The following is a 141,003-nucleotide window of genomic DNA, read 5'->3' as shown; positions in this document are numbered from 1 at the left end:
CCACATGGCAGAGCCACTCTAAGTCTTGTGAAAGGGCACAATAAAGCCAGTCAGATTCCATTTGGTAAAACATGCTGTTTCATTAATTTTGCCATCTTTACTGATTAGTTTACTTGATGAATCAATTCTTCTGGTAACCAACCACTTCTACAACCCATTGACTTCTGTGTGGGCAAAACCGATCCTGCTTCTGGCACGAAGCTTATTTTTCAGAGGACAAAAGAGAGCAGGGGTGGGTTAGCAGGTAAACAGAGGAAAGCTGATAAAGAACGCCTGGCGTTGATGAATTCATAGGTGCCCACCTTCCCCTGGAGGAGAAGGTTTAAGCCAAGCTCAGCAAATCACAGAATAACCCTGTTAGCTCTCAGCTGCTGCTAACCCGTGTTCATTCACACCAGCAATATGGATGATGACGCACTTGTATATGTATTTTCCCCTAGCTTGGTTAGCTATCAAGATCCCCTTGGCTATTAAATACGAAACGGGAACTCTTAAGGATAATTTTTTTCCAATTATTATATGACTAGTGAAAAATATTATAACATTTTTAAAAACAAGGCTTTTCTGTAAGCACCATCAATTTCCTTAAAATGTTTGCTGTGAAACCTTTATCTCCAAGAAAAGCCAAACATAAGGATACAGAGACCGAAAAAAGATATTTCTGCATCTACTTGAAGAAATCTCATCCATAAAGAAATGAATTGCCATGGTAATTATCGCTCTCTTACTTGTAATTGTAAGAATAACTGTACGTGGCTTATGCATATGGACTCTTCTCGTTCTGTTCGCTTTAATTCTCCCTAGAAAGAAATGATCTTTTATGGAGCAGAAGTATTAAATGTGTTCTGGCAAGCAGGAAGGGGTGGGTTATCGAGGGGCTCGGCCGCGGAGCAAGCCCTGCCTGCAGAGTTTGGAGCATCCCTGGTTGTGCTCCAGAGTGGTGTTGCAGACAACTGAAACCCCGAAGGTTCTAGGACCTATAATTCCATATTCACCACCAAAACTGAGAGTTATCTGAGTGTTCACCAGGCCAGCGTTGTTGGAAGAACCACGAATGTGATCCACATCACAGCAGAGTTCGTTTGCATTAGACTTCCTCTTAAAACTAATTACTACAAAACAAGAAAGGGGCTGTCTCATCAACACGATGAATTATTTAAATATCAAGGGGGTGAGCAGATCTGCGGGGTTTGGGGCTGGGTTTTTATAAACTGTGGCGGAGCACCATGTAAAACTAAAAATTAATTTGCATGATAAAGCCGTACATGGATTAATATTTAGTTCTTCCAGTCACTGCAGGTAATCTATTCTGAGAGGCCACAGAGTGAGACTACTCATATTCCTCATCCAATTAGACAGTGGAAATCGATTGTCGAGTTCTTTTAAACGATAACCAGCTACTGACCAGGAATCACAAGTACCTACCCATTCACCCAGTCATCAAACATAGGGGATACCCACAAGCCAAGCAGAAACCTCAGTGTAATTAAATAAAGCTTGTGTATTCATTCCCTGAAGGTTTGTTAACAGTTTGTGAGCTAGTCTGATATCCAAGAAGGACTTTCATACTATTAGTTGAACAGAAGAAGTCAGCCATGGGGTGGCAGAGCCTGGGCTGAGCCCAGGGGAGACCCAACTCCCCTCCGAACGGGAGCACAGTGTGGTGATTCCCCCAGAGCCGCGGCCTCGGGAGTGCTCTTAGGTTGCAGGAAAACAATCTGTGCTTAATTGGCGCTCAGAGCCAGGGAATTAAGGCAGGCTGTGAAACTACCACTTTTAAGAGCTTGTACCAAGCCATGACAACATCATGACAGAAGAATACAGGACTAAGTCAGCTTTTTCCCTTTTCTAATACATGGGTGTACATTTGAAAGGTTTCTCTTCCAGATTACAGCCCTCTTTCCTGGGGATGCTCTTTCTAAACAGAGGAAATTTCAGTGAGCACATTTCTAGTTCCAGACAGGACTATCCAAGAGACAGGTTACCATAGGAATGAGTGGCGGTTAAAAGTTCTCTGCTGCCGACGATGGAGGAAAAAAGGAGACCCCAGGGCAGCATGAGGACCACCTCCTCACCTTGCAGTTCGGGCTGGTCCCAAAGGGTACCAGCGTCACCTGCCAGGGGATCAGACAGGGGAGCCGGGAAGAACGACATCAGTAATTCCATGGAGACAGCCAAGCAGTGAGAAAGTGCCTGGAACAACTGAGAAATGCTGTGGGACTGACGGGTAGCTCCTCTGTGAAACATTCGAGTTTCAAGACCCACAACAGAGAACTGGCATTTACACCTTAATGTTTGTGCATAGATGGTATTTATTAATATTGAGGGTTAATAGAGGAATTAAAATTAATTATTACATTATTAATCCCTCAGTACAGAGGAAAAACAGATTCCCAGACTTCCATTTGAATTCATTCATTACCAGGGCAAGTTCCTCCTGAAGATGAAGGCTGCCTGCAGAAGCGCATCAACCTCCAGATGTAACCAAGCACAGTAAAATTTCCTCACAGGAAAACCAAACCCTAACTTTCACATTGGGACTAGCATCCAGCTTTGCTCTCATTGATTCTGGGAAATGTTTTATTGCTCATTTCAGAATGAGGTCTGGCCCATAGCTTTGAGCCGGATGCATTGCAGAGGAAACAGGAATTTACCTTGCCTAAGAAATATATTTGCAAGTAAGCTGGAGACACAACAACAGATGATACAGCCCCGTGTCTGTTTCCAAACCCACAGTTAAAATATATACAAGGTCAGACACAAAAAACAGACTAACTCTATACCTCGGAAACCAAGAGCAGGAGGAGAAAGACAAGACAGGTGTATACAGAACATGTTCTGGTCCATACAGTGAGACAAGGCTCAGCTCGATCGCTCCACTCTGCATGGGTGGATGCACGTTCAAATAGAGACTTTTCTTACCCTCAGTTGGAAAATGCTGGTGTGCAAGAGTGAGTTCCTAAGCCCTGGTAGAGGCTGCCCAAGGCAGTGGTGGAGTCCCCGTCCCTGGAGAGGGTCAAAAAACATGTGGCTGAGGCACTCCGGGATGTGGTTCAGCAGGCACGGTGGGGTTGGGCTGATGGTTGGACGGGGTGACCTCAGAGGTCTTCTCCAACCTTAATGGTTCCATGAACATCAAGTTTCTTGTGAAACTGAAGAAATCCCAGATGGGAACTTCTCAATTATCAACTGAGGCTGACTGTGAAGAGATCCCAAAGATCCCATCAGTGGTCAAAGGAACCTAGTCCTTGTTGGTAGAAGATGTGAAAGCCAAACTGACAGAGATCCTCACCAGCCTTTCAGAACATGACCCGTGAAATAACTTTGAGCATCAGCAGCACTGCGTGCAGCCATGGCTCAGCTCAGAAAGGAACAGTTCTGAAGGCAGGCGTAGATGATTTTCTTAATTTCTTAAATTAAAAAAGAGTTAGAGGCACCGTCTCAGGATTTTTGTGTTATACCTCGTCTACACTCAGTGGACATGTGTTGACCCATGACACACGTGCAAACCCACAGGGTATGAGAGGCACACGCGCTCGTATAGCAGACGGCGTAACGCAGGCAAGCGATCACACCTGATGTCTGCAGTTGATTTCTGGCTGTTCTGCCCGCCCGGAGGAATCCCCCTCCACAGGCCGGGAGGCTGTGGGCAGAGGGGCCGTCCTCACCCACACACCTGCAGGTGCTCAGCTGGGGCCGCTCTTGGTCTGTAGCTTCATTAACACAAACCTAAACTACTTCCCCTTAAGGGTGACGGCTTCTGTCCTCCTGGACGAGGAGCGAGCAGCCTGTGTACACACAGCCCTGCGCGTCTGAGGAGCCACACGTGCCCTTCCGCATCCAAAAGGCACACTCGGCAGCCCCCCGCTAAGCCAGCGGAGCCACCACTCTGCCCCCCAGCAGGACCAGCCCGGGCTGCCATCGTAGCGTCCCTGTCACAGGGCAAGAGCTGCCACCGCCTTAAAGCCAGTCTGAACAAACGAGGTCAGACTCAACGCAGTGAGAAGCGTTACAGCCAGCAGATAATTTCCACGTCTAAAGATCCACATTTAGAGCAGATCGGGCATGGAACTCAAATTAAAAAAAAAAAAAAATTAAAATTAAATTAATAATGTTATAGTCTAACTTACATGGTTTTTCTACTGAGGTAAAGGAGGTCACCAGGCCATAAATTCACCAGTCCTAAGCAGCACAAGAAAAATTAGACTTACCATTTCTGGAGTCCTCAGCATAGGAAGAACACAAATCTGTTGGAGCGGGTCCAGAAGAGGCCACAGAGACAATCCAAGGCCTGGAGCAGCTCCTGTGTGAGGACAGGCTGAGAGAGTTGGAGTTGTTCAGCCTGGAGAGGAGAAGGCTGTGGGGAGGCCTCAGAGCAGCTTCCAGTGCTAAAAAAGGGCTCCAGGAGAGCTGGGGAGGGGCTCTGGGTCAGGGAGGGCAGCGATAGGATGAGGGGCAATGGTTTTCAGCTGCAAGAGGGGAGATTGAGCTGAGATCTTAGGCAGAACTGTTTTGCTGTTCAGGTGGGGAGGCCCTGGCCCAGGGTGCCCAGAGCAGTGGTGGTGCCCCATCCCTGGAGGGGTTCCAGGCCAGGTTGGGTGGGCCTTGGAGCCCCTGAGCCAGTGGGAGGTGTCCCTGTCCATGGCAGGGGTGGGACTGGATGGGCTGTGAGGTCCCTTCCAACCCAAACCATTCCATGATTCTCTGATTGATTCTATAATTCTAACACTGAAAACATGGTACAAGACTCTTATCTATAAAATCCTGTGGCACAGCCGTGTCTGTACAGAGCGCGTTTTCTGGCTTCTCAGCCCAAAAATTAAAACACTCAGTATTTTTTTGTAGTTCGCATTTATTTTTGACTCAAACATTTAGAGCAACTGCTCTTTAGAAACCTGGAATTAGAAATGGCTCATTAGTTAGATTTTTCCCTTTCTGCATAGAACTGTAATTGTTGCAGTAATATTGCTTACAAGTAGTGAAAAGAGACAGGGATTTCAGTTACGGCATCAAGAAAAGAAAGCTTGTTAGAATGTGTACTGCAAACAGGTGCTGGGTTGGAGAGAAGCGCAGGGCTAAGGCGCGTCGGGGCACCTGCAGCAAGAGCGTGGGTTTGTTTCACACAAATGCACCCCTGGGAATGGAGTGGCGTGAAATGGGGTTTCAGCTGCACGATGCACCTCCCCGGGGAGCTTCTCCACGGACGTGTCAGGACAAAAGCTCTCCACAGAAACCAAATCAGGAACCAGGGAAGAGCAGGAACACTGACGCTTGCCTCTCACTCCCAGCACTCACCACCTGTGGGAAACCCCAGGTTGTCTGAAGTCTCCGCTGCCAACTATGTCCAAGAATTCCCCTGCTGGTCCCCCCCCTGAGGTGTCCCAGCCGCTGCAGGCTTCCATCTATAGGTGATGAGGAAGTCTTGCCCTGAAAATGGCACTGATCTCTGCTTCCCAAGAGCACAGGGAGGCAAAGATGTATTAAAGCAACCTCACAGCTGCCTGAGCTCACACCGAGAGCTGAGCAGCCTTGGCTACTCTGCAAGGTTTGAAATAGCATTCACTGATCCTACTTTTGACTCCCAATACACATACATGTACGGGGAAAACAGAAGGAAACTTATTTTAGATGTTTTTTCTCAGATTTTTGGCTTTCGGTTTAAGGAAAAAAAAAAAAAAAGTCTCCATTCCTATTAATAAATGCAATTAAACTTTGAGCTGGAATGTTAATTCAAGCTCTTAGTCTTTCATAATCAGCTATTTTTCTCCAAAGACAGCTACACGACTAAGCTGTTCACTAGAATTTGTGCACAACACTTCTGCAGCAGGCACCAAAGAGCCAACAAATTTTATCATCCATGTCCTTTCTATCTCCACAGACTATAATCATTTTGAAGGCTTCAACACATGCCTTCTCCTGGTGTCACTCTCAATAATGAGATAGGTAAATCAGATCATTTTGAGGTAGTCTTAATTACATTACATCGCTGAGTTGTAAACGTCTGTCCAGTTCCTGTCCAGGTAGGGCAACCTGTAAAAGAAGAGAAAATGCCATTCTTTGTGCCTCCAAAGCAGACTGCTGTCACTCCTGGCCATCCAGCTTCTCAGGCACACGCTGCAATGGCACGTAAACGCAAACAGCTGCAGGAGACACAGCGCTTTTCCCCCTATTAATGCTTCAGGAACCCTGGCTTCCAATGTTTCGGGGTCCTCAAGGCATATTTCATATATTGTTTCTAAAGCTGATTCTAGACCCCGGGGAGGAGAGCTTAGATCAAATACAGTTTGACAGGTAAAGGGCATCGTGAAGCCTCCGTAAGCATACCTGCTACAGGGGGAATGTGCTCACAATGTAGAAAACCCTTTCTGTGCCATGCAGAAAGATGTCTCCGGTGCACATTTTTCCAAGCCCTCCGAACTAGTACATCATTTTACTCATGTGAAATACAAGCACTACCTTAGTCTGTGCTTTCTTCCTCACTGTCACCTTGGTACTCTGCAGCTGAGCCACAGAAACTGCAAACCAGGGAGGAGGGAAAGACCAACAGCACTTGAAATAACGCACTTCAAGCAAAACCCTTTGTATAAAAACCCATGTACTTCGTAGAGAGTACAGGAAACTCTAGAAAAATGGACTTTTTTTGAGTCCTTCTGCTTGTTCATCACTCTCACCAAGATGAAAAAACTACATTTTCATGAACGTTTTTACGCATGTAACTTCAAAGTATCTTAATGGTAAAGGACTTCTTAAACGTCTCCTCCTGGAATCCAGTCGTATCTGTAAAATCAAACCAGAGAATCGTGGAATGGTTTAGGATGAAAAGGACCTCACAGCCCATCCAGTGCCACCCCTGCCATGGGCAGGGACACCTCCCACTGGCTCAGGGGCTCCAAGCCCCATCCAACCTGGCCTGGAACCCCTCCAGGGATGGGGCAGCCCCCACTGCTCTGGGCACCCTGGGCCAGGGCCTCCCCACCTGAACAGCAAAACATTTCTCCCTAAGATCTCAGCTCAATCTCCCCTCTTTCAGCCTAAGACATGTCGATGCAGATACCCACAGTCTTTACTCTCTTCTAAAAAATCCTTCTAGGTCAATTTGCTTTCAAAGCTGCATTTGGATTTATATAGTGGCTTTTATCCTTAACATAACTCTTAGGAAACGACCTTTGTTATTCTCTTCAAGACAATATCTGTTGGACTCAGAAGGGTTCCTGCAGTAACAATCATAGGAAGAAAAATGCTGTAAAACAGTATGTTACGGGCTTCTCTTTTTAGACACATGAGATTATAAAGAACCTCAAAGTATTGCTCCAATAATTTCTATTTCTACAATTCCATCTAAAACTCTCAAAACTTCCTGCTCAGCCTTTGCAATGCTCATGATTATGTTCCAATTTTTCCCACATATTTGATGCTAACTGGGTTTTAATGGCAGAACAGCCAGGCTCTCTTAACAAGATATTACACAAGAAATGTATTCTAGGAAAAGCGGATGAAAACAGTACTGAAAATAACTTACTTGGAGGTCAAATCTGTGTCATACATGAACTTTATGTGATCAAATGCAGCGCAGTTGAAGAACACAAAAAAAAAACCACCTACCAAGAGGAAGACGACCACAGTTATTCGTTCTGTGTCCGTTGGCTGGGCTTGTGATCCAGCCTTTCACGCGTGGGCACACGTACTTCAGCTTTCAGCCAAGCACCCATCGCTTGTGCCGTGGCTCCAACTCTCAACAAGAACATGACCATGCTCCAGTGTCACAGCTACCAAGGTCTCCTTGCACACTCTGCAGTGATATTGAGGGTGAAATCTGTTGCAAGGAGGATCTGAGAACAACTGATAGCAGATTTATGATAAACCCCACAGATCTGGTACTAGAGACCTTCAGAAGCAGCAAAGATCGAGTATCATCCGATACGCAAAGAGGAGCAGTGCGGTGGCTGTCTTGATATAGTGGGTTTTGATCAAGAACCCAACAATGAAGAACTTCAAGTAGAAAAGACAGTTTTTCAACCCTGAAAAATGGCACTTTGTCTTTGTCCTGGAGGAAATCTACACACCTTTGGGTAGGTTCTGTGTAGGGAATCTATGATTCTACAATCTTTTAATTACAGCTTTCCAAGTCAACAAAGCCTCTCCATCTTTTAATCACAGCCTTTTACGTCAACGTGCCCTTCCCACATAAGCTCATGTTATTGCTAAACTGTGGGATGACTCCTCCTTATAGCTCCTTTATCCCAAAACAGGGAGATATTACTTAAAACAGAACCATAGAATCATAGAACAGTTTGGGTTGGGACCTCACAGCCCATCCATTCCCACCCCTGCCATGGGCAGGGACACCTCCCACTGGCTCAGGGGCTCCAAGCCCCATCCAACCTGGCCTGGAACCCCTCCAGGGATGGGGCACCACCACTGCTCTGGGCACCCTGGGCCAGGGCCTCCCCACCCTCAGCGTGAAAAAGTTCCTCCTTATGTTCCTCCTTATAATCCTAATTATAGGATGATTCTAAAGATTCTGGGAAAGACCTCTAAGATCATCCTGTTGGACTGTCAACAGCACCGGTCCTCTTCCCACATTCTTCTGGTGGAAGCAGACAGGCATACACTATGCATTACGTCAGTTCATGGAAGTGACAGAAGGAAAGACATTAATTTACCCCACTCAAACGAGGACTGCTTCTTCAGGCCTTCTCAAACAATGAGGAGGAACCCACACGTGGCTGTGGTTGCCCAGAGCTGACACGTTAGGACACGCTGCAGTCAGATGTTCGTCACGGACTGGCGTTATTCAAATACCGCATCACAGACTAAAATAAAGAGACGTTTACCAAATGGTAAAGTAGAATACAGAGCTACTCCCCCAAAACCTGAAATGAAGCTATTGTTATTACACTGTTCAAGGAATCAATGACTACTAACCACAATTTAGCTAAGATCAAGTGTAAAATCTGTTTAATAATATCCGATACATCCTCTATCTGGGAGATTATATCCTGCATTTGCAGGGCATTGACTCAATAATCTAATAGGTCTTTTCCATCTCTGACTTCTATTAGCCTATGAATTATAACAAAAGGACCATTAGGCAAACCATAATTGTGGAAACAGCCTTTGACACATGAGACTAACTACTGCCATGGCACAGAAAAACCCTAAAATTAAAACACGGACAGACAATTGAAAGGAAAGCTTTTCCTTTATCCAAGTGTTAACTCACTTGATTTAAATCATGAAGAAACCCTCAGTAAGGCACAGAGAAGGTACTTTTCCTCCCCATCTTGTTAGGTAAAGCTGCCTTGCTTTGACAGCAAATGCTGTTTTGTCACCAAAGGAGGGACCCAGACAGGAGGTTAAGTTGGATTTTTATCTTAACTGCTGCGTCTGCCCGATCAAACTCATCTTTCTGGCCAGAGCAGTGCTGACCAACTGCTTCAGTCCTGCTGAGAAACATCTCATCTCTTGGCTTTCAACAAGCTTTACCTGGGGGAGGAAAAAATAGCAACCAAAAAAAAACCCAAAAAGGCACGAAGTGTACAGCCAAGGTCCACCAGAGCTGGGAAAACACAGCCGTCCTCTACCAGCTCAGTCTGTCACATGCTCCTGCAAAGGTCACCAGCTCTGCAAAGACCTTAGAGAAAAAGATGAGTTAACAAATGAAGTCACACATTTTAATACATTTACAGGGAAGGTAAACTTCACAAGAGTCCAGGGGTGGAGATACCTGCAAAACATTCTGACTGCAACTCCCTTCTGCAGCGGCTCGTTTGGATTTCTGATGTACCCTGCTGGCTGCGTTAGCAGTGCCCAGGGTCTGTTCTCCCCTGATGTCACAGGAGCTGCCAAAACCCTCACGAGGCAGAAGGGCCACCAGGCGAGTTATTCCTCCCGAGCATCTGCCCTCCCTTGACAGCTTCCAGTACCCCAGGCACCACCCGTACTGGGGCCACAAAGCCACTGACTCCAGGGAACACTGACCCAAAGACCCAGGATCTATGTTGGGTGTGCAAATAGCTGAGTGAATTCCAGAGCTGTTCACTGAGCATGAAGGTAAGCACACGTCTGCGTTCCTGTGCCACGGCCTCGATGCTCTCAGAGCGCCGGCGCTGTGCCTTCGGCAGGCATGAAGATCTCCAAGGCTGTAGAGATTTAATACCACAGAATCATGGAATGGTTTGAGTCAGAAGGGACCTCAAAGCCCATCCAGTCCCCCCCTGCCATGGGCAGGGACACCTCCCACTGGCTCAGGGGCTCCAAGCCCCATCCAACCTGGCCTGGAACCCCTCCAGGGATGGGGCAGCCACCACTGCTCTGGGCAAAGGACAGGTGAGGGAACAAACACACCACAAGTCGTGTCTCCTTTGTCCTGTGCTCTCACAGCCCATCGCTGCAGGGAGGGCACCTCTCCATTCAGAGAAAACGTTTGAGGAGCACAACAGCACTTGGTATTAGAAGAGCATCACCAGCACTGGAAGGGAGACATTATCATGGAATCGTTAAGGTTGGAAAAGACCTCTAAGCTCATTCAGTCCAACCCCACCGTGCCTACTAAATCATTTCACAAAGTGATGCACTTCTGACAAAAAAACACTACTTTCAGTTTTCCGTAACTTTTCTGAAGCTTAATTAATAAGAATTTTTTCCATGAACAACTGTTCCTTGCTTTGCATTACCTTCCAATACGACTGTTAATGCAAAACATGTCCACTAAAGACAGGCCTACAGTATCATCTGTTTGTGCTGCTCCTTGCAAGTACTGCAAGGAAAAAGCACTGGCTGCTGCCTTACCTTTACAGATCCCCTTGCTTCCAAGATCCTAGAGCTGTAGGAGCTGCAAACTGGAGCCAAGCCCTCGCATCCATTTGCCATCCCAGCCTCCTCGCGCATTTGTGCCGCTGCACCACGGAGCAGCTTTGCCGCACATCTGCTCACCCGGCCCCAGCCCTCTGCCGCGGAGAAGCTGCCAATCGTGCCTCGCTCTGCCAAACCGTGGGGCAGAGAGGGTTTATTATTATTTATGAAGCAGAGGGATATCCAGTAGGGATTAGGAGGACTCTCAAGATCACTTCTGTTTGTGACTCGAGCAGGATTTGAAAACGCATCTTTTCAAATGGCAGCGAGTAAAATTATACAGTTCTGCAACACCACGCTTAGAGCTGAATTAACGCTTTCATTTAAAAATCAGTTTTCCTAGGAATTAGCAGTAAATATTCTCCATGAGCTAACAGTGGCCACATCTGAATTATTTTCTTCATTAAGATTAGATCCTGAGAACTATCATAGAATCATGGGATGGTTTGGGCTGGAAGGGACCTCAAAGCCCATCCAGTCCCCCCCCTGCCATGGGCAGGGACACCTCCCACTGGCTCAGGGGCTCCAAACCCCATCCAACCTGGCCTTGAACCCCTCCAGGGATGGGGCAGCCCCCACTGCTCTGGTCTGTTGGCCCAACAGAATCCATGAAGAAACACGGGAGCCAAACCTACTCGGGTTAAATAGAGAAGTTTCCCCAGCTCAGTGATGACACTCTCTCTCTCTCATTCCCCACTGTACTCTATCACCACCGGCATCAGCAAACAGCCATGAGCAGTGATGGAAACAGCCTTGCACTCGCAGGAGCAACAGTAGGAGCTAAATAGGAACTTTTATATTGACTCTATCACAAATACAATTGCATAGACAGGCTACTCAGCATCTCGTTCCGCTGGACTTCTGCACTCAGAAAGCCTGGGCTGCTCCATCCCACCTCTGCACATTCCCAGTGCTGATGTCTGTGTGTCCCATGATAAGCTCATTAAACTCCGCTACATTTCCTCCCAGCTCTGACTTAACAGCTTTTCTTTAAAGCTACTTCCTTCTCTCTAACACACGTGGTCTGCACTATTTCTGTACTACACAGTGCAGTAAGAGTTAATCTGGAAAATAAAGGCACCCCGAGCCCGGCTCTGCTTCCCAGACCCGACTCGTCTCAAGGGTCAGAGCAGGTTGCCTTCACTTATCAGTTCCTGTAGGGCCCTAGATATTCCTAGCCGACCTCTAACTCTCCTGATTGTTTGAAAAAAACACATTAATTTCACCTAAACCCGCGCCCCCCCCCCTCTGTTTGTCTTCCAAACCATCAGTGCGGATGCTCAGACACCCTGCGCTTCACACCCCCGGCTGCGACAGCTTCCCGGGAAGCCTCGCCCAGCGCTGCCCGCTCCTGGTCCTCCAGGCTCCAGCCGTGCCAAGAGCCTAGCCCCTTTAATTAATCCTGCAAGCGAGGTTTGGTGGGGCGCTGCATCAGAAGTTCGATGGCGTTGCCATCCCTGCATTCCCACGCACTGATTTGAGCCCCAGCCTGGAACACGGGATGTGATGGCGCAGTTTCTTCTGCGTCGAAGAAACCAACCTCTCCCATGGATTGTCCTCCACGGCACGGGGGTTCCTAGGTTTACAAAACCACCATTTTCTACCAGTCCCTTCTTTACTGATCCTGCAACTTTCTTCCCTAAGATTTTAACCCAGACATCAACAGCTGTTGCTTGGGTAACACTTAATTTTAGCTAATGATCCAGCTCTGTTTTCCCTAATATCAATAACGTTTTCTAAACTTTATGCCCCTGTTTCCTATTTGTTTTGCAAATCTGCTAAAAACACACCTCAAACAATCATATGGTAGGAAATACATATTTCTGTCACTGCCCCAGTGCTCACTTACCAGTGATTACAGAAGTAATGTGAAGACATGAAATTTATTTGTTTTTCAGTAGGAAATGAAACCAAGTAGAGATTTTCCAGTTCTTTCAGTTCTGTAAGCTCCATCTTCAGGAATTAGCACAGAGATTCATTTTTATAGAGGTTTTTCAGGAGAAAAGGCAGCGGTATATGACTTGAAATTAATTTGTAATGGATGCAACTGTGTTTTATCGTCCTTGCTGCTGCTCTCGGTTACACAGGAGATTATTCTTCCTATAAATATCATAAAATACATGATTTGGGGTTTCTGTTCTTCGGACCCTCTACCGTTTATGTTATATATATATACACACACACAGATAATGGATGATGCTGTGCTAACAAGTCCTCAGTTTCTTTGGTTTTTTAATGCCAGTATAGTCGTGTGCCTAAGGTTTGTAAAATCAGGATCCTGTTGTAAAGCAAAATTGATAGCCAGATCCTGAAAGTCATGTCACTACTTAGGAATCATTCCCGTGATATTTGGAAACATCAGCCAGGGCAATACCCTGCTTTACAGTAAAACGGGGAAAAAAAAAAGGAAAAAAAAAGCATCGGGGCACTTGGCTTCTCAAAATGCTTCATTGCAGCTGTAGGGAAACACTGTGTTCTGAAAAGACGATGGTCCTGAACCTCCACTGCCTTCAGTCACAAAACCACAAGACGAGCACTGCTGGCAGGGGCAGCGAGCTCTGTTTCCCTGGACTCAGCAGATTCCAGCTTTTACACCTCTGTGTTCGCAGTTTCTTACAACAGGAGAGTGAAACGGTCACAGACAAGGATCCTAAACTGCTTAAATGGCTCTGAAAGAGAAGCACCCAACAGCTCAGCGGTGCTCTGGCTGCTTACGGAAAGGGCGTTCAGAACTAGAGCAACAAGATCCCCAGAGTCCGAGAGGATGCTCGCTACCCTGGGCTTTGCCAAGCCACCCCCTGATGCCAGGGAAGAGCTTTCCACAGGCTGGGAGGGTGCTCCATCCCACCCCCTTCCCAGCTGAGCACCCCACAGCGGGGCTGGATCCCACCCCAGAGAGGGCAGGGAGCACCCAGCCGGCAGCCTCGGGAAGCGAAGCAACATTGACATCGCTGCCAGGGAGAGCTGCTCCCCTGCCCTCCCGCCTGGAGGAGCCGTCGTGGCAGCTGCCGACGAGCAACTGGAGATAAAAACAGGAGAAATATCTGGGACAAAAAAATGTCAACCCACACAAACCCAGGGACAGTCTTAAGGAGAATAACATTTAGAAGCAATCCTACGGCATTAGCCCCATCGGTGTTAAAAAAGAGCGATCCCTGCGTGTTGGAGGTTCTGGATCGCCTGCAGAACCTTCCCACGGAGCTCTGCCAAGAAGCGATTGTGTGTGCCCATGAGAGCAGCGTGGCACCCCGCATCTGAGCAGCGAGGGCACTCACGGTTTGCACCTTTCCCTTCAAAATGCTGGTGCTTCCAGCAAAATGCTTGAGCATCCAGGCAGCATGGGTACCACTGCAGTAAAGCTGCAGAGGACCTGCTGCGATATGCAGAGCGGACCTCGCCATGGCCATCATCCTTCTGCCAGCCCTGAGCTGCTGCCCCCTCCTCTCCCTGTGTGGGGGGATCCGCTGGGACACAGCATCCCCACCTGCCACCTCAGCCACATTTTGTCCATCAAACACCATGACTGTCCTCTGCCTTCCAACCCCGGACTGAGCACATCCAGGTGGAAACTGAGATACTGCTCTTGCTCTGAAAGGCAAACCCATCCTATTTGAGCAGTGGTTCCACTCTCCATGCCATGACCCGAGCCCGTCCCGAGCTCACGGTGACGCTCCCTCCCTGGAGTCAGAACATTTCCAGAGGGGCTGGCGGCATCCGTTCGCTCCTCCCGCAGCAGAGCCCCTCGTTCTTGGCCTTTGAAGCTTTGTTCCAGAGCTTGTCGCTTTGCTTTATTTCTTTATGAAGGAGCTGGAGGGTTTCTCGTTTGAAGGTACCTACCTTGACTACTGGAGAGACCCTGTGCCACTGGCGCAGGCCTGGCCTTTTCCCGGCTGTGCGCCATGGAGCGGCGCTGGCATCTCACCCCGGGACCTAACGCACTCAAGCACCACATCACCACCCGAGCAGCTGCCTCGCTGGCCAAATGCAGGCACTTCTCAGCATTTAATGATTACAAATCCCAGCTGGTTTTAGAAGTGGGTGGTTTTTTTTTTTGGAGAAGACTTTTTGCTGTTTATTTTACAATTGGATTATTGCGATGTTTTATTGTCTGCCGTTCTGACTGGTGCTGCAGTATACCGTGTAATTTGCTGGAAACATCAAAATAATGGAGTAATTAAAATTCTGGATTGATGTCTCTGCAAAACATCAAGTCAGTAAAGCAAAATTAGCTGAGTAACGTTATTTAGTATTTATTAACACACGTGAGCCCCTATGCCTTTGATAAGGTATGCAATTAGCGTTAAAACCTGGTTTTGCCAGTGCTTCAAAGTACCTTTGTCCTATTGAAACCATTACTTTAATCACTAAATCTGAAGTAAAATTAACCAAGTAATGTCATTTAGTATTTATTAACACGTGTGAGCCGCTCTGCCTTTAATAACATATGCAATAAGCACCAAAAGCTGTTTTTGCCAGTGCTGTAGTGCAGATTTGTCCTATTAAAGCCGTTACTTCAATCACTACACCTGAAGTGCTGCGATTTAGAGCATTAACGCAGCACACGCAGCAACAGCCGCTGCCTGCCCGAAGGCAGCTGCAGTCACCCCACCGCTGCGGGGCCGAGGAATCGGGCTCCGGCCCCACCGAGGGAGGCGGCACGGAAAAGCCGTGTGCCCGTGTACAAACCTTGTTCCAGTGTCATTTCTCCTAGAGAGAAACATTCATGGGCGTTAAGCCCTTCCCACGCCCTGAAAGCCACTCAGTCGTGCAAGAGGGAGGAAAACATCGAGTAACCCAAACACCTGACCAGTGGCAGAGAAGTTTCCTCATCGTAGTGAAATTTCCGAACTTACTAACGAGGTTTGGTTTAGTGCAGAATAGTGTGTACAGAGGGAGATAAACATTAGAGGTTATCTGAACAGACCCGAGGCCTCTTCACCCAAATATAGCGTTTACCTTTGTCCGCAATCAGCTTTCCCCTCCGCCGTTGAGCAGCCCGGCACGCTCTCTCGCTCGCAGGAGAGCAGCGCGTTGGAAACTCCAGCAGCCACAAATCACCTCACTGAATTAAGCGACACGGCAATAAACCTAACGCATGGATATTGCATCTACATTGAGTTCTGGTTATGCAGAAATCCCCTGCCTTCGGATTGTTACCGATCTGTATGCCAGACGGGCTGCTTGAGAAAGGGAACACAAATCACCTTCTTTGTCAAAATGAGCTCTTCTGGCCAGAGTCGCACCACATTAAAATGCAATAATTCCATTATTTACCGAGACGCGTACTTTTAAGTAAAATATGTTTCAAAAAAAGACAAGCTGCAAAGCTTAAGTTGCTTTGCAGACCCACCCTTCCACCTTCGAGCTACCCCGGACCACGGCAGCCCGGCCAAGGCTACTCTTTACAGCTGCGAGAGGGGAGCAGAGGCAGGAGGGAATCAGCAAAACAGAGAGTGCACACCATATAGAAAATGTCAAATATGTCAAAACATTCATGAATACCAACATCTCCCTCTGCACCGTAACCAGCTGTAAAGGTTACTTAGGGCTAACGTTTCCGCAAGTGCAGATTATGCAGCACTGGGTTTACTTATACATAAAAAATCAGCTACAGGTGCATCTGAAGTGCTTTTATGCGTGCAGCCAGTACAGGGATTTCTACTACTAAAGACAAGTCAGAAGGGTAAAATCACATAAAACAGGAATTTTCCAGCTTTACCTGCCCTAGACATAAATTCCTCCTGGCTGCTCTCTCTGTATGTGACACATGCAATGAGGATAATTAGGTAAAGGACTAAGAAAGCAAGTGTTGCTGATTGCATTCCAAAACTAATAAAGCTCCTACACGGGTCTCGTGCCTGCAGTAATTCATCTTCCCGGGGCTACGCTTGGGAAAGGCGCTTTCAGAACACGTCGCGACACTTTCTTGTCCCTAAGTCGCCAGCTGTGAATTATATCAGAATTACGGCAGACAGGCACACTTTTAAGGACCCGGGAGCACAACGCATGCAAGGCGTACATTACGGTGCCCGGGCCCTCGGAGAAACAACGCTTAAATTGAATGTCACGGCTTCGATACAAGGTACTCTAAAAGCAGACACCTGACCCGAGTTCACCCCCCGGTTTGTTTGTCCAGTTTGTAAGCCCTGATGGGTTTGGGAAAATGGTGCCTTGGCGTGGGCTCCTCAACCTCCCACAGCAGAGGGAGGACGGTGTCCAGCTCCGGCGGGGAGCAGCGAGACCATCCGAAACATAACTGCGAAGGCTTCACTGGAGACAGAAACGTGGCTTTTAGATAAATAAAGCAAACAGCCTCCGTCCTTGTGCATCTCTGCACCGAAGGAGCAACTCTACAGTAGGCAGTGCAATCGGATGAGCAAAAAAAGTTTGGCTTAAATCAGCCCAGCGGCCTGATAATGAACTAGGAAAAAGGAAATCCTGCGGGAGGAGCGGGGTTTGTCTGCCTCCGTGCACCAGCCAAGCAGAAAAAGCGGTAGCAAATTCCATCACCAGCACAGAGCTCAAATAATTAAGACAGTTCCTAATCTGAAATATTATACTCCTAGAGAAGCAAAATCTTCTAGTAAATCCCCCCATTGATGCTACCATTTAAAAATTATTCCTTTGGCTCCGTGTTCCGCCTCGCGCTTCCACTCCAAATGAATTTCTAAATGTCTCTGTACAATTCTTCCTTTCCCTTTCCCTCTTCCTTTCCCCCTTTCCCTCTTCCTTTTCCCTCTTCCTTTCTTTTCCCTTCTCCCACTTCTTTTTCCCCTTTCCCTCTCCCTTTCCCCTTCTCCCTCTCCCTTTTCCCTCTCCCTTTTCCCTCTCCCCTTTCCCCTCTCCCTCTTCCTTTCCCCCTTTCCCCTATCCCTTTCCCCCTTTTCCCTATCCCTTTCCCCCTTTCCCTCTCCCTCTCCCTTTCCCCCCTCCCGGGGGCCTCAGGACAGGGCACCCCTCGGGCCGCCCCTCCTCCGTCCCCCCGAGGCGGGTCCCGGGCCGGGGGCAGGTGCCGGTTCGCCCCCCGATCCCCTCGGCCGCGCGGGCAGCCCGCGTTCTCGCGGCCCCTCCGGAGGGATGGGGAGAGCCCGGGAGCCCTCCGGGGGAGCGGCCGAGCCGGGTGCGACAGCTCCGCTCGGAAGGACGATTCGCGCCCCGCGCGGGTGCGGAGGATCGGGCGCGTCGGGAAAGTTGTTGCAAACGGCGCCGAGGAAAGCGCTGAGGGAACGCGGCCGCGGGGGACCCGGAGCGGGTGGAGACTCGCGCCCCGACCCCCGCCCGCCGCCGCGGGACGCGCCCCTGTGTCTGTCACAGCTCTCGGTCCGAGCCCCGACGCCGCCGGCAATCCCGAGCTGGGTCCATCCCGACCCCCCGCGGCGGCTTCGGGCCCGGGGGGCGCTCGGCGGGCAGCGCGGGTGCTCCCCCAGCACCGCCCGGCCCGGGCCCGCGGGATGCGCACCGCAATAGATCCCATTTCAGGGACCGCATCCCTTTGGCGTTTATTTAAGGCTCCCGCCGCAAGAGGCTGAAGTTTCCCAAACGCCCCCCGGGAGTTTCGTCTCCTCCTGGCTCTCCCCGCGGGATGCGGGGCCGGACACGCGCGGGGCTGCGCCATCCCCGCATCCCGGGAGGCGCAGCGCTGCCGGTCCCGGCGCCGACCGGGAAAGCTTTCCGGGAGGATTTGCCTTTGGAGGGCAGCGAACAGCCGAGGCGCGGGCATCTCCCCCCGGACCGGGCACCCCGCGTTGCTGCCCCCCGAATAAAGCCCTTCCCGCGCCCGCGGGACCGGGAGCGCCGAATGGCGCGGATGTGCCGCAGCGGAGGCTCTGGCGGGGAGCCTGGAGGGCGCGGGTGCTCCGAGGGGGGAAATCGGGGAAAGGACCAACCTGGGAGCCTGGGTTTATCCTCCTCTTCCTCCCGCGGAGCCGGAGGTTCCAGCGCTCGCGTTCCCGCCAGGACCCGCCCCGTCCGTCCGCCGCCGCTCTGGCGCTGCGGGCTCGGGGGCTTTTGTCCTTCGGGGGCAAAGGATGCTGGCGGCGCCGCTCCCCGCTTAGACAGAAAGAAGACGAAATTCTATTCGTTTGCGTGGTTTTATTGTTGTAAACATTAAAATTGTCTTTCTCAAAGAAAGAGTTTTCGGGGGGGAAACGAAAAAAAGAAAAAAACAAACCAAAAAATCATCGTTCGTGTCGCACAGCGGAGGGGAAAAAGGCAGCGAGCTGTCTCCTGCGCGGTACAAAGGAAAATACTACACAATATGGCATATTAAAAATATTACTCGAACAGAAAATAATATATTAACCGACAATTTGTAGACATTTAAAAAAAAAAATGGAACAAAACAAACCCAAAAATTCAAAGTGCTCTGTAATTTCCAGGGAGTTATGTATATTATAAGCACTCTGGAAACAGTCAAAAGCTGCTGCATGCAAGGTTTGTTTAACTTCAGACAACAAAATAATCAAGATATAAACTTCTTTTCTTTTTAATCAACATCAACGGTACATACAACACTTACAAACAAGGAATGTCGGACGGTGTTTACAAACACTATGTGTCCCTGTGGGGAGGATTGCGGGGTCTGGAATACTTGTGCCCACCTATTTTACAAGTGAGAAAACGTTTGAAGCTTAGATAACTACCAGTCTTTATAAAAGCTAACAGACTACATAGTGTCTGAAATACTATTTATAGAATATAGACATTACTGAAATAGCAAGTGCCTATAACGTCGCCACCCTAGAATCGTCATGCTTTCCTGGTACGGACAGATTGTTTTTCCTTTCTTTCTCTTTATTCTCCTTTATTATTTTTTTTTTCTTTTAGATTTTATTTTTAATTATTTTTAGGATTGTTTCCCGTATTTCTTCATAAATAGGCACAGAATAATTTCCAAAAAAGCCAAACTGCATTTGATAAATTTACAAGCCTTTTTCCCTTCTTTAATGACATGCCACCCACGCAACATTTAGGTTTCGTATATATTACAGCTTTCTTTTACAGCAGAAAACTTTAGTCTTTAGGAGGGTGAGACTTGTGGGTCACCTTAACGCTTTGTTTGCCACCGCATAAGTCTGAGCCGCGCACCCGGCGTTGCCAGATATGGTCATCTTTTTAACCAGAAGTCCTTAATAATAAATTCATTTATAAGCTGATAATAAAAAGTTTATACCATGGTATTTGTGTAGTCCATGATCTGCATCCATGATGCCCCCAGAGCCAAAATGCCCGTTCGCGTTCCGCCCGCAGGAGGTTGCAACACTGGTTGGGATGGGACACGGGCACCCAGAGGTGCCGCTTTGGGCCCAGACGAATCCCCCTTCGGATGGGTGCAGCTTCTCTTCGGTTTCAGTGGAAGTGCATGGGAAAAGTCTTAAAAAGGTAAAGTGTCCAGAAAGAGTTTGTCGATTATTGCTGGCGGTGGCACCAAATCTTCCAGTTTCAGGTAGAAAATGCGTTGCAGCCCCTGCGTGCAAAGCGTGCGGAGTTCAGGAAGCTTCCCCAAGAGTTTGGACAAATAGTTGGGGCGATTCAGCCCCCCATTATTAAAAGTCACATGGTCTTTGAGACAATTTACAATCTTGTTTTGAAGTTCTTCCACCCTCTTGGGTTCCTTAAGCCCATGCCTCTCTGCAAAAGAGAAGGGTGCGGGATGTTAGGGGTCTGGCACGGAGGAGAAGGCCAACAGAAAGGACTGGGCAGAAAGGAGGGGACACTGACCTGTGACCATAGCCAGGGCAGCGATGCAAGAGAAGGCAGAGATATCGATGTTCATGTTTTGCAAGTTGGAGGAAAATTCAACAATGGAATCGATCCATTCCCCAAAGCCGCGGACGCACTGCAACCGGTGCAGGACCACCCCATTGCAGAAGATAAGCTTGCCCTCCACCGGGTTTGACCTGGAAGGAATGTGACAACCCCAAAAATGAATGGAATGGCTAAGAAAGGAAGAGAAAGAAAAGAGAAATATTAGGAGAGAAAGAGAGAAAGAGAGAAAGAAAAAAGAAAGAAAGAAAGAGAAAGAGAGAAAGAGAGAAAGAAAAAAGAAAGAGAGAAAGAGAGAAAGAGAGAAAGAGAGAAAGAGAGAAAGAGAGAAAGAGAGAAAGAGAAAGAGAGAGAGAAAGACAGAAAGGGAAAGAGAAAGGGAAAGGGAAAGGGAAAGAGAAAGAGAAAGAGAAAGAGAAAGAGAAAGAGAAAGAGAAAGAGAAAGAGAAAGAGAAAGAGAGAAAGAGAAAGAAAGATAGAAAGAGCAAGAAAAAAGAAATAGAAGAAGAGAAAGACATATGAGTAAAATAGAGAAGAGAGAGGGGGAAAAGGGAGAAAGGGAAAGAAAGGTTAAAAGAAAAACAAGAAAAAGAAAAAGGAAAGGGAAAGAAAGGTTAAAAGAAAAACAAGAAAAAGAAAAAGGAAAGGGAAAGGGAAGAAGATGGGGGGAGAAAAGCTAAACAACTAATTACTTGAGGAGCAATAAATGAAGGATTTAAGAGGCACCTAATTACCGAGGAGTTAATAAAAGGCAGATCGGTGGACCTTGACAGGCTCTGCTCCCGCGGCAGCCGCAGCTCACCTGTACGCCAGGCGCAGCACGAACAGCTCCAGGAAGGCGGACTCGAAGAGCAGATCCTGGTCAGTTTTGGGAAGGTCGGTGAAGCCGGGGATCTTCTCTGCCCAACCGCGGATGATCTCCATGGAGCCGGTCAGGAGATCGTAGAACTGCTGGATGTGCTGAGTGTCATCTCCGCTCATCTGGTAGTCGGGGTTAGCCTGAAACTGGAAATTCATTTTAAAAAGCGCTTAATGAGGTTCTCTAAAGTATATAACCCGTGAAATTGCCAACCCCGCGTCTAGTCGGGGAGCCGGGTTTTTATAACAATTAAACCTTTCTTTGACCAGTGAGGAAATTAGATGTTCCGGGGCAATTAATTCAATTAGGAGCGGCGCTCCCCGTGCGCCTGGGGCGGCTCCTGCGCGCCCCGACCCCGGGGCAGCCCCGACGGGGGGCACGGGCTGCCTGCCCCGCCTGTCCCCTCCTGTCCCCACAGCCCCGACGGGGGGCACGGGCCGCCGGCCCCGCCTGTCCCCTCCAGCCGCCGCAGCCCCGATGGGGAGGGGGCGGAGATGCCGCCGCTTCTCCTCTCCCCTCCGGCCACAGGAGCCCCGAAGGGACCGGCGGGAGGGACGGAGCTGCCGCCGCTTGTCCTCTGCCCTCGGAGCCCGGGAGAGGTGGATGCGGCTGCCGACCGCCGCCTCTCCCCTCCGGCCGTCGGAGCCCCGAAGAGACGGGCGGGAGGGACGGAGCTGCCTCCGCTTGTCCTCTGCCCTCCGGCCGTGGGAGCCCCGGAGGTCGGGACGGGGCCGCCGCCGCCGCCGCTCTCTTCTGCCCCGGGTCCCCCGGAGCCCCGACGGGGCGGGCAGCCCCCCTCCCCGGGCGGCCGTGGGTCCGTACGCGAGCTCGGTCCCGCTTACCCTGGAATAGTCCAGGCTGGTCATAGCCGGGTTGGAGTCGACATGGGCTCTCACCAGCGCACTGATCAGACTCACCGGGGGCGAGGGGGGAGAGGGCTCCTGGGGGCTCTTCGGTTTGGACGGCAGGCGACCCCTCCGGCCTTTGAGGCTGTCCGTGCGCACCACTGCAAGAGAGAGGAGGGGCTGAGCGGCCGCGCCGCGCCGGGCCGGGCCGGGCTCTGCTCGGCGCACTCACCCTCCTTCACCATGCCCACGGCCAGGCACTTCTGGAAGCGGCAGTACTGGCACCGGTTGCGGCGGCGCTTGTCCACCGGGCAGTTCTTGTTGGCCAGGCAGACGTACTTGGCGTTCTTCTGCACCGTGCGCTGCGGGACGGGGCGAGGGGGTCAGCGGCCGCTCCCGCCGCGCCCCGACCCCCTCCTTCATCTTATTTCCCATTTCCCCCCTTTCTTTTTTCCGCTTTCCTCCCCAACCCTCCTCCCAGCTTTTTTTTTTTCTCCTTTCTTCCCCTCCACCTTCTTTCCCTCCTCCCTTTATTCCCTTCTTCCCTCTTCTCTTTTTCCCTTTCTTTTTCCCGCTTTCTTTTTTGTCCTTTCTTTTTTCCTTTTCTCCCCCCCTTTGTTTTCCCCCCTCCCTTTTTTACCTCTTTCTTTTTCCCCGTCCCCCCCTTTTTTAATCTTTCTTTTTCCCCTTTTCTTTTTTTACCTTTGTTTCCCCTTTCTTCTTTCCCCTTTCCTTTTTACCCGTTTCTGTTTTTCCTTTTTTTTCCTTCTTTTCCCCCTTTCTATTTTCCCCTTTCTTTTCCCCCTTTCTATTTTTTCCGTTTCATTTCCCCTTTCTATTTTTCCCCCTTTCCCTTCCCCCAATCATTTTTCCCCCTTTCCTTCCCCTCTTTCTGTTTTTCACCCCTTCTCTTTTTTCCCCCCTTTTTATTTTCCCTTCTTCTTTTTTTTTCTTCCTTCCTTCCTTCCCATTTCTTTTTCTTTCTTTTTTTTTTTTTTTTCCAGGGCATTTAACAGGAGAAAATTGATAGCGTTAACATTTGAGCTAACCTCGCAGCTCCTAGCTGTGTTTTATATGCCGAGAGGAGGGAAGGAGACGCTCGGTAAATACAAATCCGTGGGCATTCATATTATTTACATTCCTTGGAGACCTTCTCTATTTAAAATGATAAGATTATTCAATCAGGACGGCGAAATAAAGAGATCGCTTAATTTTACCACGGGGAATTCCGTTCCGCTCGGTTAGCTCAGACACGGCTCTCTGTCCTAACCCGTTTCCGTGCGCCCCGACGGGGCCCCCCGGGGCTCGGCTCACCTTGAAGAAGCCCTTGCAGCCCTCGCAGGTGCGCACGCCGTAGTGCTGGCAGGCGGCGTTGTCCCCGCAGACGGCGCAGAGCCCCTCGTTGGACGGGGACCCCCGGGAGGGTGGCGAGGGCACCTGGCTGTCCAGCAGCTGCGGAGCGTGGCCCAGCTGCAGCCCCGGGAAGGCCATGGAGGGCTGCTTGCGGATGGCGCTGGGCACGGCGAAGGGCTGCCCGTCCACGGCGTGGTGCGCCCCGGCCGGCTCGGGGTTCATGGGCACGTGGAGGGGCCCGTCGAAGCGCATCTGGCAGCTGGAGACGGGGGTGCCGGGGGGCGACTGCTTGAAGGAGAAGAGGGAGAGGCGGGAGACGGGCGTTTTGCGCTGCTCGATCATGTGCGTGGTGGCCACGTAGTTGGGGTGGAAGTTGTGCAGGGAGCCGGGGTCGTCCCAGACGGGGCCGTGCTGCACCTGGAAGCCGGGCGTGGAGGGGGTCGGGGGCGACGAGGGCTTGTAGTACACGGAGCCCGAGTGGGACATCATCTCCTCGGACTGGGGGGGCAGGTGGCCGTGCTGCTGGTAGCCGTGCATCTGAATGTCTTCCACCTTAATGGAGGACTGCTGTCCGGACAGGGGCATTTGGTACAAGCACGGGGGCTTCACGTCGTAGCTCGTGTTGTAGTTGTCCATAAAGGTACTGAAGCTGGGGAGAGAAGTGGTGGCAGTGATTTCAGTGTTGGTGAGGTCCATGCTAAACTTGACAAACTCCGGCGTTAGGAAATCGGAGCTGTACTCTCCCGACGAGTGGTAGCTGTAGCTCTGGGAGGCCGGGCTGGCTCCTTGAGGCGAGGACCCATACTGAGCCTGAACACAGGGCATGGCTGGAAACGAAACACGGTCAGATGCGCGCTGCCCGCGCCCCGCGCCCCCGGCCGGGAGGGGACCGGGATGGGGCGGGGGGACACCCCGTCCCGGAGCCGCGGGGGGACACGAAGGGCACAAACCTTCGGGCGGGTGCGAGGCGCGTTCGGGGGAGCTGAAGGCGGACAGCGTCGGAGCTCGGCGGGGAGCGGCGTTCCCGCGGCTTTAGCAGATGGAGAAGGGCTCCAGCCTCCCCGGAGCGCTGGCTGCAACACACACACACCCGGCGGCTCCTCAGAGCAGGCAAAACGCAGCCCCCGCCCCGCCGGGAGCCCCCCCCCCGGGATCCCCTCGGGACAGGGCAGCCGGCAGGGAAAGTTTGGAGGGGCTCCGGGACAGCCCGAGCGGCCGCAGCCCGCGGGGAGAAGCCGGCGCCTCGGTCCGTGTCCCCGGTAAAGGCGAGGGATGCTCCTGTGGGGGAGAGCGCTGCGCCCTCCCTGCATCCCTGCATTCCTGCATCCCGCGGGACCGGCGGGTACAGCCGCCCCGACAGCCCGGACACGGGGACCCGCAGCCCGGCATCACCACGGGGGACACGCATCCACGGGTGACACGCGTTCACGGGGACCCGCAGCCCGGCATCATCACGGGTGACAAGCGGCCACGGGGACCCGCAGCCCGGCATGACCGAGGGTGACACGCACCCACGAGTGACACGCGTCCACGGGGACCCGCAGCCCGGCAGCAGCACCGCGGGTGAAGAGCATCCTCCGGGACCCGGAGCCCGGCATCCCACGGGTGACACGCGTCCACGGGCACATCCCGTCCCATCCCGGGAAGGAGGCAGCGGACACGCAAGAAGCGCGGAGCCGCCTGTGCGTGCGTCCCCCCTCCTGCCCCGTTCCTCGCGCGTGGGAAGAAGAAGGAGGAGGAAGACTCACACGCGTGGGCACTCACCGGAGAGCGCAGCACCGTGCATGCATCCAAGTGCCGGGCGGCGGCGGGGACACGTCGGGGGCTGCGGCAAAAACGGGGGGGAAAAGAGAGTGCGGCAGCGTCGCTCCGGAGTGCTGCCTTCCTCGCAATGTGCCTTTGTTTATGTGGGCTCCCTATTCCACAGCCAACGTGCACCTCGAGCCCGCGCGCGTCACCGCGCGTCACCGCCGCCGCCCAATCAGCCCCGACGGGGCGGGGAGGGGGCGGCTCCTCTCCCTGCCCCCTTTGCCCATCCTCTCCCTTTTGGTAAATTTCCGACAGTGACGCCACGCTCCTTCAAGGTGGGCACCCCCCCCTTTTTCCAATCATCCCCCCTCCTTTCCAAGCTCCCCCTTTTCCAAGCCCCTTCCCCCCCCCTCCTTCCTTTTATTTCTCCGCCCCGTCCGCGCGCAGCGCTTTAAGCGCGGGGTGGGGATGGAGGAGGAGGGGGCGGGGTCTCATTTGCATATCGCGCGCCACCCGCCGGCCGAAAGTGAGAGTGAGGCGTGGTCCTGCGTGTCTCCCACCACCCCCCTGCTCGCGTCATCATTGACGCAATCACCAGGCTCGCCAAAAATAGAGCCAACCCCGACGGGAGCTCCTGGGGCGCCGGGCAGCTCCCGGGACCTCGGGAGCGCAGAATCCGTGTCCCCGAGGTCCCGGGAGCTCCCGGTCGCCTGCTTTTATTTCTGGGGAGAAAACCCTTTCTTTTGGGAAACATCCCTTAAGAGCCGTGCATCCGCTCCACCTTCTATTTATTGCGTCCATTCTTCGCCAAACGCTCCCGTTGGCGATTCCCATGCGGATTGCGTTGGGTTTCTCTGCATCGTTCATGGCGCAACCAAGGGGCGCCGTGGGCTGGGGGATGCGAAGCAGAGCGGGGGGAGGGCGACCAAGTGTGCTGCGCTTCTTCAAAACCTATTGGGGATGTTAATTTTTGAAGGTCCATCCAGGGAAGAGGTTGTAGAATGGCTTGGTTGGAAGGAATCTCAAAGCCAATCCATCCCATGGGCAGGGACACCTCCCACTGGATTAGGGGCTCAAAGCCCCATCCAACCTGGCCTTGAACACCTCCAGCCACTCCTTCGCTGGGCAGCCTGGGCCAAAGCCTCCCCACGGGTTGGGAAAGGATGGGGACGCTTGCCTTCCTCCACTGTGGGCTACAGAAAGCAGCTCTGGACATGATCCCAGATCTTCCTGTGTGACCCTTGGCCGTATCCTGCAAAAAAAAAGGGCAAAAGTCACCCAACTGCCCATCCTTTCCAGACACAGTTACATCCTTTTCCACACAAAGTCCAGCACCTCCTCTTGCAGGGCCTTTTCTGAAGGTTCAATGGACGGGAGCGGGCAGGAGGTGGGAAAGGCTGGGAGCAGGCACTGTGCATCACACGAGAAAGTTGTGGTTTGTGCAGAACAATGGACTAAAAGCCAGTGGGGTGCAGTCTTAACCTAAAAAGTCAACATTTCAACACGAAATCCTTGCCTTACATAAAAACCCTATCGAAAACTTCAATACCAACAGTTTATGTGAAGCTGTGATCATTCCTTCCTGATGGTTTCTCTCGCTGCCAGGCAAAGTTGTAACACTTTGAAAATGCTTTTCCCTTTAAGGTGATGCTGTGAAAACCCAATCAACCCAAGAGAACGTGCTCCCCACCACCTGGCTCACTCACGTCCCGAAAGGTCACTTCCACTTCGTGCCTCTACAGAGTCACTGCCGCGACCTGTCCGAGGAGATGACCAAAGACATTAAGTGAGGCTCTAAGACGCCTCTGAGCTGCGAGGACTCTTTAAACCAACTTTTTCCCGTGTCGATGTGCTGCTGTGGTTTCCTCTCATCGCTGCTCACCCAAAGGGCGCTGGAGGTGCTGGGCTGGCCACCCCCTGCGTCCCCTCGGCTCCCGGCACTCCCGCCGTGGAGCTGTCAGGGAATGATCAGCATCGGGCACATCGCAATCGTTATCCAGGCTATAGTTTGAACATCACAGAAGAAACTTACTGCAAAGGCCCTTATAGGGATAAGAAACACATCTAATTACCATATCCTTAGAATAGATGTAATATAAATTTCATTACTCACTTAAAAGTTCTAAAGTTAACAGCATAAACTTGAAGTTGAGTAATTAAGTAATCCTTATATAGACACTTATTAAAGTATTTATACATATTATCTTAAATCTACATCTATCATTTTGCCAATTAAAATTAGGACTTTAATTGCAATTAAGTAATTTAATTGCCAATTGAACAGCAAAATTGCTAAGTGACTAATTTTAATGCCTATTTTAATTACCAATCATGACTGGGGAGGGAGCTAATCAAGCAGTATCAGAGTAATGATGTGAAAAAAAAGCAGAGAACAAACATTCCAGACTCCATGCTTTTTTAAAAAGACCTCTAAATTAAATAAATGAAAACACAATTTTATACATGTGGTGAAATGCTGTATTTTGGTATCTAAATACAGGAGGAGAAGAACACCTTTAATTAAAAAGAACTAAGTGCTAACGATGAAGTGCCCCTTAGCCCTCGTTTCTGCTGGACCCTCCCTGAAAGGTGACCCCAAGACTGGGCAGGAGTGGGAGTTGTAGAGGTCACCAACTCAGCCAGTTTTGCTCCCTTAGGAACGTTCCAAACTCAAAAAAAAGTGGCAAATTTAAGCCTGATGATCCTGAAGACTCCAGACACAACAAAGCTGAGTGGCACCGGTGAGCCTGGGGCCCACCTGGACAGCAAGGGCCTGTCCAAAACCACGTTGGTGGCCACCACAGCAGCCCATGTGCCCACGGATGGCACCCCTGCCTTTGGCACAACAGGGTGACAGAGAAACTCAAGCCACGGGGAGCAGGAGGCCAGGGCACAACTGGTGCCTTCAGCACCCACAGTCCTTCTTGGTGCTGTTCCTTCTAATGCCAGGGCCCATTCCTTCTCCCTCAAAGCGCAGGCACACACATGGGTGCAAACGGACGGTAGAAGATGTGAAAACTAAATTGACAGAGATCCTCACCAGCCTTTCAGAAAATAACCTGCGGAATCACTCTGGACATTGACAACACCATGTGCAGCTGTGGGTCATCTCGGAAGGGAACAGTTTTGACTGCAGTTGATTTTCTTAGTTTGTTAAATAAAAAAGAGTGACAGCACAGTCACAGGTTATGGTGTCACTCTCATATCTGTGATTGATACCCTTCGAGGTGAAAGGCTAAACAGACCATATGGCACGTGTTGCATCCCATATGCTCTCTGCCCATCCATGCTTAAGCTGCCATTAGTAACATCTGCCCAAACCCGTGATCCAGCTGTGCAGGAGCTGCTGCTGGAACCGTGCACCGCTCCAAACCCAAGCCCAAACCCAGGTGCCCGCTGCAGCCCACCCTGATGCGTTCCCCACCGCTACCTGCAGAGCGGAGCAGTGTGGAGGACCACAGGTCACCATGCTCCTCTTGCAGCCAGTACACATCAGTGGGGTGGGGAGAGCTCTGAACGGGGCAGGGGAGCCCCTCACGTCACACCTGGGGGCCACCTTGAGGCTGCTGGGCTGGTTTTGCTCGATTTTGGCTTTTTCCACACCTTCCCACACATTTCACTGCAGTGGGTGCTGGTGGATGAAAAGCTGGACGTGAGTCACCATGTGGGGCCTCATCTCAGAAACCAGCCGTGTCCTGGGCTCGTCAAGAGAAGCGTGGCCAGCAGGGTGAGGAGGGGATTCTGCCCCTCTGCTCCACTTAGGTGAGACACCCTCTGAGGCCCTGTGTCCAGTTCTGGAGTCCTCAGCACAGGAAGGACATGGAGCTGTTGGAGCGAGTCCAGAGGAGTCCATGCAAATGATCCGAGGGCTGGAGAGTCTCCCACACATGCCAGGCTGAGAGAGTTGGGGTGGTTCAGCCTGGAGAAGAGAAGGCTGTGGGGAGACCTTAGAGCAGCTTCCAGTGCTGAAAGGGGCTCCAGGAAAGCTGGGAAGGGGCTCTGGATCAGGGAGTGCAAGAATAGGACAAGGGGAACAGCTTTAAGCTGAAAGAGGGGAGATTGAGATGAGATCTTAGGGAGAAGTGTTTTGCTGTTCAGGTGGGGAGGCCCTGGCCCAGGGTGCCCAGAGCAGTGGGGGCTGCCCCATCCCTGGAGGGGTTCCAGGCCAGGTTGGATGGGGCTTGGAGCCCCTGAGCCAGGGGGAGGTGTCCATGTACAGCTCCACAGCCTGCATAGCTAAATTTTAAGAGGAAAAGTGTAATTACAGTCATAAATTCTACTGGAAGAAAAATGACTCACGGAGCTGGAATGGTGCATCTGCTTTTCTGCTGCCCTTTCCCTGACCGCTGCAGTAGGTGGCTGCTGCCTCTTCCCCATCGCCTTCCCAGCACCGTCCCAGCTCCAGCAAAGGGGTCTGTGCCGTTCCTGGTTGGTTCGTTGTTATTCCAACATTGCTGACATAATAGGAATTCAGAAATAAACAGCAGATGCCAAGCTGGCTGCACCTCAAATCCTGTGCTCAGTTTTTGGTCCCTTATTAAAAGAAGGACATTGACAGCCTGGAGTGCATCCGGAGAAAGGGAAATCCAGTTTGGCAGTTTGAATTCAATCATGAAGTTATAAAGCGATCCAGAAATCCATACGCAGGCACTCTGGTTAATTTGCTAACTTAAATCTCCAGGTCGGTTTGCTGAGTCAAATTCATCACCTGTGTCCATTAAATTTTTTTAAAAAAGAGAGTAATTAAAAAGCCCCGAAGCGGGCTCTGATGCATCACCATCACCTGATGCATCACCCAATGGGATTCACCTGGACGAGCAATTCCTACTGACCAACAAGGTACATACAGCAAGGCGGCCAACAGTGTCCCAGCTTAGATCAGCCATGGCGTGGCCAGCAGGAGCAGGGAAGGGATTGTTCCCCTGGACTTGGTGCTGGTGAGGCTGCACCTCAAATCCTGGATTCTGTTTTGGGCCCCTCGGTACAAGAAAGAACTTCAGGGCCTGAAGCGCATCTGGAGAAGGGAACAGAGCTGGGAAAGAGGCTGGAGAACAGGGGTTGTGGGAGCGTCTGAGGGCCCTGGGGCTGTTTAACCTGGAGAAGAGGAGGCTGAGGGGAGACCTCATCGCTCCCTGCAGATCCTGGAAAGGAGGGTGTAGAGAGGAGGGAGCTGGGCTCCTCTCCCAAGTGACAAGTGACAGGATGAGGGGAAATGGCCTCAAGTTGTTCCAGGGAAGGTTTAGGTTGGATATTAGGAAAAATTTCTTTACCAAAAGAGCGATGAAGCCCTGGCAGAGGCTGCCCAGGGCAGTGGTGGAGACCCCATCCCTGGAAGGATTTCAAAGCCGTGTGTACGTGGTGCTCAGGGACAGTGTGAAATGGTGGAGTTGGCAGTGCTGGGTTCAGGGTTGGACTCAATGGTCTCAAAGGTCTTTACCAACTGGAATGATTCTGTGATGCTGTGACTCTATAACAAGCTCTGATGGTCTCTGCAGCGTAGTTACTACTTTTAGGATTCTCAAACCTTTTAGGAAAGCACTATCAAGTTAAAAATCCCATCTACGTCTGTAGTGTGTGAGTGGGGGTGTGTGTGAGTGTAGCGATGTGTGGGTTATGTAAGAAAACTTTGCAAGGTGCTTAAAATAGTCCCTTTTCTGGGATGGGTTCCATCCAGAGGATGCTTGGCTGACATCAAACCACGACGCATCTCATCGTCACAGAGGAGAGGAGCTGCACCCCAGCTCCCGGGCAGGCCTGGACGCAGGCAGTTGTCTGCTTCTCTGGGATTTGGGTGCTTTGTAGCCTCCTGCCACCTTTGAAGTGTTCACCGGGGGAGGATCCGGCACAGCAGCTGCTTGCTGCTCCCAAAGCCGGGCTGGGCATTCCGTAGGAATCAAGAGAAAGCAAAGAGGAGCAAAGGGGAGCGAGGCTGGCTAAAGCTGGGAACCACTGGAGACACTGTGGAGGGTCAGTGATGGCATCATAAAGAAATGCAAGCTTGCCTTCCAGGGAGTGCTTTGGAAGCTGGAGATCCAAAAAGAAGAGGAACTGCAGTCGATGTGTGAAGCAGCCGCCCACGCACCCTGTGACAGAGTAACGACCTGCGGTTGAGCGGTGACGCTCAGCTCGTCTGGTGCCTTTGCTGCAAAGCACCTGAATACCATAAACCGGGAGAAACGAGGCCACACGGCAATGTTGGCAGCATGTCTGCACACATAGACATCTACATGCGGCCTTCAGTGTGAGGTTTGGGAGGGTGTGAACATGATGTAGATGAACGTGCAGACAATTGGTGTTCTGTGCACCTTGTTGGGCCTGGAGATGTTCCGCAGCGACAACCACCATGAGACTCGCCATGGATCTGCTTCACTGCTGCAGAGCAGCCAGGGACCTGCCCAGACATCTCAGTCACGTTGGTGTCCAGTGTCCACGCTCCCCAGGCCTCCAGGGATCCCCAGAGGAACTGGAACCTCCAAAACCGTGCTGGGAGGACCTGTTTTCCATCTCCTGGTCGTTTACCAAGGTGGGTGTCAGAGCATCGACCTCTCCCGCCCTCCCTGCAGCTTTCAGCAAGGCTCTGCTGGAATTCAGTGCATGAACATACACCCAGTGGAACACAAAGTTTATCCTTATCGTATCCCATCAATGGAATAATTATGGAGAAATGGGTAAGTAATAATGCACCATAAATAACAGTGCCATCTTTGCAACATTTGGAGCTCAGTAAGCCATAAACACTGATGGGAGAGAGAAGTATTAAATAAAACCACCCAAACTGTAGCTCAGCCTGCACAAGGAAAGGAGGAAAAAAATGGCTTTTTTGATTTTAATTAAATGGGATCTGGTTCTTCAATATTAAAAAAAAACCAACCTAGATTAAAACTTAGGTAAACATTGAATCCCAGTAATAGTCCCAGTAAATAAAAATATATCAGGGTTTGGATGATAGAGCTTTAATAATAAGAGGTATCACAAAGAGAGAAATCAAAGCTGGATGCTATGTTGTTCAATACAAAAGCCAACAGAATTAGGCCTTATTGATGGGCTAAGCAAGAAGAAATACGTTAGGTTCCAGATCACAACATTCCGGTACCAGTTATCATCAGAAAACCATGTCAATTTTTGTATAAGTCAAATTCCTATTAAATTAGTCCATGGTTCTCAGCCATCATATCTGCAGAAACTACCCCTATTGACGTATTGATAATGAGATGTAAACATATCGGTTTCTGTTTCACAGCCATTTGGCACCGACTGGCACTTGTTCAGAGCCATCTCGCCCCAACGCTGCCACGCCAGTGAGCGTTGCCAGGCTCAGACGGGCAACTGTTGCCAGTCTCTTGGTAGCCACTGCAGCCGGTATTGGCTCTGTGGACAGGGACACTGAGCAGCCGCAGGGGCTGGACCTTCTGCTCTGAGCATCAGCCTGAGCATGCATCCCACATACTGAACACGGTAGGGAGGATTCGGTTACACCAGCTTGTTGCTGAGAGGGGGATGTGAGTCCGAACTCATTGTGCTGCATTCTGGTTTAAACAAAAGGGGGGTTAGTCCTTGGGGAACGATTGTGTTCATGTCAGGGAGGTCTCGATAAAATCCGTGTCCTTTACCCTTATAGATGTAGACTGTGTCAAGCTTGTGAAGGGTCTGGAGCACAGGGCTTCTGGGAGCAGCTGAGGGCCCTGGGGCTGTTTAGCCTGGAAAAGAGGAGGCTGAGGGGAGACTTCATCACTCTCTGCAGCTCCTGGAAGGGAGGTTGTGGGCTGTTTTGCTTTCTCTCTTAGACTGTCATTATCTCAACCCACGAGCTGACTTCACTTTTATCCTCACTCCATCCCGTCGGGCACAAGCAGCTGGGTGGTGCGTGTGCTGGCTAGTGGCACAAAATTAAGACCTAGGCAAGGGAAGGTGTCCAAATTGCCAGGGACAAACATCAGTTTCTTGGTTCTTCAGCCTGCAGGAGGAAAGAATACATAGAACAAATTGTTGGGTGTTGGAACCTGCAATGATGAGAAATCACAGAATCATGGAATGGTTGGGTTGGAAGGAACCTCAAAGCTCATCCCATTCCAGGATACCTCCCACTGGATCAGGCTGCTCTTCATCTAAAATCTAATCTAATCTAATCATTGCTAAGTGCCAAAGAGCACTTGTTAATACTAAGCCACACCTCTGGGACTTCCAGGCCCATTTGGTTGAGTACATTTTTATCCTAAGATTAAAAGGCTGAACACCTCATCCTCTAATATCTTTGCATTATTTATTTCCAAAAGATTTACATTTTCCTTTTGTTTGAAGACAATCGTTATGTTTTTAATGCCAGCACAAACTGAAGAAGATGAAGAACAGAGAGGCAAGAGATTCCCCTGGAGAAAACAGAGCCCTGGAAGCTGAAATGCTCCCTAGGAATGGGCAGTAAGAGTTCTGCTGGATTTCCGATGATGGGCAGGAGCCTTCCCTTCTTGTTGTGTGACTTCAGGCAATCAGTAAAGATCTTAGTATAGGTGGTGATATTGTGGCTCCAATGGCAGCCCTATAAGTTCTCACCCAGTTTGGTACTTTAATCCTGTTTTCTGCCTTTTTATCTCCTTTTTTTAACTCTAACTTGCAGAAATCTTTACTGCAGGCTGATCTGTAACCTGTATTTTTGGGATGCTCTTGTGATGTTCTTACTGGGAACAACAAAACCCAGCTGAGCCCTTTGGCTCTGCAGGATGTCTCATGCAATGGGAACTAAGGACAGAATTCCTTACTTTATTCCTCCATTTCTCCACCATGAACATGGGAGTTAAGTCAACAAAAATCAAAGATGCAGCAATACAGGAGAAAAAGCAATTTGTGTTTGGAGGATTGAAGACAATAACTGCATTCAAACTCCTTCTCAGGCATGTGCAGGACCTCCTCGTGGTAGTTCCAAGCAATATATTCCTGAGTAGTGACAATGGGTAAAGCTATGGTAAATGGAACATCGGGCATTTGTTTAGTTGATTCACTTTGCAAATCACAGCTCTGTTCTTCTTATACAGTTATTATTTAAAATGGTTTCATCGGTGGCATAAATGAGTAGTTCGTGTATTGTTTTCTTGCTCTCGGGCAGGAATGGGTTTTGAAGGAGAACAGGAAGGCTAAGTAAAATATAAATAATGTGAGATTGGTGAATATCCCACGTTGACTCATTCGGATGCTTCCAACAAATGTACAATGTGATTATATGTCAGAAGAAAATCAACTTTCTACCTGGCTGCTGCCATTGCCGGGGCCTCTGCGCTCAGTGGAGCCTCGTAGGCAGCCGTTGCGCAGAGGTTGTGGTGTGGAAAACAGAAGGAAGATGGCAGGCGGGAGCAGGGCCGCCACAGGGCCAGGCAGGCCAGCACCGCCTGGGACGGGCTGTGCAGGGCTGAGCTGGCTCGGTGAGACCGACACTCCCCGTCTGTTTGTTTCACACCGCTGCGCTTCGCTTCTGTGTGTCAGGGACTGAGGGTGTGGGTTTTAAGAAGGAATTCTGAGTGCAAACATTTAGTCCTGGGAACAAGTGCGGTGATGGGAAACCCGGGAATGCCTTTCTGTCTCTTCGGTGTCACTGTGATAGTGCTTACGCAGGCTGGGTGGCTTTGAGCTCTTTCCAGGCTGGACTACAGGAAACATGGAATAAATTTAAGCACTGTCCAATGAGAATTGGTGAGAAATGCAAAAGCTGGAGCAGACTGAAGGAAAAAACCATCCCCAGGGGCAAGGAAGGCCTCCCTTGGGCCCTTATGGCTTGTGAGGTACCAGGAACGAGTTAATCCCACCAAGGAACTGAGAGGAGCTGCCAGATGACAGGGTGACATTGTTTTTCCCTGATGTCAGCACCGAAACCCAAACACAAAGAGGTGAATGTAGTCCTCTGAGAAAGCTGAATGTCCAGCCTGTGCCTGGCGTCCAGCGGCATTAACAACTGCTCACCACAAGATGACAAAGTGTTTCCTGGCAGCAGGGGCTGCCTCCAGACATCTGGACAGGACCAGGGCGGTGGGAGGCAGCTGAGGATCAGGAGATGAGCGTGGGTGCTGGGAGCTCTGTTGCACCAGCACAGCTCCTGTCCTGCTTCCCGAGGTTCTAAGAACACGCAGCCCTGCTGGGATCGGCCTTCCCACCAGGTAGATCGATAGCTCTGGATCAGGGAGTGCAGGGAGAGGATGAGGGAAAGGTTTTAAGCTGCGAGAGGGGAGACTGAGATGAGATTTTAGGAGAACTGTTTTGCTGTTCAGGTGGGGAGGCCCTGGCCCAGGGTGCCCAGAGCAGTGGGGGCTGCCCCATCCCTGGAGGGGTTCCAGGCCAGGTTGGATGGGGCTTGGAGCCCCTGAGCCAGTGGGAGGTGTCCCTGCCCATGGCAGGGGTGGGACTGGATGGGCTTGGAGGTCCCTTCTGACCCAAACAATTCTGTGATTCTCTGGGCCTGTTCCAACAGCTCCATGTCCTCCTTACATGGAGGATTCCAGAACTGGACACAAACTCTAGCTTGAATCAAAAATAAGCCCTGTCAGCTGGGCTCTTCTCCCAAGTGACAGAGGACAGGACAAGAGGGAATGGCCTGAAGCTCCGCCAGGGGAGGTTCAGGTTGGATATCAGAAAAAAATTCTTCACAGAAAGAATCATCAGGCACTGGCAGAGGCTGCCCAGGGAGGTGGTCGAGTCGCCTTCCCTGGAGGTGTTTAAGGAACGGGTGGATGAAGTGCTGAGGAACATGGTTTAGGGAGTGTTAGGAATGGTTGGACTCGATGATCCAGTGTGTCCTTTCCAACCTGGTGATTCTGTGATTCTGATTCTATTCCACTTTTTGTAGTAGTTAACCACCTCTTGTGTCAGGGAAAGGCTGCAAACGGGTGATTATAGAAAAGGACACGAGTGTTCAGTGCAGATCAGATGGAACACAAGTGTAACAGTGTCTGGAGAAACGCTGTTTGAAAACCCCGAGCTCTCAGAGGGACATTCTGTGCAACTGTCAAAAATACAGTTGCTTAGATGAAACTTACCCACTTTTTGTGGTAGTAACTACCTCTTTTGTCAGGTTTGGGGTTGAGGACGGGATCCCAGGCGCTGGGAACTGTTCTGGGCAGCGAGGAGAGAGTGGGGAGAAACAGAACAGGAGGAGAAATGAACTTTAAACCGCAGGATGGTTGGGGAGGGCGCGGGGGCAGTGTCTGCCGCTGTAGCCTCTCATAGCCACTGTACCCTCTCATAAGACCCGCGGAAGAACGACTTTCCAGGAGGGGATGTAGCTCAGTGGTAGAGCGCGCGCTTCGCATGTGTGAGGTCCCGGGTTCAATCCCCGGCATCTCCAGAGGTGTATTTTGAGCTTTCATTTTTGGCTTTTCTTTTTCGCTGTCCGCGGCCGCGGGGACTCTGATCCACGCTCCGCTGCTTTTTTTGTGCTGCTGGGGGAAAACAAACAGGAGCTGCTAGTGCTGCAACGCGGGTTTGGCTGCCGGCAAAAAGTTATGCTGCATTGGCCGGGAATCGAACCCGGGCCTCCCGCGTGGCAGGCGAGAATTCTACCACTGAACCACCAATGCGCGGTCTGTAGCTCTTTAGGCCTCCTCCTTCCCCGAGCGCTCCGCGGAGCCGCCGAGGATTCCTTTTCTCCCTTTTTTCCCGATTTGCTGCTCACAATCAGCAGTTTTCAGCTGTTGTTTCCACAATAAAATAAGTTCTTTACGAAGGTTTGCAGTGTCTGTGTGCGGTTTTCCTCTAAATGATATTAAAAAGAAAATCACATAATGCACTCATCTCTTTTTAAATGTAAAAGCTTTCTGACCAAGCTACGAAAGGTCTTTTTTTCCTTTTGTTTTGTTCCCCAGAGCAGTGGGGGCTGCCCCATCCCTGGAGGGGTTCCAGGCCAGGTTGGATGGGGCTTGGAGCCCCTGAGCCACTGGGAGGTGTCCCTGCCCATGGCAGGGGTGGCACTGGATGGGCTTTGAGGTCCCTTCTGACCCAAAACATTCCATGATTCCCTGATTCCATGATCTCTGAGGTCCCCTCCAGCCTAAACCATTCCATGACGCTATGATTCTTTTCTGAACTGGAAGGACTTTGCTAGAAGAGGCCACCAGTTAGAGGCTGAGATGCTGGCAGGCTCTGCTAATTCAGGAATCATCACGGTTCCATTTCCAAACGTAGTCTTCCTCCTTTATCTGCTGATGAAGTGCTATGGATTCTGACATTGCAGTGCAATGTAAACTCATGCGGTGATGAGACACCGACAGAATGCCATTGCCTGCACTGTGACATAACGAGGCAATGTTTTGTTATAAATTATGAACGCTCTTGACATTCAGTTTGCCCTGGACACGCCCCCAAGAACGGCCACACGTGCGCCAAAGAGTTCAAGAAAAAGCAGCATCAAGTGTTTTGCATCAAGAGAACATTAAGGTGTGTGCACGAGAAGAATAGCTGTCCTTTAGAGCACACCCAGGCAGGACAAACGTCCACCACCACCCATCTCCTGGGCAGTGGTGAGCAGCAGTTTTCCTCTCCAGCACACCATAACTTGACTCTACAGAGAAGGTTCCTGTTCCCCGTGTGACCATAAAGCAACATCAAAATGTAAACTTCCCCGTAGAGCCCTCTCTTCCCAGCTTCTACAGCTTAACTCTTCCCAACTACATGGTCAGGTCATCCAGATGGTGAATTTCTTCTGCATGTGTAGAGCAGAACCTGAGCAGAACTTGCCTTCTCAGTCTCAGACAGTCAAGACCATGATTTCCTTGCTGGCAAGTTGGGTACCCGGCAGTGGTAGGTATTTCCCAGTCACCCCAGCTCCGAGGAACCGTGCAGGCCAGTAATGATGCCAGCACAGTTCCCTTTCCTTCTGCACTTAATTGCAGCTTCTTAATTTCCAGTGAGAGAAAGTAACAAACTAAATACTTGGAGTAATAACCATAATTTAGGCTGTTGCTCACAATTGCGTCAGTCAGCCTTGAGAAACTGTTTTCCCAGGCAAGCACAGAGATCTCAAAGGAGTCAGGCAAAAATATTCATATTGAGAAGACTCTAATTTGATATTTTAATATACCCAAAAGGCAGCCATGCTGAGGTAAACAGCAACATTGACCAACTAGTTTCTCTCCCTTCTTTTATCCCCTCACCTTCGTTCATTCCTGGGAGCCGAGCCCCTGGAGAGCATGGCTGTGCAGGAGATGGACTTGGCAATGTCCGGGCACAGGACAGGAGAGCCTCTGGGCTCCTTCTCCTGGGCCAAGCAGGGTGATGAGCGGAACTGGCAGTGTTTCTGGAAACAGCCGCTCCTCACATAGTCTTCTACATGTTGCCGGCTCATGTCCAGTTTCTCACCCACCAGCATCCCAAGCCCTTCTCTGCAGGGCTGTTCCCAATCACTGCCTGTTCCCCGGCTGGATTGAAACTGTGGATTGCCCTGGCCCAGGTGTAGGACCTTGCAGTCGGTCCTGCTGAATCTCATGAGGTTGATGTAGGCCTCCTTCTCCAGCTCGTCCAGGTCCCGCTGGATGACATCCCCTCCTTCTGGCATGTCAGCCACACCATTCAGCTTGGTGCCACCCGCAGATTTGCCAAGGATGCACTCGAAAATATTAAACAACACTGGTCCCAGTACGGACCCTCGAGGGACACCTGGTATGGAGGCCACTTGTCACTGGTCTCCATGTGGACATCGAGCCATTGACCGCTACCCTCTGGACGTGATCAGCCAACCAATTCCTTCTCCACCAAACAGTCCACCCATCAAATTCCCATCTCTCTAATTTTAAGAGAAGGATGTTGGGGGGGTGCTTGTCAAAGGCTTTATAGAAGTCCAACTAGATGACATCTCACAGTTAACTAACACCTATCGAACACTTAATATTATCAGGGCAGTCCAGCCAAACCTTCTTACTGGCCCCAAAACAGCAAAGGATGACTGTGAGCCTTTCAAAACAGCTTCTAAAAGCCCCTTCAGTAGAGGCTTCCATGCATTTGTCTCTGTTTCCAGGGTGCGCACAATTTGTACATCCCTGCTGAGCTCTGTGCTGTGGGGAGCCTGTGCACATCAACCTGATTTTAACAGGACACGGAATAAACCAGGCATTTAAAAACATCCCCCTCCCCAAGAGGACAACTGGAGACATCGTGGAGCCTTCAGCAAAGCCGGCTGAAACAAAACAAACTGAGCGGTCGTGGTAATCATGTAGGTAGGATTTATAACGTAGAACAACTTGTCAGCGTGGGTTAAAGTTTTAAGTCCTAGCAATTTTGACAGCGTCCCTTTGAGCACAGTGAGAGCACAGGGACGAGCAGGACGGCAAAAGGTCACTTGGTCACACATCTCGGCTGCAGCTTTTAAGTCTCCAGACCCACTAGGCATGTCCCAATTAATTATTTAAATCGGCAAGGGAAAATGCTTCTGAAAAGGTACAATCTTAAATTCCAGGGGAGCTACGGGACAGCTGGCATGGTCAGAAATAGTGCTGGGAGGGAGCCGAGGCACAGTGGCCGCTCCACAGGCTGTGGACACCAGAGGAGCTGGTCACGTCCAGAAATGCTGGTGTGGTTCAGGTAGCAGTGAAGTGGGTTTTACGGAGCCCCTTTGTTTCCAACAAAACAGCTCTGGATCCAAAAGGTCACAGAACCCAAACTGACAGTGATACTTGTGGTTATTTGGAATAACTTTTCCCATCACAATTATTGATAATGTTGCTGGGGATCTGCGTGAGGTCCTGATAAACCCACAGACATCCTGAAAATATTTGTCCAGATGCTGTGCAAGAGGTCCCAAACAGAAGCTAGCAGGCAAGTGATGCTCCTGAAATGGGCACTGGAAGAGGAGACTCAGATCCTATGTTTCTTCATTATGCTCTAGTAGCCTAGGGTTTTCCGAGTGATTGGAAAGCAGGGCGAGGGGGGGATTCCCCCCTATACTCTGCTCTCATTAGACCCCATCCAATCCAAGTCATTCTGGGATTCCATGACTGCACATGTCCTTGAAAAGGCCCTCTAAGGGTTTTCCCTACTCAATCCAATGGACACAATACCTGGATGGAAAGCAGACGTGTGCACTCACCAGGGCTGATTTTGGTCTGTCGTTGTCGCAGAGAGAAAAACAATACCGTGCAAATCCCCCAAAGCCTTTCTCATTCCATTTTCTCCATACAACCCCCTCTCTCTGGCACACATAAAGGGAAAGTAAATGTAAAAGATTTTCTTTTTCATTTTTCCTGCCACAACAAAATCCTTGAAGCAACAGAAAAGGGCTCTGGTCAAACAGTTTGAGCAGGCTGGCTTTCTCAAAGCTCTTGCCTGTCATTTCTCCCTCTCTACCACTGGAATCCACGGTCTACATCAGCCCTAGCTCAGCTGCTTGCCCCCAAGATACGGATCCTTCACACGGCTCCTTTCCACTGCCGGGCTCTCCCGTAGCGAAGCCAGCTCTGCTGCCGCTGCAGGGAAAGGCCAATTAACGATTGCATTTGCTCTGCAACAAATAACACACCTGTGACCTTTTCCTCTTAAAACTGCAGGCTTTGCATTTGTCTCTGTGACCCAGCCCTGACGCGCCATCCCTGTATAATGGCAAACACGAAGGCGTAATTATGATGGCAACACATTGCTTTAGTTTTAACAGCAAACTGAGCTGTGTTCTCTTTCCAGACACAAACACAGAGGATGCTTTTATCTGTTGCAGTGTAGAGGGAAATGTTTGAAAACAGGGAACACAGCCCTGGTGCCGCTGGTAACCTGAGCATCTGATATGAAGCAACACAGTTGTATTTCTGAGTGATAGCTGACACCAGCAGCCAGAGACAGGAAGGCCTAAGCGCTAAACCAACAGCCATCTCTAGTGCTTTTATTTTCATAGAATCATAGAACGGTTTGGGTCAGAAGGGACCTCAAAGCCCATCCAGTGCCACCCCTGCCATGGGCAGGGACACCTCCCAGTGGCTCAGGGGCTCCAAGCCCCATCCAACCTGGCCTGGAACCCCTCCAGGGATGGGGCAGCCCCCACTGCTCTGGGCACCCTGGGCCAGGGCCTCCCCACCTGAACAGCAAAATATTTCTGCCTGAGATCTCATCTCAATCTCCCCTCTTGCAGCTCAAAACTATTCCCCTCATGCTCTCCCTGATCCAGAGCCCCTCCCCAGCTTTCCTGGAGCCCCTTTCAGCACTGGAAGCTGCTCTAAGGTCTCCCCACAGCCTTCTCCTCTCCAGGCTGAACAACCCCAACTCTCTCAGCCTGTCCTCACACCAGAGGTGCTCCAACCATCGGATCATCTCCGTGGCCTCCTCTGGAATTGCTCCAACAGCTCCATGTCCTCCCTGTGCTGAGGACTCCAGGTGGGGTCTCAGGAGAGTGGAGCAGAGGGGCAGATTCCTCTCACTTACCCTGTGGGTCACTTTTCTAATGGGAGGACATGCCAGGTCCTATCGGGAAAAAATCTCAGTAGAGCAATCCCTCCTCTGTTTCTGCCACTTCATTTCAACCCTCCTGCAGTCACTGTTACTCCTCACTCCATTTCCCTGCAGACGCATAGGAGAAACATACTCGGGAATGTAGGAACAGGTTTTCTCCTTGCGATACAGCACTCTGGCATTCGATCAGGAAGCGATGATAATCTTCTTCCCTATCTCCCCTCGCTAATGAAGAGAAACTGCCTCTGGGGTTAAGGACAAAAGGTGAACTCTCCCCGAACACAATTTACACCTGCTGAGCGCATGATTCAGGCAGCTACAATTCCTGCCTTGGCTCGTGTCCCAGAGACCCAGCCACATGCACAAAGCCTCCGGAGGCAAGAGTTTCATCCAGGCATTAAAGAGAAAAACAGACTCCAGAGGGATGGATTTTGCAATACCTTAAAGCAGCTCTTCATTTTTTTTTTTTTTTTTTTTTTGCTTAACCTTGTAAAAATCTTTTACTCTTCAAACTTTACCAACCAGCAACGGAGACAAAACCACATCTGTAGTCAAAATGAGGACTCCTCAAGGGAGGGAAGAACAGCCCATCCGTTGTTTGTGGGTAGCTGCACCCTGAACACGGGGAGAACCTCTGCTAGGAAGGGCGATTGCTCAGTACGTGTGATTCTCAGAGAAGTTTTCACTTGTTCCTGGATTCCCTTTTATGAGTCGCACAGCACTCTCCTTCCCTGCACCTTTTAAGATTTGGCTGTTTTGGATAAGTTCGTGAAGCACAGAAGTGCTGGGTGCAGAAGATATTCACTGGAAATTGGACACAGACCCATCTCACACTCGTGCACGGCCTTGTTTTGAATCCATCAATAATTACATAAATTGATAATGACAATGCAGCCACACCTGGGCGGACAACAGCCCCGAGGGGTGGGAGGAGAAGGTGTTTTCACAGTTCTAACCCACTTCTGATGATGATGTCTTAGGATTTTGTTGGAAATGGATGAAAAGGTCACATTTGGTGCTGTGTTCACCTCTCTGGGACAGAGGTTCATACCTAGAGCTCATGTGTGATGGATCAGGCTGAAACTATTCACCACAAATATAGACCTTATAGCAAATACAAACCTTATAGGAGCCTTGCAGTACCTGAAGGGCGCCCACGGGAAAGCTGGGGAGGGCGTTTTCACAAAGGCATGGAGTGATGGGACAAGGGGAATGGCTTTAAATTGGAAGGGGGAAGATTTAGATTAGACATTAGGAAGAAATTCTTCATAATAAGGGTGGGGAGGCCCTGGCCCAGGGTGCCCAGAGCAGTGGGGGCTGCCCCATCCCTGGAGGGGTTCCAGGCCAGCTTGGATGGGGCTTGGAGCCCCTGATCCAGTGGGAGGTGTCCCTGCCCATGGCAGGGGGTGGAACTTGACGGGCTTTGAGGTCCCTTTCAGCCCAAACTGTTCTGTGATTCTGTGAAATTGCAGTTAAATCCTTTTCTTTTTTTCCTGGCTTATTCTTCTTCCTTCCTCACACTCTCTGTCCAAAAAAAAAAAACCCCAAAAAATCAACCCAAAAGCAACCCCCCAAAACAATGAATCCACTTCTGGGCCTTTTTCTTTCTTTTTTCGCCCTTTCTGTTCAGCTCAGATATTCCCATGAATTGGAAGCCTTCATATCTATGGAGCGCACTAATTCCAGCCACCACTTAGAGTCATAGAATCACTAGGTTGGAAAAGACCTCTAGGATCATCGTGTCCAGCCATTCCCATCAACCATTAAACCATGCCCCTGAGCAAAACTTGAGACCTTATTTCCTTTTAAGAGCACTGCCGTGTCTCCTAATGTGTCTGGGATAAAAACTGCTTCCAGCCCTGGTGACCTCAATATCACTGACTTTGCAAAACTTCTGAAACCCAACCCTCACAGTTGCTCTCCAGCTTTAAATGCCACCCAGTGAGCTGATAGCCACGTTTTATTATTGCGGCTTCCAATTTAGCTCAGCTGGTTACATCTGACCCGGGGAGGAGGGATTAGGTTCCGTGGCCTCCTCAGTTAGGACGTGTTGGTGACACGTAGCTGGCTGGGAGATGGGAGCGTGCCTGCAGGACAGGATGGGATGGGAGCGAGATGTGCCCCATCCTTCACGGCAGCACAGGTTGTTTTTCTGCGCCTGGTAGCAAACACGTCTCATGGTGACCATGGAGCGTGTTGACTAAGCGGCGAGCACGGAAGAACAGCAGTAAAAGCCATCTCTGGAAGAGAGCCAACGAGCACGGTTAGACACGGCTGATCTCTCTGTGCCTGGAAAGCAGGGAACCATGGACAATAATACACTGCGCCGTGGGCACAGGGTCCCGCACGTGTGGAACCAACAGCATCAGGCAACGGATACAGGCTTTGTCCGGGCAAAGACACACTTGTGATGGGTTTATGAGTACAGACAGACACAGGATCAGCTCATGTTTTCATCCAGCACAGAAAAGGAGATCCCAAACACCTGCGGAAACACACCGGCAGTACACTAAAAATGTAAATTTGCAGGGAAAAGCACAGCCAAAAGTTCAGAAATGAGTTTGGGAGGGGGAGGAAGGTCCTAGCTTCTTACGAAAGCCTGCCTGGCTCTCTCACTGCAAAAGAAGCAACAGCCAGGAATCTCTAGAGCATTCCTCCAAAAATCAGAGCTGTGTTTTTCAGCTGTGTCCCTAGGAGCCTGGAGTGTGGGAACCAGGGTGAGAAACAAAAGAGGGCCATTAGAGACCATAACAGAGCAGCTGCTCTTCTAAGTGTCCTCACATGGTATCACGGGACAGAAAGCAGGAAGAAGAAGGAGGAAACACAAAATATCTCAAGGAACCACCCAGACAGCAGCTCACTCATAAGCCTTTCACAGCAAGTCCCTAGGAAAGTTCAGGATTGGAAGTCTGCTGTTTTGGAGAGGTAAAGAATTGGAAAGCTTTCAATTCATAGAGTCATAGAACTGTTTGGGTCAGAAGGGACCTCAAAGCCCATCCAGTGCCACCCCTGCCATGGGCAGGGACACCTCCCACTGGATCAGGGGCTCCAAGCCCCATCCAACCTGGCCTGGAACCCCTCCAGGGATGGGGCAGCCCCCACTGCTCTGGGCACCCTGGGCCAGGGCCTCCCCACCTGAACAGAAAAACATTTCTGCCTGAGATCTCATCTCAATCTCCCCTCTTGCAGCTCAAACCATCCCTCTCAACCTGTCGCTGCCCTCCCTGATCCAGAGCCCCTCCCCAGCTTTCCTGGAGCCCCTTTCAGCACTGGAAGCTGCTCTAAGGTCTCCCCACAGCCTTCTCCTCTCCAGGCTGAACAACCCCAACTCTCTCAGCCTGTCCTCACACCAGAGGTGCTCCAGCCCTTTGATCATCTCCGTGGCCTCCTCTGGACCCACTCCAACAGCTCCGTGTCCTCCCTGTGCTGGGGACTCCAGAACTGGACACAGGCTCCAGGTGGGTCTCGCCGAGCGGAGCAGAGGGGCAGAATCCCGCCCCTCCTGCTGTTCCCGCTGCTCTGGATGCATCCCGGGACACGGTTGGTTCCTGGGCTGGGAGCTCCCCCCCAGCCCCGCTCCTCGGCGCTGCTCTCCACCCACCCTGGGTTTGCGCTCGGCTCTGCGCTGACCCAGGCGCAGACTCTGAGGTTGGCACAGCTCCAGCATCTCCAAATCCCTCTGGATCCATCCTTTCCCTGCCGGCTCGAGGGGCAGCAGGGCTCCGCGCGAGGGCTGCCCCCCCCCAGGCTCCCCGAGCCGGAGGAGGGACGAGGATGCGCAGGGAGGGCGGGAAGAGGCGGAGCGAGCGGCTGGAAGGGGGAAGCGGGGCGCGTTTGGAGGCGGGAGTCTTCCCTCTGCTCCGGGGAGGGACCGGGATCGGCCGGGCTGCGGCGGTGAGTGCGGCGGGAGCGGCGCTCAGGGCGCCCTGCGACCGGGCTGGGGGGGCGAGGAGGGCAGGGGAACGGGGATGGGAAACGGGGTGCTAGAAGCAGGAGGGAATGGGGAACAGGGGGATGGGAGGCGGAGGGAATGGGGAACAGGCGCTGGGAGTATGAATGGAGCCCGGGGTGCTGCGAGCGGGTGGGAATGGGGAGCAGGGGATGGAGCCCAGGGGTGCTGGGAGTGGGTGAGGATGGAGCACAGAGAATGGAGCCCAGGGGTGCTGGGAGCGGGTGGGTATGGGGAACAGGGGTGCTGGGAGTGGGTGGGAATGGGGAACAGGGGTGCTGGGAGCGGGTGAGGATGCAGCTTAGGGGTACTGGGAGTAGGAGGGGATGGGGAATAGGGATGCTGGGAGAAGGAGGGGATGGAGCACAAGGAATGGAGCCCAGGGGTGCTGGGAGCAGGTGGGAATGGAGTCTGGGTTGTTGGAAGCAAGTGGGAATGGAGCCTGGGGGTGCTGGGAGTGAGTGGGAATGGAGCCCAGGGCGCTGGGAAGTGCAGAGAGGGCCCTGGGGCTGTGTAGCCTGGAGAGCGGAGACCTCATCGCTCTTTAGCTCCTGAAGGGAGGTTGTTGTAGGGTGAATGCTGGTCTCTTTTCCCAAGGAACAAGTGATAGGATGAGAGGAAATGGCCTCAAGTTGCACTAGGGAAGGGTTAGATTGTGCATTAGGAAAAATTTCTTCCCCAAAAGAGTGGTGAAGCCCTGGCAGAGGCTGCCCAGGGCAGCCGTGGAGTCCCCATCCCTGGAGGGATTTCAAAGCCGTGTGGATGTGGTGCTCAGGGGCAGTGTGAAATGGTGGGGTTGGCAGTGCTGGGTTAAGGTTTGGACTTGATAATCTTAATGCTCTTTTCTAACCTAAATGTTTCTGTGTTTTGGTGTGGGGTCTGGATGGGACATGCATGTTGTGACCTCAGGTCAGCTTTGAAATCACTGCTTAGATCCATGGCAAACCGTCACTGCCGTCCCTCTTCTTCTGCAGAGCTCGCTTTAGCAGGGTGCAGCCAGAGCTCATGCTGCCAAGCGCTCCCAGCCCCCCCTTACTGCCTTATCCAAGCTTTTGGATGGGAAGAGTGGCCTGAGAACGGGGCATGTGGCTGTGGTATGGAAGTCCTTGGCTGCTGTCCTGCTTGTCTGTGTGCTGTCACCTGCTCAGGGGCTGAGCCTCCACAGAGTGTTTTCATGGACAGGGAAACAGCCCGGGTGTCCCATGGGTCACTGGTGGCACATCTGCAGGCGTCTGTAACCAACAGGGCCTTGCAGAATCCTCTCACTGGATTTGCTTTCTCAGGTAGAGCTGGTCGAATTCTGTGTCTCCTGTTACTAAAAAAGTGGGAATGCTGAGTAGAGCAGAGCTGTAGTTTCGCCGAAGTTTGGAAAGTGAAACCGGTTGCTTTGCATTTGCACTGAACATCTGCAAGGGACGGGGTCTGGGTGACAGCATGTCGGTGCGACACAGAACTCTTGTGCTCTTTCAGTTCTCCTCTCCTCTAACCAAGCCCTTCTGTAAGTGTTTGTAAGCCCGCCGCTGTGTGTGTGTAGACCTTGGGTTTGGAGTAGCTAGAGTTACTCCCTGCTGAACTTGCTCGTTACTGTGTCCTGCTAGCAGAGGTGCATTCAAAGCATGCCCTCTCCACCCGCTGCTGGGAAGTGAGCTTACTCTCCTCCACTCTGAAGTAGTTAGTTTTCTTTTCTGCCCGCTCCTTGCCACACTTCCTCCTCTATTGCATCCGCAAGAGGCTCTTGCGTCAGGAGCTGTGCCTGCTGCAGCTATGCTGAGCTTTTTCCAGGGACAGAGGTGCTGGATGTGTGGCTGGAGTCCCCTCTCCAGTTATTACCAGATGCAGAGGCAAGGATTGCTTTTACTGGAAGACTTGGAGTGCTGTGGGTACGTCAATCTATTGTCACTGGACTCTTGCATTTGTCTCCTGGTGGCTCTCAGGTTATGGCCACACTCCTCTGTATGTTTAGTTTTCACACTGTGTTTGCAGCCTGCTCCGTGCTGGGCTCTGTGAGCCCTGGCTGCTGTTCTGCGATGGGGTTTCTACTCGGGGAGTTCCCCTGCGTGAGAGGTTTGCTCCAGGATAATCACACTGACACTGGCCTGAAGGCTCTGAAGGCCCCATGTAAGAGAGTCTTTTGACCATTGATAAGAAGAAGCTTGGAAACACCGGTGTTGGCAGTGAGGGGTATTTTTAATTGATGTTCAGCAGACTTTTTTCTCACTTCTAAAAAGACAGAATAGTTTGGGTTGAAAGCAGCCTTAAGGCCCGTCAAGTTCCACCCCCTGCCATGGGCAGGGACACCTCCCACTGGATCAGGGGCTCCGAGCCCCATCCAACCTGGCCTGGAACCCCTCCAGGGATGGGGCAGCCACCACTGCTCTGGGCACCCTGGGCCAGGGCCTCCCCACCTGAACAGCAAAACATTTCTCCTGAAGATCTCACCTCAATCTCCCTTCTTTCAGCTCAAACCCATTCCTCCTCCTGCCCCTGCCCTCCCTGATCCAGAGCTCCTCCCCAGCTTTCCTGGGTCCCCTTTCAGCACTGGAAGCTGCTCTGAGGTCTCCCTAGAACCTTCTCTTCTCCAAGCTGAACAACTTCAACTCCAGTTGTAGGAACTCCTATTTGTAGGTATGGTTCCTCAGAAGTGCTTAGTGATGAGCTGTGACTGATGATGGGCTGATAAAGACTCTTATCTGGTATTATAAGATCTTCAATGGGTGATTATTAAGGCAAAATCCAGTACTGGCTCTTCTAGAATAGCAATGAGCAGAGTATGAGTAAATTTGTTGTTGTCCGCTTACCATTTTTATTTAGTCTAAGTTTGGATGAATGCTTTGAGTAGGCACGCGTGCACCTGACAAGGCATGCACATACCTTGTATCTCAGCTGTGGTGTTACCTTGGTTGTGTGAGTGTGGACAAACACTTTGTGTTGCTTAATGATGTGCGAGCGCATGTTTGCATGCAGAAAGCGCAGTAACAATGCCTCAGTGACCCTTACTGCAAGAGGTGCTGTTTTCTCTGGAATTCCGTTGCTACCTGGAAATCTGTGCAGATATTTTGAAAGCTGAATGGATGTGCTGGGTTCAAAGACCGTTAATTGGAACTGTGTTTCCAACGGAAAGCTTGTGCAGGTCCCTTTCTGCTGCTGAGCTGGGCTTCACACCAGTCTCCAGCAAATCTTTACAAGAAGTGTGCTTTTTCCACAGTTTGCAGTCATTATTTTCTGTTTCCCACATAAAGGCCTCACTGGTTTGAAACCGAAAGCTTGTGTCTGTGAGTTGGTCTTTTAAGCAACAGCTTCCATTTCTCCGTGCTCACTTACTGCTGGCGAATGGGGCTGTGGGAATTGTTTTACCTTGTCTAAAATGGATGGGCTTGTGCTGCATTCAGTTTGGAACACAGGCCTGGCAGCTGGCTGTATGAAATAGTTATAGGTTCTATAAAATAATGCATTATAAAATTAATATATTATGAAGTTAATATATAAATGAAAACATAAATTTTAGTTATAGGTTGTGTAAATTCTCAGTTACAATCTCTCTTGTATTGCTTGGCCTTCTGGTTGTCCTTTGAGCCTCTGTTTTTCCAGGGAAGGGCTTTATCGCAGTGCCTTATCACAAGGGCTGGGTGAAAAGGGAAACTAACAGGAAATCAGAATTCTGAGGCTAGAATAAAAGTTCTGAGGACGATAGGACAAATATCGGAAGCTCATGCCTTAAAGAAGGAAAGCCTTGTGTGTTCCAGCTGCTTTGTGGCATTTGTGACTGCAGACGGGAGCTGCTCGGGATACAAGAGTGTGGAGCTCGGGGACCACGGGGCTGCGTGCTCAGTGGCGGCTCTTTAGCGTTGGGGTTCCCTTCATCTGGGCCACAGAGGTGTAGCCTGTGGCTTCCAAAGCACATCCCTTTGGAAAACAATGTTCATTACACGATGAGCAATTTGCTATCAAAACTCTTCCACAGAATTGCTTTTATTGTGGAAACATTCCGTATCCCTCGATAGCTGTCTGGACTCCAAAGTGCATGGGTGGCTCTGTCCCAGAGGGATGAGCTCCCCATGGGTTCCACGGAACCCAGCCCACTGTTTCGCTGGAGACGGGGCACAAATTGTGGCCTGTGCCTTTTTTCACTCAGCAAAGTGTTTCTCAAACCATGGGTTGATTCAGGTTTCAAAATGCCATCAGATGCACGCCCCTCCTCTGGGATTAGATTTACATGTGCTATCAGGTCGCAATCTTTATTCTGGTACATAAAACCAGGCTGCTTCCGTGCCACACCTCAATAATCACCTCATTTGAGGTTATTTTTTGAGCAGGTTCCTGATTGTTTATGCAGATCTGTGTCTGGTCTTATAACATCCAAACCACTTTGGTTTTTAATCTTTCTCTTTTAGCGTTTGGCTGGGCAGGAAAACTGGGATATTCTCAGTATTGGAATAGAGCCGAATTGGGAGACTTAGATTTAACGCATTTATCTGTGTTAAATATAAGTGAAGGATATCAGGAATAAACAGGTGAACAGCTATAAATTAACTGTGTGTGCCGAGAACATTTATTTCCAATTACAGTAATTATCTTATAGTATTTGCAGGTTTTCATTGTATGTGGTGGGGTTTATGGCTGATATTAACCCCTGCTGATGTAGAAGGCAGAAATGACTTTATGAACTATTTAAGCTGAAGACAACGTTGGTGTGAGAACAAAGAAACGTGGAAGTCATCCTGCAGACAGTAATCAGGCTGGAGAGTAGGATCCCACCCCCAGGATGGCAGATTCCGGAGTCATCGTTCAGTAGGGCAGGAGGGAATCTGAATATTTTATCACAAAATCTGATAAATATATTATGATGTTTGTTTGGTGGGAGAGCTTTAAACGCTCGTGACCTCAGTCTGTCTCTGTATTCCTGTTAGTTCCCAGGATGACAGCCATCGTGTAAGTGGTGCCCCGTTCCCAGAAACACAACTGCTTTCTGTGGCAAAATTATTGCTGTGGAATCCCAAGGCACTTCTACAAATCACACTTATCCTCCCCTCATTATCCGTAAGATTTTTTTCTTGTAGCAGGGTAATGAAACAGCAGAATAAAGGTGGTTGCGTTAAAAATATAAACAGTGGAAAGAGAAGCCAAAAAAGTGTGTTTGTTGTGTGACACAGCCTAAAGCAGCTGGGATATCACCTGGTGCCGGGAGGGAAGATCTCGATCACCGCAGCACAGAGAGTGAATTAAGGACTTTGAAGCAGTGGCGACCAAGACAAGAAAAGATGAGAGTGCACCTGTTTTTTGCCTTGTTTTTCCTTATTTTTTGCGCACAGTAAGCACTGCTACAACTTTCGTGAGTATGGTCGCCAGAGTAGCTGCCTGGACTGGAGCGTGGGAAGGGTTTTTCCTGTACAGTGAGCTGCTGTTTTGCCTCCTTTATTGTGAGGTGGCCTGCAGGGCTTTCAGGTTCGGAGTTTCTGCGCACAGGAACTTTACAATTTGTTGTGTGGTCTGTGGCTTACAGGGAGTTGGAAGCCTATGAGCTGTCTGGGTACTGTGGGTTGTGTGCCTGTGCTTGGCTGGTGAGGCAGTTCATGGGTAATGACTTTAATTAAAGTGCTGTAGCACATTTTGAGGAACGCAAAGTAACCCTGTGAGGCTCTAGGAGAGCATCTGGAGGATGGGCTCCGCTGTGATATTAGTGTTTTGTACCCACAGGAACTGAGCTGGAGCACCTCTGCTGTAAGGACAGGCTGAGAGAATTGGGGTTATCCAAAGTGGAGAAGAGAAGGCTCTGGGGAGACCTTAAAGCAGCTTCCAGTGCTCAAAGGGGCTCCAGGAAAGCTGTGGAAGGGCTTTGATCAGGGAGGGCAGGGAGAGGACAAGGGGAACGGTTTTAGGCAGAAAGAGGGGAGATGGAGATGAGATCTTGGGGAGAAACGTTCTGCTGTTCAGGTGGGGAGGCCCTGGCCCAGGGTGCCCAGAGCAGTGGGGGCTGCCCCATCCCTGGAGGGGTTTCAGGCCAGGTTGGATGGGGCTTGGAGCCCCTGAGCCAGTGGGAGGTGTCCCTGCCCATGGCAGGGGTGGCACTGGGTGGGCTTTGAGGTCCTTTCTGATCCAAACCATTCCATGATTTTATGATTGTGGTATCAGCCGTGATTTGCACCCGCAGGAACTTTTTCTCAGTGTATGGTTTCGTTGTACATGTGATTTACAGTTATTGCTTGTTAAAGTCACGAGTGTGCGAGTCAGTGGCCTGGGCTCTGGCGGGCAAGGTCGATAACAAGCCTTGGTTGCCCTTTGGAGCGTGCTGCTTTATTCTCTCGTTCGCTGTGGTTGCTGCTTAGCTGATAGCACAGGGCAGCCCTGGCACTTCAACCAGTATCAGCTGAGGAGACGTGTCTCAAGACTGTTAGGAGTGCTGCAGGGAGGCATCTTCCTTTTTGCTGGGTTTAAGCTGTCATCGCTTGCTTCTATGATGCTCACTTTAGGTGGTGTGGTCTGGCATCTCATGTAGCTTAGTCTGAACCAATTCAGTCCTTCGAAAAGCAGCCAAGCAGAGCTGGCAGGTGATCATGTTAAGGGGGTGCAAATAGGATTATTTTCTCATTCTTGCCCCTTTTTCTCATTATTTGGCCATGTTGGCACACGTGTACCATGCCCTCACCACTATACTTGAAATTCTGCAGTCACCCATAGTGAGCGTCAGCTTCGTGGCCTGTCCTGCTCTCCTATGCGCCGTCACCTTTGAAGTAGTCCTGCAAGAAGGATCAAAAGCTGGATTAGAGGGAGCTAGGGGTGGCAGCTTTAGGTGTTTGGAGAAGCCGAGGCAGTGCAAGACTCGGCTCAGCCTGGAGGGACATCAGTCTGGGGCTCTCATCATCCCCAATTTACCTGGGAAGCTTTGGAAGGAATGGGAAGGATTGGATTAGACAGCGCTGCCGCGCCGTTGGCAAGTTATGCAAACCGTCGTGGGGATGATTAGAAGTGCTCTATTTTTAAGTCTCCCATTGAGTGACTCACTTTATTAGATGTGTTTGTTTAAAATGGAATGCGAAGCACCCAGATTCCATGGTAATGGCCTCATAAAGCACACGGATGCACAACATAACAGATTGGATTTCTTCTGCGAATCTAACAGGTTTTGCGTCTCATAGCCCGTGTTTGATGGCAGCGCACCGGGCGTCACACGCTCCTAGTGCGGAGCTCGTGGTTTGTATCCATCTGTCTCCTCACTTTTGTGAGAGTACTCATCTTTCTTTGATCTCTAACTTGCAATTCTGCTCTGAATTTTCCACTGTTCCCCTTCCCTCACTTCCCTCATTCTTCTCATTCTTTCTCTCAGCTTTGGTCGTGCACTGCTTAGATCCAGCCCGATATTTTAATAATTAGAGGGTCCTACGGTACTGAAACACTGGCGAGGGCAGCACTCCCTTTTCAGTCACCTGGTGTCTTGAGGTGGGAGTGGGTTGCACAACTCCAAATAGGATCCAGCCGATGTCTTGCAGCTGCCTGGGCTGGGCGTGACAGGGAGGGAGGCAGGCAAGTCCCTCCTAGGATTTCTATCAGCCTGATGAGGGCTGCGGGGTGGCAGATGTTTGTCGCACCAGCATCTCCCAAAGACAGGTGTGGAAATCTCTCCTTTAAAAGTAGGGTGTAAGTGGTGCTTTCTGTGCTTTTTGGTTTTAAATGTGGGGCTGAGAGTGCAGCAGCAGAATCCTGACTTTAAGAGGTGTGTTTGTTGTGGAAGCGGAGCCGTTGCCGGTGGCACGGGAGGTGCAGGGTCTCTTACCTTATGAGGTTCACCCAGACCCCACTGAGACCGAGTGTCCAGACCCCAGACTGGACTCTGGAGTTGGGAATTGTTGTTGAAGTGACCACTGTGTGCTCTTTGCATCAAAGCCAATGTGACTATGAGTGGCTGGTTGAGGAGGGCATGGCAGGAGGGAGCGACTCTGACGACAGTTTGTATTTAACTTTTGGGAACTGAAAGCATGAATTTATGCTCATAAATCCTTTGTGTAGTTTCCGTTTCATATAGCTAGCTCTCCTTTTATTTACCCTTTCTGTTCCCTCATTTTTTTTTCTGATGAGAAGCCTATTTCTTCTTATCAGAAGTCCTTTGGGAGCTTAGAAGTGTGAGAAATGTCCTGGTGAATCTGTACCAATACAGGCTGGGAAGTGTTCCCTGTGGGTTGTTTAATTCTTGAGGCAGATCACACCATACACCATTCCCAGTCCTCATGGCACACTGGCTGCTCCTGAGCCTGTCCAGGGCTCTTTGCTCCTGCTGGGTCTTCTTCTAGAGCCTGTGAGGGACATACAGCCACCCTGGAATCGAGGGCGTGGGTCCAAAGTGTGCCATTTATGACCTGTATCGAAACTAAGGATAAGGCTTAACATGTGGACTTACAGTGTCAGATGGCACTTGGAGCATTCAAGCACTGTCTGAACCTTTTCTGAAGGTGACTCAAAATATTTGTGTTACGGAAAGATGAATGATTTCTGAAGGCATCACTTCTCATGCTGTTGGTTATTAGAATTTTCATTAGAATAAAATTCAGTTTCCATTCCAAGCTGTTCATCTCAGCTTGGAAGAGAGTCAAGTTCTCTTACATACTTGCAAAGGTGAGATGTTTCCAAGTGTGGACTCTTCTCTGTGTGGGCAGCACTCTGTACAGCCTTTGTTGGACCCACATGAACTGCATCCTTTCCCCTTTCATCTCCTGTGCTCCGGGTTATCCTGCTCGGTGCTGACTGCTGCCCTTTAGCAGCTGGTCTGGGACAGGGCTTGGGGGAAAACCCTACATGTGTGTGTTTAGAGAGAGCCTCTTGTGTCTCTGATATGAAATTGAGATGTTCAGGGTATAAAAGCACTGTCTGTAGGTCTGAATGCCTGTCTAGCTTTGTGTTGGAGTGGCTTATGTTAAGCCATGTTTTCTTTTCTGTCCCTGAATGAGCTGCTTTTCCTGATGGCGTGCAAGATTTATGTGGCAATTTGAGGAGCCGCTCTCCTGGGAGCGTTTCTTTCTCCTGAGAACTGTGTGCGATCTGACTATCAGCTCTGAGCAGAGCTAATGATGCCCATACCTGGCTTTGGGAGGCAGAGGGCAGCCCCTCAGAGGCCAGGGATCCCTCCTGTATGGAGGATGCCGGCTCTGGAGGTGTGACCCCCGTTCCTGGTGCCTTCCTGCCCGCTGTGGAGGTGCCTGAGCGGGCCCTTGGTGCCAGCTGAGTTGCCATCAACGGATCACATTGGCAGAAAGGCTTGTGGCAGCGCTCTGCATGTCATATGCTGTGGAAGACTGTGCTCCTGTGTGGGAGGAGGCTGTGGGGCAGTTGGTTCCAGTCACGAGAGCAAATGGGTAACTCGGAGTAATATCCCTACAATACAAACTGGCAGAGGGAAGTCCTGCTCGGCTGTTCCATCTCAACCTCCTTCAAAGTTGTTGCTTTTGCTGCTTTTGAAGCAGCTTCTGTACTGCTGCGGCAGAGGACCAGGGGTGCTGGTTGACAGCAGCTGAACGTGAGCCAGTAGTGGCTTGTATGAGCCATGGTGTGGCCAGCGGGAGCAGGGAGGGGATCATCCCCCTGCGCTCAGTGCTGGTGAGGCTGCACCTCAAATCGTGGGTTCAGTTTGGGGCCCCTCTCTCCAAGAAAGGCATTGAGGGGACTTCGGGCCCTCAGTATTTGCACGTTTTTTAAGAAAAATGAGCAATTTTGCCGGCTTGAAGAACTAATAGGAGAAAAAAGATGGAATGCCTACAGAGGAATGGCAATACACAGTGTTTTGTGTCTCATTGTGTTTATAAGGGTGAAGAAATAGCTCCCAAGTTGTGTGAGCAGTTTGGCAAGGTAGCTGAGTGGTGCCGAAAGGGAAGGTGTGTGACCTGGTCTGGGGTGTCTGGTGGGCGATGGGTGGCAGCTGCGGTGGGAGGGCTGTGAAGCCCCCGCTCAGCAGGTGCGCAGCGCTGAGCCGGAGCTGTGCCAGGGCAGCAGAGCCTCGCTGAGGCGCCAGGGCCAGGGCTGAGCCCCCAGCCAGACCCCAGGAGGCTATTGGAGCCTCCCCCTGCCCGGCCCCGGGATGAGGAGCCACCACCGCTCCCGGCTCCTGGCCCGCAGCCACTGCCACTGCATTGCGAGTCCGCTGGTGTTCGGTGTTGGCGCAGGGCTGCACACGTTGCCTGCTCCTGCTTTAAGCCTTAGGGGTGCTAAATCTCTGGTATGGAGACCGCTGGGTGAATGTGGGGCTTGCACAAAGATGCCTTCACACCCAGAGGGCCTGGAACGTTGGCAGGACTCCTCCAAACTTGATGTATGTTGTTTCTAACGCGACGGGAGCTGCCGTGGTCCCGGGAAGATGGATTGGGTTGTGCCTGCTTAAGATTCTAGTCAGTCCCATGCAAATTTTTCATTCAGTGTCCGAACACTGGGTGATTTAAGAATCTGCCTGACCCATATTAGGGTGAGTTTGAAACCTTCCGTCGCTGGGTGATAAAGTCTGCCCTGATTTCAAGCCATCGTGTCCCCTGTCCCTGCTGCTGCTCCTCTCTGAAGGACCTGCTTCCCGACTAGCACATCGCTTCTCCACCGTCCTGGGTAGGATAGGCTTTGCTGGTAGGAATGCAGGGATCGTAATTCCTGGCTGGAGAGCAGGATGGGGTGCTGTTAGGTGGAATAGTTTGCTGGATTGGGAGGGCAGCTAAAAGTGATTTTACCAAGTTGTGATGATAAGGATTTGGTGGCCATCTGGGTGACGACCCGGTGTTCTTGGTCTGTGTTTGCCGCGGCGTTGTAAGCATTAGTCATGTACAGAGTGTAAGTGGGTGGCGTCTGTGTGCATCTTGTATCTCTAAACACTCTCTTGTCGTTCAGCTTTCACAGCGAACACCAGAGCACTGCCTGGCCTCGTCTAGACTTTGTTTAGAAATTTAACACTACAGTGAAAATCACTAATTAATACATCGCCACCCCAAGTTTCAGCTTGTCACAACGCTGTTGTACTTTCTACAAATGGTCTATTCTGCACAGTGGTAAAACTGCCTATTAATGGTTTATCTTCTTTTCTTGCAGTGAAGAATGGCATTTCAGAAGGCGGTGAAAGGAACTGCTCTCGTTGGAGGAGGTGCCATAGCAACAATTTTTGGCCTCTCTCAATTTTCTCAGTATAGAAACAAACACGTAAGTATTAATTACGATTTCTGATAAAATATGAAGCTTAAAATCTGTTTGAGCGTATGTTAGGCTCATACGAATAGTTTTGTTTGGAAAGGAGAGCCAAGAGCCTCTCAGCTTGATTCAGTAGGTGCTAATCTGGAGGATGGCATTAAATGAGATTTTGCTGTTGTAGGTCTTTAACCAGTGGGGAAGTGTGATTCTTGTAAAGCGTTTTTCATGTTTAAAAAATGACCTTTGTGTTCTACCAGGGATTTTCCTCAGTTGCAGGAGGACTAGAAAGTTCTGAGGGAAGCGTAAGCAGTCAGTAGAGTTTGGGCAATACTTTCAGACTTGGTCCAAGTGATTTCACCTCAAGTTTCTACCTCTGAAAATCTCCGCTTTAGAGCAGTCGTGGTGCCAGCTCTCAGTCAGTTCCAAAGGCTGGAAACTGTTGGAGGCTCCTGTTGTTTCTTATGGGCAGTGGTTCTATCTGTGTGGGCACAACCTTTACACCAGTGAACTTGAGGCTCCGTGCTGTCTTCCAAGCAACTAAGGCACATGGTTCAGTTCCTCAAGCACTGAAGAATGATGAAGGAGACTTAAAGTGGGGAGTGGAAACAGGTGTCAGGTTGTGGATTGATTCTTGCTGTTGTAGCAAGTAGGTTTCATGGCAGAGCCGCTCCTCTCTGTAGCATCGGAGTTGCTGTGATCTTTAACTTTCTTCTCAATGCAGAAGCCAAGGAGAGCTTGGTAATAGGAACGTGAATTGTGGGCTGGCTTTAGGCAGAGCTGGTGGGGGTCAGCAACTCTGCTTTGTCTTAAAGTAAATCAGTACCCATTATATAAAGCACAGCACAACTGCAGTAAGAGTTTTATGGAACAGCCCTGCCTGGGCTTAGTAGATGCCTGTAAGGAACCAGGTCTTCTCATCCCGTCTCGAGGCTGACAGCTCGCATTTGACCCAAAATGTTTGCAATAAGTATTCCATAAAATATTTGAGTTTGGTATAGTCAGAGCTGGGGCTTGATTAAAGCCAAGGAACTACCTCCTTCCTTGCAGACAATGTCAGTCCAAGGACCTCTGTGAGATAGTGCTCATGTCTCAACAAAAAAATTTAATCAGTTAGCTCTTCATCGTATTCCTCACTCAGTTTCACAAAGGTGTGCGTTAACATCTGGATAAATGATGATTGGAATAGTCATGGAATGGTTTGGGTTGGAAAGGACCTCAAAGCCCATCCAGTGCCACCCCTGCCATGGGCAGGGACACCTCCCACTGGATCAGGGGCTCCAAGCCCCATCCAACCTGGCCTGGAACCCCTCCAGGGATGGGGCAGCCCCCACTGCTCTGGGCACCCTGGGCCAGGGCCTCCCCACCTGAACAGCAAAACATTTCTCCCTAAGATCTCAGCTCAGTCTCCCCTCTTTTAGCTGAAAACTGTTCCCCCTCGTCCAGTCCCTGACAGATAAAGCTTTCCTGTAGGAATCTTCTGGCTGTTTCTGTGGGGAGCAGGAGTAGCAGCTGAGCTATTGGAAAAGCACATGGAATGAGTCATTTCTGGGGAATCTGGGTAGAAAGTGGATAAGCCAGGATCCTTATGGCTTCAGGAAAAAAATGGTACAGAAAATAAAACCTAGCATTTAAAGCGAGCTTCCCATCGGGCTGCCTGCCTTGCACCCAGCTGATAATGCTGTTTCTTACTCTCTCCGGAGTCGTTATCACAGGATTTTACAGTCCAGCTTAATTACTGTTGGAAATGACAGCTTCAAATTTTAGGACTTAAACGAGAGGAGGAGTTGAAAGGGAAAAAGTGATCTGGATAGCTTGCTTGTTCTCTTTGCCGTATTCCAGAATTCAGGGAAATCCTATTTTTCTGGGAACATATGGCCATTGGAAGGCCATTGTAGATGTCCAGAGACAGAAAATCAGAGCTTTGCAGAAGGTGGTTGTGGTATCACTATGAAATAACTGTCACCCCCCAAATTCTGAACTCATTTTGTTGGATCCGTTGACAAAAGATCTGAAAATTCCTGGCAAATGGATCTGTCAGATGACCCGCATGGTGTTTGTGTGTTGTGTGAACTTGCATGTTTCCCATGCGGCGTCCCTTAAAGCCACTGCCTTAAACACCTCGTTCTGGGCAGCAAGTGGACCATTGTGGGAGGGATTGACAAAGAGGAGGACAGTCTGTGTGGCGTTTTGACTTATCTCAGGCCCTGCTCCAACCCCTTCCCCAGCTCTATTCCCTTCTCCAGATGCGCTCCAGCCCCTCAACGTCCTTCTTGTAGTGAAAGGCCCAAAACTGAACCTAGGGTTTGAGGTGTGGCCTCACCAGCACCAAGTCCAGGGGGCAATCCCTTCTCTGCTCCTGCTGACCACACCATGATCCAAGCCAAGATGCTGTTGGCGACCTTGGTGTACATACCCTGTTGGTCAATAGGAATTGCTCATCCAGGTGAATCCAGTCCGGTGAGAAAACATGATAATGCATCAGGGCCTGCTTTTGGCCTTTTTAATTACTCCCTTTTTTTTATTTGGTGTATACGGATAATGAATTTGACTCTGCAAACCAACCTGGAGATTTACGTTGGCAAATTAACCAGAGTGCCTGTGTATGGATTACCAGATCACTTCATAACTTCATGATTGAATTCAAACTGCCAAACTGAATTTCTTGGTGCTACGGGTATCATCAAGCCCATTCAAGGAACTCTTGCCTGAGAAATTGTAGATATAAACAGCAAGTGCTTATTTCAGTAAACACGCTTGTTCACTGCCAAACTAATCATGTTATTGCAGATGGAATCCCTGTATGCAGCCTTTCTGCACTCTCACATTTAATTGACAGCAAGATGAATCGTATCTACATCAGCTCCTCCTGCGTGCCTCGCTTTGCCGGTGTCGCAGTGCCAGGCTCCCTGCGCTTGCTGTGCCGGTGCCTCTGCCTGCGACTCGGGGCCCGCTTTGCCGTGAGCCATCGGTAGTAAGCGGTGGTTGAAATGCAAAACAAGAATGCAGTCAAAACCAAATGGTGCTGCTTCTGGAACCCTGAACTTCGTTTCTGTTGTGTTCCCTTATTTTCCTGAAGTTCAGTTGTACGCTTTCACGGAGTGTCTGGAAACAGAACTGGTCCTGAAATCCCTTTTATAAAGTTCAGGGAAGCTGGGCATGTGTAGCTGAGCGTGATCGGCCAGAACATGTGCCAGACTGAGCCAGGGGTGGTCTTGGTCCTCACCATCTCCTTCTTGTCACTGTTGTCTCCAAGTCACAGGGTGATACTTAGAGCTGGGAAACTGGCATCAGCTGTCTGTCCTCTCTGGAATCACAGGATATGGAGTGGTTTGGGCCAGAAAGGTCCTCAAAGCCCGTCCAGTTCCAACCCCTGCTATGGGCAGGGACACCTCCCACTGGATCAGGTTGTTCAAAGCTCCCTCCAACCTGTCCTTGAATCAGTCAGCATCCCAAGTCCTTTTCTGCAGGGCTGCTCCTAATCACATCATTGATTGTTTTAATCCGATGTTATTATTAAATATAGGTAAAGTGACCGGGCATAGTTGAGTTTGCCTTTGTGGTTATAGAAAATGCTGTGTTTTGGGTGTGTTTATGTGCACGCATTTGTGTATTCACAGGACATACAGCCCCTTGTGTTTTGGTTTTGATCTCTGCAGGGAACCTTTGTGCACGTTGAAGCTGCAGAAGCTGTGACCGTTCCCATCAAGGACCATTTCCCTACAAGGGAAGAGCAGATCTCGGCGTTGCAAACCATAAGTGAATTTGATGTCGTCGTTATAGGTGGGGGAGCAACAGGATGTGGCTGCGCATTGGATGCGGTCACAAGAGGTACGGCTTGAACATTTAATTGCATCCTTATTCTTGGATTACGTGATTTATTGTAGATCAGTCAGATAGGTTTGTCCAAAGTACTTGAAGGTAGAGGTGAACTGTGAATGCCTGGTTATAAAACTTCTGTTCTCAGCAGCTGAAATGAACTTGAAGGAAAAGTGTCACTGCATTTTTGTTGTTTCAGCAGAGTCTTAATTTACCATGTGCTTGCACCCAGTTCCAATAGGAACCTACATACAGCAGATCTGTGCTTCCACTTCCCCTCTTGCCAGGGGTGAGCCGTGCAGGGTTGATGGTACCTTTATGCATAGCCTTAACTTAAGAAAAGCTCAAGGCAGAAGGAATTTAAGCCAGTGCTTTTTACCTGAGGAGCATGAGGACATGTGTGGTGACCATCAGTGGTTCTTGCCCAGCACCCCATGCAGTTGGTCAGCTAAGTCATAGAATCGTAGAATGATTTAGGTCTTAAGGGACCTTAAAACCCATTCAGTTCTAGCGCTGCTGCCATGGGCAGGGACACCTTCCACTGGATCATGGTGCTCAAAATTAGATTAGGTTCCTCAAAACACATGTGAAAAACTCCTTTTAGGGTAAAAAAGCAGGACACCGATACCCACTCTGTCTGTGCCATCCACTTTACACAGCAACTGGCAGGTTCTCATCAAATTTCGCCATCCTCAAAGATAATAAACTCATTTTACAAGTTTAATGGTACAGAGATGAGAGTGCGTGGGTACTGTTTCCGCAAGGGAGGCTGTAGCACCAGTTCCCGTTCTATTAAAATGCTGTGTTCCCACAGGATATCATATTTTTGTCCAAAAGCTATGTAAAAGCTTTGTGAGCAAAGCTTGTTTTGGAATGTGTTCCCTCAGTTGTTATTTGCAGTACAGTTGGCCGACGAGAGAGCGAGCCAACCTTCCTGCGCTTCTGTTTTTGCAGGCCTTGTTTCTGGGTTTGGAACTAAAATGGAAAAGAACAGCGTAAAACACAGTAGATGGCTGTAACGTTCTTCAGGTTCTTTAATCTGTAGGTATGCCTCAGAAATCAGAGGAAAAACCTGACCCTGGGAGTGTTTTGCAGCTTAATTTGGAAAATGCTTGTCTAGCAGGTCTGAGAATTTTGAGTTTGATACAGCAATTTGGTGGAGACACATAAGCTCAAACCTAATCGTTAGGATTTCATGTATAATTGCAAATAACTTGGGATCTTTTCATTTCTGCCTGTGCTCTGTTGTAGTAGGAAATGCAGTTGTAAAGAAAATAGAAGTTATTAGAATCATAGAATTGTTTGGTTGGAAAAGACCTTTGAGATCATCAAGTTCAACTGTACCTGTCCACTACTAAACCATCACTACTAAACCTCATCTACCCATCTTTTAATCCCCTCCAGGGATGGGCACTCCACCACCTCCCTGGGTAGCATCTGCCAGGGCCTGAGACCACTTTTGGTGAAGAAATGTTTCCTGATGTCCAATCTGAACCTTCCCTGGCACAACCTGAGGCCATTTCTGCTCATCCTGTCACTTGGGAGAAGAGAACAATACTCACCTCACCACAGCCTCCTTCCAGGCAGTTGTAGGCAGTGATAAGGTCTCCCCTCAGCCTCCTTTTTTCCAGACTAAACAGCTTCAGGTCCCTCATCCGCTCCTCATAACCCTTGTTCTCCAACTTCTTCCCCAGCTCCATTCCCTTCTCTGGATGTGCTCCAGCCCCTCAATGTCCTTCTTGGAGTTAGGGGCCCAAAACTGAACCCACGATGCAAGGTGTGGCCTCAGCAGCACCGAGTGCAAAGGGGACGATCCCTTCCCTGGTCACTAGAGGTGATCTGTGTTTGTCCTTTCACCAGATATTCCAGTTCTATCAGTAGGTTTCTGAAGTGTGAAATGTTCCTCGGCGTTTGGTTAATGAATTGTGTGTTGTTGCCGTTCATTCATGGAACTTGCTCTTTTATTATGTTTGCTTCACTTAACAACAAATTCTGCTTTTCATGTGTTTGATAGATCTTCAACAAATTCTTTCCAATTATATCAATTAATCTTCAGTCACGTCTGACAAAAATAAATTACTCTGATCTTTGGAAGTTACCAGTAATAACTACTTACTTTTTTAAGGACATAAAAGTTTTGTGAGACCAGAGATGTTAAAGGGTTCTTTCACCAACCAGTAACATAGAATCATAGAATCATTGAGGTTGGAAAAGACCTGTAGGCTCTTCCAGTCCAACCATCGATCTATCCATGCCATGCCCACTAAACCATGTCCTAAAGTGCCACATAAAGCAACCCTTGAAGAAAGCAAAGGAAAGACACAAGAGAACTTCTGATGCAGATGATACTCTTCTCCTTGGGAATGCATCACCATGTCATTGCTGTTGGCTTTGGTAGCAATTGGATTTAACTCACTTTTGGTCTTGCCTGCTTAACTTTATGGATCTGTTCCACTGACTTCTGTATCGGAGATTGTCCTTCCACATTCACTTTGTAAGTGGAAGATTGCCACGTGGTGCTTATCTTCATTGCCTTTGCTTGCGCTGGCCTTTGGAGGTCAGTGGTGGTTGTCATGTAGGTACGTCCCAAAGGATGTGAGCAGGCTGTTGCCTGTATCTTGCCATTAAAATCATCTGTTAATCATTTGTTTGCTGCAACTCTTCCTTTCACCCAACTTCCATTACTTGATCTGATGTTGGACTCCTTCACAAAGGAGATTCCTCTGACACTTCTCTTGCACAATGGAGGGGGTGTTGGCAGCATTGAGGTTTATGGTTTCAAAAAGACTCCGATAAATGCACTTTGCCTTCGCTCATGGGAAGCTTTCTCCTGGCCTTCAGGGTACCTGGGAACACAACGTGTGCAATGAACACACCAACCTCAATCCAAGTGTTTGTTAGAACAAGTGTTACAGCATTCGGTTAAGCCCTTGGTGTTTGGGGTTTGGGTGCTGTCTGTGAGCCCCATGGCTGTCCTCTTCATGTGTGGGTCACACTGCCAGCGCCTCCCCCTGCAAGGGGACATGCGTAAGTGCCTGTTTTTCTGAAATACTTGGTAATACCTCATAACTGCTGTTCTCTGCATCGTGTTCTCCATCCAGCTCTCCCTGGGTGATGTCCCTGCCCGGTGTTGGCTCTCTGCTGGCTCTGGGCACCTTGTGAGCAGACAAAGATGCCCATTGTCTGCCGGTTTGCTGTTTGAACTGTCAGTGCGGGGGGTTTAGAGTGCTATGCTGCAAAGAGTTAAAAGTGTTCATGGAGATACGCTGTTCCCGCTGTGAATGCGAGCTCTAATTTGCTGGAGGGAGCATGGCCCCCGTAATGTACCATAATGCCTTTCTGTTGTGAAATACCCGGGATTTAATGTGCTCCTGTTTAAGTTCTGGTTTGACTTTTCCCTTAGGAAGGAGGCTAAAATCTTTCATTGCAGCATAGGCAGTGCACTACACCGCGAATACAAATTTATCCATGTACAGAGTAATTCTTCTTGTGATTGTCTCTACCCTAGAGAAGTGTCTTTAATGAATTACATACAAATTGTGTCATTTAAGAAGTTAATTTGGTTTTCTGGTAACGCAGGACTAAAAACAGCCCTTGTAGAAAGATATGATTTCTCATCGGGGACCAGCAGCCGGAGCACTAAATTGATCCACGGTGGAGTGCGGTATCTTCAGAAGGCCATCATGAAGTTGGATGTTGAGCAGGTAATTGTTTATGCTGGTTGTTAAGCACAATTGCTGGTAGACACTTCCCCATCCCAATTACATCCAAGTCTCCTTTCTATTTTTCCAATACGTGGCTGTTGGATTCCCCAGCCACTGCATGTAGGTAGTGTCTTCTCCAGGCAGTCTTTCCAGATGAGGGAAACCAGAGCTGCTGAATTCCTTTATGGGCGATCTGATGGCCAGACCTCACAGGCTGGGCATGTTTTAGGGAAGGCAGGCAGAGACAGGATGAACTTCACAATAAAAAGCACTTCCCACCTGTTATGATCAGAATTTGGGGGAGTGAGGTGTCCTGTTTATTCTGGAATGGGGAAAGAAAAGACGGTACATGAGTGATATGTGAATGCTTTGATGTATTCCTGTGCTGGTGGGAGTGTGATGTTCTCTGGGGAAATTGGTTTATCTTCTCAGTGAAACCTCTCTAACTTGGAGTGTGTTTTAATGGCTGTAACACTGGTATGGTAAAGGAGACCTCTCAGGGTAAAATGTATAAACCACACAGTTATCCAGCTATAGAAATCAACCTTTGCTTTGAATCGTAGAATGCCAGGTTGGAAGAGCCCTCAGGGATCATCTGATCTAACCTTTTAGCTGATCTGTAGTATAAATGAGATGGCCCAGCACCCTGTCGAGCTGAGCCTTAGAAGTGTCCCGTGGACAGGAATCCACCACCTCCCTGGGGAGATTATTCCAATGTTTCACTGTTCTCATGGGGAAAGTGTTCTGGAATCCAACTGGAATCTCCCCAGGAGCAACTTGTACCCATTGTCTCTCATCTTTTCCTCGTGACTTCTCTTAAAAAGGGAGTCTCCATCCTCCTGGCAGACACCCGTTACGTACTGGCACGTGGTAATTGGGTCTCCCTGAAGCCTTCTCCTTCCAAGGCTGAGCAAATGCAGCTCTCTCAGCCTTACTTCATATGGAAGGCTTCCCAGTCCTCCAATCACTCCTTTTGGCCAGAGGGCAGCTTCTTATTGATTTACACTGATTGATTTGGGAAGAACACTTGGCCATTTGTCACTCAGAGTTATTATGGGATTGAGTTGTGGGAATGGCTGCAGCAGCTCACTGGGATGGGTTCTAAACTTCATGCAGTGCCTCCTGTCCAGAGCTGGGGGTGACACGGCTGATTGCACCTTACATTCAAATGGAAGTTATTCAGCTGACCTGCCAAGCCACCAGAACGGAACTGGTGAAACTTAAAATCACGGAATCGTTAAGGCTGGAAAGCACTTTTAATCTCGTCCAGTCCAACTGTCAGCCCAACCCCACTGAGCCTACTAAACCATGTCATGGAGTGTCATGGCCACACGGTTTTTGAACCTCTCCAGGGATGGAGACTCCACCACTGCCCTGGGCAGCCTCTGCCAGGGCTTCACCACTCTTTCTATGCAGGAATTTTTCCTGATATCCAATCTAAACCTGCCCTGGTGCAACTTGAGGTCATTTCCTCTCATCCTATTGCTTGTTACTTGGTTAAAGAGACCAACACCCACCTCACCACAACCTCCAACTTGACCTTCTTGGGAAACATTTTCCTTAACTTTTGAGTTTTTCAGCAAATTTCAGCCTGGTTTTGAAAGAACAGTAAGAGTTCTGCGAGGTGTTTGCTTTGATCAACAGTTTATTCAGTGTTGCAATTGGAGACACAATGCGTAATGTGGCATTCACGTGTATCTCTCTGTTTTTCAGTATAAGATGGTCAAAGAAGCACTTGAGGAGCGTGCAAACCTGCTTGAAATTGCTCCGCACCTCTCGGCTCCGTTGCCAATAATGCTGCCAGTTTACAAGTAAGCCCTGCTACAACCTCTGTCCTTTACCCCTCTTCTGAGAAGCAAGCTTTTTCCCTGGAGAAGTCTCCAGGTGCCTCTCTCCAAGCATGTCTTTAAACCTGGCACAAGCTTTGTCTTCCAGAAGGTGAGATATTGCCATACTGTAGAAGCATGGAATTCCCTTACGGCCAGCCCCAAGCAGCTCTCCCAGCTGCCTGGGAACGCACCGTGGCCTTCAGCCGCTACACCTGTGGAGGAGGGCAGTCTCCAGCTGGAGTGAACTCTCCTTCCCAGGATGTTATTTGCTGTTTTTTCAAGCTCGTCCCTGTGTTGCCACGCAGGTCAGGGGCTACATCACTTGGTCCTGTTCGTGCAGGAGGCTTTGGCCAGGATGTGCGTTTGAGGAACCCTTCAGCTTTCACGTACAGCCTGGTTCTTCCCTCAGCACATGGCTTTAATTTCTCATCTTACAGTGAGGGACAAAAAGCCACTTTGTGATCCTGATTCTAGAATAAATGAAGCATGAATCTCTTGACTGACAGCAATGAGTGGACCAGTTGAAAACAGTAGCGAACAGTGGAGAAGCTCTTGCGTATTTCCAGTATGTTGTGGTAACCATGAGTCTGTGTGACGGTGCAGAAGCTGGTGCAGAACAGCACACAGTGTTACCTAACGTGTTTTCTGTATTACAGTAACAGACTGTGTGCGCTTTTAAATGGTTTTTATTTCACTTGGGGGATTTTTTTTGTTCCTGCAGGTGGTGGCAGTTGCCATACTACTGGCTGGGAATAAAACTCTATGACCTTGTGGCAGGAAGTCAGTGTTTGAAAAGCAGTTATGTCCTGAGCAAGGCCAGAGCCTTGGAGCACTTTCCGATGCTACGCAAGGATGAGCTTGTGGGAGCTATCGTCTACTATGATGGTAAGTTGCCTTTCTGTGCTTTCATTGCTGCAGTGTGCTGTGTTTTGAGGGGGCAGAAACCCAGGGATGCAACTGTAGTTCATGTACAGTGACTTTGTAAAGGGAAGAACAACGTCTTGGAGGATTCCGTTTGCATCTTAAGCATTAGTAAGGCAGATAAATTATGTTTTTCACAACGGTAAAACAAACTTTTTTCACAAGTTACTGGATGTAGGAGAGAATATATTAGTTTTCTCAGCTTATCAGTGTAGTGATGTATGTATTTCCATCCAGAGGAACCTGGACTGGCCTGGGAGGTGGATCCATGCAAACCTCATGGGGTTCAGCAAGGCCAAGAGCAAGGTCCTGCACCTGGGTCGGGGCAATCCTGAATATGGATACTGGCTGCTGGTTAAAGGGATTAAGAGCACCCTTACGGAGAAGGAATTTGGGGATGTTGGTGGATGAGAAGCTGCACATGAGTCAGCAACATGCACTTGCAGACCAGAAAGGCAGCCATGTCCTGGGCTGCATCCAGAGCAGTGGGAGCAGCAGGTGAGAGAGGGGATTCTGCCTCTCTGCTCTGCTCTGGTGAGACCCACCTGGAGCCTGTGTCCAGTTCTGGAGTCCTCAGCACAGGAAGGATGTGGAGCTGTTGGAGTGAGTCCAGAGGAAGCCATGGAGGTGATCTGAGGGCTGGAGCCCCTCTGCTGTGAGGGCAAGCTGAGAGATGGGGTTGTTCAGCCTGGAGAAGAGAAGGCTCTGGGGAGACCTTAGAGCAGCTTCCAGAATTGAAAAGGGGTCCAAGAAAGCTGGGGAGGAGCTCTTCATCAGGGACTGCACAGATAGGACATGAGGGAAGGGTTTTGATGAGAGAGGTAAGATTGAGATGAGATCTTTAATTAAATGGAGTTTATCTTGTTTTCTTGCCTTTCTCTCTCCCTGTCCATCATCCCTCCTGTGCATCTGTAGGTGTTAATGGCACCTACTCGCTGTTTGACTCGGTGTTTGACACCACCAAGGGAAAGAATTAAACCCTGATGTTGTGTAGGTTCTGTTGTATTTGATCAAAGCTCCTCTCCCTTTTGCAAAGGAAAGATCAGGGATGCTCTGTGTTTTGTTTTATAATCATGGATCAAACTTAGTGGCATGTCCAATGATCTATTATTCATTAATTCGTTGGGTTCTCAAATGCTGCTCGGGTCTTAATTACATTTTTTAAATTGTTTATACAGGCAAAATAATAATAAAAAAAGATGGTACATTGTAAATGTTGGAAGTACCAGCAACAGCAAAGCGCAGCCTTTCCCAGGGGCGATTCCTGCTCTGTCTCGGCGTCAGGAAACCAAAGCATATGTTGGATGTTAGCCTGGGTGTACACAACGTGTCCTATTTATTCAAGGTTTGCTTTGAAGCCATAACTTACAAGTTTGTTTCTTAGGGGTAGATGTCAGACTGCATTTAGCATCTGTGGTATTAGGATACTCTGGAATAGCAAAAAGGCAACATTTTGGGGGAAGAACGCGGCTGCTATCTGAGCAGTGATCTGTCAGTTCCACTTATGTAGCTCGGGGAGAACCAGAGAGCAGGCACTGTGAGAGGCCGGGCGGGATCTCACCAGCACAGGCAGAACTGTTTGAAAGCCTTTAAATGGAAGAATTAATCTCCATTAAATTATACGCGGTTCCTTATGGTAAGAACTAGGAAAAGCATTAAAGCAGAGACCCAACTGGCGAGGGTATTTCAGTTTAAAATGTTTAGAAATTCTAAGTGGCACAGTTCTCTTTAAGGTGCTTTGTTTGCCTGTCTCTAGGTGCTTGCAGATATTTGTTAACATATTTTGCCTTGCGAGATGAGCCTGTAGGTGTGTAAAGAAAATCTGTGCTCTGAAATCAGGCATGAGTTTAACGTAGTAGGGCTTTGTTGACCCTGCTTTTTGAATTTATTGCCGTTTTGTGAAAGCAAGAACTAACACATGCTCATGTGCCTGTTCTGCCACATCAAGATATGTGAGCGTTTAATGTCTCGTTCTACAAATCTCTACTCTGGTATCAGTAATTGTTCTTGGTCTTTTTGCATTCTCAGTACTTTTGAATATATTTCTCTCCTGAAATATTGAATATGGAGGTCATTTAAAGGCAGAAAAAGCGGCTTTGGCAGTGGGTTTCACTTTCCCTGTTTACAGCAAACCCCAGGAGGAATCCTTCCCCAGCACAAACGCACACACCCAAAAATCAATGCAAAAGAGTAGAACATTCATTAAGCTGTCAGAAATGGAATAAATGCTTTTTTTTATTTAGGTTCTTGTAGCTATTTTTCCTGGGATTCAAGTGTGTCCTGAATTATGAAATGCTGCAGCTTTATAATTCATATTTGACAAATGAATATTTGGTGAGGGTTGAGCTATGGCAGGGACGTTCCCTTCTTCCAGATGCAGACAGCTGTGTGCCTGGCTTTTTTGTCCTCTTCCCTGGATATAAAAACTGACAGTTTGTCACTGAAAGACTTTCTGTAGGACAAACACATGGCGACCGGTATTTCTTGGTGTTCCAAAGCCGAACAGGGGCAGCCTTGGCAGGCACAGTAAGTGCAGGTGGAACCTGGAACCACTGTGTGTGCTCTGGTTCCGTTTGCTCTCAGATCAGTTGTGTGTAATGGAGTTGTGGGGGGGATCCTGGAGATGGGCAGCCCACCAGGAGCAGGTACAGGTAACACCATTTGCCTCCAGTGGAATGCCAGTAACATGGAACGCTCCAGCTGACCCCATGGCAGCGGTGGTGTTTCCTTTGCTGGTGTGAGTACGAACACTGGTAGGGAAGGTAGAGGAGCCGTGATCTGTTATAAACAGAGCTTCCGCCCTCTCTTATAGAATTGTTGGGTCTCTGGTTGCTTGGAGTGCTTCTTGACGGCTGCAGTCATGCCGTGCTTTATCCCTTTGCTTGTTTCCAAAAGGGATGAGCTCGGGAGCCAAAGACAGCTTGGCTCTTTAACCCATTTTGCCTCTGTCAAAGGTGCGACCGCACAAGTGTCCCTGCGGGAGCAGCCATTCGCTCTGAACAAAAGGGCCCCTCTGCCTCTGCGGCGCTCTCTCTCCTTTCGCTGGAGGCGTCCTTCCCAACCGCACACGGATGATAACTGCGGCTCCTGCTGTACCTGTAACAATTTAATTGTGTGAGTCAGCCCAGTCAAGCATCCCCGGCTCATGACTGGGAGACATGAAATTCATTGTCATTATTGTCCCTGTCATTTTGGATCATTATATCTTGCTGCAGAATTTTCCTCACTCCAGTGCTTTCCTACCTCCAGGAAGCGGGGATTATGGCTGAGGTTGGGGTGGGGGCAGAACTGTGAACTACATTTACCTCAGGGGAGCCACAGATTAAATTGGCTTTGCTCTCTGACTCGCTGGATCCGTCTGTTTGTACGCACTGGCTTTGAGCTTGGAAATGATGAATATTCCAGTGAATTCCGGGCCGCTTGCTTTGCTTTTTTTTACTGCTCCTATAAGCAAAGGATGGGGTTCGCGTCCCTTAAGAAGTGAACAGGGAATAATTCTTCAGATTTAAGGTTTTTCCTGAGCAACGTGACGTTGTTGGCACGTTGTGGCACAAACACCGGAGCGTTCCCCAGCGTGCCGTGGCTTTTAGGGAAAGCCTCCAGCGAAGCATGGAACGCCGCCGTAATTTATATGTGTGCGTTTTATGTGAACTTAATAGTGGGTCATTAGTTACTATGTACACAGTTCCATATTGTAGGGGAGACTGTGCGTATGTTGAGGGAGAAGGGGTTATGGGATACGTGTACACCTTGGTGCTCCTGCCCCTGCTCCAGTGGCTGCCCCTCTGTCACTCAGTGTAGGGGACCGGAGCAGCCCCGATCCTCAGGAGGGGCTGGGGAGTGCCTGCTGCTCATCCTCCTTGCTGATGGGAGAGGAGGAGTGTGGTGGAGTTCACCTCGCCTGTTTGTCTGGTCCTGTGCTGGGTCTCTCTGGGTTCTGGGGAGAATCATCAGTTACGATGCATCCCTGGAGGGGTTCCAGGCCAGGTTGGATGGGGCTTGGAGCCCCTGATCCAGTGGGAGGTGTCCCTGCCCATGGCAGGGGTGGGACTGGATGGGCTTTGAGGTCCCTTCCAGCCCCAAACATTCCATGATTCTATGAAATTCGTGTAACATCCAAGTTTGAATCTGGTAGGATAAATGCACCTGAGAGAAGGCCAGACTCGGGGCTTTCCTTCCCATCGAAGCTGCTACAGAGGGAGGGCTGAAAATATCAGTATCTTAGGGCAGGTCTTAAAAAGCCAAAGTAATGTGGTTTTTTTGCCTAGTGCAAAGGGCCTATTGAGCCATATCCCGTTCTTCCCGCCGGGGTAGGAATGCTGAAATGTATTTCCGCAGCGCAGGGAATGAAGGGGAGAAAGCAAAATTCGAACTCCCTGTGGTTTGTGTGTAAGCATTCGTGGCCTGGTGTGCGACGGCTGCGCAGTTCCGTGTGGGTGGGATGGAGCTGATCTGAGTCAGAGCGCTCGTCCCTCTGAAGCAGTCCAAGAACAAGTGTGTGCGTGCTGTGGATCCTGGGAAGTCTGTTCGACTGCAGCGGAGTTTTGACTTGAGTTCCGTGTGACGCAGGGAGCAAGGGAACGGTTCAGCTCTGAGGGCATTTTAATGACCTGTGACTCACGAGTCAAGCTCAGTGTTTACCTCCAAACTTACTCCACGTGTATTTGGGGAGAAAAACTCGCCAAGTTCTTTCTCTGAGAAGCCTGGAACAGTTTTGAATCACTCCAGCTGATTCATAATGCCTAACCTGGGATGTAACTGGTTTCTGTATGTACAACAGCTGTTGGGTTCCTGCTTTAATGCCTGTGATAAAACTGTTCATGCAATTAAGTGCTTATTTAAAAATTAGAGGGTGCAGGCAGTCCTGGTAACTTCGTTATGCGTAATGATGTATAATTATCGCTCATCAGCCTTGAATTCGGTGAGGTTTTGGTGGGGTTTGTGTGTACACAGCAAGAAATCTGTCACACACATGAGATGAAGTATTTGATTTCAGGCGTTGCTTTGCTGTACTGTGTGTGCGCATTTACCTAGCGCAAGGCTGCTGTAAGAATATAACGTGTAGGTGCAGGAATAGACATTTAGAATATGGATAGAATATAAGGAGGAACACACAAGGGGAAGGTTAATTCACACGCGTTTCTTTGCCTTTATCCCCTCAGCTTTTAAAAGGAAACCATAAAACCCCACTTATGTGTATGGCTGCAATCTGTGGGGATACAGAACTGTGACCGTGTTGTGGGCATGGTGCTCTCAGTCATTCCTTTTAATGTATTTTTCCTTTCAAAAGAAGCCGAGTAGCTGGGTTCTTTCCTTCCTTTCTTCAAGGGAAAGATTTGCCCTCTCAAAGAAGTTCATTAATGCTGTCATCCAGCTTCTTGCGTGGCTCGTTTCCAGCCCTCTGTTAAACCTGACCTCCACAGGCGTAGCTCAGTGCACACAGTCAGAAAGGACTGTGAACTGAGGAAGGAGAGGAGGCCTTTGTGTCTGCTGCAGGGTCCCACCTGTTCTTTAACGCACGAAGTCTGGAACACCACGTGTTGGAGTAATGCCGTTGTGGTGTGAGGCAAAGTGTAGTCCAGGGTGGTTGTGGCGATGCATGTGTGGGTGGTTCCATGCCCAGTTGTCATGCAGCGGGTATCCAAAGTGCTAGTTATTAGTGTAGAAAGGTTAATTTGAGCAAAAGTTACCCTCTTGGGATTAAAAGAGCTTCCAACTTCTTGAAACAATGCAGTCACTGTGTGCTGCGCATCTTCAACAAAAGATGGGGAGTGCAGGGACAGGAGGAGGGTGGACAGTTTTGAGCTGAAAGAGGGGAGATGGAGATGAGATCTTGGGAAGAAATGTTTTGCTGTTCAGGTGGGGAGGCCCTGGCCCAGGGTGCCCAGAGCAGTGGGGGCTGCCCCATCCCTGGAGGGGTTCCAGGCCAGGTTGGATGGGGCTTAGAGCCCCTGAGCCAGGGGGAGGTGTCCCTGCCCGTGGCAGGGGTGGAACTGGATGGGCTGTGAGGTCCCTTCCAGCCCAAACCATTCTGTGATAACTGAGTAGAGTTGCAGAGGAGAAAGCAGGACTTGGTACAGAAGTAAAAGGTGTTGGAGTGTGACACAGAAGAGGCTATGCCAGAACTACCAGCGTGCCTTAGTGACGCCGTGGTGTTCACACAACTCCACTGAATCAGTCGCAAACACGTTTCCACCATCCGTGGGCTTTGTTTCCACTGCTGGCTGTGGTTCAGTGCTGATAAAAATAAAATGGAATGTATGCTGCGTACGCTCTGTGGGAGGGTTCTGTCAGCACCAGTGGAAGCACTGTCTGCTCGTCTCTTCAGAGATACAACATTTGTTACTAAGGAATGAAAATAGTATTTTCCTAAACGACACAAAAAAAGAAATTATAAACCTAATGGCATCACTGTTAGTCTTGGCATGATGCAGAACTCGCTCACGCGGAATGTTTTCAGGCAGTAAATGCCTTCTAAGAATAAGGTGGTTTAAAAGTATGCAGCAGTGCTTTAGTGAAAGTGATGAAGCCAGTGTTTTGTTAAAAGCAAGGTTGATCACCCTGAACAATAAATAATCTAAGTGTCGCTCCACTGTAACTATATTGTGAACAGTGAACAAGATGGATTATTCTTCCAGTTTTTCTTACTAGAAATAACTTAAAGGAGTTAAACATCCTCTTCTTTTCGAGAGAAGTTGCAAAGGAAGCTCAGCGTGTTCCACCAGCTCTCAAATGCCTTTTCCAAAGTTGCTGCGGTGTGGCTGCCTCTCTCATCACCGTGAGATGCACTCAGCAGACCAGCACACAAAGAACAAACACCCTTAAATCCAGCCCCCCAGCAGCAGGGCTGAAGCAGTGGTGGCCTCACCTGGGAAGGGTCTTGGCGAACAGCTGTGGTGGGTGAATGTCTCAATTTCACTGTTTGCCTGCAGGTTGGTTACCATATCTTCAGGAGGAAGGATCTTCTCACTCCTTTGAGGAAAAGGATACCAAATTCATTTGGCTTACCCATCTTGTCACTATAAAATAGCTTTTTGGTGTATAACAGTTGGAAAAAAACCCCACAGTATCACAGAGATGTTACAAGGGGGAACAATGGTTTCCTTTGTTTTTCCTTGGTGCGCCAGCAGCTGTCGTGAAGGACAGGGTATGCAGAGCTGCTTTAAGCAGGTAATCCCAGACCTCCTGTAGCAGCTTTGGGTCACTGTGCCATTTATCACATAATGTGGGTTTCCTGGGAATCTTCTGGACCTGGTGATAGTGCCAGTACCAAGGGAGCTTCACACATCCTTTGAGGAGGAAGGGGAGCTCGGAGGCTTTTGTCTTGGGTTCAGAGAATCTTGGAATCCTTCCTGGGGGGAACAGTGCTGAATGGTAGAGTAAGAAAGGTTAAGATGCAGAACCTTTGCATTGCTGTCCTTCTATTTCTCTCTAGGACAGTAAGGACCATCTAAGCACCAGAACACTTACCAATCTCTTTGGAATAATCATCATTCCAAAGTAGGATGTGTGTGAATAGCTGGTTTGACTTTAATCGGCAGGGAAATGCTTTGTCAGCTGTGAGCGGTGCTGCAGTGAGAGCTGATCTGGCTGTGGTGCCTTTATAACAGGGGGTGTGCATGGAGGAACAGCAACCGCTGCTTCAGACATCAGGAAAAGAAACTAATTGCATATTAAGTGCAGGGGTTTAATGTAATTGTCTGGGGGGAAATGAGCACGTGTGAGTTGGAGGGCTTTTAAAGGAGAAAAGAAAGCTGATCCTTAGTGTAAAAGCTCTCGTACCGTGACCCCAGCTCTACCAATCTGTTGTGGTGGTGTTCTGCACAGATGATGAATTCTTTGCTGGTAAAGTCAGTCTTCTTCTGAATCTTGACCTCTGCAGATCTCCGCTGTGAAGTACTCCAGGACTGTAGGTCACAGCAATCCAAAGCTGGTGGGCTTTCCTAGATGGGTAGCTGATCGGGAACTGGTTATTTCCCAGTTCTCACCCTGCAAACACAGGACACGGCACTCAGAGTTCCTTCTGGTCAGCTGAGAACTGACAGGAAGGGGCATCTCGCATCAGAATAATGATGAGGGGGGGAAGTGTGACAGCATCGTCTTGAACACAGTGGTCCAAGTCCTGAAGTGTGCTTAGCGTGACCTTAGGTGGCACTGACACGATGACTGTAGGAGTTTCAAGAAAATGCTGAGCAGGTTTGGGGCTTATTTAGATCTTTGTTCTTCTTAGAAATTATCCTGCTCCCGCATTGTTTTTTGTGCTGATTGACTTCTCAGGATTGCTTTTGGTCTGGACAAGTAAATCACAAAGCTGGGAAGGGGCAAGGTTGCAAAGCTGAAGCAGTGAGGCTTCCTGTAGACCAAAGCTGATGTTGGCTGACTCTGTACATGGTGGTGGTTTGGGAGATGGATCCACACCCTGGATCAGCTGGAGGAAGCCAGTCTGTATCCCTTAGGCACTGGTGGCAAGGACAGGTTGAAGGAGGATCAAATGAAGGAAACCCCTTTGGCCCTGGGGTCCTTCTGCAGTAAGGAATGAATCTTTCTGCGTGGCAGCAGGTGATCCAGGGGGTCATTCACACACAGACAGCACTTATTCGAGTGCAGGGTTCCCAGTTTGTGCCAAACTGCTTGTTCGATAGAGCCAAGTCATGCAGTATCCAATGGTCCAGGCAGTCCCGGATCAAGCATCGGGTGAAGAGCATAGTCTCCAGAGCTTCGCCTCTGCTAGCCTTCCATGTGGGGCTGGAGCAGTGTTCTTTGGATTACTTTGGAACATGTGTTTTGTTCCGCTTTGCGTGGAAGGAGCCGCTGTATTGCCACTTGTGGCTGTGCTTTGTCTTTTTCTTGCCTGGTGCTCCCTCTGTATACGAGACATTCTCCCAGCCCCGTGCTAAGAGGTGATGCTTCGAGGAAGCCCTCCAAGGGTCATTCCATCCCTTCCCTGCCACCACCATGGCATAGACGGTGATGCATTTATTCAGCGATCTGCCTGCTGCTGACAGATGGTCGTTCAGCCTTGTGTATCCCATGTGATGGAGCGTGTGATGTCAACTTTCCTTGACATCTTGCTCAGTTGTTTTGCTGTTCTTTTCTGCAGTTCATTCTGGGCATTGTTTGCTTGCTCGGACTGGAGTTACTGTTTGTTTCTTCATCGGTGCTTTATCATGGTGCTGTTCCTGGACGTGTTGCATGACTTTTTTTTCCCCGTGGTTGAAGACTGATTGCACTGGATCGTCCGACTGGGTCAGAATGAGAAGTTCGGGGAGGGGAGGTGGTGCCTTTGAGGCCATTGATCCCATCTTTATAACTTTGCCCTTTTAGCTGGGAACAGATTATTTGTGCGGGGGTTCGAGATGGCACAGGCGGAATCAGAAGGACCAAACTTTACATAAACCATTTATACCAAACGTTGGGGATGCTGGCAACATAAATCAACCACAGTATCTATTACACATTTATCACTTTATCAGTATTATCTTTGATAGAACCAGTCTGAACGCGCCGGGAAGTGAACCGTACCTCAGGAAGTTTAGCCCTCACCTAAATTAATGATTCAGGGCACACAGAGCCTGGGCCCTTCAATGCAGAGTAATTCTTCCCAGCCACATCCAGGACTTTAACTTTGGTGGCAATAATAAATAGGAAAAGTCTCAGGTGAAGCCAGTATTTCAAAGTAATTAATCATCTTCCCCTCCTAGTCCCTCTGCCTCTCTCTTGGTTTTCTTTAACAAGGGAATTTCAGTAATAAATCTTTAATGATATATGTTAAGAAGCCTTCATTAATTCTTGTCTGCTTATTTCTCTTTTTTGATGCTTTTCTGTTGTACGTTGGGAAGGTAAAATGCACATGCAGGAAAAAAAAAAAAAAGCAGTTGCAGAAAGCTGATAATTATATCACAGAACCATAGAATGGTTTGGGTTGGAAGGGACCTCAAAGCTCATCCAGTCCCACCCCCTGCCGTGAGCAGGAACACCTTCCAGTGGATCAGGGGCTCCGAGCCCCATCCAACCTGGCCTTGAACACCTCCAGGGATGACAGTTGGGTGTTGTGTGGTGCACTCGCTAACAGGAACTGTTGATGAAACCAGTTGGGCTGTCAGATGAATCCTCAAATACAGAATTGCAGCACGGGTGGAGGTAAAGAAAGAGGGGATTTGTTTGCTCCTAAATTGGAGATGGAAGTGTAGAAATGCTCCGTTGGTTAGAGTGCACAGGCTCTGGCATGTTGCACAGTCTCGGCTGCATGTGGGGATCGCAGCGAGGCGTGCTGCTGCCCACACCGCCGTCAGATGCTGCGGCGCAGCAGCAGGGATGTGTCTTTAAATAATTCTCGTTAGACGGGAGCAGCCATCACGCCTATTGAATGTGACAGGGACAGATGTGACAGATCGGTTCTGACACACTTCCATACCACAAGTCCGTGGCTGGAGGTGACTGGTGTCCTTCCTTCGGTCCCGTCCCTGCTGCAGGACAGCACAACGACGCCCGGATGAACCTCGCCATCGCCCTCACTGCTGCCAGGTACGGCGCTGCCACTGCCAATTACACTGAAGTGCTGCGCTTGCTCAAGAGGACGGATGTGGCCAGCGGGAAGCAGCGCGTGTGCGGAGTGCGCTGCAGGGATGTCCTAACAGGTGGGTGCCTTCCTGGCATGGCGGGGGGCCCCGCACGCTGCACCCTGCGCTCCGCAGCACCCTGCTTGCAGGGCAGAGGGCTCCCGCGCCGCAGCAGAGCACACGCTCTTCATTAGAGAACCATAGAAATAAGGAGTGAGGGAGGAGCGGGGAGCACTGCTGTTTGTAAATATCAATGAACCGACAAAGGAGCCATCTTCCTGGCATCCCATTAGTGTCAGTCAGCTCCAGCTCCTGTCACATCTCCCACTCCGATCCTGGTGTTTTGGCAGGGCAGACTGAGCTTGACATCCAAACCCTTCTGTCAAGCAAAGATGATATTGTAAAGTGCCGCGTCCTTGACAGTAATAATCCCATTTCCCAAGTCTGCGGGTTGAGACTGAAGTCTCTCTTGGTGGCAAGGCAGATTTCAGCTGAACTTCTTGTGCCCGGTCTGCCTGTACGGATCAGGTGGAATTTCACTGTAAAATGTTTTCTTTCAGATCCAGTATTAACTCTGTTTATTTGTAAAAGCCGTTCCAGCTGTTCCGTTCCGAGGAGCGGGATATGCTTACAGTAGGCTCAGTTCATAGCCGGATTAATAACAGAGTGTCAGCGTGCAGGAAAACAAATGGGCTCTGTGATTGATACTGTTTTCCTTCACAGGGCAGGAATTTGATGTCAAAGCCAAATGTGTTATCAATGCTACGGGACCTTTCACAGACTCCGTGCGCAAAATGGATGATGAGGAAGTACCAAACATCTGTCAGCCGAGTGCAGGTGTGCATATTGTCATGCCTGGTTATTACAGGTAACGATATTCGATGCCTAAACCATTTGTAACCATCTCTGCTAGCGCTTGTGAGAAATAAGCTGGCGGAGACACGTTAGTGGGGTTTACGGCAGTTTTGAATGCATGATTTGTTCCTTTTTTATGTAAAGAGGTTTCTGGCGCTCTGCAGTTAGTTAGAAGAACAATTTCGTATGTTCTGAGAAGACCGAAGTCTTGTAGTTCTTAGTTAAAGCTCACCAAGGCAGAACTGCTGGAACAGAGGGGTGTTCAGACAGAGCATCTGCCACAGACTTGAGAGAGAAACCTTTTTTAATAGAGGAGTTGAGTTGAGTGTGCTGGCTGCTTGTTCACCCCTTCGAGAAAGCAAGCAGCGTGTAGGATCATGGAGTCATGAAATCACTGAGGTTGGAAAAGACCTCAAGATTATCCAGTCCAACCGTGCCTGCTGAACCATGTCCCCAAGTGCCACGTCTACATGTTTCCTGAACCCCTCCAGGGATGGAGACTCCACCACTGCCCTGGGCAGCCTCTGCCAGGGCTTCACAACCCTGTCCTCAAAGTACTATTTCCTAATATCCAGTGTAAACCTTCCCTGGTGCAATTTGATGCCATATCCTCTTGTCCTATCACTTGTTGAGTTGTGTTGGGCTGACAATTGGACTGGATGTTGTGGTGAAACTTTCAGTCTTTACTTGTTCCCCTTCCTTGTTTTTAACAGTTTTTATAAAATCACATTTTTTAAAAAAATATCATACTTTTGAGACAATGTCCTAACTTTTCTGGATATTCTGATACTGGATATTAAATCTCTGGTTTCCTCTGTCTCTGAATCAATAGCTTTTTCATTTTAAAAAGTAATCACTTTTCTGACGTGATTTACCTTGCACAAATCCGTGTTGACTTCCCCTATTAAATTGTACCTTGCCCACTGTGTGCTTAAGCTGTCTATAAATATCATCTAAAAAATGTGCTAATATACATGCTCTGTATGAAATTTTCAGCTCCTCTTCTAGCCTTTCCAGATATTGCAAACCTATCTGCAGGAATTGGCTTAGACTTCCTAAAAATGAAATATTCCCTGGTTCAGCTTGCGGCCCTCTTAAATAGATAACTGCCAGCCAAGCAGGTCTTTAGAAACATAGAGTCATGGAGTGATTTGGATCAGAAGGGACCTCAAAGCCCATCCAGTGCCACCCCTGCCATGGGCAGGGACACCTCCCACTGGATCAGGGGCTCCAAGCCCCATCCAACCTGGCCTGGAACCCCTCCAGGGATGGGGCAGCCCCCACTGCTCTGGGCACCCTGGGCCAGGGCCTCCCCACCTGAACAGAAAAACATTTCCCCCTAATGTGTCATCTCAATCTCCCCCTTTTTTAGCTTAAAACTCTCCCCCCTCATCCTTTTCCTGCCCTCCCTGATCCAGAGCCCCTCCCCAGCTTTCCTGGAGCCCCTTTCAGCACTGGAAGCTGCTCTAAGGTCTCCCCAAAGTCTTCTCCAGGCTGAACAACCCCAATTCTCTCAGCCTGTCCTCATAGCAGAGGTGCTCCAGCCCTCAGATCATCTCCTTGGTCTCCTTTGGACCTGTGTTAACAGCTCCATGTCCTCCCTGTGCTGAGGTCTCCAGAACTGGACGCAGGCCTACAGTACTTTCTCTTCTTTCAGCTCATTGCGTGAGGAGGTTTTTGAGGCCCTGGCTCGTTCCCTTCCGATGGTCCTTATTGCCACCCAAATAAATCTTCCTCTTCTCTTTCCATACACTTCCTCCGTCTCCAGTTACCTGGGACAGGTGCAAACCCTGCAGGCTGCTACACTGACTGGAGATGATTTCTCAGGGAATTCCAGCTCCTGCCACGACAGTCAGCATCTTTCCTTTAAAGAAATCCGAGTGGAAACAGGGACAGTGTCCGGGTTTTCCTGCATGAACGCTGTTTGCTTTGCAGAGTTTATAGGAGCCTTCTGTTTTCTGAAACGGCAGCAGAGCTATGTAACCAGTGATAACTGTGTTTGTATGTGTGGATTTAGTTTTTCCCATCATACCAGGAATCATTTACGCGGAAGTCAGAACTCCTGCTTTGCTTAATGTTACTGAACCTCTCCCTTCATAGGGCTGCATAAACAAATAAACCCCCCAGCGTGCCAGCACCCCCTTGGTGTCTGCTGGCCCCGAGGGTGGTGACATGGTGACATCTCTTGCCTTCTTTCCCTCAAACATGATTCCAGTTCAGGATTGCCCTGGAGGGAGCTGGGAGTGTTCAGTCTGCTGCTTGGTCCGAGTCTTTGAGGATCTGGGGCGTTTGTTCCCGTGACATGGCAGCTGGTGAGCAGTCTCTGGCTGCCCTAGCATGGGAATTTTCCTGTTTCCATCTATTCCTTCCATGTACGCTTAGCGTTTCAGTGTTGCTGAGCTCTGGGTTTCCCTGCTTTTCCTTTCTAACCCTTACGCCCTACCTCTGTGGCGGGTGCAGGTTGTGGGATTTTGTGTGCCTTTCACTTTGCCCTCTGTTTATGGAGTGGATAACAGAGAATTTGAGTTAATAAGTTGTCATCTTACATTTTCCTTGGTACATACTTGGGCGCATGAGAACAGAACATAGTGTTCTGTGCTTCTTTCTTCCATTTTAAGCTGTGTTCTGTTTCAGCCTTCCCTTCCCTTTGTGGTGTTATTACCAGTTATTGCCTGCTTTTTGATTAAAAGCAGTTGTTCATTCCATAACAAGTTTCAGGTAATCGCTGTTGTAAAATGTCCAAGTGTTTGTATTTGAAATTTCAGTGAGCAGGATTTTCCAAAGTAAATGAGGACTTGAGATATCTTGAATCCTGATTCCTCAGTGTAAGGTTGTGGTCCGCTAACTCACTTAGGAATTCTCATAACATCTGAGCATCACATTCCAGGCCCTTATTTCTCAGAATTCTGGGACTTTGGAAAGCTTTGGAAAGCCTGGTCACGGCTGCGTGTGGAATCTCTGATTTTTTTGTATTTTAATCATTTGATCCAAGAACAAAGGATACTTTGTCCAATACTTTGTCCAATACTTTATCTTGGGCGCAAGGTGTTTGGGAACAGAATCCCTGAGGTGTTGTGAACCATGTCCTTCTTTATTCCAGCCCTGACAACATGGGTCTGCTTGACCCAGCCACCAGCGATGGGAGAGTGATTTTCTTCCTGCCCTGGGAGAAGATGACCATCGCAGGGACGACAGACAGCCCGACGGATGTTACGTCCCATCCCATACCGACAGAAGAAGACATAAACTTCATTTTGAACGAAGTGCGCAACTACCTTGGTGGTGATGTTGAAGGTAAACCTTTGTCAGCTCTGTTTTTTCCGGGAGGACACTGAGGAGGCTGTGGGATTTCAGTCCTAGTGAATGCTGTCTGTCTAAAGCTTTTCTGGGACTCTTAACTACTGGTCTTGTGCATCAGGGTCTTTCTAGAACTGATAGGACATGGCAGGATGGTTGGAACTGAGTGACCTTCAGAGACCCTTCCACCTCAAGCCATTCTCTGATTCAAGTGAAAGTCGTCTTGATCTCCATTTCAGAGCTATAAAATGATGCTTTCCAGACATAGCAGTACTACTCAAACTGGCAATTGTTTGATATCTGCATGCTCAGATCTCAGATATCTTTCACCCCACTGCACTCACTGTCCGGCTCCACAGCCAGGTCATTCTGGTCTGTTGCAGTGGCAGATGCAGGGCTTTGCGGAGCAGGGTCTCTCCGGGTGCACCTCAATGCATGCACATCCAGTAACTCACATGCTTTTTTTGAATCATGGAGTCGTAGACTGTTTTGGGTTGGAAGGCACCTCAAAGTCCATCCAGTTCCCCCCTCCTGCCATAGGCAGGGACACCTCCCGCTGGATCAGGGCATTCAAAGCCCCATCCAACCTGGCCTGGAACTGGGTTGGGCAGCCACCACTGCTCTGGGCAACCTGGGCCAGTGTCTCATCACCCTCAGCATGAAGAATTTCTTCCTAATGTCCGTTGAAGGAAGAGTTGTTCTGACTTTCCCCGCGTCTTTGTATTTCTTCTTCTCTAGGTGCTTTACTCTTAGAATTTGCTTTTCTTGGTGTGGCAAACATCTGTCAGTTGTCGGTAGGAGAGGAGAGCGTAGCGGGCAAAAGGGGGAATTGATAATAATCACTCAGTGGGAGTTGTTCCCTTGGTAGCTGAGCTGAGAACATGGTTGTTGTGCCGTGCTGTCCTGCTTTGACTCAGCACTGCTTTAAAGGCAAGAGGCTTCTTTCCTTCATAGCGAGGGGTTTTGTTCTGTAAAGCATTTTATTCTGTATTTCTGCTGTAGCGGCAGCATTAAAATAGGTCTGAAAAGCAAGTGGTCAGGAACACTGCAGCATCCTTAGGTTAGGGAGTCTGGCTCCTGGAGATCGGGAATGCCAGGTTACTTGTTTCCCAAAGAGGGTAACGGGCAGCTCTGTGTTGTATTAAGTTCAGAGTCTTTGGGAAGCATGGTTTAAGTTTCTTGTACAGAAGTGGACATAAATGAGTGTGGGAGAGCCGGGGCTGTGCCCAAGACACAGGGTTTGGGGGGTGTTTTAGAGAAGCATTTAATCGTCCTGCACCAAACCTACCTGGGCGCAGGCTGTTTTTCACACACGCAATTAGCAGGGGTTTATAGATTGCTCGTTACTGAACGAACAACTGCGCCGGCCGTATCAACGTGCTGCAGCCCTGCCTTTTTGCTGCTGGAGACAGTGCCAGGGTTATCAACTTCCACAGGCTTGGCCATGGTCCAGCTCTTTAATTATAGTGTCACGCAGGCTGCTTTTTCGAGTTTCATTAGTTTATAAACGTAATATGGTATCTTATTCCTGTGATTAACACTTCATTTTGGCAGGTTAAACATGCTGGCAGAGCACCATTGATTCCTGAAATCTACTTGGTGTGCTTTGGGGAGATTTCTACACCCTGTTACTGGTTTTCAATTATCATTTACTTGAAAGTTGGGTTCAAAAATAATGTTCCAAAGGCTTCAGCATAAAGCAATCTGGTTAATTTAGCTGTTTAAAATGTAATAAGCAGCAAAATTAATTTCATTCAATTCCCTGTTAGTCCCATATCAAAAAAGAAAAAGTGGCTTTTGGAGGCTGTAGCATTTTTCCACAACTGTTGGGGACTTCGGTGATGACTTGATGCCTTCAGGTTTTCCTCTTCTAAGTTTACTGAGCAGTCAGCGTTGGCTTTAGGATTGTACTTCTCATGGAATCATTAAGGCTGGAAAAGACCTCTAGGCTCATGCAGTCCAAACCTTCAGCCCAGTCCCACCGTGCCCACTAAACCATGTCCCCATGTTCCACAGACATATGCCAAATATTTTTTTAACCCTTCCAAGGATGGGGACCTCACCACTGCCCGGGGCAGCTTCTGCCAGGGCTTGACAACCCTTTGCATGAAGAAATTTTTCATAATATCCAATCTAAACCTTCCCTGGCACAACTTGAGGCCATTTCCTGTCATCCTACCACTTGTTAACTTGGGTAGCACTGACGGTGGGACTGGATGAGCTTAGAGGACTCTTCCAACCTTAATGATTCTGTGACATGTGGTGGGTGGTGTATTTCAAGGCAGTCGGGCCCTTTTGGGTTGCTGTGCAGTAACAAATGCTGGCATGGGATAGAGGCTTGGAGGATGCACTGCAATCAACCACAGCCTTGCTGAAGAATGTTCTCTTTGTGCACATGTGTAAGTGCACTTCCAATAAAGGCTATGGATAAAGATCACCTGTCAAGAGGAGGACTTGGAAAAATAGCCTGCAAGCTGGAGAAAAACTTTTAAAGCAAATGTTCTGCTCTTGTGGAACAAACTTTATTTTGGTGTCTAAAATGTAATGTCAGGACAAGCAAAGAAGACTCAGTGCCGCAAGGTGTGTGTTTGGTTTTGGTAGGCTTTGGGATTTGAGTTTGGTGTTTCCCTGATCTGACGGATGAGTTTGAGGGTTGACTCTCTCTTGGTTGGTGAGTTCCCAGGCTATCCCTGTTCTGTTGGATTTTAACCAGTATGAAGATGAAGCTCTCTGTGTCCAACTTTGTTTTCGACTAGAGAGTGTTCTTGATACCAATCAGGGCAGTACAGGTTTTAATTCTGTAGCCTGGTGTGTTCCATTACTTTGGAGAACCTTTTGAGTTGCTGAACTAACTAGCTTGGTGTGGAGCAGTTCTTGTTTCACAGTGAGCATCTGCTCAGAGCTGATGCTGCAAGGACCGTGGGAGTGATATGAGATAAATACCCTTCAGTTCCTGGCTGATCGTTGTCTCTGAACAGTGAGAAGAGGAGACGTGTTGGCAGCGTGGAGTGGCATTCGTCCTCTGGTCACAGACCCCAACTCCAAAGACACGCAGTCGATATCCCGGAATCACGTTGTTACCATTAGCGATAGTGGCCTCGTCACCATAGCAGGTACTGGACGTTCTCTTCAAGTACAGCTTCACTGGGCTCCCACAGTATGTTTTATTCAAAACTTCTCTTGTTACAGGATAATCCTTCATGTTCTTATGACCAGAAAATGTTCTGGCAGCGGTAGAGTGACTGGTAGCAAGAATAACGTGATACATAAAATAGATGTAGTACATACTAACTCTGTTTCCTGCTAACTTTCCCCAAGTAAAGAGGTAGATGTGTGGTTACAGGTGGGAAGTGGACAACCTACCGTGCCATGGCGCAGGACACCATTGACGCAGCCATCCAGGCGCATGGTCTGAAGGCGGGTTCCAGTAAGACCATCGGGCTGCAGCTGCAAGGGGCTGAGGACTGGAGTCCCACGCTCTACATTAGATTGGCTCAAGACTATGGGCTAGAAAGTGAGGTGAGTTGCGGGTTCTCTTGATGCTCTGCTGTTTCTGTGTTGGAGGGTTTTGTTTCCCCACTAAATCCAATGCCAACTTGACTTGTACAAAGCCTGTCACACCTGATAGCACTTGCGGTCTGGCAAAGGTAGTTCAAGTAGTTGTTCTGTTCTTCCCTTTTCCTTTCTTCCTAATCTGGACTGTTTCCTGCTCTAAAACTTAGGACATGCTGGGGTCAGTCTTCCTTTGAGCCCAACAAAATCTGTACTTGGGATGTGACCACAGATGTGATCTCTGTGCAGCAGAGTCAGAGCACCCTTAGTCACGGTTACAGCGATAGACACGTAATGGTGACAGCGCTACTGTAACTCATTCACAAGTAGCTTCCACACACACAATCAAAATCTGATGCTTTTTCCAGCCTATTTGATATTTGCCATATGAGTATGTCAAGAAAAATATGTCCATTTGTGCTGAATTTGTGTCTCGCTCCGCAGGTGGCTCAGCATCTGGCTTCAACATATGGAGGCAAAGCTTTTGAGGTAGCCAAAATAGCCCAAGTGACAGGAAAGAGGTGGCCCATCGTTGGAAAACGTCTTGTGTCTGAATTTCCTTACATTGAAGCTGAGGTATGTGGGAAAACTCCAGGCTGTTGTTTAATTCCTTTCTTGGGATCCGCAGGTTGTGGAGGAGATCTGTCGTGCTTTTTGGGGCATCTCCATAAGTAATTACTTTTGTTGAGGTCCAGTTTTTATCTGTTCCTGGTTTTCCCCTCCCACAGAGCATGCTTTGTTTTTTATATTTGTATACGCACAGATTAATATGTTTACATCTAATTAAATATTTATAATGATATAATGTCTATTTTTATTTCATATCTATGTGTTTGTTCTCAGATGCATTTAAAAACATTCCAAGGAAAAGGGAACGTTTCAAACTCTTCTCTTGTCTGGGTGGGAACCGGTTACACAGAGTTCCATTTGTGCAGCCATGCGGTTTGTGACACAACATCGTTTCTGACAGCGCCAGTCTGCTTTCCCATCTGCATTTTCCGCCCTTCTCTTACACTCCTAGGTTGTCTATGGCGTTAAAGAGTATGCCCGCACGGCGGTGGATATGATCTCCCGACGCACTCGCCTGGCCTTCCTGAACGTGCAGGCTGCAGAGGAAGCCCTGCCAAGGATCATAGATATAATGGGGAAGGAACTCAACTGGAGTGAGCAGAAAAAGAAGGTACAAAGGGCCTTTTTCATCTGAAACTGTTTGTTTTTCCTTAAGTAGTTTCCATGTTAACAATCTAAGTCAGCTGAATAGAAAGCATCAAGTGACGCTTTCTTTGTGAGAGAATGATTCACGTTGCACAGTTTGTTATGAAGGCTTTGTCAAAGCAGCTGTGAAATGAGTTGGTGTTGGCCAGGGCTAGAGAGGGAAGTGAGGATCTGTGTCCTGTTGTCCCCCAACATCATAAATGAAAGCAGACTTGGTGTTACTTATCCTATTCCTGTTCAACTAGTTTGTTTACTGACACTTTTCAGGACATCTGCCTCACTAAGGGAGGATCTTGGAATCTCTGTCACTGCTTTCTGTCTGCTGTGTCATTTGCAAGGTGGCGATGCTGCGTTTCCATCCTTCCCTGGCCTAAGCTAACGCTTAAGGTCACTGTCACTGAGCTAAAGGGAGTTTTGTGGGCCTGACCTGCAAGTGCCATTCTTCATGAAACAGGGAGATGGACCGTGAGTGCCTGGAGGCGCGGTGTGGTCCTAGGAGTGTTTACACAGAGATTAGAAGTCTTTGCTAGACTGGATACGTCTTTTCAAGATGAAACAGTGCCTAAGTTTAACCTATTTTTAAAATACATTTCAGGTAGCATCTGCTCAGTTTTTGAACCTAGGATAAGTCCTTGTTAAGTGGAAAAAGCTGATAAATACTGTGTTAAAAATCATTGTGTGAGAACTTGCTATTCTTCAGATACACAGATTTTCTTTTTTTGCTGTAGGAAGAGCTTGAAGCTGCTAAAAGATTTCTCTATTATGAAATGGGCTACAAAGTGAAATCGGATCAATTAACAGACAGCTCGGAGATCAGCCTAATACCTACAGACATTGAAAGGTAAGTGAAATGAGAGAGTTCCCTGTGCTGCTCGGAATTAATACCTGCCATTCTCCTGAGTGCAGTTTTCCCACTGATAATTCTTATCTCGCAAGGTACAAGAAGCGATTCCACATGTTTGACAAGGACAAGAAGGGGTTCATTACTATCCTGGATGTGCAGCGTGTCCTGGAGGTGAAGTCCTCTTGTGTCCTCTTTGTTTCCTGTTGAAGCCTCATATCTAAATTTCAGCGGTGGCGTAGGTGGTGCCAGCTGATGCCATTAATGATCATCCCTGCTTTTTTCCTGTAGAGCATCGGCGTGCAAATTGCTGAAAACACACTTCATGATATCCTAAATGAAGTGGACCTGAACAAAAATGGACAGGTTGAGCTCAATGAGTTTTTGCAGGTGGGTGTTTCCTTGTTACAAGAGAAGCTGTACCTTCAGGGAACAAAGGCGTGGATGCTGAATGGTTTTCCCTCTTTGCTGAAGGGCTGGGTAGGAGACAAGGTGGGTGTTGCTGTGATAAGCGCTGTAGCTTGGTGCTGTTTGCCAGATAGCAATATGGGATTTGTGGGAAGGCCCAGATAGCCCAGAGCAGTGGGGGCTGCCCCATCCCTGGAGGGGTTCCAGGCCAGGTTGGATGGGGCTTGGAGCCCCTGAGCCAGTGGGAGGTGTCCCTGCCCATGGCAGGGGGTGGGACTGGATGGGCTTTGAGGTGCCTTCCAACACAAACTATTCTGAGATTCTATGATTCTCTAGGTGACACACAAGAGCCATCCTCCAGCAACTTTGAAATCCAAGGATTTTTTTCACGTGCAGAAGCAGTGAGACCCAAAGACCAGATCCAATTTACAAAGTATCCCATGTTTGATAGCCCTAAATTTGGCTTTTTTAATATATAAATGCTGTTTAAATAAATTCAGAATGACCCTGTCATCCATTGGAAGGTCAATGGCACAGTAATGCACACTGACATTTCATAGAATCATAGAATCATGGAATTGTTTGTGTTGGAAGGGACCTCAAAGCCCATCCAGTGCTACCCCTGCCATGGGCAGGGACACCTCCCACTGGCTCAGGGGCTCCAAGCCCCATCCAACCTGGCCTGGAACCCCTCCAGGGATGGGGCAGCCACAGCTTCCCTGGGCAACCTGAGCCAGGGCCTCCCCAATGCCACAGGAAAACGTTTCTCCCCAAGATCTCATCATGATCTCCACTCTTCCAGATGAAAACCATTCCCCTTGTCTTATCCCTGCACCCCTTGATCAAGAGCCCCTCCCCAGCTTTCCTGCTGGTGAATTTATCCAGATCTATTAAGTGATTCATAGTTTCTCTACTATATTGAACCTGCTAAAGAATCAGCTGTGGTTAAAGCATCCACAGTCCATATAATCCAATTTTAACTCTGGGTTTGGCTAATGCATCTCTGTTTGCATGAAGGATGTTGCAGTGGCAACCTCCACATCTACTTTTTGCTGGGCTTTCAAACAAAATCAAGGGATGCTCTTGAGCCACATTTCTTTGCTGGGCTCTCTTGCGTATGCACCGTGCCAGCCGGCTCTGCTGTTGTGGAGCCGTTCCTGGTGTGGCATTTGAAGTGACTGCCATGTCTTTCCTGCCTGGTGGCAATGATGAATGCTGAACATGAGATAAATTAGTGCTGGGGATTTTGGTCAATGTCAGCCCTTTCTTCACTGTGTCAAGTTAAACAAACAAGATCAAGGCAGAGGAAATGGTAATTGTCTCTCTTGAGATGAGCTGCAGATAAGAGCAGCATCGTGGAATCTAAATGCAGAAAAATTACACAAGTTGTGTCCAGCATTAGAAAAAGGGAGGATTTCTTTGCCTAAAACGCAGTGATTTTAGCTGGAAAACCGAGATGCACTTGTGGGGAGGGAAGGAAAAACGAAACCAACCATGGGGGAAGAAAAGAAATGAAGGCTTTGGGAATTCGTGAGAGAAAATCACAGCTGCTTTTCTGGCTCTTGGAAAGGATCTCCTTCTGCCACCCCTTTGTATGTGAAAACATTGAACTGGCACGGAGGAACCCACCATTGACTATAAGGGCTGTGCGAGCTGTAGTTTGGTTAATGAGGAGCTGTTGGAGTGATTCCAGAGGAGGCCACAAAGATGATGTGAGGGCTGGAGCACCTCCTGTAGGAGGACAGGCTGAGAGAGTTGGGGTTGTTCAGCCTGGAGAGGAGAAGGCTCTGGGGAAGACCTTAGAGCAGCTTCCAGTGCTGAAAGGGCTCCAGGAAAGCTGGGGAGGGGCTCTGGATCAGGGAGAGCAGGGACAGAGCGAGGGGGATGGTTTTGAGCTGCAAGAGGGGAGATGGAGATGAGATCTTAGGGAGAAATGTTTTGCTGTTCAGGTGGGGAGGCCCTGGCCCAGGGTGCCCAGAGCAGTGGGGGCTGCCCCATCCCTGGAGGGGTTCCAGGCCAGGTTGGATGGGGCTTGGAGCCCCTGATCCAGTGGGAGGTGTCCCTGCCCATGGCAGGGGTGGGACTGGATGGGCTTTGAGGTGTCTTCCAACACAAACCATTCCGTGATTCTACTATAGATACGTGGTGGTTAAGGATTCAAAACCACCAGTAATTGTGTCTGCTATAGATTTTTGGGTGGCTCTCTGGGTTTTTGCTTTGCTCGGCTGAATGGTCTTGTTCAGCCATGACAGCTGTAAAATACCAAAGTCAAGTCCCACTGGTGGAGTAGCTCCCCAGTTTCTTTTCTGGAACAATGTCACTCCTGGGGTACCGGCTTCTCCTGTGCCTGGCACAAAGCAATCAGAATATATCACCCGGTGATCAGTACTGTGGTCACTTGTTCTGGCACTGCTCTTTCCCGTAGAGCAGCACCCCAGGAGCTGCTGCAGAGCCACAGGCTCCGTAGGAAGTGTGGCAATAGATGAAGAGGAGGTTGCCATGGAAGGAACAAAATACATTATATGTTTGTTTAATGTTTTAAATGGCTCTGTTAAGTCGGTTCCCAATACTTTTGTGTTTGCTGTCTGGAAGCTTTCAAGTAATTGCGTTTCACCGCAGAATGCTTGTGGAAAGGTGTGGGCAAATATTTGTGGACGTTTATATTAGGATATAGGAACAGGTTGTACTGGGGTGGCTGCGCAGTGCTCCGGGCGGGGAGCAGAGCGGTGCCAAGTGCTTTCAGAAAATCGCAGAATCACAGAATCATAGAGTAGTTTGGGTTGGAAGGGAGCTTAAAGATCATCCAGTTCCAATCCTCCTGCCATGGGCAGGGACATCCCACCAGATCAGGCTGCCCAAGGCCCATCCAGCCTGGCCTTGAACACCTCCAGGGATGGGGCAGCCACAGCTTCCCTTGGCAACCTGGGCCAGTGTCTCACCACTCTCATGGTGAAGAAATTCTTCCTAATGTCCAGTCTGTATCTGCCCCTTTCCAGTTTATACCCATTCCCCCTCATCCTATCCCCACAAGCCTTTACAAATAGCCCCTCTCCAGCTTTTCTGTGGCCCCTTCAGGTACTGGAAGGTCTCTGTAAGGTCTCCTCTGAGCCTTCTCTTCTCCAGGCTGAACAACCCCAACTCTCTCAGCCTGTCCTCGCAGTGAAGGTACTCCAGCCCTCCGATCATCTTTGTAGCCCTCTTCTGGACCCATTCCAACAGCTCCATATCCTTCTTATGTTGAGGATTCCAGAACTGGACACAGTATTCCAGATGAGGCCTCACAAGAGAGGAATAAAGGGGCACAATCCCCTCCGTCACCCTCCTGGCCACGCTTCTTTTGATGCAGCCCAGGACACGGTTGGCCTTCTGGGCTGTGAGCGCACATTGTTGGCTCATGTCGAGCTTCTCATCGACCAGCACCCCAAGTCCTCTGCAGGGCTGCTCTGAAGCGCGTCATCCCCCATCGTGTACTGAAAACGGGGATTGCCCCAACCCAGGTGCAGGACCTTACACTTGGCCTTATTGAACCTCATGAGGTTCTCACAGCCCCACTTCTCCAGCCTGTCCAGGTCCCTCTGGATGACATCCCGTCCTTCTGGTGTGGCAACTACACCACTCAGCTTGGTGTCACCGGCAAACTTGCTGAGGGAGCACTTAATCTCACTGTCAATATCATTGATAGAGATATTGAGCAGCACTGGTCCCAGTACGGACCCCTGAGGGACACCACTCGTCACGGATCTCCATCTGCACTTTGAGCCATTGACCACTATTCTTTGAATATGACCATCCAACCAGTTTCTTATCCTCCTTACCAAATCCATATCTCTCCAATGTAGAGAGAAGGATGTTGTGGGGGACCATGTCAAAGGCTTTACAGAAGTCCAGATAGATCACATCCGTTGGTTTTCCCGTGTCCACTGCTGCAATTACCCCATCACAGCCATGAAGTTGGTCATACAGGATTTCCCCCTGGTGAAGCCGTGCTGGCTGCCTGCTTTCACCAGGGCAACCCACGCACAAACAGGCAGAGAATGAATTGAGAGCAGCCGTAGGGGAAGGACTTGGGGTGCTGAGGGTTCAGAAGCTCCATGTAAACCAGCAGTGTGCACTCACAGCCCAGAAGAACCGTGTCCTGGGCTGCATCCACAGCAGTGGGACCAGCAGAGAGGGAGGGGATTCTGCCCCTCTCCTCTGCTCTGGTGAGACCCACTTGGAGCCTGTGTCCAGTTCTGGAGTCTTCAGGACAGGGAGGACATGGAGCTGTTGGAACATGTCCAGAGGAGGCCACAGAGATGATCCAAGGGCTGGAGCACCTCCGTTATGAGGACAGGCTGGGAGAGTTGGGGTTGTGCAGCCTGGAGAAGAGAAGGCTTGGGGGAGGCCTTGGAGCAGATTCCAGTGCTGAAAGGGGCTCCAGGAAAGCTGGGGAGAGGAACCGTTGATCAGGGAGCGCAGGGACAGGTTGAGGTAGAATGGTTTTAATCTGAAAGAGGGGAAATTGAGACGAGGTCTTAGGAAGAAATGTTTTGCTGTTCAGGTGGGGAGGCCCTGGCCCAGGGTGCCCAGAGCAGTGGGGGCTGCCCCATCCCTGGAGGGGTTCCAGGCCGGGTTGGATGGGGCTTGGAGCCCCTGAGCCAGTGGGAGGTGTCCCTGCCCATGGCAGGGGTGGGACTGGATGGGCTTTGAGGTCTCTTCCGACCTAAACCATTCCATGACTGTAATATCATGGGGCTGCACAGAGCAATCCAAATGCCTTCAAATGTGGAGAGGTTTCTCTGGCTCAGCTGGGTCTGTAGGGCATGGGATTCCCTTCTCTCCCTCCCCTTTGTTACCCCTTTAGCAGGGTTGGTACCATATTTGCACAGGTCCAGCTGCAGACATAATTAATGGATTTTCCTACAGCGAAGGCATACTTAGCACTGAATGGGAGCAAGAAATTGCATTTTGACGGTGCCAATTGCTTTCCGTAGCAGTCTTTGACAAGCTGACTGCATGTAATTTCAAGTCTAATGCTCATTTTATCCATGGGATAAAAGAGAATTAACTAAAATCTTAGCACTAGTGTGTGTTCGTTAAGATAGAGCTGAGTCTAGTTCTGAGGACTTAAAGGTAAATTAGTTTTAAAAGTCTATAAAGAAATTCGGATTTGAAAGAATTGTGGAAGTCAAGTGCGCTGCCTCCTGAAAGAGGGGTGTGTGGATGAGAAAGGGCACGATCCCAGGCGGCGGTGGGTCAGGAGTGGCGTTCTTCTCTCAGTTACATTGCTGGGGTATTAAACAAAATCAAGCCGAAGCCAGTGAAATAGAGCGGTTATCCCACATTCCCAAGTGTCACTGCAAACTCCAGTGCTGATGGTTGCCTGCACCGTAACTCCCAAGAGGTTCATATTCCGTACTTCTGCTTCTAACGCCCCCCATGCATGGCCAAGACTCACTGCTGTTTCTGGAAGATGTCAGTGAGTGCTGAGCTGTGTCTCAGAAACTGTACAGCAGTTTTCATGGGATGGTTTGGGTTGGAAGGGACCTCAAAGCCCATCCAGTGCCACCCCTGCCATGGGCAGGGACACCTCCCACTGGCTCAGGGGCTCCAAGCCCCATCCAACCTGGCCTGGAACCCCTCCAGGGATGGAGCAGCCACCACTGCTCTGGGCACCCTGGGTCAGGGCCTCCCCACCCTTATTATGAAGAATTTCTTCCTAATGTCTAATCTAGATCTTCCCCCTTCTAATTTCAAGCTGTTCCTCCTTGTCCTATCACTCCAGGCCCCTGTAAGAAGTCCCTCCCCAGCTTTTCTGGGGCCCCTTTCAGTACTGGGAACTGCTCTAAGCTCTCCCTGGAGCCTTCTCTTCTCCAAGCTGGACAGCCCCATCTCCTTCAGCCTGTCCTCATAGCAGAGGTGCTCCAGTTTTACTTTATGTATGGAAATATCTGTTCTGTGTATTCATTAAAGCTTGCTAACGGCTGTTGGACAAGATAATTCCTTCTGCCATTGTTCAGACTGGAGCCATTTCCATGCCTGCCACTGGTGGCCTGTGGTGAGGACAGCCAGCGTGTCCGTACACTGCTCATGCACCAACCTGCTTGACTCCAATGGTGTTCCATGACCCGTAAGCCGTAGCGGTGAGGGCTGTGTGGTGTCTGCTCAGGGACTGGGACTCGTTGCAGCAACCCTGGCTGCTGATCTGAGGCTGTTCCATGTTCTGTGTCTTCCCAATGACCTAACGGGACACTCTCTCTCCCTGTTGTGTCCTCAGCTGATGAGCGCCATTCAGAAGGGCCACGTCTCCGGCAGCCGGCTGGCTGTTCTCATGAAGACTGCCGAGGAGAATCTGCGCCAGAGGGTGGTGATTCCGGTAGACCGGAGTGGCGGTGGGCTGTGAGTTCAACCGCAACGTCTGCTTACAGTCACGGCCAACAGAGACACGTAGCTGCTGAAAAACATTCCAGTGCTCCTGGCTGTCCCTGCTTCTTGAAGACAACCGGTACCTGTCTATCGGTGTAGCTCTTACACAAATACGTTGGTGCATTCAGTTTTGTTATTAACAGTTTACCGTACAGCTCTTAACACTCCGGTATGTGGCCTTTTGGATTGGGTATCCTTTAGATGTAGGGGTTCATTAACAGGAGGTCGGGAATACAGCTTAGAAAGGTTTGTGTGCAAACCCGTGCACGTGCTGCCTTCTTCATGAACTTTTATAGCACCCTTACCTTTGTGGATGCTCAAAGTGAATCCTGCCCTTAAATGCATTGCGTTGAGTTTTGCAGATGCATGTTTAGTGTTCGAAAGCTACTGATCTGTCCTCTTCCATGAGGAGCAAGAGAGGCAATGCTGAGGTTTGGAGGTGTTGTCCCAAAAGGAATGAAAATTGGTTAGCAGTTGCAGTGAGGTGCCGTCAGGAACCTCCTGCAGGGTTTGCTCTTCCCAGTGCTCCGTGATTTCAGCAGTGCCAATGCCTGGCCAGGCTCAAAGATCAGCAGGGTGAATGTGGAGAACTACGAGACAGCTTGATTAATCACCCAAGCTGATAATTTAGTTAAAAGCTAGGGGACAGCTCTCCTTTCTTCCAGGTTAATAAAAATTCTCTCCCTCCAACGAGCAGCATTGTCTGGCACAGGGCGATGCTGAAAGTGCTGCTCGCTGTTTCGGGGCTGGAGAAACACTAGGGATGGGTAGGAGATGGCAGGTTTCGATAGCGTAAGTCTTAATGTTTTGTTTAAAAATGCTTAAACACAGAACTAGGATGTTTGTTTGGCATTCTACAAAAGTGGAAGGGCTCTTTTTCAGCAGGAAAATATTTAAATGTAATTGTATTTCATTTATTAATGAAAAAACTCAAGCTAGGCCCAGTGATGCGAGCTGATTTCAGCGATGTTGTCTCTGACTCTTTGCCTCTGTTGTTGGATTGATGAAGGTGAAGGTCGGATGGGAGGGTTCTGACCGGTGTAGGACACGGAAGGGATGCATTATTGATGGATTTGTCACACTGTGATGTTCTCAGAGTATAAATAACTAATTTACAACTCTAACCAAGCCTCAGGTCCGAGGTGTCGGAATTCCTGTTTATGTAAAATCTATATTTTAACTGATGTCCCCTTTCCACAATGGAAAAGAAGGGAATGAACGGCAAAGGTTGCTTTGATGTTTCAAATGGAAAATGGTTGCGTCCACAAGCGGAGGTGCTGAGGAGGGGTGGGGGTGGCACGGGGAGTAGGGGCGCTGTGCTCGTCGGGAGAGGCAGAGCCCTGTTAAAGAAAAATTAACAGTTCGGGTGTTTAAAAATAGCAAAGAAAAGGGCAAGGCTCGTTGAAAATTTGGGAGGTGGTTCTGTTCCTGTCAGTCTGGGGGATGGAGCTGGTCCCAGTAAAAAGCTTTTTGGGTGGTTTTTGCACGTTAAATGTTTTTTGATGCTGCCTTGCACCGAGGCGCAGCTCTCGTTAAGAGTTACGGCTCATCTGCTCCAAGCCCTGTGCTGGTGAGGCACGGTCGGTGGGAATGAGGAGACACCACTGTCTGAGATTGTTTAGGAAAAAAAGCGGTTTGTTTTTGCAGTCCTGGAAACTTATCTTTTATGAGCTGTGTTCTGCAGTGTTCGCGTGAAATCTGTGATGTTGAACACAGTTTCCGATCCCCAGATTCCTTTCAGGGGGTTCTGATCCGCTTTTCAGGTCAGGACGCAAGTGCAGAGCAAGAGGGCAGTGCAGGAGCAACACCCAGGTTGGCGCAGTGAGCACGGGGAGGAGGGAAGGGGCTTGCGATTCTGAATTGACAGTAATTTAGGGCAAAAAAAGTAAAAGCAATGAGACCATTTCCATGCCAGACAGAGAAATATTGACAGCGTTTAACATTTTATATGATTTAAAGACAAATTCTCCTCCGCTCCTGTCTGCGTGGCACTGTTAAGGGTTAATAGCACAAGTTTACGTGCAAAGCCAGGATTTTCTGCTTTGTCCCCAAAGTCTCCTCTGTATTTTTGTAACATTGCATGCAGAAGGTGACTTTGGGAATGTCTTGGTTGCATGCGTGTGTCCTGTGATTGGAATTTGCTTTGCATCCCAGGCACTTTCGTGCCACGCTTGCTATGTCTTGGCCAGCCGGCTCCGTGTGGCTGCCCTGGGTGCCGGGAGAGGGGTCTGTGTGTGCGCTGAGCCAGACTGCGCCCGCACGGATAACAGCCAGGAGTATTTATTGCTCAACTCAAACAGCCAGGAGTATTTATTGCTCACCTTACTGTTGTTTGCAGGGATTTGGCTTTGCTGTGTTTGTTTTTTATGTGAATTAAAGAGTTATGAACTGTCCCTGCCTTGCGTTGTTCTGCTCCTACGTGGGAAAACTGATGTGATTTCCCTTTTTCCCCTTTTTTTCCTGTTATTTTTTTGAGGTGGGAGTTGGCTTTCTGGATGGGGGGAGGGATGGAGGGGTATTTGTGTTCTAAATAAACTGCACTCCCGATGGGGAGTGTCTCTGCAACGTGTGTGTGTATGGACACACATCCACGCACGGAGTGCGTTCCACACGTGGCACTTGGGAATTCTGTTAGGATCCTGCTCTAGACCGAACTGTTAAGCACTGTGTTTGAGGCCGGGATGTCATTTTTATAACTGTCTTGGTGTTTTACTGCTGTTATTTATTACTTTTGATATACAGAATGAGCCGCATGCATTTATGGAGCAATAAGAGAATGTATTTAATGTGCCTTGTTTTTCACTGAGTACGAACTGAAAGCATGAATCAATAAAAGTCATTAAAAGCGGTCCCTTCCCTGGCAGTTTGTTATGGCAGTTACCAAAATAACTTGGATTAGCCTTGAAAAAGTTTCTTTTTAAAGGAAAAAAGCTCAGATAGACGCTGCTTAGTAAACATGACATAATTTTCTCTGCACTTTCCCATTTTAGCTCAGAATTTAGCACTTGATAGCTGGAAAGTGAGAATTAGGAGTTAATGCCGCACTTAGCATTCCTGGGAAGTAGGAGCTGTGGGGAAGGTATTCCAGCACCGCCTGCAATCACAGCCGGCCACGGGCCGGGTCTGGGGGGGAAATGCCAGGAGCGAGCGTTCCTTTGCACACTGATGAATTTTATCCGAACCAAAATCAATAGGAACGAACGGAAGAGATTTCCTAATCCATTTTGATCACTTTATGTGTCAGTTTAGGCTGGGTTTGCCGTGTGTTGATAAATGTCCTGACAGAGAAAAATGCTGTATATTTTCATTGTCAGTAAATCAGTGAAGCTGTTATCAGTTTTAACGCAATTTTTATCATCTCCATATTATTTTATAGGTTTTAATTTACACTTGTAATAGGGATATTCCACAACTGCTCTGGGGCTGTGTGGAATGCGAGGTTGTGTACGTGCAGCCAGAAGAGCTCCCCTCCGTATGTCCCCCTCAGAAGTAACAAGGACTGAGACCTCCGGAGTCTAATTAATGAATTTTATCTCGTCTAGGATGCGTAAGTAATAAGTCAGAAAACATTTGCTACAATCATCTTCATCCCAAATATTCTGCAGTGCTAAAACTGTCTTGGGTTGTGATCTGGACTCCACTGCTCGATGCTGAGCTGAAAGGAGCAGGAGTGTTTCTGTAGCAGCGTTTTGGGGCCAGGCTCCATCACTTTGCCCAGTTTCTCCTCCAAATGTTGCAAAACACAGGGTTATTGCAACTTAAGTTCACTCCTGTGCTGCAGCTCCTGTTAGGAATGTGATATGGAATATCGCAGCAACGTTAATATCTTGGCATTGGTGCCCAAGCTGAGTGTTTCCCGTGTCAGGTAGGATCGTGTCCACGGAGTGGAGAAAGCCGGCTTCAGCCAGGCTGTGTGTTCGCTGCCAAGTGCCTGCTGTTTCCCCTTGCTGGAAAAGGGGGGGGATCACGTTCGTAGGTGTGTTTTGCTCCTCGTTCCCCTCTTGCAGCATCCCCCTGGTTTTGTGCCCGGCTGCGGTGCAGTGAGCCGGCAGGCTGCCTCTCGGTATCCATGCTGTCATCAGGCAGAAGGTGCAGGGATGCGCTGCGGTATTCTCACCTCTTCTTATTTAGCAAGTAAAAGCAGAGATCAAATTTTGCTCCCCTGAGCGAGCCCTTGGCTTGCTCGTTTTTTCTACAATGGTCTCCTGTAAGGGCTGTCACGTACATTAGGTTTTCTCCTTGGCTCGGAGCAGGGGGATGGGATTCTGTACAATTTGGGGAAGTTTTAACTGTAAATAGAACCGAACTCAGTCCTCGGTGTCAGCCACTGCGCTGTGTCTGCCTCCTGTGACCCACGGCACCCCAGCCCGCTCCGTGCCCCCCAACAGCTGGGGCTGCGCTGAAGCTTCCGTGGTTGCAGCAGGTGAGGCTGGTTTGATCCGTGGTTTTCCCAAGCCTGCTGGGCGCCAGCGCCCAGGCTGGGGCAGTGTCACCACTTCTCCTCCACGGGCTTTATTTAACTGAACAAGGCAAACTTGGTGCTGCCGTACCAAGATACCGTAATCTGTTTGTCCAAGCGATGTCCGGGTAATTAGGTTGATCAGTAAAACTGACACAGACTGGAGGGAGCCGGGGCGGCGCAATCCGACGGGAAGGTCCCTGGCGAAGGCAGCGCAGCAGAACAAACACAGGGCTGTGCTGCCTGGCTCTCCGCTCAATTCTCCCTTCATTTATTTTACTGAAGCGCGCAGATTCATTTGATATTTTTGCATATCTACAATTAATTGATTTGCAATTCATTTCTATGCAAGCCGAGTTTTCCCTGTGCAAGTCGAGAAGCTGTAAATCCTGGATCTATTGAGCTGACAGGGAAATATATTTCATTTTTCCCCATGAATCATTTGCCATCCTTATTGCAGAAAAATGGCAAAATTATGGTGTAGCGTGTTTTCATAAATTACTGCTTTTCTCTCCTCTCCCCCCTCAATTTGGTCCATAATTTCCTAGGGAAGGGTGGGACTATGGGAACCCGGAGGAGGTTGGTGAACGGGGCTGGTTTCTCACCCCAAAACCTGCCTGGTCTGTATGAAATCGCACCCAGAAGCTGAGCGATTCACGGCTCTGGTGGGAATCAGAGATCGGTGATCGCTACTGAGGTGGTTTCCGCCAGGTGCTGGTGAGGATTCCCGGGTTAGGTGGGCGCTGTGCCTCGGGCGGGAGGGAACACCGCTTGATTTCTTATTTCTCTCCCCAAACAGCGCATCCTTTTCCCTTCCATCCCGCTGGCTGCGGGAAGCCAGCTGTTTTTCCAGGCTTAGGAATGTAAAGAATTCCTTATTTCAATCCCTATAAACAACATTTTCAAACCTCGGTGACAATGTTCATTCAGAAACCGTGGACGAGCAGCGCGTTCCTCGCCTCTCGGGGCTCCGGTTCTGCTCGGGTGGGTGATTCCAGCGGCTGGAGGCACTGCTTTATCCCTCATCCCAGCGTCAAGCTCTTCCCAAAGCACCGGGAAGGCGTTCCTGCCGGTGGGCGGTTGGTTTTTCGGAGCCGGGGGGTCAGCAGAGCTCCTCCGGCGCCGACCCGTGCAATAAATCCCCTCCGCAAAGGGTTAATTACTTTGGATATTGGTTTATCCCATCAGCGGTAACAGAGAACGTTTATTTCTGGTTCGGGTCATCAAAACCGGGCTTTAGGGCTAAAAAAGTAAATGACGAAGGGCCCGAGGAGGGTCATTCCGGGCCGGGGGAGGGACCGATCCCGCGGCTCAGCCCTCGGGCGCGGGAGGCGCGCGGAGCCGTTCCCGTTCCTGTGCTGCCCTCTGATGGAAAACTCCCTGCCGGCACCTCCAGCCGCTGCTCCCGCCGCTTCCCGGCTCCCTCCGAGGGGCTCGGACCCCCCGGGACCCCGCACCGGCCGCCGGGATGCGGCCAGGACCGAGGGGCGGGGGTCCCCATCCCGGGGGTCCCAATCCCAGGGATCCCCATCCCCGGGGTCCCCATCCCAGGGATCCCCATCCCCGCAGTCCATCCCCGGGGTCCCCATCCCAGGGGTCCCCATTCCTGGGGATGTGGCGCTTGGCGTTGGGATGGCCGTTGGATGGGATGGTCTTGGAGGTCTTTTCCAACCCCAAAGGTCCCGTGGTTCTAAACCCATGGGATGCGGGCGCCGGACCCGCCGCAGCGCTGGTTTGGGTGCAAACCAACTCCAGAGGAGAGGAATATCAGCGCCTCTCACATGCTGCCGCCTGACACCCGCCGCCACAGCTGAAAACTATCTCTATTGTCCAGTTTGATTGCCTGAATCAAACTGATTTACAGCAAATCCATCTGAGCTTTGATAAATCTATTACAGTTTCATTTCACTGATTTCATTAACGTGAATAAAACCAGCCATGCTTTCTGCATAACTGCCTTTTAATGGCTTGGCCCTGTCACCTGCCTGAATATTAATCCCCCTGACTTATTGCTCCACAGAGGGAATGAGTAATGGGTATTTGAATGTGATCAGCACAGTACAATGCAATTAAGGAAGCAGTACTGTTCTGTGCCTTTAATCCTGAACTAATTTGAATTGCAGTTTGATAGCACAGTGAATCCTGCATAATTATGTAGGGTGCATATTAAACTCTGTGACAAACCAGAGAGGCTTTTAACCATCGCCGCTATGGCAGGCAAGTGAAGGCTGCAGTCAGATGGCCAACGGCTGGACTTGAGAGCTCAATTAACGGGGAGCCTCCAACAGGAAGCCTTGGAAAGCCTACATTTACCTTCATTTGCACACAGGTAAGTGTGTGGTGTGTATGTGCACACCGAGCAGAACCAGATCTGTGATAACACTGATCTGGAAAAATCACTTGGCAATAATAGCCTTGGAAGGCCTTGAGTGGGAAGGGACCTCAAAGCCCATCCAGTGCCACCCCTGCCATGGGCAGGGACACCTCCCGCTGGCTCAGGGGCTCCAAGCCCCATCCAACCTGGCCTGGAACCCCTCCAGGGATGGGGCAGCCCCCACTGCTCTGGGCACCCTGGGCCAGGGCCTCCCCACCTGAACAGCAAAGCATTTCTTCTTGGCATCTGATCTAAATCTCCTCTCTTTCAGCCTTAAACCTGCCCCTTGTCCTGGAAGAGTTCCTACCTCAGCTTGTCCTGAGGCAGAGCCACCTGCAGTGCTGTTATATTTGTGGAATGCAGGAAGATCCTGATGTCTGGGAGTCACTGTTTACCCTTTGGGAACAGTGATGCCCTCCACAAAACCAGAAAGATACTTCAATATAAAAATGTCTGAAGTGTTCCGCTGCTGTGTAAAAACCACAAACCAAAAAGACAAGCTGGTATGTTTCTGGTGGTCTTCATTGATCTGTTAGGAATTGTACTTCTGCTGAAATCTGTTTTCACGAAGAATCATTAACTGCAGTGACCGCTTCCTGCGCAATGGCTTCATATGGGTTTGGCTCTTCCCCTGGCGTCATCCCTGACCCCAGGGTGTTGTACTGGTCCCCACCCATGCCTGCCCTTCTCCTTCTGCATGGCACAGAGCACAGACTCACAGCTAGAAAGGTATCCATAGGAATCCTAATTGAGGGTCTGGCAGTGTCTGGAGCGCCCGTTCTCACCTACTTTATCTCATAATCTGATAAAGAGGTGAGCTGGAAATAACAGGGGAGTTGGTTGGTACTTGGTAAGATCAATAATAAAGTAAAGATCGACTATGGTGCATCAGACTTCGGAGCGTAGAGTGTTCCTTTCTTTTGGAGACAGGGACTCAAACCTATGGGGAAAGGTGGGATTCCTCCTCCGGCACAGCTCAGCTGTAGGTGGTTTTTCTGTCAGCTGCACAGGGGTGGGGAGAAACTTCTGTCCTGGAGGCAGCGGGCAGCTGGCTCGGTTCCTCTGTGCAAAGTGTTTGTTGGTGCTGAGTCGCTTGTTTCACAACAAACAAAATGAAAATGCTGCCACTTTTTCTCTTGCCTGTGTTATTTCACTCCTGGAATGTTTCTGCCCTCTCCCCCTCTCTAAAGGTGATGGCCACCTGCACAGGGAAGCTGCAGCGTTCCCTCCGGGAAGGTGTTTCTGAGCCGGGATCAGCTGTGGATTGAGGAGCAGGTGTGTGTGGAACAGCAATACCCAGAGCAGGAACGCGGCCAGAACACGGAGCCCAAGTGGCCTCCAGAGGCACGCTGTGAGCAGCCCAGCGGCCAAACAGCCATCGAGGAGACCGGTGAGAAAGGACAGGTGCTTCCTACTGTGAACAGGTAATTCCTGACATGACCCCGGAGCGAAGCACGTCAGTCTGGCTTCTCCTGCAAACACCATCACCCAGGTCAGGATTCCTCATGGATGGAGTTTGCAGAGGTCTGTACGCTGTTCTGTTCTAACAGCCCTTTTTGGCGCTGGGTAACCTCTAATCCTGATCTATTCCCTGTGCACTCAGAAACGATCGATGCACAGTGTGCACTGAAGTTGGCCCCTTACCTCCTTTTCATTTTAAAGCATAATAATGATTTTAATCGCCTGTTGTTCCTGTTGGCCACCTTTACTGTGTCATAGCAATCTTTGTTCGTGGATCTATTTAGAGTAAAGAAGGATGCTAATGATGCTTTATCTTTTGTGGTGTAACAAGTACCTTTTACTAATCCAAAGCTGTAAAAATACAAAAGTCCCCCCTTTCTGTCTCCCCCCCAGCCCCTAAAACAATTCCAGGCGGCGAGGGTAGCGCGCTGCTTGGGCTAAGGCTGGGCTGTTAGCTAAATTAAGCCATTGTGACTCAAAATCCTCCTTTAATAAGGTTCATGCTGTCTACAACTTCATCATTTTCTGCTGAATGATAATTACTTTATTCAATCATGTTCAAGGTTTTAGTGAAAGCTAGCATTGATTGATTAACTTCAATTACCATGCTTACATTTGCATAGATAAAAACTGCTTTTCAATTTGTGAGTGGCACGCTGGTGGAAACCCTGTGCTGGTATTTGCATTTCAATGTGGATAGGGAAGAATAAAGGTGGAAGAGAGGTCTGATCAGTGCTAAGCCCTTTCTGCTTCAGTGCCTGAGCATTTTTCCATAAACACTCTTGTTATGATGTTAGTTTGCTCCAACCACTCCGAGGGAACCGTCGGAGCCTCCTGTTTACAAGAGTGTGCGACAGTTTAACAGGGAGGGGAGAGCTGGAATCAAAGCTTCCAGCAGAGCAGAGATATCACTTCGAGTAAGGGATCCAGGGAAGTTCTGCCACCACGCAGCGACGGGCTCCACGATCCCGTGACATCTGTGATGCCTGAGTCACCGCTGCTGCTCACTGACCTCTTCCCTCTCTGCCAGGCTTTGATGCGAGGAGCCGGTCTTGCTATGAGGAACGTGGGGAAAATGCTTGCTTTCTGGAGATGAGATGATACCCCTGTTCCCTGGAGGCTTTTCCTCCTAGAGTTCACTCATCTCACTTAGCAATCCCAGCACTGGGACTCTGTTCAGCACACCCAGGTTTGTCATCGTGTCAGCGATGTGGCCAGGCCACCTCCTCCTGCTGGCGTTCCCTCGCACCTGTGGAGGAGAAGGGAGGAGGGATGCACTTGGCTTTGTACCAGCTCCTGATAAAGCTCCAGCAAGTGCTCATCCAGTTCCCAGTCGCCTATGGCTTTATCCAAATCCAATTCTGGATTAGGGGAGAGCTGAGGGCTGAGCTGACAGACGGTGTTTTAAACTCAGGAGTGACGGATTGTGTGTGGATAACGGGGCACTGATCACTTCTGGAGGGCGGGGCGCGAGGGAACGGATGATTTTCAGTGTCCCGGTTTCAGGCAGGACGTCAATTTTGTGCGAATCTTCAGAATCAACTTGAGAGGTTCTTGAAAAAGCAACTTTATCTTCTCTGTGCTGTACAGGCAGCAGACCTTAAATGGGCTGAGAATGTTTACTTCCAGGTTTATTTTTAGTGTTTTGGAAGTCTTTATCCCAGTTCTTTCACCACAACAGTTAATTACAAACTGGAGTCCCCAGTCTGTTCCCTTGTTTGCCTCTTTCCTGTGCGTAATAGTCTTAAACTCAACCGTATGAAACAGAGCAGGGTAGGCACATTTTTAAAAGTTACCTAAGCCAAAAAATATATGTTCAGCTCCATGTGGGGTGGGTAACACGGAGGACCGTGTGCTCCACACCTGTATGCCAAGGCATGACCTTCGATATCCACCAGGCCAGGAGGGACTGCTCGTGCCACAATGCTCTTCCAGAACTGATGGCTCTGTGTGAAGCCATCTCTCTTTGGAGAACTTAAACTGCTGCCCATCTCTTCTCCCCTTTCCTAGGAAGCCCTCCTGCCTCCTGCTAGGAAGACGTCTCAAACCACTCCTCAGTGTTAAACAGAAGGTGATCATTGCGTCTTGCAGATATATTTTTAGTAGGAGTGAAACCGCTAGGGTTCTGTGGCCGATGTTCTGAAATAGGTTAAAATGGGCAGGTACCTATAGACTGGCCCGAAATTGTCCTCTAAGACTCTAAACAAGGCATGTTTTTTTCATGAAACTCCTCACATCCTGTCAGAAAGGCACGGATTTGCTATGCAGAGCACACGGGTTCATTGGTAAGAATCAATGTACAAGATGTTTGATCTGCCACCTTTTCTGCAAACAGCGGGGCTGCAGCTGGGCGTCAATGTGCTCAGCAAACCCACGGTGCTGTGTGGGGACTCTGCTCCGCACACAGGATCATCGATCCATGTCCAGAGGAGGTCTGCAGCACGCAGCGGCGTTCTGGTGGCTTCTTTAAATCCTCCTCCTTGGATGCTGGAACATGCATCCATGCAACCAGCGAGTTGGTTGCCCAGAGCAGTGGGGGCTGCCCCATCCCTGGAGGGGTTCCAGGCCAGGTTGGATGGGGCTTGGAGCCCCTGAGCCAGTGGGAGGTGTCCCTGCCCATGGCAGAGGGTGGAACTGGATGGGCTTCCAGCCCAAACTGGTCCATGATCTCCTCCTAGCACATTTGGTCTCTGTTCCTGGCTCATACAGACGTGACCTGTCTTTTTCAGCCCAGATTAGATGTTCCCCCTCAAACCTAATTTCAAAGGGATTTATTACAAAATATAGATCAGAATTCCAAAAGAAATCTAAGCACCCACAAGAAAACAGGAGCCCTCAGCCTTTATAGTACGAGAGGATGACCTGTAACGATGAAAACCAGGCAGGCCAGACCCTGTGGTGTTGTCTTCGTGCAGCCATCAAGAATAGAGACATCTGATAATTTAACTCTTTTCTTCAGGGTTTTTCCTTTTGTCATTCTGTGATTGGAGAGAATAGACAACTACAATTTAAACCTTTGGTAGAATTTACTCCAGTGATTAAAATAACTGCATGGAATTAGCACAATTCTAGTGTTATTTTTTATCTAGAGTGGCAGAAAATCATCACTCCTGGGATAATTCTTAACCTAACAGAGCGACCTCTGTGAAATACAGCCAAAACTTTTACGATTTTCTCCTTCATGCTAATTTAATGTTGTCCAATTGTTTAATCTAAAAATGAACGCATTCCAAATAAAGTAATGCAGTTTACAGCGAGGCGCTGTAGGAAATAATTAGGTTGCAAGTTCTGGAGGCTTTAATACAGCTGAAATTATAGAAGTAACTTTGCATTCTCGGTATGGTCCTATTAAATGCAGCCGGCATTGATGTCGCGAGCTGTCAGGAAGCAAGATGAAAAATAGTTTTAATAGCTGCTCTTTGACCTGTTTTATATTTTATGTCAATTATAACAGCACACAACCATGCATAATTATGAAGCATAGATGCATTAAAATGTACACGTAATTTGTGTTCTTATGGCAACCGTTGCATTAGGATCCAGAAAACAAACTGATGACTTCCTATTGTTAAAGTCATCGTGATATCAAATATGCAAGAGTTCCGTTTCTCTGCTCTGTTTGTGATTGCAAACAGAACTCTGTGATCACAAACAGAACTCTGAGAGACAAACAGAAACCAGCGTGGAAGTGTCCATCTGCCATCCGTCGGGAGCCTCAAGCTACAGGGAAGAGCATCACCACAACTGCTGGATTAACACAGCCGCACGTGCGACCGTGCTGTCCTGAGTTTGGAAATGATCCGGTTCATTCATGGTAGAAGGTTCCTATTGTTCTACAGGAGATCCACCACTGTGCCTTGCCTTCGTCTGGGGCTTACTCAGGAGCAACTGTTTCTCTAGTTTCAAATCAGAAAGACATTATGAAAAACTTCTTCACCAAATGGTTCTCAGGCCCTGGTAGAGGTTGTCCAGGGAGGTGGTGGAGTCCCCATCCCTGGAGTGGTTTAAAAACCAGGTGGATGAGGTGCTCAGGGGTCTGGTTTAGCAGTGGGTGGGGACCGTTGGACTCAAGAGTCTCAAAGGTCTTTTCTAACCAAGCGGTTCTATGATTCTATGAAACGGGGGCAGTCATCCTGCCTTTTGAAGCAAGTTGATAAATATCGAAACAGCATCCAGGACCTAAAAAATTGTAATATGCTAACCCAAAATTGCACAGGGAAGAGCCTGAGTTGAAAGGTGACTCTGAAAAACAGTCAATAGAATCATAGATGCTCCTCTCACATCTTGCTGTGGTCCCCAGCTGACCTCCATGTGCACAGGAGATGTTTTCTGTATCTTCTGCGCCGTGTCATGTCAGCGGTGCCTTGTTAAATTGCACATCAAAGCATCCAGGACGGCTCGTTTGATGGGAGGGTTTCTTATTCATTAATGCAATCACACCTTTTGCATAAAACTGTATTTGGGGGCGTTTTGCTCTCCCTGTGGGCTGTGGCAGTGATGGGAACACCTCCATACCGAGTCTGTAGATACCTTCCTGCTCAATGCCTTGAAGAGCCCCAGTGCCTGTGTTCTGGAAGACTGAGCTCCCTTTGTAGTTTTGAAATATCAATTAATTATCTCACCCAAGCTTGCTTCTTTTCCTTTCCCTTTCTGAAGGTCTGAAGAGCGTGGTATCCCTTTGTGTTACAAAACCCCAGAGCGACTGAGGAAAGCAGGAGAAAAACTTGTATCAGAGGCTTCGCTAGCAGCAGCAAGAGGAGGAGGAGGGTACCAACTGGATCTGTTGTCTGATGCTGCTGCATGCATTCTCACGTAGCCCAGGACACAAGGCAGTTGGTTGCAGCAAGAAAGGGCAACTTTTGGCCTTCAGGCCATACCAGTGGCCTTTCTGCTAGTCATCGACAGCCACATCAGCATGACTCTGTGGTGTTCCCCACCGGCAGCATCGGGGGTTATGAAGACCCAGAAGACTCAAGAAAACAAAATCTGCCAGATTTCCGTAGTTCCTCGTTACCACGATGTTGTGAAAAGTAAGTCCAATTATCAAGATTTTCATTTGAACCCTTTTCTTCTGAAGTGTTTTGTTTAGTGCTGACTGCAAAAGGAGGTTTGCCTAGGAATCTTCTTCATTGGAGGTGTTAAAAAATCACATAGATGTGGCATTCTGGGACATGGTTTAGCAGGCACGATGGGGTTGGGCTGACGGTTGGACTGGATGAGCTTAGAGGTCTTTTCAACCTTCATGATTCTATGATTACTTTGTAAGTTATAGGAGGTCTTATAGAGTTTATGAGATGTACACTGAGGTGTTCAGTCCCCACCTGTACCAACTGTTCTGGGAGAAAGCTCTGTTCTTGGCACAGGGACTCATTTCATTAGGAATGGCGATGGGGTCTGCAGCGTGGTTCTAGTGCACCTTTACAATGTGCGATAAAGGTAATCTGAGACTGTCGCTTAAAAAATGCCCGTGTGCTTCAGTCCTCCTCCCCCTCTCAAATTGTGAACAGTCTTGTACAGAAAACAGACATGCACAGGCTGATGCGTCAGTACTACAGACATTAAGTAGGAGGAAATAAAGCACTTGAGCAGAGCGAAGAGGAAGAGGTGGCACCATCGGTCCCCAGAGCCGCAGCAGGGCACGTGGCTCTTGCCAGCGGTGAGGCTGTTCCTCAGCTCTGTGAAAATAAAGCCTCTCAAGGCAGCGCTGGGTTTACTGCTGCCCAAACTGGGGAGCCTACACTGAGCCGAGCTGTCCTGGAGGCTGGTGGTGCACCAGGCTTTGGCTCCTCCGTCCTCAAGCACTGCTTCACCCTCTCAGTCCTCAGGAGTGAAGATGGAGAAGCCTATAAAAGCTTCAGCTTCCATTACTGTAAAATGTATCAGGGAAGTGTTGAGCTGGGTAATTACCTTAATCCAGCTGCAATAGTTGGTCGCAGGATACATTCGATGAGCATCTAGAGTCAGATTTGAACAGGCAGTCAACCTGAACAAAATTAGCTCAGCGATAGTGGTCTGGATTTCTTAATTAGTTCTTGGAGATGGGAACATTTAATGTTTGCAGAAGTCAAGTGCAAATCCTACAAGTGCCGCGATTGGAGAAGGCTTCAGGAGGGTGCATTAAGCCCGGCGCGGTCCCCCGCGGTCAGGGGCACGGCGAGGGCTGCCCTCATTTATTCCTCCCTGCCAGGGTCCCTTTAAACTTCTATAAACCGGCCCACAATAAAAAGTAATGGTATGATTAACTTTGTGGTAATACCCTTTTGCATTCAAAATACACATTTAAATCTAATTTTCATTGAACTACATGGAAGCTGGAAATATAGTAGCCTTTCCCAGTCAGGTGACGGTGTGTCTCAGTGCGTTGTAATTGGCTATCTGGGCTTGTCAGGGTTTAATAAAGTAGATGGAATTCATAAAAAAGCACTGTGGTCGCTTAGTAATTGTTTAATTTCTGTAGCACTGGGTTTTTTTTAGTTAGAAAATTATTGTTTTCTAGTAGCATTAAATATTTATGGGATGCAATTGAGACACGTGGCACAGGGCATGCTCCTGCGAAGCTCACAAATTAATAAGTCGCTGAAAAAAATGGAAATACAAAATAGTAATTCAAGTGTAAAAGAAGACTTCTCAGTCTGCAGAAAATTTGCATTACTGAGGTTTATTTTATTGCAGAGGGTGGACAAATACTCTGGCACAGCAGAGCTCAACCTCGCTGTCATGGCTGAGGCGTCTTTGTTGGCTGAGAGGGATCGGTAAAACCTTGAGCTTTCTTGAGAACCTGCTCTGCTGCTCTGATACCTGAGAAGAGGGAACAGCAGAAACGCTCTTCACACGAGGCCTGAACGTGCCCTGGTGGAAACTGTAATGTCATATCAGACAATATCAGTTTGGAGAGCCACAGATTAAAAAGGATCTGAAGGTACCAGAAAGTGTCCAAAGGCCACAAAGTTGGTGAAAGGTTTAGAGAAGTGTGTGAGGAGCGGCTGAAAACACTGGGTCTGTTCAGCCTGGAGAAGAGGAGACTGAGGGGGCCTTATAGCAGTTTACAACTTCCTCGCAAGGGGAGGAGGAGGAGCTGTGACCTCTTCTCTCTGGTGGCCAATGACCGGGCCCGAGGGAATGCCGGGCGAGGGTCAGGTTGGGCGTTAGGAGAAGGCTCTTCCCTCAGACAGTGGTGGAGCACTGGAACAGCTCCCAGGGAAGCAGTCGTGGCACCAGGCCTGACGATATTCCAGAAGCGTTTGGCCAACGCCCTCGGCCCCACAGTGTGGATGTCGGGGGTGTCCTGTGCAGGGACAGGATGGTCCCTGTGGGTCCCTTCCAACTGGGGGTGTTCTGTGATTCTGTGTTTCCCAGCTCACCCCAAACCCTGCCCGGGACAGAATCTGCTGTGAAATGCCACAGCACACTCACGGGATCGCCGGGGCTGAATAAACCAACGGGTTCTTAGCTGCGCTCTCATTCAGCACAGGACCTGAATTATGACATCTTTTGTCAAAGGCATCTTCCAAAAAACCGCAATTTCTGAAGGAGAAATCAGATTGTCTCTTAAAGGAATATAACAGTTGTGCAATTTTTGCCTTTTTGACCCTTCTTATTTCCTGTGGGTTTTAAGTAGAGGCCTCCAATTTAAAACCTATTACACCCTAGAGCCTGCTTCCACCCTCTTGGCAACGCGGCCTCGCTGTTGTCTCTGCCCTGTTATTTTAACACTCACTGCCTTTGCTTCGCATCACCTTCTGTCTCAGAATAGGTGGTGTGGGTCTGCTTCCTTCTCTGTGTTAAACACAGGCATGCTGGAGGAGGCGGTGGTTTGTGTCTCTCCTCTCGACCCCCTGCCTCACAGAAGAATTAGTATTTATTATTTTTAGCAGAAATGTGGTTGTATCCAGTTTTCTAGAAGCAAAAAACAGCACCTGAACCTTATTATGAAAGAAAGCGTCTTCTGGACAGGAAGCTTCTCAGAAGAAAGAGGTCATTAAAGAACTTGTGCCTTATTTCAGGCGTAGGCACGGGCGCTGGCTGGGCTGAGGCTTTGCCGGTTAATTTGAGACTGGAAATTAGATCTGAGTTTTATGCATTTTGCATAGGACGTTGAGCCTGGCAGCATGGTCACCAGATGTTTTTCCATGGCAGCATCTTCCATGTCTCAAGGAAGAGGTGATGAAGGTGCCAAAAAAGTTATAAAAACTCCTTGTACCTTGTAAATAAGCAAGTGCTTCTGAGGCTCATGTACAGGAACTCGTCAGGTATTGTGGGCAGGAGCTGAGAACTTTTACAAAAACAAAGAATTGTTCAGGTTGGAAAAAATCTTTAAGGTCATGAGGTCCAACCTTTAACCCAGTACTGCCAACCCCAACGCTAAACCGGGTCCCTGAGCACCACATCCTCCTGGGGTGAGTGGTTTATGGCCATCACCTGCGAGTAGATCGCCTGGCAGCATGCTGCTTTATAGCTGGCTGAAGAAACTTTGCTGGGTGTACAATATTATTAATTTCCATGAATAAGGGAGCAACCTTCCTATCCTATTCTGTCTCTTGTGACTTATTAGGGTCTATTCCCCTTCTGGAGGAGGTGGCTAGTGCCTCACCACTGCCTTCTGTTTTGTGGATGTGCTTCGCTAGTGGTGCCTTCATGGAACTGGATGGAGGTTTATCGAAGGCTTTGGCATATGCACCACCACAAGCTGGTGCTGGAGGTGGGACTGCCAAACTGCAGTGGTGTTTGCACAGATGTGTGGTGCTGGTGTTGGCTCGTTTGGTAGCCTCTCATCCCTGTCACAGAGCCGGCTGCTGGTGTTTTGCGGGATCAAACCCTATAACCCTCCTCCCCTCCGCTTTCCTGGGAGCCAGGTAGAGTTCTGTTAAACAATTTACAAACAAGTACTCATGCACCGCAAGTTCTGGCTCTGGAGAATACCCATAGTCATCTGTCAAAGTGCCAGTTGCCTTTCTGGGTCTGCTGCAGCGAGGAAAAGAAAAGATGTTAATTAACTCTGTGAGCAGGACAGTTTAAATAATAGATAGGAGTGGCATCCGAGGTTTGGCACGTTCTCGGTCTCGGATCTGTGCATGAAAAGATGTGCAGGCTGTGCCACACCAGAAGGGTAAGAGGAGACGGCACTGGCTGCCCCGGGTGAACGAGGAGCCCCATCCAGAAGGCACTGAGGCGCTGCCTGCATCCTTCCAGGTACCACCTCTCATCCCTTCTAGGGGGGCAACCCCAGTCCTAGGAGCCCACAGGGGTGCAAGGTGGAGTTTGTGTCTGCGTGGAGCTCTGAGCTCCCAAAGGACAGCCAGAGTCAAGCTGGCCACCTCCACCGTGCCTGGGACCTGTTCCTCTGCTGGGAAGGAGCCAGGGCCAAGCTGCTTCCTGGGATTTTGTGCAATAGCAGCCACTCTGCATGCCGGGCTGTGGATGTCACACACACCTTGGTGAGTGGCATGTCATCACTGGGATGTGGGTTTGAGTCACATGAAGTTCACTTCTGCCTTCTCCGATCTCGCCTCTCTTGCTTCCTCCTTTGTGATGATGGGCCTGGGGAGAAGAGGAAAACCCCAACATCACTGCCACCGCTTCTGAGGCACAGGGGCTGCCTGGATTCCCCATCCCCACCTCCCCACCAGCCGCTCACAGCTCCTCCAGCCTGTCAGTGTGGAATAAAAGATCCTGCTGGAAGTGCAGGCTTTGGCAGCTCAATTACCAGTTTGGGGTGTGTTTGTGGGCAGAGCATCATGCTTCAATACTGTTTTGGTGGCAAAGACAGGCAGATATCCTCAGAAATGACATGAAATATGGGGACAGGCTGAGAGAGTTGGTGTTGTTCAGCCTGGAGAGGGGAAGGCTGCGGGGATACCTTAGAGCAGCTTCCAGTGCTGAAAGGGGCTCCAGGAAAGCTGGGGAAGGGCTCTGGATCAGGGAGGGCAGGGGTAGGATGAGAGGGAACAGTTTGAATCTAGGAGAGGGGAGATTGAGATCAGATCTTGGGGATCTCAATGTTTTGCTGTTCAGGTGGGGAGGCCCTGGCCCAGGGTGCCCAGAGCAGTGGGGGCTGCCCCGTCCCTGCAGGGGTTCCAGGCCAGGTTGGATGGGGCTTGGAGCCCCTGAGCCAGGGGGAGGTGTCCCTGCCCATGGCAGGGGTGGGACTGCATGGGCTTTGAGGTCCCTTCCAACCCAAAACATTCCATGATTCTATGAAATGTACAATGAGGTCAGGTTTTAAACAAACCCACAGGAGGTGAGCAGTGATGAGTGCAAACCCATCACCTCCCCCTCCGCTGGGATCCCTGTGCCTCCAGTCCTGCCAGTGCCCCTTCAAACAGCTGCTGCGATTCAGGTATGTGTTATAAGGAACTGAGCTATTAATAATGTAATTAGCTATGAATAAGTTATGAAGGTTTTGATCCCCTGAAGTCGGTTTTCACTCACTTCAGTGGCAGTGGGAACAACCCTGAATGTGTTGCATTGTGTTTGAAGGGATGATACTGTGAACTGGAACTCTCCTAACAGCAAAGGATGAGGTTTCCCGTCACTCTGTGCCTGTCTGCTGCCTCTCTCTGCCTGTATCGGGGTTCCCATCGCTCCCTGACTGCAGCCTCCGATCACCGTTGTCAGGGTTCCCGTCTCAGAGAAAGACTGTGAATTGAGGGGTGCTTCCCCAAGCCGTGCCTCCCCCATCCCTTACCAGTGCCATCCCCGCCAAGAGCGGAGGGTTTCACAGCTGAGTCCCTGCGTGTGCGCTGAGGCTGCCCTCTCCCCGGGGACCCCTCACGGGCCTCTGATGGACGTCTCGTCAGATTGTCCCCAGCCCTGTCCCTCTGGCTGGAGCAGCAGAGCTCCTCTGCACGTGCCACCGCCGCTGTCACCGTCCCCATCCCCTCTGTCTCTCTCTGCCAACCTCTCAATGCCTCTTTTTTTTTCTGTTGACCTGTTTAAACTCTGATGTTTTCATACTGCCTGTAACGTTCTCTTCCACAAACCAAAAAGAAGGAGGGGAAAGCCAGCATTTTGCAGCTTGTTTTCCCCTTGCAGACACTTTTGAGTGGGTTTTTTTGCCAACCGCTGTGTCTTGTTTGTATTGCAAAGTCTCTGCAAAGTCTGTCCAGAAAGAAATAATACAAATCTGGTGCTGCTACGAAAATATCTTAAATCAAAATCAGGTGGGAACAGTGTTCTCCCCACATTCCATTTTCTCACTGCTTCCCGGTGATGATGTATGAGTGCTGTGAAAAGAGGGGAGATTGAGGTGAGATCTTGGGGAGAAATGTTTTGCTGTTCAGGTGGGGAGGCCCTGGCCCAGGGTGCCCAGAGCAGTGGGGGCTGCCCCATCCCTGGAGGGGTTCCAGGCCAGGTTGGATGGGGCTTGGAGCCCCTGAGCCAGTGGGAGGTGTCCCTGCCCATGGCTGGGGTGGGACTGGATGGGCTTTGAGGTCCCTTCCAACCCAAACCATTCCATGATCCTATGAAAGCAGCTGCCCAGCACCGGCATCCTCAGGCCCCTTGTTTGGTTTAGCTTAGGCAGCTGTCGGGGTGCTGTTTCTGCCCCGTCCCAGCCGGCAGCCGCGGGTCCAGCCGAGCTGTGCCCCCGCACCGTCCCAGCCCTGGCTGCCACCTCCGCTCCCTCCCCTCTGTTCGCCGTTGCCCAGGCTCTGAGCTCTCTGCCTCTGAAGATCATTAATCATAGATATAATTTAATGACAGCTGGGTCATGTCCCGCTAACTAAGTACACCTTGTTTGCCTCAAAATGCTAATCGCTCCTCTGAAACATTAATGAGGGACAATTGGTATTAAGCCTAATAATCGTGTGTGGTCTAGTTACACGTTTATTCATACAACTCGATTCCTTTGTCTTGGTAAAAAGCAGCAAACTGTGGTTGTGCAAAGCACCTGCCTGCACGGCACCAGCGTGGTGCGCCGGCTCCAGAGGGGCAGTGTCCATCAGGATATCAGCTGGGAAAGTGTGGGATCCAGCCCTGCATCTCTTGGCATTTTCCTCTCTAAGCCATCTCCTTGCTTTTGATAGAAACATCAGTGAAATCCCCTGGTGTTCAGTGTGGGCGAGGCTGTGCTGTGGTGGGTATCCATGTGCAGAGTTCATCTCCTGCAGAGCGAGGGCCAAGGACCGCAGGGCCGGTGGGTCTGCGCTGTGGGCGGTGGCTGGACATCCATTTTCACTCGGAAAGCATGTGGTGCAGGGGAGCTCTTGCAGCTCCTGGTCAGTGTTTGGTTTTCCTGCAGAAAATAGGTGTGGAGAACATGAGAAAAGCATGTGATGATCAGGGCTGGGCAGCATGCTGTAGACACCTGTCCTTTGGAAAGGAGCAGATGGAGTTTGTTTCTAAACGTTGTGCTATGGTGTTGATGGCTGGACTGGATGAGCTTAGAGGTCTTTTCCAACCTTAATGATTCTATGGTTCTATGAATTCTCGGAGGGTTTGTGCTGCTTGGGTTGCATTCAGCACCCCACTGCCCTGGGCTCATCCGGGGTGCTCTCCTACCCTGGATGGGAGAAGCTCTGCAGGAGAAGGGTCCTGGCACATGCTGGTCCGTGTTGCTGTGCGCAGAGCCGGGCACGCATCCCCTTCATCAGCCACTGCCGTCCAGGCACTATGTTAAACCTTCCCCTGCAGTGCTGAGCTGCTTCCCTATTGGAAATCGAAGGGTTGCTCCGCTCCCAGGAGAGTCATTAGCCAAATTCCCATTGACTCCCCCTGCTGAGGATGGGCCCCCGAGTCTGTTATTCTCTTCTCCTGAAAAGATCAATTATACGGGGCAGCTTCCACAGGGGAGAGGGAGAGGCAGCAGCGAGGGAGTGTGTGCAAAACCTCCGGAATGGTGGCACTGTTGAAAGAGCTTTGTTTCAGCCCAGACAAGGCGAGCTTTTGAACTCAGCGGGACGCCACTGCGCGCTGCCATTGAAAAGCCGTTTGAAACCATCGGATCAATGTAGTGTTTTTCAGCTCCACTTTGAATGAAGCCATTTATTCCAGTGTGTTTCATCGTCCTCCCCTTGTGCGGGATCTTTCCAGCCTGCAGTCCCTGCCATTCCCAATGGGCCTTTTCAAAGAGTGATGATGTTTCACATGGAAAATGTGCTGTGTGATTCCTGCGTCAGCAGAGCCCGCGTGGCCGCTCAGCGCAGGGAGAGGACAGGCGGCGCCGGGATGGAACCCAGGGATGGGGACGGTACCACTGCTCACAGACTCCCATGCCCGGCAGAGCTGCTGTTGGATCACTCGCACGCAGCCAGCCATGTGCTCAGTCCATTTGGTGTCAATCCGGTAGGGACAAAACAATGTGTGTTTAACCGATACCGCTCACAGGCGTGTGGGGACATCCCGCGCCCTCACAGCTCTCACCGGCTCCAGGCAGGAGGTCGCCTGACCGAGGTCCCTGTTGCTCGCCAACAGAGAACAAGAAACCTCATCTTTATTTACCAAACTGTTGCATTGTGTTTAACTTTCAGATATAAAACCTCTCACCCGTACAAACACAAGCGTCGGCACCGACCGCCTCTCGTATCAGCGCGCTGCAGACCTGCCGCACAGCAGATTTATTTAACAACTGAATAGGTATGGGGGACAATGCATGGAAAACAAAGGTCCCAGCTACCCACCGGGACCAGCTCCTGGTGATGGCCCAGCCAGCGCGGCTGCTCGCGGCGCCCAGCGTCCCGAAGCGGCAGGGCAGCAGGTTGGGGATGGTTGTGTGGGGTGGGGACGGCTGTGTGAGCTGGGGACAGCCTGGCTGCTGGGACAGAAGGGGCTGGCGGCAGCCGGGGAGGATCCTGGCACCCCGTTTGGCTCATCCCGAGCATTCTCCGCAGGGATGTGTGCACCCGCTGCTGGTGTAACCTCCCCTGCCCTCATTGTGCTGTACAAAGGTATCGCATTTCCATACCGGACTGCCAGGGGATGTGTCCCGCTGTTTCCAAGTGACTTTCGGAGTTGTGTTTTCCTGCTCGTGCCAAGCAGGGATCCTCCTGGGCTTCCCCCTGGTTTTGCTTCTTCTACTGCAGCAGGAGCGTGGAGAAGGCTCAACCAGAGCCACAATCACAGGGGAAGGAGAGCAGGATCCCAGTCTGTCCTGAATTGCTGGGATAACAGCAAAGAGGTGAGGGATGTTTTTCCCTGAGCAGTAGGGAATGCTGCAGGGGTCAGGGCTGAGGTTTAAAACCGAGTGGAGACAGGCAGACTTGCTTTTCTGTGTTCTCAAGGTCCATTTGAAACCCACAGGTTACAGGACAAATACGTGGGGCATGGAAATAGCCAGCAGTGCCCAGCCACGGAGGAGGACCACCAGAAAGCTGGGGAGGGTCTTCTCACAAGGGCATGGAGTGATAGGAAGAGGCGGAATGGCTTTAAATTGGAAGGGGGGAGATTTAGACTAGACATTAGGATGAAAATTCTTCACACTGAGGGTGGGGAGGCCCTGGCCCAGGGTGCCCAGAGCAGTGGGGGCTGCTCCATCCCTGGAGGGGTTCCAGGCCAGGTTGGATGGAGCTTGGAGCCCCTGATCCAGTGGGAGGTGTCCCTGCCCATGGCAGGGGTGGCACTGGATGGGCTGTGAGGTCCCTTCCAACCCAAACTGTTCTATGATTCTATGAACACAAGACTTTGCAGGTGGCTTCCTTGTAACCCTGTTTGAGGCCTCAAAAATGAGCAGCTTGTGCAGCAGCTGTGGGCACACACACTGTTTGTGGTGGTGAGTTTGTGTTCAGACGCTCTGTTGCTGTCACTAATGCACCAAGGACGAGCCTCTGCAGCTCGGAATACGCTCAGTGCTGAACCCGAATGCGCTGCTCTGCGCGGGACTTCAGCAACATTTGCGGTCTTCTGCTCAGCGAAGGACAGCCTGGTGGTGCAGATTTAGATATGAAAAAGAAAGACTATAATCTTATTAGTGGGGCTTTTCATCGCCTTTGAGTCTTGAATTTGTACAGAAAGAAATCTAGCAGGTGGCAGTCAGGTTTCTCCTCTTACGCTTGTTTAATACTTGCATCTTTCAGGAAGAAATGGGAAGAAAGCACTTTCGATGTAGAAACGAGCCAGGCAGGCACTATTCTGTGACGAAAATGAACTGCTGGGATCAGCTTTTGGCACATATGCTTGATAGTAGCTCAAAGAGCTTAAGCCTTGTAGCTAAAGCCTGAGCATTGCTGGGTTCCTGAGCCACACTCCCATTGGATTTTGGAGAGCAGAGGGCTGCCCCTGTGGGATGCTTCTGGAGGGTTCTCCCTATGGGATGCTTCTGGAGGGTTCTCCCTATGGGATCCTCCCTGGGGGATCTCCCTGTGGGATCTTCCCTAGGGTCTATCCCCATGGACAGGGTGCTCTGGGGTGGGGGATCCAGCATCACCCCTTTTCCTTCTCCAGGGGCTGGAAAACCACAGGAAAACCCCTAAGGTGTGGCAGGGCTTGCCAGGATCCATAGTCTTTCCCCAGAAGCACGTCAGGACACGACCTTCTGGCCAAGGGCGCAGGTTTTCTAGTTCAGGGCTGAGCTGAAAACTGACATGCAATGATCTCCACTTGGGCCAGCATGAAAATTCCAAGAGTTTCCTTTCTCAGGGACACAAAATTGCTGCAGGGTGGCTGAATGGCCCTTTGAAAAGTGCATCCACCTATTATCCATCCAAAATCTTTCTGCTTCCTGTTTCTCCTTGTTCGTATTTGCCCTTGGCTGAATTTAACAATGGGCTTGCAAATAACTTTGCCCGTTGGGAGTTTTCCTTCTCATCTCAGATTCCATCCTCCTGCAAAGTTGCATCTGCCTGCCTTTCAGTACAAATGTTCCTGCCTTAGTGGACCTGAGTTTGGAAAAGTGACCACCCCAGATTCCCATTTAGGTGAAGGAAGCGGGCACGGTTTCCCAGCCTGCCTGGGAGCGGGGGATCGGGCTCTGCCGCTAGCTTGGGAGGCAGCAGCGGGGCTAAATGAACACTGAGTAAAACCAGTGAATAGGAAAATAATGGAGCGATTGGGGATTTATAGCACATCCTTGAAACCTCTCAATAAATTCCAGGGTCCTCTTTGTGCCAAGGATGAAGCGTTTCAAGGAACCTGACCTCGAAAGCATTTTCTTAACAATCCACTGTTTTTTAAATAATCAAAATCTTAGTTTTTAATTATGCAAATCAAAGTTGCCAAGGAACAATTGCTTGATTAGACACGTTGGTACTGACCTAATAAATTGTTGTGAATATTTGTTACAGGAAATTGATTTAATTGAAGCTTTGTTGGTCGCTGTGAGTGCGCTCGGTTCAGGCCACAGCACCCAGGAATTTATAAATGGGCTCGGAGTGTTGTTCAGGCACCAGAAAATAAACCTCCGAGCTATTTACTACCTCTATGATATATAAAGTTTGCAGGTTTGATTTTGTGTGATTATGTTCAGCAATGGTGACCTTTAGAGGCAACAATATTGAAGTGTAATGAGGAGATGTTTGATCACTGGTATACAATGAGGAGGTGGCATGACTTCTCCCTTCCTTCCCGGAACCTGTGAAATCCAGCTGACAGGCTTTAACCTTTAGACTGCTGAAGGTTTAAAATGGGTAGGGATTTAGCCTGTTTATACTCCACAGTGGCTATATGAAATTTTATATCATCTCTTCCATCACTCCACGTGGGGCTATCATATGTTTAATAACGGCGGCCACCAGCCAAGATTGCACCGTGCCGCAGGCTTTGGCGCCCAGCTCAGCCGGCCGTGCCAGCGGGGCTCAGCGCGCGTCCCGGCATCGCTGCGGGGCTGCCGATGAGTTCACTCTCCAGCAGCCCCAGCCCAGCCCTGCCTGCCCTTCCCAGAGACGCTGCCTTCCTTCGGTGCGTGCAGCCACGTGTCTGCCCGTGGTAGGCAGGGCTCGCCGGGAATGGTGAATTCTCTCTTGCAGCAAGATTTAAGACTAAATAGACATTATTCAGGCTGAGGTTTTTGCAGGAGGGAGCAGAGTACAGACTGGGAACCCAAACACTTCACATGGAGAATAGCCTGGAACCAAAGTCCTCGTAAGAGCACAAGATTATCATAAGATTATCCATTTGCTAATGAGTCATTAATACATACACCCTAAAGAGGGCCCACGAGAAAGCTGAAGAGGAACTGTTTACAAGGGCATGGAGTGATGGGATGAGGGGGGAATGGTTTTAAATCGGAAGGGGGAAGAGTTAGATTTGACATTAGGAAGAAATTCTTCACGCTGAGGGTGGGGAGGCCCTGGCCCAGGGTGCCCAGAGCAGTGGGGGCTGCCCCATCCCTGGAGGGGTTCCAGGCCAGGTTGGATGGGGCTTGGAGCCCCTGAGCCAGTGGGAGGTGTCCCTGCCCATGGCAGGGGTGGGACTGGATGGGCTTTGAGGTCCCTTCCAACCCAAAACATTCCATAATTCCATGATAAATCCAGACCCCATTCAGGGGATCCTTCACACAAGTTTTATCTCAACGATTGTGAGGTGTCTGATAAAGCCACCATCAGAGGTTCCAAACAAAGCTAGTGGTGCTGTTTGGCAGCCGGACAGGCTCAGTGTTCCTCCTGGGCAGCTCCCAGAGCTGGGCAGGGGCATGGGCAGGCATCTCTGCTCCCATCCATGGGAACGCCAGCCTGGCTCATGGCTAACGATCATCCCTAGTAACTTGCGAGATGGTCTGGATAATGAAACAAAGGAAAGAGAAACACAGTCCCAAAAAGTCTACCCAGGACAGAAAATGTCTTAAAAAGCCCCAGTATTTAGAGGCTTAATTAGTATATTGGGTCATTATGACACCCGGCTCATTTCATTACGCTCCTAATGTGTTATTAGTTGGCAGCTAAATACTGTCTGCTGGGATCACCGAGTTTTCCTCTTGTCGTGCCGGTCGCGGTGCCGGCTCCGGCCGACAGCTTACCTGTAGCGAGGAAGAAATGGAGCCCCAATTAGAAAGCTTTCAGCCCAGCACCCATGGAAAAGCCAAAAGCTGATAAAGGTCAGCGTGAAATTTGAACGACAGGACTAAAGTCTTTTACTCATAATTTTGTGTTTGCAATAGAATTCAGAGCAATTCACAGCCTTAAAGGCCTTAAGTGAGAACAGCAATTAATTGTAATGAATAATCTGACAAATCTGGTTGACATATGGCTGCTAATGCCCTCCTTTCTAGTGGGAGCAGTGGAGGGATTAGATTAACTCAAATGAAATCTGGGACCGCCATGCCATCTGCATGTTCAGCGAGGAGCGGTACACGTTAAATGGTGAGTGGGTAGATATCTGTCTTGTACTCATCCCTCCCTGAGCCCTCGGCAGATATGGGAATAGCGGGTTTATTATTGCGCCAGCTGCCCGTCAATCCAATAATGCTGAAAAGTCATGGAGTACAACCTGGGAAGCTAATATAGCAAAAAGCTGTTAAAAATTAACCAGGCAAAATTAACATAGATTGATAGATTCCTCTGTTTGTAGGGTGGGTGTTTCCAGTTTGGCAAATGGAACGGTTGTGTTCCCTTACCTGTGTTTACAAGCAGTGCCCATAACAGGGGCACTTCTCTGTGATTCCCTGTGTTCCTTGAATGATGGATCCTGGGGAGGAGGTTACAGGTCCCATCAGGAGCACCTTTGCTGCTCTGCCTGGGACAGAGGGTGCCAGCACTGGCTCATGCTCCCCCCAGCTCGCCCCAATGTCGCCTCGCTTTGGGAGGAGGCGTTAGGAGAAGCATCCCGGGCTTGGACAGAGGGGACACTGGAAGACTGGCTTTCCCAGGCACTTGGTGGAGACTCCGCGGCTGGGGAAGGCGCTTCTGGTGTTTCCAACACCATCTCTTTCCCTGACATGGACTTATCTGGGGTTCCTTGTTCTCTTTCAAGACAGACCTCAGCTCGGGACAGCATTTCCCGCTCGCAGAGCAGGGACAGTTACAGCCGTAGGCACTCAGGTTCGCACCTCTCACAGTACCAAATCACCAGTGTCTCCAAATTTCCACTGTGCTGACGGGGGCAGGAACTGACAGCTTCCCTGCCTCTTGGTTAATCTGGGCAGAGCTGCATAGACCAGGCTCTTTGGCCTCCAGAGAGAGATGTCTCAGCTGAGCCAGGTGGCTTTCGGGCCCTTTCCTCTCCAAATCACAAATAACAGCCAAAACTAGAGGAAAAAGGCCTAGAGGACATAGGAGTGAAGAGCAAGGTTGCTATCACAGCCTGCCTCACTAGGTTTTCCAGGGAAAATGCCCTGTCTAAACGACAGTTGACCTCAAGGACCATAAACCTTTCTCACTAGGAATCAGCTGGATGTGCTAGATGCCACCTTAATTCTGATAAAGTCAGAGGCCAGGCAGCGCTTTGCCGTGAGTCAGCACAGATTCTGTGTTCGAAGGGGTGCATGGGTTTTAGTGCATCAAATTGCCGCTGAAAAATGCCCAGAGTCTGCCTCCAAAAGCCTTTCTGCTCAGTCTCGTGGTGGGAAACGAGATCTTGCTGCTCAAACCCACAGGCCGGTGTTTTTCTGATGTCAAAGGAGGTGTTTGGGAAGTGCAGGAAAAGGGGGTTAATCCTTTTTTAAATGTCCCCCCCTTGGGTCCCACAGTGCCTCCTAAAGGGGTAGTTTGGTCACACCAGACTGGGACAGTTGTCGGCTTTTCCCCCCAGGAGGTGTTTGAGAGCAGAGCCGTTCGCACCCCCCGGGCCACTTTCTGCCCTGTATAGTAATACAAGAGAAAAGCAGTGCATTTGGAATGCCCCGCACAGCATGGTACCACCTTCCTGGCGGTGATGCTGTTCCCACTGGGAACAGCTCCATCCATTTACTGGGCTGGGAAGATGTTTGGTTTTGTGAAACCAAGCGGCAGCCACGGGAACGGTTGTTTGGACGGTGTGGACCCAACAGCAAGCGGGTCGGCATCCTTCCCAGCCGTCCTGCGCCCCGCTCCCAACCTGCCTCATCTCTCACAGGCATTTGAGAATCCCTCCCGTCTGGCTCAGGAAAACAGACCCAACCAAAGCAAACTCATTTGGAGTTGGCTTCAGACCGGTTTCTGCTTTGTAAGCGGATATGGAGGTGAGGAGGTCTCGGAGGGAGAGGGCATTCCCAAGTGGAAGGGCTTGTCCAGCGTGGAGGCAAACACTGTCACCTCTCTTCCCTGGGGAGTCACAGCCCCTCAGCACCCACCGCTCACACCCCTTCTGCTGCTTTATAACCATCACCTGGCTTCAAAATCATGCCTAAACTTAAAAATGCAAACAATGCTACTACTTCTAAATTTATCCAGTTAATGAAGTCACTACATAAATTTAGCACATTATTTTTTGTTATTAATTATAACAGTGAAAAGGGCTAAATTCAGAATAACTCTGTTTCAAAGACCTAATTGCAGAGGACTTCGCCTTAATATTAACTAGGATAATTATTATGCAAAGCATACCCACCCAGAATGTTTGCATAGCTATCACAAGCGCTTTCATAAATGATGCTTTAATTAGTCTTAATTAGAATTTGTTTAAGTCAGCAGGGAATGCAGAGCCCGTGAAATGATGTATGTAATAAGCATCAGGCTCACTTTTTACTTGGGGAATAGAGCTGACAAAATCACATCACGTTAAATTGATTCAGTCAGAATTAAAATTCTTATGGTATTAATTAAATGGGGGATCTCATTAGCAGGCTGCAGGGTGACAGAGTGACTCTTTGGCGACCAGATGTGAAGAAGCAGCACTGAACAAGAGCACCATTAGACCAAAAAGTCGTCCTATCGAGGTGCCAGAGCAGCAGCGCAGGGTTTGGTGCAGCGCGGTACATCTCCAGCAGCAAGGAACCAGCGATTTGGCTCCTTTGAGCCAACGCGGCTCCATAAAGCGGGCGTCACTGGGGATGGTGCTGGTGGCCACCGGATCCATCCTGCTGATGGTTTCCAAGGCACTCTTGGGTGCCGCCTGCACCAGGACTCAGCCAAAGGGCAGGGAGAGTGCCAGGATTTGCCACCTCCATGCCAGCACCCTCTGTTTCATCATTGCTGGTGTCCGTGGTGATGCTTCCAGCCGGCAAACCGCTCGTAACAGCAGGCACACTTTTTCCTATTTATCAGCCAGATCCGACTTTCAAGGCTCGTCAAGGATAGATGATATTTACCTCCAATTAGCATATGTTTTGTGAATGGCAAGGGGCACACGCTGCTGCTGCCTGCGCTGCTGTCACTGGGAACCGCTCGCTGCTTTGATTTCTCTGTCCGAAATCTCAATATTTAACAAACAAGCCTGCACCCTGCCTGTAACCGAGGGGTGAAACCTCAGCCACGGTTCAGGGATGTACCAGCACTCTTGAGGGAAGCCTGGGTGTCCTCTTCTGCATCCTCTTCCCCTGCACCCAGGGGAGCACCAGGGCCCCCAGTGGGATGGGATGGGGCTGAGATGAGACTCCTCTGTTCGAGCAGGGGACGCTCTCCTTGCCAGGAAGAAATAGCATCAAAATTCTCATCAGAACTGCACCCACAGAGCTGTTGGGTATAGGGACCAGCAGCTATTTCTACTGTTGAGGATGGTCAGAAGTTTGTAGATCCCCAGGAGATGCCGTGTGTCTCCATTGGGACAAGACCACAGCGCTGGCCGGGCTGTCGGGCACCAAACACGGTTGGTTGTTTCTGGGGGAACAGAGCCTGGTGCAGTAAACATCCCACTTTCTCCTGGTGGTCTTGTGGGAGAGTGTCTGTGGAAGAGCAAGGCGGCCTTCTCTCTAGGTGGGAGTTGCTCCATTTTTGTTGGGGAAGCAAGCGTGGAAGCGGCGGTGTTCGCTGCAGACCCTTGCTTCATGTAAATTCCTATTTATCCATCTCATTCTTCTGAAAGGGGGAGGAATTCATTCTGCATTTCCATCATTTGTTTCCCTACCGGAATATCTTTTACAAACATTTCCAGTGTCCTCTCCCTTTGCAGATGAGTAATGGGGGAAAGTAACTTTGGAAATGACATTGCAATGTAATCATCCATATTGTGTATTGTGGTTAAAATTGATTAAAATAATATTGAAGCTCCCCCAAGGGATCAGGCAATTATAAGTCACGTCCCAAATGGAAAAGGGTTTTGAGAACTTGGCAGATGTCTTAATGAAAATGAAGCATTAGAGTAATATATTAGTGCTATTTGTGTGTTATTGACAGCGAGATCGCTAAGCGGTATAAATTACTGTCCAGAAGAATGGCTGAATTGTTTTCCTTTCAGGAATTTTTTAATGAAATATAATTTCAGAAAAATAATTGTTTAATTTTGGCCTCAGTTTTTGATCTGTGCACGGATGGATCAATTATTAAACGGAGTTTTAGCCACTCATTTGCTTTGAAAGTTGACAGTTTACATATTTGATTTTGCACCCATTTGGCTTTATTACCGGATGAAATCTGCTGCCACAGACCGTTGCTTGCAGCCTTGCAACAAAAGGAGGGAGAAGGCTCCCAACTTCAGTTTGCTGCGATAAAGCTGCTGTCCCGACGCGGCCCCTGCGCAGGCAAGCGCTGAGTGCGCGATGGGACAGCAGAGCAGGGCTGCTCCCCTCCGGAGGGCAGGAAATCCTCCACCACTCCAGGAATTCTGAACCCTTGCGTGCCTGCCTCTTTAGGCATCCACTTCTAAGGGCTTGGGATCCGGCTGTTGTTTTATTTTGCCCTGCACAAAGCAGCCCTCTATAAACACTATAAGTACAGTAAATTTATACCAGTGGATTTATACAGGAATTTCTTTCAGTTCTTAAGAAATAAACTGCTTCCTGTACTACACAATATTTTAGTCTCTAATTTTAAAAATACTCTGTATTTTAAATTTTTTTTTAAACAGATACCAGTTTTTTATGAAGCACTACGCGAGTTGCTGATGGATAAATCACCCAAGCATGGTTAAAGAGACCCTAATCTCCAGATGGTACCAGATCCATTTAATTGTATCCTCTGACCTCATCTCACCTGAGCCTGCATTAAAATCATAATACAGTTCAAGTGTAAAAATGATATAGTGTTTATTCGTCCTGTTTATAGGGGGGCAAACACACAGTTAAATTCAGATGTCGAAAATTAGTGTAGTCATTTGAAAAGGTTGAGTTAGATCAAACCGTCTCTCAGCATTTGATATGCCCTTTTTTCATCTAAACGGCTCTGTTGCTGAGGTTCGGCACCTTTAACTGATGGAAGGCACCGAGAAGGAGCTGAGGTGGGTTTCTGAGCTCGACAAAGGCAGATCCCTGCCTCAGCCATGGGGCCGTATCCAGTCTCGTGGAAGGGGGATGGAGCGCTTGGTCTCAGTTTTATTTTACACTGTGGGCAATGAGCGAGGACCTCATGCACTGTGTGTCAGATCCCAGACCCCTGGGTGGTGCCACTGTCTGCCACGCTCCAGCACGTGGTCCTGTCCCTTCCTGCCCAGGAGGCTGCCTCGCACGCACCTTGACGAGATGCTTCTTCCTCCTGATACTGGATCTCAGTGTGAGCCCAGTTCCCTCCCTGCTCCTAAAATAGGTGGGTTTGTGGCAAGTGGTTAAGCTTTCACGATTGTGGGAGCAATAGTTTACCTGCATCCGTCCTGTAGTTGCTCCCACTAATGACATGTCATAGAATCACAGAAACATTAAGGTTGGAAAAGACCTCTAAGCTCACCCAGTCCGACTGCCAGACCAGCGCCACCGTGCCTGCCAAACCGTGCCCCAAGGTGCCACGTCTACACAGTTTTTGAACCCCTCCAGGGTTGGGACTCCACCCCTGCCCTGGGCAGCCTCTGCCAGAGCTTCACTACCCTGACAGTAAAGACGTTTTCCCTAATATCCAATCTAAAGTTCCCCTGGCACAACTCAAAGCTATTTCCTCTCATCCCATCCCTCATTACTTGTGAGAAGAGCCCAGCACCCACCTCACCACAACCTCCTGCAGAGAGCGATGAGGTCTCCCATCACTCTCTCCTTCTCCAGGCTTAACAGCCCCGGGGCCCTTGGATGCTCCTCATAACACTTGTGCTCCAGACCCTTCTACTGACTCGACCACAGACACAGCAACTTCTCCCGGTCATAGAGGAATAAAATTCCTCCCTGTGGAACCCCTCTGCCGAGGGGCTGAGCCCCAGCCCAAGGAGGGGGAGGAGAGGAACAGGGACAAATACCCTGAATTATTATGGACATATTGACAGAGCCAGGTTAGCAGTTTTACTGCAGATCTACCAGATTGTGGAGAGAATTGAATAATTTATCCAGCAATTTTCACATAAGCAATATTATTAAAAATGAAGACATGAAAGAAGAGGTTGGTTATAGTGGGGAATATATATAGGCCATGAATAAATGCATTAGGCAGTAAGAGTAGTGAATGTTTTAGTAGGTTTAGACTAGATTAAAAAAACCTGTATTTAATTTCAACTAAGTCCTAAAATATCTGCTGGGAGGAAGATCCCAACTTGTGACCGGCACAGCCAGAGGAACAGGATGGGATGCTCCTTGTCACCGTGCTGACACTGCCACGTGCAGCGTGCTGGGATCGCTCCCCACAGCCCCGTGTGCTGCGGCACTGCCCGCTGTGCGGCAACGCGACCGCCCCGTCTGAGCCCCACGCTGGGCTGGTTTTCCCAGGATGTGGTCCTGATGGCCACCGTGCACAAGGCTGGACTGGGACAAGGCAGCCCTGCCCACCTGCCTGCCGGATTCTGGTGCTGGACAATGTCTGTCAAAGTCAAACTTTGGGAATCCTGGGAGTTATGCACAACCCATTCCAACGTCTCCACTGTGCAAGAAGACAACACTTCGTAGCCCGTACAGAAAACCCTTCTCTCTCTCTCTCTCTCTCTCTCCATCAGAGCCCCCCGTAGCCTGGCTGAGAGGGAGCCAAGGGCAGCGCCGGCTGCCAGCGTGGATGTCGGCAGTGGCCGAGACCCATCGGCACGGCACACGAAGCCCTCTGCCAGGCTCCCAGGGCTGCGGGGAGGAGACGTGGCCCAGCGCAGAGGTTATCTAAATGGCAGAAGAGGTCCGCAGTGCAGGCACGGGAGCGTTTGTGTGTTTGTTTCCTATTGAGTTCCCTTTTATCTCTTGTCCTTCTGGTTATCTGTTCTCCCCCTCTCGCGCTTTGGCAGCGAAGCCGAATACTGATGAGGTGTTAGCTGGTAAAGTCCCAAGCATTTCCAGGCGGTGGGTTTGGGAACGAGAGGTTAGTTTGACTAATTAGTCTTGAGGATTTTTGCCCCCCGGGCAGGCGGGTCGGGGTATGACAATAATGGCTCCCCGCAGCCGACAGCTTTTGTGCCGCAGGCGGCCACGGCCGCGGTCCAGAGCCAGGATGGGTCCCCTGAGCTGGGAGCCTCCAGAAACTTTAAATAACAATCAAGGCAAAGCTTGGGAAGCCCTGTTATGTACGTGCCTGAGGCGTGTACCGAGAGGAAAACATCCCTGGGATTTTTGTGATCCAAGTTTTAGAATTATTTTTTTAGGGAAGAAAAGCATATCTATCTCAGAGACTCTATACCCACAGAGCAATCCAGGCAGTGTTGTGACCACAGCAGGATTGCAGCTAGGGAAAGGTGCCATGTAAGGTGAGGAGTGGGTCTGGGGTGGAATAGGGGTCCAAAAGGAGGTCCCACAAGGGTCTGGAGAGGACTACATGTCCACCAGGAGGTCCACAGCAGTCTGGAGAGGACTAGGGTTCCACAAGGAGGTCCATGAGGGTCTGAGGAGGAGTGGGGATCCAGAAGGACATCCATAAGGGTCTGAAGAGGAGCAGGTGTCCACAAGGAGGTCTGTAATGATCTGGAGAGAACCAGGGGTCCAAAAGCCACAGGGGAGCAAGAGGATGAAGGCAAAGGTGCAGCGAGGGAAGCACATCGACAGCATTTAACTCTGGGGTGAAAAACGAGGGAAGGTGGTGGAAAGGGAGGGCGCTGGGGGCGTGTGGCTCCTGCACATATTTAACGTGCCGGCTCGTGCACAGCCCAACCGCACCTCCAGCCACGACCTTGGCAATATTACAGTGGTAATATTTTCACAAGCATGACCTCCTCCGAATCCGGGTCTCCAATATACTCTGAGCAAACATGCTTTCTTCCCCGTCAGGCACACTGTAGATATCTTCTTTCTCCACCTGGCTTTACAGAACGAGCGCATTCCTTGGATATGTGTAGGTCTTTCAGCTGAGGCAAGATACGCACATGCGAGATGGATGTGAAACAGAGAGCTGTGTTTTAATTGTTGCCGCTAAGAGGGATGCAGCTTCTTCATAAAAGTTGTTAATCTCTAGCAGAGGCAATTCAATAGAACGCAGAGTAGCTCCTTGTTACAAGGTTTTTGCATTTCCTCCTGTTCTTTGGCGATGCCACTGCTGGGAGGAAGGTCCCTCTTGCACAAAAGGATAAACTCAATGTCTTCACCACATAAACAAGCAAAGCCAACATCCTCCGAGCTGGTTTATTTACGCACTGAGTTATTTCTCCAATGATTTCCAATAAATAAAGGATTTGCTATCGCACAGAGTGTGGCAAAGCGTGGGCAGAAACACACTGACATCCTTTGGCCCAGCAGAGTCAGTGGTTTGGAGTTTCTCTGTACCCCAGGAGCTGCTCTGTCCATCGCTGACATAAATGACAATGATAGGGAAAAATATGAAATTTGAGCAGGTTCTTAACAATCACTTCACAGCGGGTTGGGTTTTTTCCCCAAATCAGCCAAGAGCTTCCTAATCCAGTGAGACGTGTCCCTGCCCATGGCAGGGGGTGGAATTGGATGGGCTTTGAGGTCCCTTCCAGCCCAACCCATTCTGTGGTTCTACAATTCTATGACTCTCAAGGATTTGAAGCCAGCTCTCCCCTGGATTGAAGCTGGTTTGATGGGGGGGGGGGGGGTGAAGCCCAGCACTGAGGCTCCCAGATATGCTCTGTCTTCTCCAGATCGAAGCATTAACACCACAAAAGGAGAACCCTGAACTACTTAATAAACATGGGAAAGGCTGCTGTGGCCAGGAGTTAACCACAGAGAGAAATCATTAAAAAGTCATTTCCACCAAATGGAGGTTTGGAAGAAGAAAAAAAAAAAAAAAATCAACATTTTTGAGCCCTACCTCTAGCACTTTGCATAATTCCTCCCTGCTTATGAAAATGCAGTCCCCGAGAAGGCTGTGCTCCAGCCCATATGGTGGCTGATGCGATGTTTGGCACAATCGCTGAGGAAAAGACTGCAACGTTCATTTGCCTATCGGCCCCTGGGACGGGTTCCCTGCCTGCATCGATCCACGTCGTGCGATGCGAGCTCCACCTCAGAGCCCTGCAAAGGCAGTGGCAGCCCCAGGAGCTCATAGCCAGGAGGAATTAATGAGGCTGCACCTCGGCCGTCAGCTCCTGCCATGACCCTGGCACGGCCACTCAAAGGGTTAAAGAAGTTTTGACTGTTACACAATGTGAAAGATGCCAGTGGAAAGCATTTCAAATCCCTGTTTTAAAGACACGTGATTGCCTCTGATTCTTTATATTATCATAACTCTTCAAAATTGATTGGTTTTATGTTTGCAGGAAAATATGCAAATGTGCAGAGGACGACACCGTATCCTCACTGTGGGCTCAAAAGCAGCAAACAGAGGATCCATCTGATTGGGTTTGATTGCTGAACGCAATCGAATTATTTTAGATAGAGGTTTAGGCTTTTCTAGAGAGCCATGCTGAGGAGGAGAAACAGTTCATCCACGTGAGTGGTGTTTGCCCACTCAAAGTTGTTTATTCACGTAGGTTTTGGCAGTCCAGAATTTGAAATAATTGATACCAATATTCACTTGTTGGAGTAAAAGAAGCCAATGGTATTGCCAGAGGTGCTGATGGGCTGGAGCATGTTTCTGCAGTGCACACATGTCTTCAAGGTGTGCCAGCAGTGCCTTCTGGTTAAATCATCTCTTAGAGCAGTTTCCAGGGCTGAAAGGGGCTCCAGGAAAGCCGGGGAGGGGCTCTGGATCAGGGACTGCAGGGGCAGGACGAGGGGAATGGTTTTGAGCTAAAAGAGGGGAGATCGAGATGAGATCTTTGGGAGAAATGTTCTGCTGTTCAGGTGGGGAGGCCCTGGCCCAGGGTGCCCCGAGCAGTGGTGCTGCCCCATCCCTGGAGGGGTTCCAGGCCAGGTTGGATGGGGCTTGGAGCCCCTGATCCAGTGGGAGGTGTCCCTGCCCATGGCAGGGGTGGGACTGGATGGGCTTGGAGGTCCCTTCTAATCCAAATCATTTCATGATGCTATAATCTTCTGAACTCCTTTTTAGCAGCTTTTCTGCGTGGGTTTGTTCACGCACATGCATGTCTTTGTGCACCCCTATGCAAATTTCTGTGCCAGGGCATTTCCACTAGGTTCCCAACAGCTGGGAGAAGCAGATGGGAAAACAGGTACCATGGCCCTGGGCATTCCCCCACCATCCAACCCCATGTACCCACCAGCGCTCAGCAGGGGTTTGCACCTTGTTACTGATTTATTATTCATGTTTAAAGATTAATTCTGGAGAGGTAGGGAAACAATTGAGCCAACATTTGGCCCCTCCTAGGCCTTTGTTAAGGAGTATTTATAAGTCTTCTAAACCAGCTTTGAATAATTACAAGATCCCTCCCTCTCATAAACAATTATCATCCTTTCCCAATTATCCACTCAATTATAATCTACAAAGTCTCTTGCATTAAATTAAACCATATGCTCTTCGCAGTCACTCCGAGCAGGAATACCCCAGCCTGCTTGGCCCTCCCCATTACACGAACTTCTTCTGCCCAAACTCCCTCCTGAAAAACTCCCCCTGCAGCACCGACACACCACGACCCTCACTCAGGAGATCCAGGATGGTTGCAGCCCACCTGAGCTATGCACAATCCAACTCCTGAGGCCACCAGCCGCCTTCTTCCTTTATTTGAGCTGCACTTGTTGAATTTCAGATGAGGGGAAGTGGCTTCAAGTTGTGCCGGGGAGGTTTAGATTGGATCTTAGGAAAAATGTCTTCACTGACATAGTGGTGAAGCCCTGGCAGAGGCTGCCCAGGGCAGGGGTGGAGTCTCCATCCCTGGAGGGGTTCAAAAACCATGTAGTCATGGTACTTTGGGATGTGGCTTAGCAGGGACGGTGGAACTGTGCTGATGGTTGGAGTGGATGAGCTGAGAAATCTCTTCCAACCTTAACGATTCTATGATTCTATAATTGGGCACTGAGTTTTGATGGTTTTGCATGTTAATAAGCTAGTGTGGCTCTTGGGCTCAGAGAGATTCCATCATAGGTCTGCGTCTCTAATCAGACTTTGACAATTACAATTATTAAAGCATCAATGTTCTTCCATCAAACCCCTCTGCCTGTAAATGTGGGCGTTACTGAAGTTGTGGCTGGGGAAGGACAGACTCATTCCCAGCCTCACCAACACTGACATTGGAGCATGACCTGTTTCTCGGTCACAACCATTTCTGTTTCCTTGGTAAAGGTAAAGAAGGATCACCAACCCAAACAATTTCTCCCTTATCCCTTAAGAGGATTTTCCACACAGTGAAGCACCTTTACCGGGCGCTGTCAGGAAAGCGGGGCTGCCCACCCGTTAAGGAAATTGGTGTGCGATAATTAGGTGTAGAGACCCTCCAATATACCCCGTTATCAAATACAAAATAATTACTTATGCATTCTGCTATGAGACCCATCATTAATTAGGAGTTTTACATACTAATTGCAACACAGAAGAGAAAAGCCCAACGTTCCTCTCCCTCTGAAAGGCTGCGGGTGTGCAGCCCCGTGAGCTGCGCTGGAAAGAACGGATAGGAGGTTTCTGAGCTTTGGGCTCAGTTGAGAGAGAATGGGCTGAGGGGAGGAAATATCTGTGCCGTAGATCACCCCAACTCCCCACAGACCTCTCCAGAGCGGTGCTGGTGGCAGACAGAGGTGACAAACAGAGCCCAGCTCTTCTGCAGAGGCAGAAAGGCTCCTCTGTGCTGGAGCGGATGTGCTGAGCACACGGGCAGCAGCATCTGGGAAGCCAAAGTCTGGGTTTAATGTCGTTTTCTTCCAAAGGCAATTGCAAGGAAGATGGAACAAAACACCCAGAATGCCAATAATGATCTGCGCTGCATTATCTGTGCCAAAAAAACTAACTCAATCATCTCCACTTTGATACAAAGTAGAATTTACATGCAACTCCCAGCTTCAGGTGGGCAATGCAACGAAATTAACCTCAGGAGAAAATTGCCTTTTTTCTGGCTTAGCACATAGCTTATTATCACGTCAGGCAGAAGAGACAGTGGGAAAAATGCAAAATCACAGACACGGTACCACAGCACATCCATATATTCACAGCTAAGGAACTACTTGTTAGGAGGAGGGTGTAAATGCAGGAGAACAGCTTTCATTCTTTATGGCAACAGAGACTGAGTCAATCCTAGGGGCTGATAAACCAAACCACGCAGCAAAACTTCACCCTAAAACAGCAAGTTGAGCAGAGATGTACTTACGCTGCTGAGAGCGAGCTGCGGACACAGTGGTGATTTCTGCAAACATCCAAAAATACTTCACAAACCAGGCAAAACTTTCTGTCGAGGTGCAAACATGAACTGGAGCACCTGACTGCAATTCACCCCATTGCATGTGTTGCATTTATTCAATCAATCAGGATATCTATCAACATCAGCTGGATCTCATTGCTAACTAGGAGGATGCTGGGTAGGCATCAGGCTCGAGGGGACTCTGGGCCACTGGGGAGGGGGTTTTGATCCCACGGTTGAGGGGCAATGTGCTCTGACCCCGCAGACATCCAGGGGTTTCTCAGGCAGCATCCAGTTCAGGGCAGAATTCTTAATACCACGCTTCTGAGAGCAGTGAGGCACCAGTGATCCCCAGCTGGCTCTAGGAGCTATTGCAGGATTTGGCCAGGGAATTTGGAGTGAGGGAGCTGGCAAACCCACGGCAAGAGTAGGAGCCTGTGCCTGCTGCAGCTCCCGGTGCTGTGAGCCTGCGGTGCTTCCACACTGCTGTCCCCCGGGTGAGATGCACCCGCTGCTGTGTGCATCCCTATCCCCATTCCTTTCCCCACCCGCTGAGTTCAGCCCTCAGAACCCCCCCAGATCTGTCAGGGCTGTGCTAGAACCTGTGCTATCGGGAAGCAGGTGAGGGTTTCTGCCTCAGCCATCCCAGATGAACTTCAACCTCCCAACAGAAGCAGTTTTTATGGTGTGCGTCTGCGGAAGGGACAGAGAAAGGAACAAAGCTGTGCAATGCCTTTGGGTGGCACAGGGAGAGCCTCCTCCAATGCCACAGGCAGCATTCGGGGCAGGAGGGGATCACTCGCTCTGCCTCAAACCATCACATTGCAAGCGGTATTCCTCTCGTTTCATGGGTGGGATAAGTCAGCTATATGATAATTGCTGATAAACACAACCCCTTGCTAACGGGGTGTCCATGGCGTGCCTGCTGACACGCAGATGCGGATGGAAGTGTCCTTGTGAGATGAGTCTGAACCCCCAGTCCCGCTGGGCTCCTGTTGTTCACACTGGGCAGTGCTGCTGCTGCTGCTCAGGATTCACCCTCCTGCTGCTCCTCGCTGCTCCTGCCAGCACGGGATGTGACCGTCGGGAGAAAAGCAGGGTTTGCCCCTTCTCCTGGCAGCATGAGATGGGTTTTCAGGTCCTGCTACCCACGGCCCGTCCCCATTGGGGCTCTCGGGCCAGGGTGTTCAAGCCAGAGGTGGTGTTCCGGCTATGTGAGGGGTGCCTGAAACCTGCTGCCGAAGGAAGAAGAAAAGATCAATGGGAAAGCTTGCCCTCTGCGGCATCAGAAGTGCTCGTTTACCCCCAATCCTCTTTAAAGGCTGCACCAGCCAGAGCCCCGCGCTCCCCGCCGGGCACAGCCGCGGGTACACGGCTGCATCTTCCCGGAGGCGTCTCCGCAGCCGAGCAAACGGCTCACCAGAGGGAAGATGTCACATCCACTGATTCATCAACTCTTCCTCCAGCGGCAGCGGTACCTGCGCCATCTGTGTCGAGCACTTAGAGGGAAACCTCTCTGCAACTGCCATACAAATCAGGGGCACCGCCAAGGTCACGCTGAAGGGAATTTCGGGACACGGAGAAGATGTTTGGCAGCGCGGCGGTAAGCAAGAACAGCATCCCTGCACGAGTCCTCCCGCACCCCCGGCTGCTCCGCCCCAGCCTCCAGCAGCCCGCGCCCCACTGGGAAATGTGTATTATGCCTGGGTTAATTTACTGATTAATCTCTAGTCAGTGGTTTGTGCTTTCCCCAGATGGCCAATTAAAATTTACAACTGGCAGAGCGGTGCCCTGTTGGCAGGCTGCTGCGGGGCCGCGGCTGGAGGCAGCGGCAGAAGGCGCAGGCCCACTCCTGCCTTTTTTCCTTCTGCTGCCTTTAATCAGCGGGCAGAGCAGCCCCTGCCCGCCGCCAGCACGGGCCGCGGCCAGGCTCGCCGTGGCGGGGACGCAGACCCTCCGCTCCCCTCCTGCAACCCCACTGCTGCCCCACAAACGTGTAGGACATCTACAGCGATTGCACAAATCAAAGCGCTGCCTGTGGCGGGGTGAGAAGTGATGCCAGGACATGGGAAAAAAGCCTGATTTCACAGCAATAACAGGGAGAGAAAACCATAGTTTTTTCTTTTGGCGTTAGATACAATGGTTTGTATCTAACAAACCATTAGATTAGATTCCCTGTTGAGGGAAAGGGAGCTGGGAAGGGGCTGGAGAACAGGGGCTCTGGAAGCAGCTGAGGGCCCGGGGGCTGCTCAGCCTGGAGAAGAGGAGCCTGAGGGGAGACCTCATCGCTCTCTGCAGCTCCGGGAAAGGAGGTTGTGGGGAGGTGGGTGCTGGGCTCTGCTCCCAAGGAATAAGCGATATGACAAGAGGAAATTGCCTCAAGCTGCATCAGAGGAGGTTCAGACTGGATATCAGGAAACATTCCTTCATGGAAAAGGCTGTCAAGCCCTGGCAGAGGCTGCCCAGGGCAGAGGGAGGGGTCCCATCCCTGGAAGGGGTTCAAAAACTCTGCAGAAGTGGCACTTCAGCACTTGGTTTAGCAGGTACAGCGGGGTTGGACTGACGGCGTTGGATGAGCTTGGGGGTGTCTTCCAACCTTAATGTTTCTATGATTATATGATCCACCAAATGAAGTACCACAAGAAGGAGAAGGTGGCTTTGGTGAGATTCTTTGTTCTAAAGTTACCCGTTTGCTTCTACATGGGAGCTTCCCAGGCTGGAGAACTCCAAAGCCAATTATTAATCAAGACCAGTTGATTTCCTGCAGAGGCCACTCAGCGGTTATGATGTGTGGTATCACGACAAGTTGCTATTTTTGATAACTGCCCTCGTAACTCAGGACAACACTAAGGAACGCAGAGTGAAAATAGACTGGAAAACCCACCGCTTCCACAAGCGCTCCCAGAGGATTTTGCAGTTCTGCTCTAGAGCAAAATTTCCCTGCTGCTGCTTTTTTTTTTTTTTTAAGAACCCTTCATGAATATTGATGGTTAAACACAATAACAGCGATGCTCGGGAGTATAGTCAGCTCGCTGCACAATTCACCTTATTCCCCTTAAATTAAAGGAGGGACTTGTGTGCCCTGGATAAAGGCTGCACCCCTGTGGATGCGATGCCGAGTGCTCTGGCTGCACAAACACAAAGATGCACCCTACCTCCTCACGGGCCAGGCCTTGAAGTTGTGTTGTTTTCCTTAATTTTTAAGGCTGAATTCAGTTGGGTTGGACTGCATGCACTGGGATGTGTGCCTGTAACGTGTAATCATCGCATCTGATAGCATCAGCCCCCCAGTTAAACCCATTGCTGCCCATTAAATGCATGAATTCCCGAGCACCCACCCCCTCTTGCCCCTCTGTTGCAAAGCGAACCGGCAGCGCCCTGTGCAAGCATCCCCAAAAGGATGGGGCGTGGGGGGCTCCAGAGCATCCCTCGTGGTCTCCCACGTGGAAGCAGTATCACCTGAGTAGCCAAAGCTCTGCTGAACAAGGCCCTCACACCTCTGGAGAGAGCAAACTGGCGTTGAGAAAGGTGGCAGATTAGTGGACCTAAGAGGTCTAATTTCTGCTTGTGGGAATTTCTTCCTTCGGCTCAGAAAGGAGATGAGTCTTCCTACATCCCCAGCTCGTGTTTATTTTCCCCATCTGCTCTCCGCAGGGGCACAGCTTTCACCCACCAGAATTGTGGAATGCTTTGAGTTGGAAGAGACCCCAAATCCCATCCAGTCCCACCCCTGGATAGAGACATCTGGACACCTCCCACTGGCTCAGGGGCTCCAAGCCCCATCCAACCTGGCCTGGAACCCCTCCAGGGATGGGGCAGCCCCCACTGCTCTGGGCACCCTGGGCCAGGGCCTCCCCACCTGAACAGCAAAACATTTCTGCCCAAGATCTGAGCTCCAGGCAGGAACAGGCGAGCTCCTGGCTGTCAGAGCAGCTCCTGCCCAGCTCTGAGCGTTGGGAAGACGAGACAATGCAGTCAGACATAGGCTGGCTGCTGTTCCGCAGACCCTGCCCAGCAGACCTATTTCTCTTCCAACGCGATGCAGCTTTCTGGGAGCTGCAAGTACAGGATTTGTGGGAAAGAAAGCACCAGGGCTGAGCAGAGGTCTCCCGGCAGGGCATGGAAATATTCGCATGTCAGAGAATAAAAGCTTCTACATGACAAACCCTGGTTACAGCAGAGGAGCAAAGCAAGCTTTGCCCACGCACAGGCAACTTCTTCTCCCTCCCTTCCCCTTTCCCTTCCAGAGCTGGGCTTGGTTTGAGCCCTGGGCAGTTTGGGAGCTGCAGGCTTTCCTTTCCGTCCCTTTTTTTGTGGTTAAAAAAGAACAGCATTTTGGGAAAATCCAACACATGTTAATAGCGTGACCCGCTCAGTCACTGTCAATAGAGCCGGGCTGGTGATCTTTAAGAGGAGATTTTCTCAGGGTGAAGGACAAACATGACATTAGAGTCATCAAACTCCCTATCTGACAAGGACATATAAATTGTAAATGGTCGGGGGCACGAAGAGCAGCTTCTCTTTCTTCCCGGCGCTTCTCTGCCAGAACAGCACTCTGTCAGGCACCATCCGCACCGCGTGCCGGCAGTGGGGACGGGCACTGCCGATGACAAGGCTCCCCTGATGCCCACCAGTGTCCCCCGTCCCCTTTAGAGATGCCAGGTGTGAAATCCAAGGCAAGTGGACAGAAAAAGACAAGACTGAGAGTAAAATCCCCCAGCAAGCACGGGCACATCAGGAAACGAGGCACAAACCTGCTCCCCTCCCCACTGTGGGAACTCCTCGGGTTTATCCCACCTGAGCGCGACTCCGCTGAGTCCCCGAGTGTAATTAAAACTGAGGATGGAGCCCGTGCTCTTGCAGAGCCCGTGTGCTTGTGCAGATGCAGGGTGTGCTTTCCCTCTGCTCTGCCTGTAGAACATTCCCCGTGCTGCCCGCAGGAATCCGGCAAACCCACTGCTCTTTCGGGGAGCCCTGGCAGGTGCCGTCAGTAGGGAATGGGGCAGTGCCCAGGGGCTGCCCCGGAGCTCTGCAGATGGAGTCTCAGCTCAGCCCCGCATCCCTGCCTCGGGGAAAGCAACCCAGAGAACCAGGGGTGTTTGGGGCTGAAGAAGAGCTGGTGGGTGGCGGATACGTGCGACAAGGAAACCTCATTTTTCTCATGCTCAGCAAAGCCAGGGATTGCCCTGGGATTCCGGTAGGGACAGCAAATGGAGCTGACTTTCTAATGTCAGAGGCTTTCAAGAAGAATGATGCATCTTCTTTTGATGCCTCAGTTTCCCCAAATGTAAAATGAGCACAGTTCTCGATGCTTGCAGTTCTCAGGGTGTGACACTGCTGTGCCAAGCATCTGGGTAAGATAATTATGGGTAATACACTAAAGAGGGAAAAAGTATCCTGTCATTTTTGTACCCTGCCCATTTACGTGCTTACACAGACACACGCTTTGTTGCATTTGATTAAGAACGTTTCCATTTACCTTTGAAGAGTTTGTTTCCAGAATTGCAGAGCTGGAAAATGTTGGATTTTGGTAGCATCCCTGCTCAGCCAGCTTTGCTAGGGATAGCCAGCAGCCCCAGCGCATGCAGTTCTAGCTGGGTTTGATTTATGTACACAGAATTAAATAGGCCTTGTCTGGGAAAAAAAGAAGGAATCAATGAAGTAGGAAACAAAGAAGAAGCGTAACATCGGAAGTTTTATCCCATTCCAGGGTAAACTGAGGCATCCAGTCCTGTGGAGGGGGGCAGAGCTGTAAGAACCAAAATCTCCCATTGATAACTGATGCTGAGAGCTCTGGGCTGGGCTCCCGTTGGGCTGAGCCGTGCGGGGTAGCCGGGCGGCAGCGTGCGGGTCATGAAGTGGCGCCTCATGTCCTGTCCACGTCCCCACCCCGGGGGCTGCTGCCAGACTGGTGCTGCCCTTCCTTCTGGGAACTGGAAAACCACCATAGCAGCCACAAGACTGGGATGCACCCCCTCGGCTCCGTCACATCTGCGTGGGTGCAGCACCACAGGGCACCAGAGCCGCTCACGGGGACCCCCAAAAGAGGCGATGTATGCGATGGGATGGGACCCCTCTGCCCTGGGCAGCAGCGCCCAGCGGGCACAGAGCAGAGAGACAAATGGTCTCCCGGCAGTGCAAACCGAGTCAGTCGTCGCTGAGGGATTCATCAGGGCTTCCTGCACCCACAGCAGTGCCCAAATGTCTTTATCTGCCATGTAAATGCAATAAAAGGATATATGCTTAAGATTACAGAATTTATAGCCTCAAAAGGAACAAAACCCTATAAAGTGCCAGTTCTATGCAAAAATGTTGTTGCCGCCTTCAACGTATGCAACCCTCCCTGCAAAGAAGTACATGTTTCCCATATATCCCTTCTGATCCTCCCATAGATATATATTTTATGTGAATATATATATAAAAAATGTATTTTCTAATGAATTACATTGAAGGACATTACGGTCTACCCTTTAGTGGATCTGGCACCTTATCAATGCTATTCACATTTAATTAGTAGACATTTCTCCTCCGTGAGCATATTTACTTGAATTCCTTGTTCCTACGGCAACCCAGCCAGCAGCGCCGCTACCGGAGCGGTCTAGACCAACCTGAAAAGGGAATGGAGATTAACGAGCAGGCTCAATATTAAGATTATAGTGGAAAGACAGAGCTCGGCGAGAGCAGCATTACAAAGCAGGCTCAGATCCGACACTTATTTCAAGGAGCCTATTTATAGCGTTGCGGATGTGTATTTATCCAAGGTACCCACAGCACCGGTTGGGAGAGCAGGCTCGTTCGGCACTAAGTTCTCAGGAATTGCCTATCAGCTCGGGGAAAGGGGTTCTTTTATTTTTGTTTAGTAATTACAATCCATTTTCATTTTAAGACCCCTACCGAGGGAACAGCTCAACAATATCCAGCCCATTTCTATTTACAAACGTGCTCCTTGCTGATGCGGTTGCAGTTATAAAGCACACAGAGTATCTGAATTACCTGACGGCACCGCAGCTGCTCAGAAGAGAAAATAAGAGAAGACACACACTTTGCAACTTTCATTTACACTCCTAGTTAAGATTTCCTTCCCCAGCGCTAAGGCAGATGTAAAAAGACTGCTTTGAGATAAATATCCGATAATTCCTCTCCTTTTAGTTTTTAAAAGTTTCTTTTTTTTTTTTTTTTTCTAGCTTGACAGAGGAAAATGCAGAATAAATGAAATAAAGAGGAAAGGGACATTTATAAGCTACAGAGAGAAGCGTCTTGTTTAAACATGAGTTGATGCTTAGGGCTTCTGATCCTGTCTAAGGAAAAAGTACAGTAAATACTCTCACGCCTTGCATTTCCAACCTGGTTTGCACAACTGAGCTCTGGAGCAGAGAGCTTCCTTAAAAGGGATCTACAAAGTGTTAAAGAAATTCATTAGTTGTGCATGAAAACTCCAAAGCGTTAATTTTTATGGGTCTCCAAAATCTATTATGGACTTAGTAGGTCAAAGCGTATGTATTACATATTCTTATAGGGGAACTGGCAGGGGAAGAGCTCTCCGATCAGCATGAGAAGGCTGAACCCCTCGATGATGGCGGTTGTGGAAGGGCATGAGACCCTCTCCACTGCTTTATCAGCTCTGGGCCCCCAGCAACATGTTTAATGTGAGGAATCTGTGTGATGGCTTGCTTTGTTTTCAGCCTCCATCAGAAAATACCCAGGTGCTCATCATCTCTTTTGGAGAAATCTGAGCCACACTTTGGAGCTGGAATCAATGATCCTTGTGGGTCCCTTCCAACTCGGATCATTCTGTGATGCTGTGACTTCTACTGGCACCACGGAGCCATCAGAAATGCCCTGGTGAAAGCCCCTGCAGTAAGCAGTCTTGGGGAGGGGATTGCCTCTGTTTCTCCTCTTCATGCTGTGAGTTTAGAGCCCCCAAATTACTAATTTTACAAAAATAA

General features: G+C 49.7%; 2 protein-coding genes, 1 long non-coding RNA gene and 2 other non-coding genes across 7 annotated transcripts; 3 read left to right on the top strand and 2 right to left on the bottom strand.

Moving 5' to 3' along the window:
- Positions 1-19,040: 19,040 nt before the first annotated feature.
- Positions 19,041-25,575, bottom strand: NR4A2 (nuclear receptor subfamily 4 group A member 2). 2 transcript variants are annotated; one of them, XM_054069833.1, is made up of 8 exons: positions 25,441-25,575; positions 24,627-24,749; positions 23,638-24,503; positions 22,556-22,685; positions 22,321-22,484; positions 21,422-21,624; positions 20,575-20,753; positions 19,041-20,484 (listed from the first exon to the last, which is right to left on the bottom strand). In XM_054069833.1, the coding sequence occupies exons 3-8, from the start codon at positions 24,499-24,501 to the stop codon at positions 20,228-20,230; spliced, it is 1,797 nt and encodes a 598-aa protein (XP_053925808.1). In that variant the 5' UTR covers positions 24,502-24,503; positions 24,627-24,749; positions 25,441-25,575; the 3' UTR covers positions 19,041-20,227. The 2 variants fall into 2 exon arrangements, with proteins under 2 accessions (XP_053925808.1, XP_053925807.1); XM_054069832.1 differs by lacking the exons at positions 19,041-20,484; positions 20,575-20,753 and having other exon boundaries at positions 21,520-22,484.
- Positions 25,576-36,676: 11,101 nt separating this feature from the next.
- TRNAA-CGC (transfer RNA alanine (anticodon CGC)) lies at positions 36,677-36,748 on the top strand. The gene has a single exon. It is a non-coding gene; the product is annotated as a tRNA-Ala (tRNA).
- Positions 36,749-36,909: 161 nt separating this feature from the next.
- TRNAG-GCC (transfer RNA glycine (anticodon GCC)) lies at positions 36,910-36,980 on the bottom strand. The gene has a single exon. It is a non-coding gene; the product is annotated as a tRNA-Gly (tRNA).
- An 8,622-nt stretch (positions 36,981-45,602) lies between these two features.
- On the top strand, positions 45,603-97,197 carry GPD2 (glycerol-3-phosphate dehydrogenase 2). Of its 2 annotated transcripts, none has more exons than XM_054069830.1 (17): positions 45,603-45,720; positions 56,825-56,932; positions 60,577-60,748; positions 64,316-64,440; positions 66,154-66,251; positions 66,991-67,154; positions 77,663-77,827; positions 78,473-78,617; positions 81,705-81,898; positions 84,880-85,014; positions 85,245-85,420; positions 85,898-86,029; positions 86,475-86,633; positions 87,397-87,509; positions 87,605-87,683; positions 87,801-87,899; positions 94,174-97,197. In XM_054069830.1, the coding sequence occupies exons 2-17, from the start codon at positions 56,831-56,833 to the stop codon at positions 94,297-94,299; spliced, it is 2,184 nt and encodes a 727-aa protein (XP_053925805.1). In that variant the 5' UTR covers positions 45,603-45,720; positions 56,825-56,830; the 3' UTR covers positions 94,300-97,197. The 2 variants fall into 2 exon arrangements, with proteins under 2 accessions (XP_053925805.1, XP_053925806.1); XM_054069831.1 differs by lacking the exon at positions 45,603-45,720 and adding an exon at positions 56,240-56,350.
- Positions 97,198-100,374: 3,177 nt separating this feature from the next.
- Positions 100,375-124,158, top strand: LOC128852571 (uncharacterized). The gene is made up of 3 exons (XR_008450525.1): positions 100,375-101,110; positions 101,427-107,646; positions 116,083-124,158. It is a non-coding gene; the product is annotated as an uncharacterized LOC128852571 (long non-coding RNA).
- Positions 124,159-141,003: the final 16,845 nt, after the last annotated feature.

Source organism: Cuculus canorus, chromosome 6, assembly GCF_017976375.1.
Source record: "Cuculus canorus isolate bCucCan1 chromosome 6, bCucCan1.pri, whole genome shotgun sequence".
Lineage (NCBI taxonomy): Eukaryota > Metazoa > Chordata > Aves > Cuculiformes > Cuculidae > Cuculus > Cuculus canorus.
Note: the sequence above shows the minus strand (reverse complement) of the source record. Positions and strands in the feature narration are given on the sequence as shown.

Bases quoted from the DNA above. Each gene is read 5' to 3' on its own strand.
- NR4A2 (XM_054069832.1), bottom strand. From the start codon at position 24,501: ATGCCCTGTGTTCAGGCTCAGTATGGGTCCTCGCCTCAAGGAGCCAGC. The intron at 22,686-23,637 runs GTGAGCCGAGCC...CCCGTCCCGCAG, and splicing joins GCTGCAAGGGCTTCTTCAAG to CGCACGGTGCAGAAGAACGC. The intron at 22,485-22,555 runs GTGAGTGCGCCG...TCTCTCTTGCAG, and splicing joins CGTGGGCATGGTGAAGGAGG to TGGTGCGCACGGACAGCCTC.
- GPD2 (XM_054069830.1), top strand. From the start codon at position 56,831: ATGGCATTTCAGAAGGCGGTGAAAGGAACTGCTCTCGTTGGAGGAGGT. The intron at 81,899-84,879 runs GTAAACCTTTGT...GTCTCTGAACAG, and splicing joins CCTTGGTGGTGATGTTGAAG to TGAGAAGAGGAGACGTGTTG. The intron at 85,015-85,244 runs GTACTGGACGTT...GTGTGGTTACAG, and splicing joins TGGCCTCGTCACCATAGCAG to GTGGGAAGTGGACAACCTAC.